Genomic DNA, 144,179 nt, shown 5'->3' with positions numbered 1-144,179 from the left:
TTATTTTCTAAAACTATCTATTGTTAAGTAAACTGGTGCCTTTCTAGTATAATAGTAATAGTACAATCTATACTTATAATAAATCTGTAGAGAGGTCAATTCTGTACATGAAATATATTTCCAAAATAACTATCAGGCGGTGATTAATGACCGATACCGATGCCAAAAATGCAATCAGTAAAATTTTTGTCTATCCGTCTGTATGTTCGTTATAGAAACAAAAACTATTCGACGGATTTTAACGAAACTTGGTACAATTATTCTTCATACTCCCGGGCAGGTTATAGTATACTTTTCATCACGCTACGATCAATAGGAGCGGAGCAGTGAAGGGAAATGTTAAAAATGTCCACCCGTGCGACGCTGGGACCGGCCGCTAGTTATAAATACAAATCATATATTCGACGCGTGTGGTCCCGGCATAGAATGAACTACCGCTTCCTTTCCCGTGGGTGTTGTAAGAGGCGATTAAGGAAACTTAATGGTCGAGGGATGAGCAGTAGAGTCTCTTTTAAAATATCACCAAATCTTTATAACGATTGCCAATTCGCCTGCCAAGCATGGCAACTACTGGCAAAACTCCCCTTATGATGATTATCATATCAGCCTTTACCTGTCCACTGCTGAACATAAGCCTCTCCCTTGGGGGGTTTTGCCAGTAGTTGCCACGCTTGACAGACGGAATGGCACCCGCAGTCAGGCTTTAAAACTGTTTAAGAGGGACGCTGCTGCCCATCCCTCGCCCTCCCTTAGTCAGGTCTTATGACACCCACGGGAAAGGAAGGGGAGGCCTATTCTATGCCGGGACCACACAGCCATGACATGATGATAATGATAATAAATTATATTCTATTATTATAATATAATTAATACGGTACCCTAAAATATCTCTTTTTAATTGCATCCTACGAGAGTGAACCTTACAAGTGCAATGTATTTATTTTGCAATCTGAGTTTATAAATGTACTACACATACACTACTTATGTATTGTACTACACATACAATACATACGTAGTGTATGTACTAATACATACACTACGTATGTATTATGTAAATTTAAACTCAATTTTTAATGTAATAACGTGTAATTAAATCATGTCCATGCTACTGCTCATGACTATAGACAACGGTTACCACTTCCCATCAGATGAGCCGTCAGCTTGTTTGCCATTCTAAGTTGCATAAAAAAATCAAGAAAGCTCGACTAGTTTCGGGATCGATTCGTGATCCTCAATCATGAGCGGCTGTTACACGAGCGTGTGCCTGATTGCGCGCCTAATTACACGTAAATTAAACCGGTAGTTATGACATTAAAATATAATATGTGATTATGAAACTTTGAACTATAAAATTCTCAGTTTTATTTATTAAAATATAATAAAAGTGCATTATATCACAAATGCATTTTACTCGTTTAAATTAAAACAACTACTGCAATCGTTGCAAAACACACCGATTTGTTGGCCGATGAATTTCGAATATACCGATGAGAGTTAAACTCGAGGATTTAAAAATTAAAGGGTTAATTTTTTTTATACAACGTAGAATGGCAAACAAGCTGAAGGCCCACCTGATGGAAAGTGGTAACCGTCGCCAATAGACATGAGCAGTACCATGGACATAACAGAGTATACTGTTTCGCCCATGATACCCCCATGCGTTGCCATTCCTGAGGACTCAGGTGTTATTCCTCTGTACCCAGTAAATTCACACCATATCCCACCCTTCAAATCGAAAGACAGCCATGCAAACACAACTGCTTCACGGTAGAAACACAAATGGGACAGAGGTACCCAAGCAATCGACTTTTGTACAAAATCTCCCTCTGGATATTATATAGATGGATGGGTAAATAAACACAGGTTTTAATTTCAATTTTTATTATTAAATCAACATATTACATTACTGTTTGAAATTCTTTTTCATATTACAACACGACGTTAATACAACACAGTGCAGTCGTTGCGTGCATCCACCAGCCCTTAATTGTCGACAAATTTGACAGCTAGACCTTCGTCCTGCTCGTGAAAGCTGAGCCCACCAGTCTCAGTTGCGATCCAGTCTCTGTAGCTGGCCAGGTTCAGGAACGCTGCGAAATAAACATGTAGGCTTTAAGAGAGAGATGCTAAGTTCATAGTGCCTTTTTGGTCATCTTGAGCAACTTAATTTTCATATTCGAGAAACCTATATGTCATATTATGTTTTTATAGCATTTTTAGGGTTCCGTTCCTCCGAAGGAAAAAACGGAACCCTTATAGGACACTCCGTTGTCTGTCCGTCCGTCAGTCAAGACCCTTTCTCTAAGGAACGCGTGGAGGTATCAAGTTGAAATTAATCTCGTATACCCAATTCTGCAATCTTTTGAAACAATGAAAAAATCAAGCTTCTAAATCGATGCAATCAAAAGATACGGCCGTTTATGTTCTATTTATATCGCGTATAAAACCTATTATGTACTATATTTCCTGATCACGCAGCCGAAATCGCGAGTAAAAGTTAGTATTTCTATTTATTTATTTTAAAAGGTACATCAACAGTGTAAATACAGAGATAGATTTTAATTGATATACAAGGCTTGCATCTTGCATTTTCACCAATTACAGATGTATACAACATTTTCTTAAGGCGTCGATTACATATTAATAAAACTGACACCAACAAAGCTATAGAAAAAATACAAGTGATAATATAAGAATACTTAAAACATATAATTATTACAATAGTTTTTTTTTTTATATACAACTTAGAATGGCAAACAAGCTGACGGCCCACCTGATGGAAAGTGGTAACCGTCGCCTATACACATGAGCAGCACCATGGACATAACAGAGTATACTGTTTCGCCCATGATACCCCCCATGCGTTGCCATTCCTGAGGACTCAAATATTATTCCTCTGTACCCTATAAATTCACGCAATATCGCACGCACCGTTCAAACCGAAACACAACTACTTCACGGTAAAAACACGAATGGAACAGAGGTACCCAAGCAATCGACTTTCGTACAAAGTTTCCCTCGGGTATTACAATAGTGTACACAAAATCAGAATTATTAGTTATGGAAATTATGGTAAGCATTATGGAAGAATTTTTAAAATTTTATTCCTAAATGACTTGGGTTGGTCGTGAAATATATCAAAATTTAGGGACTCGTTATAGAAATTGTACGTATGGATTAACCACGAGACAGGGGCAGGAGTATGCAAGCCTAAATTAGTTTTATGTCTGGGGAATTCTATATATCGTCACCTTTATGGTAAACTTACGAAACTGAAATAGATACATTTTACAGGGGAACGTTTTGAAACATTAGAATGCAAATAACTTTTGATAGAAGACTACTGAAAAAGATCATGCTAACATTTTAGTTTTAAAATCCTGTTTTTTTATTGAATGCGCTTAATTAATTATTACTATATTACAAGTATCAGAAATAAATGCATATTCGTTACTTTGCACCTTCATACATGAGAGTTCCCAGGTATTGAGTTATACAACAGCAAATCTACGAAAGTGGCAGTTTCGTAAGTTGCCAAAGAAAATCATTTATTTTAATATCTGGCAAACTAACGAAAATGCCACTTTCGAAAATATACCAAGGTATAAATCACGTGTTTTGGAGAGAACTTCAGTTTAAATAACAACGTTATAGCAATCATTCATGTAAAATAACTAAATTAGGATTGAAAAATTGATAAAATAATTATTGCAAATTTCATAAAAAGTGTTTATTACAGAAAATACTATAAAAATGTGCTAAGTAAGTTTACTTTGGGTAGATCACAAAAATATGGAGAATCGAGCTACTCGATTCCTTTAATCGTTAGAGATAGAAATTTGAAAATAAGCCACAATAAGTAGCATAACGCAAAATGTAGATTTTTAAAGAAATGTCAAATTTGAAAAAACTGCAGATTCGTAAATTTGCACAAGGTTTAAAAGATTATAAAAAACGATAAATAGGTACTCACTACCAGCACCGTCACCTTCGGAGCTTACGAGGATACCGTACTGCACGCCGTCCACGATAAGAGGAGCTCCGATGTCGAACTGTGTACAAAAATCATTATTATATTTAATCATTATATTTAATCATTATTATTACACTAGCGATCCGCCCCGGCTTCGCACGGGTGCCATTACCTTACATCACATTAGAAACCTATAAAATTATAAGTGTTTCTCTATTATATTATGCATGTATTATACATATAAACCATCCTCTTGAATCACTCTATTTATTTAAAAAAAAACCGCATCAAAATCTGTTGTATAGTTTTAAAGATCTAAGCATACATAGGGACAGACGGGAAGCGGCTTTGTTTTATACTATGTAGTGATGACACTACAGAATAACAGCATAGCCGAAAATGACATCGCAAAGTAAAAATAGAATCATCATCTTCATTTATTTATACCTATTGGTCTTTTCAATTGTAAAGACATTTTATTTATTTATTTTTAACTACAACATTTAAGTCGATTGGTACACATGTATGACTGTAACTACTAATGAACTGTCATTTTTCTCATATTGGGTTTGCTGGAAGAAATCTCTATTGGAAATAAGCTCGCCTTAGTGCACTATTATTTTGTTTTTACATTTTAATAACCGTTTGTGTACAATAAAGAATAGGTATATGAAGTAGGTTAATTAGCCCACTGTGACGAATTCATCATCACGATGGGCTAACTGACCTACTTCATCCTCACCTATCATCTCTCACTGATACCCCGCCAGTATACAGCAGGCTGGATTACCATTTCATTATCACCTATAAGAAAAAATCTTTCGTTTTAAATACTGAATATTAGAACTAAAACCAGTTTCAACGTAAGATATCTGAATGGCGTGAACGCAACATTATTTGCTCATTGCATTCACGCACCATAATTGCACAAAATCGTAAACTATAGCAGTCAATTTCTATTAAGAGTAGATTTCCTAGTTGTGAAATATTTTATATAACTTTGTGGTTGACAGATTGGCTAAAATAAATGCTAAGTCTTTATAGAACCTAAGTGCATCATGCATGAATAGATTTTGAAAGTGGATGAAGCAAGACATGTATGTATGAATTTAATCAAGTATCTGTGTGCATTGAGTTTTTATTTCTTTTTTTTTTAATAATAAGTGAGTACTAGTGCTATACTGTTTCCACTTCTTATGCGTACAGCACACTGCCCGCTGGTAATTAATGCTCCTTTCCACTCAGAGTTTGCTAGAAGAGAACTCCTACAGAGTTAAGCTCGTCTGTTGTACATCTTCATTTAATATAGACTTTAACTATGTAATTTTTGTGTGTACAATAAAGTATAAATAAAAAGAATGATAATTTTTTTTTGTTCGTTCATTCATTTGTTTTTTTTTTTGTTTATTCCTGCTTTTGTTGCACTGCTATTTTGTTACTGTTTGTGAGAACCTGGCCGTGTGGTCCCGGCATAGAATAAGCCACCACTTCCTTTCCCGTGGGTGTCGTAAGTGGCGACTAAGGGAATGCAAGAGATGGGCAGCAACGTCTCTCTTAAAATTTATCTAAAACCTGTGGTTGCCAATCCGCTTGTCAAGCGTGGCAACTACTGCCAAAACCCCCCACGAGGGAGGCTTATGTTCAGCAGTGGACTGTTAAGGGCTGATATGATAATGATGATGTGAGGACCTATTAGTGACTTAGTTTGTAATCTTGGACTATTTCTACTTGTCATAATGTGGCCCTGGTTTTCCTGTACAAATATATAGATATAAGTCTTTGTTTTTTTATCACAGTTTCCTCTAACTGCCCCATAAAGGATCTGACGTGATCTGATGAAAGACGGAATTTTTTTTTTTTAATAAATGATAATGGAATGGCAACCCCGTCCGCGCTATTGGTATACACCGTCGAGGCACCAGTGGAAGATGATAGGTGAAAATGAATGCGGGTCAGTTGGTCCACCATGATGAATTCGACAAGAATTAACCATGATGGTTTCCAGGGGGAACCGCGTGGAGGTCGACCTGAGAGGGTATACTGCTAGCAATGGGGCTATTTGACCTCATTACTAACAATCCCTTTCCCTCCATAAAGACGGATATTGTAATTGCTAAAAAAAATACATAAAAGAAAGACTTTTTAAAAAAATTGTCTACATGACTGTTTCGTTTTGAAGACTGGAGCATGACAGTAAAATTTCAAAGTGTGGATTCTTAACACCTTAATCTTTAGGAATAGCAATGCGCAGTAACTACCATACTACCACGTCCAAGAGACTACAGCATGGGGTTCTTCAAAAAAGGAATAAAGAGGTTTCTTCTGGGTCGACTAAAAGTGCGTAATGCCCCTGATATTACAGGCATTCATAGCCTACGGTAACCGCTTACCATCAGGTGGGCTATGTGCTTGTTTGCCACCTCAGTGGTATAAAGTTAAAACTATAGGCGTTAGAATGTACTCGTATTTTGTGATGTCCGTTCGGACATAATCCGTTTGGATCTAAGCAAGACGGTTATCACTTTCTATCTGGTGAGCCGGCAGCTTGTATGCCATTCTGAATTGCATAGATACTAAGTTACAGAAATACTTACACGAGAGGCCTCTCCATCCTCGCTGTCGGCGACGATGGATCCGTCTTCACCGACCGACAGATCTACGTTGATGCAGCTCAATCTCTCACCAGGGGCTGAAACAAACAATTATTATTATTATTTCAGCCGTTAACTGTCCACTGCTGGACATAAGACTTTTCCATAAGGGGAGTTTTACCAGTAGTTGTCAGGTAGAGTTGGCAACCGCAGTTAGGCTTTTAGAGATGTTTTAAGGGGGACGCTGCTGCCCAACCCTCGCCCTTCCTTAGTCGGCTCTTATGACACCCATGGGAAAGGAAGGGATAGCCCATTCTATGCCAGGACACACACGGCGAGAAACAAACAATGCATACCATAAAATAATTGAATTTTAGATACTTTTTTTACCTTCTATTCTCTCTTATTTTGCCTTTAATACTTTCTAATTCTCCTTTTAATTTATTTCACAGGATAAAGATAGTGCATAAAAGATGACAGTGTTAAAAATCAGCTGGTCAATTAATTAAATGACCGATTATATAATTACTGTACTGACCTTCGCCTTCCTGACCGTAAGCGCAGAAGTTGGCAGCTTCAGGCAACTCGCCATCAGCATCGGCAAGACTGACGGGCGCGATGTTGTCTAAAAAAAAGAGAACCAATCAAAAACTGCCTTTTTTCTTAATGTCCTCTACCCAAAGGTTGGAAGAGATTGATTAACGATTAGGCCGTTTTTTGTTTCACCAATCTGTAAGTAAATAATCTGTATGTGTAAGTAATAAATCTGTAAGTAAATATCTTTCAAATAAAAATCTAAACAATAAAAAAAAATCAAAATAAAAAAATATATAATATATAGATGTATATACATATATATATATATATATATATATATATATATATATATATATATATATATATATATATATATATATATATATATATATATATATATATATGAAAGAAATTCAATAGTTAAGAATTAACAATGTGACTTTGATATTTGTCGTTTGCTCTCCCTGTCTGTCCCATAAAGGATATAATTCCAAAATGAACAGTTTAGGTACGCTGTACGTGAAACGCAAAACTTCATAAAATATAATCTAGACATCTAGCCACTGCGGATTACTGGAACGGACCAAACTACTGAAGCGGAACTCTCGACAACTCTTTTAATTAATGGACCAATTTTGCTTCCGGACTTTTAATTGTCCTACTGGCGGAGCGTCGCTCAACTTTTAGATTTCTCGGAAATTATTTTTGCATTTTTTATAGTTTTATTTACTCACTCGTCCTATGGACATTTTTCGAGTTTTATGTTAGGATTATGTAAATCATAATCCTCTTTATTTTATTCATACTTTTTCGACGTTATTTAAATTATTTTTCAAATAAATGCTATCTTATTGGTTATATTAGGTTCTTATTTATATTATGCCTAGCTGCGATCTTATTTAATTTAATTATAATTAGTGCCTACGAGAAACAGGTACCAGGCATTCAGAAAAGTGCTGAAAACAGTTACGAAGTAATTAACGAAAGCAAGCTAAACAGTTTGGTAGAATATCCGAAGAAAATAATTAATTAAATTTTCTTGTAATTTTCTATTTTTAATTTAATTTTGTTTTCTCATATCTAAATGCCAAAAAATATAGGTTACGATGTTTTCAAAACTTTGAGATTTTTAAATTTTTTATTTCGTTTTTTATTACCTTTAATCATTATGCTCTGTTTATCTGATTCTTTCAAATATATTCGTAAGTTTAAGATTATATAAGTTCTCCCATATATTGAGTAATAAATGTACATTATGGTACTTTCCTTACCTTCTCAGACACATATGGATAAAAATTTTACTTCTTTTGGCAAAGCATTTGTATGGAAACATTTTATCTATATAATCTAAGTTTATTACCTACTCGTCGTACGTCCATTATATTTTTCAAATATTTTGTAGGACCACAGATACTACCCTTAATTATTTTATTTAAAAAAAAAACTAAATATCATTCTTCTTATAAAATACTCGTTAGAGTCGTCTTTTTTTCGTTTTTTAATGGTAACTTGTCGAGTTTACTTGCCCTTTTTGTTACACATTGATAACCTTATAAGTGATTTATTAAGCCTAATTTAATAAAAAAAAAAATAATTAAAAGAAAAAAGCTAAACCATATCAACCGTAGAAAAAGAATGGCGGATATTATGCTATGACTTAATCTATGACTTTAACGAATATTTTGTTTTTATCTTTATTTTAAATTAAGAATTACATCAATTCTTATTTTTTAAAAAAGTATCAAAAATATATGTTATATTACTTTTGAATAAGGAAATCAACACATATGAGACTTACCGGAGGACTCCACATTCCTGTTGATGCTGATCAGGGCGAGGTTGTTCTCGCCGGTCTGCGCGTTGTAGTTGGGGTTGATGCGGACAGTGCTCGACTCAGTCACTAGCTCGGGGCTGATCACCTCCAAGGCACCGTAGCGGATCCAGATGAAGCGGACACTGGTGAATACATAAAATATTTCATATATGATAATAATTTCAAGTGAAATAGTCAATCCATATTTCATTTATTTTAAGATAAATATGTATTTATCTAACAAAGTATGTTTGTATAAGTTTTGCACAGAATTTATCATTGATTCCTACACTAGGCTGAGCCTGACCTGTAGGAAACAGGATTCGTATTGCCATATATTTACATAATCATAATGTGCAGTAGTTCTCCATTGTATGTATTATGTAAATTCATATTGATACGTCTGTACCGCATTATTACATTTCTGTTTTAATGGGTTTTTTGGTTTGTTTATTGTTTTTTTTTTTAATGGGTGATAATGGAACCATGCCTGCGCTATCGAGATACGCTGACGGGGCACCAGTGAGGGATGACAGGTGAGGTTGAAAAGGCAAGTCAGTTAGCCCGTCGTGACGAATTCCACTAGAAATAACCACGACGGTTTCCAGGGGGAACCGCGTGGATGTCGACCTGATAAGGTGTATTGCTAGCAATGGATCAATTAGACCCATTACTAACAATCCCTTTCCCCCTTTTGCTAAAGGTTGACTAGGAGAGAAGGCTATATAGTATTAAGTCCACCTTCTATTGCAAACATTTTTTGTAATGTGATTAATAAAGAATAAATAAATAAAAATATCACTGGCAATTGATAACGAAAGAGAACTGGTTTTCAAGGTTACATAATTGTTTGCTTACTTGTTGAGGCAGCTGGCAGTGGTGAGAATCCATCTGGAGTTGATGAGCGAGCCGGCACAAGTTTGCAGCAGTCCGGTGCTTCCGATTGCAATCCGTAGGTGCACCAGCGACGGGTTCTGGCCAGCCTCTGCTAGAGTGCTCTTGCCAACTGTAATTTCATTATATGAATATTAGCAGCAGGTAGATTTTAGTTTACGGTACTTATTTTATGGGTTAAAATGTTAGCCCCGTCTGGACACTAGCGTGGCCCAATGAGTGATAATAGGGGAGCATAAAAAAAGGACAGTTTTTTTTAATGGGTAAAAATGAAATAGTGACCCAGGCTACGCTGTCGGTATGCACTGGCAGGACACCAGTGAGAGATAATAGGTGAGGATGAAGTCGGTCAGTTGACCCTTTGTGACAAATTTAACATTAATCATTTTTCCAGAGGTAAACGCGTGAAGGTCGACTTAATAGGGTATTTGCTAACATGGGGAAAATTAGACCCATTACTAACAATTCTATTCCCTCCAAACAGGACAGTTAGACCATCATGAGTAATTCAAAAATTAGTCATTGTTTCTAGGGGGAACCGCATGGAAGTCGACCTTTTATTCCCCATTACTAACAATCCTTTTTACCCCTCGTCATGAAATAGATAGACTTTATTACATCGAACATAAATATACACATTAAATTAAACTTACCCTTTGAACCGGTGCTACGGCTCTGGAAAATAAAAAAAATAAATAATAGATTAATCGTGTGTCACTATAAAACTAAAAATAAAATATGCTCACAACTAATCGGAACACTCGAATCCCTAATAGAGTCGTTAGAGATATTTGGGTACTGTTACCATTATGCTGAATGCAACATAAATAGACATTCTAAATTTTAAGTAGGTATCTTCAATTTGTAAAAGTACACTACACTATGTAGTCTATTTCAATAGAACTTAATAAAAATGTAAACAAACTAATAATAATATCATCATCATCATATCAGCCATTAACTGTCCACTGCTAAACATAAGCCTCTCCCTTGGGCGGGAGAGGGAGTTGCCAGTAGTTGCCACGCTTGGCAGGCGGATTGGCACCGCAGTTAGGCTTTGGAGATGTTTTAAGAGGGATGCTAATGCCCATCCCTCGCCCTCCCTTAGTGGCCTATTACGATACCCACGGGTAAAAAAGGGGAGGCCTATTTCATGCCGAGAATACGCGGCCAGTTTAATACAAAAATATGTTATATATATATATATATATATATATATATATATATATATATATATATATATATATATATATATATATATATTAGTGAAGAGAATGTGTCTAGAAATGGATTATTTTTAGAACTGTAATGTAAAAAGGAAACACTAAGTGTAATGTCGTATATAGAGGTCTATATACTGACCTTAGCTTGGAATAGAGCTGGCGGGAAGAAAATGCATGAATTAGTTGAACCGACAAGAATGAACACTTAATTGAAAAGAAGATATTAATACTAAATCAAAAATTGAATTAATTAATATTTTATTGAATGTTTTATTTTGTTACTAATTTCATTTATAATAATGTCACTAAAACTTGGTTACCTTTCCATTAAATTCAATTTAATGGAAGACCACCACCATTCACCAGAGGGAGACTTTGTACAAAAGTCGTTAGCTTGGACACCTCTGTCCCATTCGTATTTCTATCGTGAAGCAGTTGTGTTTGCATGGCTGTGTTTCGGTTTGAAGGGTGGGATATGGCAGTGAATTTACAGGGTACAGAGGAATAACACCTGAGTCCTCAGGAATAGCAACGCAAGGGGGTATCATGAGCGAAACAGTATACTCTATCATGTACGTATTACTGCTCATGTCTATAGGCGACGGTTACCACTTTCCAACAGGTAGGCTGTCAGCTTGTTTGCCATTCTAAGTTGCATAAAAAAAATAAAAAACTTTTCTATTAAATGCAGTTGGAATAGACGATAAATAGTTATTCACTGTAGTACCTATGTACCTACATACTCTATCCGCATTACGGCTCAATACTATATCAGCAGACAAATCGATTAATTTACTTAGATTTTGCTATATAAAGAATATTATCATGATACTGTGGCACTAATTATGATATATTACAATTACAAAGTAGATCAGATACCTACGTAACTTAGTGTAATCTCAAGGTGGCCTTATCTTTTTATTCAATTAATACCTAACTTTTAATTCAGTATTATTATACAATTGTATTATGTTAACATGGATATTTGGTATTTTTACTTCGCCTGTGCTTCGAGGTTGGGACTCTCGGAAAAACGAGGTTTTCCCCAGAGTCCCAAGAGACTACAGCATGGGGTTCCTCAAAATGGGAGTAAAGAGGTTTCTTCAGGGTCGGCAACTCGCGCATAATACCTCTGGTATTGCAGGCGTTCATGTGCTACGGTAACCGCTTACCATCAGATGGGCCGTATGCTTGTTTGCCACCTCAGTGGTATAAAAGAAAATATATACGCTGGCGGGGTACTAGTGAGAGATGATATGATGATATGATGATGGTGGAAATAAAAAGACAGGTCAGTTAACCTATCGTGATGAATACACCTGGAGTTCAGCAAGTTGGCTACCAAGGGAGAGTGGAATGTCAACCTGACAGAGTGTATTGCTAGCAATGGAACTCTGATTTGGGTAGTCTGCATTACTAACAATTCCTCCTAATTGTATTGTATTATGTATTTAGATTTGGAGAGATACATATAAATATTATTATGGCGATGGTATGCTATAGTGGATGAAGGTGGCTCAGGACTGTTCCCTGTGGCAGTCCATGGTGGCGGGCTATGTTTAGCAATGGACAAATAACAGCTGATATAATGACGATGATGAATATAGATGTAGAAAGAGATAGCCATAAAACTGCTATGAGCGTATGCATTATGGAATAGCAATTGTCATTGAGCAAACGAACGAATTATAGTGGCGGAACTTTTTAATTTGAACTGATAATCAATCCATGATTATTATATTTATAGAGATATCAAAGCTTTAGTAACTCTATACTTGTAATATTGAACGTATTTTACTTGTAAAACGTTAGGTTTTCTTGTAGATTATTTCTATATATATTATATAATAGAATAAGCCACTCCTTCCTTTCCCGTGGATGTCGTAAATGGCGACTAAGGGAGGGCGAGGGATGGACAGCAGCGTCCCTCTTAAAACATCTCCAAAGCCTAACCGCGGTTGCCAACCCGCCTACCAAGCGTGGTAACTACTGGCAAACCCCCCAAGGGGAAGGCTTATGTTCAACAGTGGACAGTTTAAAGCTGATATGACGACGATAATTGTATTTTACCGATTTACCAATTGTCTATTACCCATAGTACAAGTTGTTTAGTTTGGTCCAAGGTACAAGCTCTGTTTAATTTGGACTTAGATAGCTTAATTAATTTTTAAACGGGAAATAATTAATATTTATTTTTATGTATTTTTTTTATACAACTTAGAATGGCAAACAAGCTGTCGGCCCACCTGATAGAAAGTGATAAGCGTCGCCTACAGACATAAGCAGTACCATGGACATAATAGAGTATACTGTTTCGCCCATGATACCCCCCATGCGTTGCCATTCCTGAAGACTCAAGTGTTATTCCTCTGTACCCAATAAATTCACGCCATATCTCCCCCTTCAAACCGAAACACAGCCATGCAAACACAACTGCTTCACGGTTGAAACACGAATAGGACAAAGGTACCCAAGCAATCGACTTTTGTACAAAGTCTCTCTCTGGTATGGTTATGTAGATATCTATTAAATAATATAAAATTAACATAAACATATGTACAATTTATTGTTTATTAAAATTCATTAATAAAACGTAATAGAATTTCATTAGCAAAATATTTTGTTTCAAAGGGTACGTACCTGAGCGGCAGCAATGAGGCACAATAAAAACAATGCGAAAACCTTCATATTGTAACGGTCAGCGAGACACTAATGTCTAAACTAACTAATTAAATTACAACGACAATAATTATACCTTTATCGCTGATTTACTCGTCCGTAATTATATCATAATCTCTTGATAAGCACAGATTAAATTCAGGGATGCTTTCTAGACCGATTCTGGTCTAATCCATTGATAATTGCGTCATTTCCTGTCTTTAATTATGTAAAGGGGATCACATTAATTTAGATTATGTGTACACGATTTACTCGTGAATAAGCATTCCATATTATTCTTATTAATATCGTAAATATGTATAGTGTAATAAATTATATAAAAGACGAGCCAGTATGTGTTAAAAGCAGCCAGCTTTTCAGCATACTGATAAATGTAACATTGAATATTTTATAAATTAAAGTCATTAATAAATAAATAAAATACGTAATAATTTAATAAAATTAATTAATTAATTAAACTAATTCGTAAATTTAAGAAACTAATTAATTAATTTATAAAATAATTAATTAATAAAATTTATTCATTAATAACTTAATTAATGTTTAAAAATATGATAGTGAATTTGTTTGTTTCCTTCTACTCGACCAATCTTCAATTTATTTGATATGAAGATGGGCATGGGCTACTTTACTGTTTTTTTATACAACTTAGAATGGCAAACAAGCTGACGGCCCACCTAATGGAAAGTGGTAACCGTCGCCTATAGACATGAGCAGTACCATGGACATAACAGAGTATACTGTTTCGCCCATGATACCCCCCATGCGTTAATTCCTGGTCACGGGGCGAAGCAGCGTTTACTTTTTTGCAGTTCAATCAACTGTGATAAAATTTTGGCATACTCTTAAGTGATATTTATGATGGACTTTTCATACAGGTTACAGGGACTAAGTCGTAGCGCGGTCACAGCTTACAGTAACTCTTCAAAAGATTTTGTTATACAAATTAAGGCTATTTTTGTTTTACCAAACTTAGAATGGTAAAAAAGCCGAGGGCCCATCCATTGGAAAATAGAAATCGAAGCCTACAGACATGTACAGTATCATGAATACCACAGAATACTCTGTTAAACCCATTATAGGTGAGGGAAAGGGATTGTTAGTAATGGAGACTGAGAATCCCATTGCTAGCAATATACCCAACCAGGTCGACCTCCTCGCGGTTCCCCCTGGAAACTATCATGGTAAATTCCTGATGAATTTATCATGATGGGCTAACTGGCCTGTTTTCATTCTCATCTATCACCCTTCACTGGTGCTCCGCCGGCGTATCCCGTTAGCGCAGGCGGGGCTACCATATCATTTTCATCCATAAAAAAACCCATTATAGGTTACCATTCTTAAAGATTCTTATGTGTTGTGACTCTTTAGGACTGTAGTATTTTGTCTGCGTACCCTATAATTTCTAGTTTGCTGCGGTTACTGCAAGTCATTAGACTCAACCCGCAACAGCAAGTACCAAATGCCTCTGACTACCCTATAAAGGAACTAGTATAGTCGTGAACATATTTTGTGTAAATGTTAATGAATTAACAAATTAATATTATCCTTACTAATATTATATTAAAATATGATTAAACTGTTTTAACTAACTACTCCTCTCCATCCAAAGGTTGCCTGGAAGAGATCGCTTTAAACAATATGGCCGCCAATTATTTTCTCAATGTGAACATTTCTTGAAATTGTTTGTATCTATTTATAATAAGTTTACTATTGTAATCTTTTGGAGGAAACAATAAAGAGTATCTATCTATTTATCTATTAAAATAAGTCTAATATAAATATAAATTAAGATAATAAAATTTTATGCGAAGAAAAAACTTAAATACTTATTTAACTTAAGTACTTACTTAACGTGGTATGAATAAAGAACTTGATTGATTTTAGATTCTCATTCAAACTTGCTGAAAACTCTTGGGCAATTTAATGATATTTCTAGTACCTCTTGAATCATTCCCACGTCACTAAGATATCAACAATTATTCCTATATCGCTGTAGAAATCTTAAAACGTTACTTATCATTGCTTTCGCATTGAGATTGTCTCAATTAATCGGGTTTTTCCATAAGCACTTTTAATACTCATTAATTTTATCTGGACATTTGTAATTAGCTACTGTGCGTTTTTTTTTTTTATAAATACGTACTTAAAATGTCTGTAGGTATAGTATATACCTACTAAATACGTAATACTACGTCTACGATATGTTATATTTTTTAATAGATGATAATGGAATGGTAACCCCGCCTGCGCTATTGGTATACACTGGCGGGGCACCAGTGAGGGTTGATAGGTGAAGATCAATGCGGATCAGTTAACCCATCGTGACAAATTCCACAAGAATTAGGCAAGTTGGTTTTAATGGGAACCTGTGTGGTCAACCTGATAGGATATATTACCAGCAATAGAGCTGTTAGAACCCCATTAGAATCCTATCCTCCGGGAGAAAGGTAGTGTTAGCAATGGAGTTTGACAGCCCCATTGTTAGCAATATACTATTTTACCTATCGGGTCAACCTCCACGTGATTCTCCCTGGAAACCATCGTGAACAATTCTTGTTGAATTCGTCACGACGGGCTAACTGACCTGCTTCATCCTCACTTATCATCCTTCACTGGTGCCCCGCCGGTGTATACCGATAGCGCGGGCGGGGTTACCATTCCATCATCACCCAATAAAAAAACTACATTAACATAATAAAAAAGAGAGAAAACAGAACAAAAGTTTATTAAGAAATATTTTTAAATTATCGTAGTCGGTAATAAAAAAAAAAAAAAACTTAGAACGATATAAAATTTTTATGTGGAATCTACCGGTTTAATTTAAGTGTAATTAGTTAGAGAACTTTTCCACCCTATGTTAATGTAGTAGGGAATTAAGTAAACGAAAACGAACGTTCGAAAGTTTTCTTTTGACGGGCACGATAACCTTTGTCGAATAAACCCATACACTTAATATACCGTACAATAAATCCGACTGGACCATACAATAAAAATACAAAAATCTAGAGTCACGAATATCCATAACGAAAATGTGTTCCACATAAAAAAACCAAGCTCAAAATGTGGCAAAACCCATTATGTTGTTAATGTTAAAACTAAACTAATGAATTGATTTTTAAGAAAATTTGTATGGGATAAATCTGTAAGTATATCCTTTCAGTTAAAAGTTACCAGAGTGAGACTTCAAAAGTCGATTGCTTGGCTACCTGTCCCATTCATATTTCCACCGTGAAGCAGTTGTGTTTGCATGGCTGTTTCGGTTTGAAGGGTGAAATATGGCGTGAATTTACAAGGTACAGAGGAATAACACCTGAATCCTCAGGAATGGCAACGCATGGGGGTATCATGTGCGAAACAGTATACTCTGTTATGTCCATGGTACTGCTCATGTCTATAGGCGATAGTTACCACTTTCCATCAAGTGGACCGTCAGTTTGTTTGCCATTGTAAATTGTATAAAAAAAAAATTAAAAAAGAATTTTCCAAATCGGTTTACAAGTAACAGATTTATGAGGTAACAAACATAAAAAAATACAAACGAATCGAGAACTATTTCCCTTTTGAAGAAAAAAACAACCGGATTCATTTTTTAAAAATGTAATTGTAATTTATTCAAATCAATTCTCTTTCGGACTCTTGGACCACGACTTGCCCTCTCCTTCTTTTGGTAGCGACCAACTCTTGGATCTCTCTCTTGGTCTAACTTTACTGGGCGATACTAATTTGTCATTTCTCTCGCTATTTTGTTCATTCCGCTCGTCTTGCTTGGGGGAGTGGGTGCGGTGCCTGCCTTTTGATCTGGACCTAGTTCTGGATCGACGGCTTCTAGACTTTGACCGTTTACGTGACCTTGACCGCGAGTGATGAGATCTGAAATGCAAAAACGTCTTGATTAGCAAAGCCGATAAGTTTGGTCTATGTAAGTTAATATTATTTATTTATTCAGAAACATAAGGTCCATTTTGTTTGCCAAAGACGGGCGAACTGGGCTGACTTCATCCTCATCTATCACCACTGTCACTGGTATCCCTTCAGTAGACACCAACAGTTCAAGCAAATGTTTTTTAATAGATGATAATGAAATGGTAATTCCGCCCGCGCTATCATTATACACTGGTGTGGCACCAGTGAAGGATGATGGGCGAGGATAAAGACAGGTCCTGTTGGTCTATCGTGACAAATTTAATAATATATATTCACGATGGTTTCCAGGAAGAACCGCGTGGAGGTCGACCTGACAGGGTATATAGCTAGCAATAAGGATTAATGTCCCCATTACTAACAATTCTTCTCTCGCAGTGCAGGCAGGATTACCATTCTATTTTTTATTAATAAAACCAACATGAGTTTACCTTGACCTGCGACTTCTGGACCGCGACCGCCTGCTCCGGCTCCTGGAGCGGCGACTCCGTGACCGCCGCGTGCGAGACCGCGACCGCGACCGCGTGTACGAGCGACGGCGCGACCGCGACCGCGAGCGCGACCGTGAGCGCGAGTATGATCGGCGCCGTGATCGCGACCGCGACCGCCCGCGGTCGTCGTGCTCGTGGTGATTCTCCGCCTCAGTTAGTTTCTTGAAGTATCTAAACAGTTTTTTTTATAACACTAAGGTAGCTAACTTACATACGGCCCTAATAGTAATCGATTACCATAGCCTATGAACGCCTGCAATACCCAGGGCATTACACAATTATTGAACAAATTGCGTCATCCACTTGATCATTCGCGGGCTTTTAAATGTACGGTAAAAAAAGTCAATTATTCTTTTTAAAAATCCCAAATACTATTCTACTGTACAATTAAGTAACGAACCTTTTGATTTTATATATTCTACTGTATTTCTTGTGCTAGGTGTGTAGGTCCCGGCATAGAATAAGCCACCCCTTCCTTTCCCATAGGTACCGTAAGAAGCAACTAAGGGAGTTCATGGTGGAGGAATGGGCAGCAGCGTCCCTTTTAGAACATCACCAAAAGCCGCAAACTACGGTTGCCAATCTGCTTGCCAAGCGTGACAAACTACTGGCAAAACCCCCTTCTCAAGAGGCCTATGTTCAACCGTGTATGTATTATGATTTTAATTGTATGAATTGCTTTGTATATATATCAACATATTTATTATTTTTAATAGAAACATCTATGTTTCCTTCTATTATTGTACGCACACTGCCCGCTAATAATTAATGCTCCTTTCCACTCAGGGTTTACTGGTAGAGAACTCTTACAGAGTTAAGAAATTATATATGTTGTAATTTTTTGTGTACAATAAAGAATGAATAAATAAATAGGCGGGGGAATAAATAAATACCGATTCATATTCCCCCATTAAAAGGCGACATACTAACAAGTAGTACTGGTGGCTGGCGTCGGGCCCGTCGAAGTAGGGCATGCGGCAGCCGCGGCCGCGGCCCCGCCCGCGCCCCGCGCCGCCCCGGCCCGCGGCCCGCCGCGCGTAGCCCGGCTCGGCCGGCGGCGGGTAGTACGCGCCGCGCACCGGGTAGTACATCGACGCTGCGGCCGGACAGCACACGACCAATTAATATTACCTTACTAACATCTTTAGGCTCAATCAGTAAGCATCTAGAATGTTCCCACGACAGATATATGAACTCTCCGGCCCTTTTACATGAGTTTCAAACGAATCTGTCAATAGATATTTATTTGTTTATTTAAACTTTAATGTACATTTGGCGGACTTAATACCGGACGGTGACACGCGGTAGCAACAACGATTCTATCAATAAATGCATTTGCCACTTGTCTAAGGGGGATAAAATGGATATTTACCCAGATTTTACTTGATATTGAAGAATTCAAAATCTAAATTATTCCAGATGCATATTGTCTGAGCTTTCGTCACTAAAAAAAAACTATTATTTTTTAGGGCTGCATAAACACCAATATTTAGTCAGCGGTCAAAGTGAGCGCCTACTAACTAGTTCGACGTTTAATATCCGAATCAAAGAATTCAAATTACACGAAATGCGTTCGACTAATATACAATATAATAAATAACATAACTCATTCCTTAAAACTAATATTAGTATTCAATAATAGGATCTGAAAAAAAAAAACTTTATTTCTAGAAAACATTTTTATAATACTAAAATTTTTACCATATACTAGAAAATAGAAAATTAAAATTCTCGAAAAATTTATTATCTGTACCTAAGGCATTACATATTCAATAATAGGTGTATACATAACTTGTACTGCGTAATATAGAATAACCGTTGGTACTAGTACAGCTTAGTTTATTTATAGCAAGCTTTTTAGCTCGTTTTTCTTCGAGAACTTTATTTTTACCCCCTTATTAAAAACAACTAAACTTCTACAAATGTTTTGACACTTTCTTTCAAATTAGGAATTTAGCGTAAAAGAACGAGACAAAACAGTGCAATAGCTAAAATAGGTTTATATGAGGTTTGACGTTTTTCTTTTCGTTTGAGAGGGTTATTTCTTAGCAATATAAATTGTTTATTTTTCTAGGAAAAAACGAGTTTTTTTGAGGTCAGGAACAGGTCAGTTAGCCCATCGTGATGAATTCAACGAGAATTGTTCACGATGGTTTTCAGGAAGAACCACGCGGAGGTTGACCTGATGGGGCCATATTGCTAGCAATGGGACTCTCAAACTCCATTGCTAACAATCCCTTCCCCCCCTTTTCTTGAAGGTTATGTTGTCTGTATGTTCAGTGTAACAACTTTAATGTTAATAATAAAATAAGTGAACAAGTTCTATAAAGAACTATGCTACAAGAGCGATTCGTGTAATTTGAAGGCCTCGCCATTGATTTCAGATCAGTGAATAGTGCACTTCTAAGAGATTGGACAATTTGCTTCTCAATAAACAAAATATCATTGTTTTGAGGGAAAAATAAAAAGCGTTTAGTAAAATTTGAATATGCAATGATACTCATACTTTGCGGGGGATAAGGATACCCAGGCGGCACTGCTGGGAATGGGTACCCAAAACCGTAGGGCGGGATGCCGTACATTCCTGGAACAATACAAATAATATAATCATATTAAAAATTATATTTATTGATATTTCTCCTTTACCGTCAGATAGAAGGTATCCTGACCATCATCTTCATCATATCAGCCTTTAACTGTCCACTGTTGAACATAAACCTCCCTTTGGGAGGATTTGCCAGTAGTTACCACCATTGGCAGACGGATTGTCTGTAACTACTGGCAAATCCTCCCGGCAACCGTAGTTACCCTTTGGAGATATTTTAAGAGGGCCACTGCTGTTCACCCCTCGCCCTCCCTTAGTCGCCTCTTACGACACCAACATGAAAGGAACCCGGCTTATTCCATGCTGGGACCACACGGCAATTCCTATAAAAATTAGAATTTAATTCAAGTTTTTCAAATATTTTACTAAATTAGGTATTATTTAGCGTAAGTCCATATCACTAGTTAGTTGATTATAACTATTTAATTCCGCTACAGTTTGTTTTAATTTATTCGCACGCATACTAATGTCGTGCGGTCTCGCCGTAGAATGGGCCACCCCTTCCGTTCCCGTGGGTGTCATAAGAGGCGAATAAGGGAGGGCGAGGCAGCAGCAGCAACGTCATTCTTAAAACATCACCAAAAGCTAACTACAGTTGCCAACTTGCCTGCCAAGCGTAGCACCTACTGGCAAAATTCCCCTTATGGGGGAGGCTTATGTTCAGCAGTGGACTATTATGATAATTGTTCAAAATGAACCTTTTTTAAAAAAAATTAACAATTGTAGTTTTTTATAAAAAAGGAAATTTATAAACAATTTAAATAGAACAAAAAATATATGTATAATACAACAAGTCAAAAAAAAATTTATGAGGAGGGTCACCCTTATCATTGAGGGGTATGAAAAATAGATGTTGACCGATTCTCAGACCTACCCAATACGCACACAAAATTTCATAAAAATCGGTAAAGCCGTTTCGGAGGAGTTTGGTAACAAACACCGTGACACGAGAATTTTATATATAAGATTATTTGAAATGACGTGATCATTTGATGACGATAATTATAATGACGGCTGACAATATTTATTATTCACCTGTAACTTTATTATACTCCATTTCCCTTTCAGGCGTGGTCAAACGCTCAGTCTTTACTCTTTTGGGACCGACCTCCTCATCGGAGGATATGGAACTTACTGAGGAAGCCTTTACGTGTTTTTTCGTTTCAAGGGCAGTCCTTATAACTACGCGACCTGTAATACAAAAAAAACATTTTTATGTACTATATTTTTTTTATCTTTATTTAAATAATATTATAATGACAGTGATGATGATGATTAATTTTTTTTATACAACTTAGAATGGCAAACAAGCTGACGGCCCACCTGATGTGTATAAAAAAAATATTAACCCTTAAAAAAAATTAATAAATTTCTCTAACTACCTTATCAAGGAATACTTAATTACCATCTAATGCATGCTTAAACTGATTGCGCATAGAATCAACCAGATCCTCTTGCTTTCGTTTGAAGCTCTCCACGAATCGGGCGCGCTCTATTCGCTGCATGGACGCGTGGTAATGATGCACTTTGCCATTACGTTGTAACTCAGGCCGAAGCTGTAGATGGAAACAAAAGGATTTAAAAAAAAAATTTAATAATCATTCTAAAGTATGTATACTTAAACTGACGACTTTTTGCCCACTATTTTAGAAAAAAAAATTAAAAAATAACCAATGAATCCAACCACTACTAAATGGTGTACCAAGTTAAATCACAAACCAATTCAGTTTCACATCTATAATATTAATAAGGTTTAGATAGCATGTATTTTTATTAGTCTTTCTTTTATTTTAATATACCACCATGGACCATGTGTTTGCCAAATGGTTGACTGGTAGAGAATGCTTTTAAGTGTTATGTCTACCATGTGTAAGATACACACAGGTACAGTGTTATGTACATGTACAAACATATGACCCCTGGTATGGCAAGCATTCATAGGCTACCGTAACCATTTACCATTATTACTGCTTATTTATACCACCACAGTGGTATAAAAAAAACCTTAAATTAGTTAAATAAATAAAAAAGTCTCACTTCTATTCTCATAAAGAGTTCTTCAAGCAACCTTATGGCCTGCAGTTTTTTCTGTGCTTTCAACAATTTCCGATGCTCCTCAACCACTTTTCCATTCACATCCACATCATCTCTCTGCATCAATTTGGCCAATTGCTTCTTTTTTCTTCTCTCTTCTCTTTCTCTCATTTTCTGTAATTTCTCTTGTTCTGCTTGCTCAGCCTTCAGTCTGTGAATAAATAATAATACACATTAGGTAGTTATTCCTCCTAATAACATATGGTGACAATGAGTCATAATTTAAAGTAGGATTTTAATATACATATAAGACCCATGATGACCCTTGTGATCTAGCAATTTAACATACTTTACCTTCTTGTTCGTACCATGTTCTCTCCCTACACAATACAAACATTCGTATTTATTTTTCTTGGCATTAGTTTGGGTGTTTTTTATGTGTAATACATATATTATTTAATGAAAAAAAAATATTGAGCTGTCTACCAATTATCTAGTATCCATAGTACAAGCTCCGCATTGTTTGGGACTCAATAGCAGTATGTTACATGTCCAGTAATATTTATTACTATTATATAAAAAAATAAAATAAACCTACCTTTCCTTAGCTTGTCTCTTATTAATCTTCTCTCTCTCTTTTCTCTCCTCTTCTTCCTTGCTCTGCTGCCGTGCTAGAAGCCTCTCACGGACTATTGCTCTTCTCTTCACAGCCGCATCTGTCATATGCTTGGTCTTATCAAAATCTACTCTTATACCACACCACTCAGCAATGTCATCACGCTTTCGTAGTAATTTCCGCCCTCGTAACGCGTCCATGCACCGAACAAAGCCAACATATTCACTGAACTGCACATAGCCATCAAAATACAATGCAGCATCCTGTGCAGATGTGGTTGTACCCCTCATTGTAGATTTCATCTGCATCCTGAATGGATCCGCAACTGGTACATCAACTTGTCGGACAGACCCGAACTTCTCAAAAACCTTTCTGAATATACTTTCTGATGGAGGGGCATCATCGTCAAGTTCCTTTTCGTGCACAAACCAACGTATAGGCAAATTCTCTATGTGAATTGTATCTGGTCTTTCACCAGGCTTCATCTCATCCATATCAGTTGAGTCACGGAAGAAAGAATCCCAAGAATGTCTGCTTGGGAAATCAGATTTTGCCTCTGATACCCTAACCTTTAAGGGTTCAGGGTAATCATTTAATTGGATGACACGATCATCAAGCCGCGACATTACTCGTTCTAATTTGCTTCTATTTTCCAATTCAGCATCAAACCTTATCACTTCAGAACTGTGCTTCGACACTTTCAGTATTGAGAATCCATCAGGTAGGATCATCTTGCGAAATTTCTCCATCAATTCCCAATTGGAAATTGATTTGTTGTGTACCTTGTGAGAAGGGAGCTGGACAGAAATGTTTAGCTTTGCGAATGACTTTAAATACAAACGCTGAGGCAAATATAGCGCCACAGCGTCTGAGGTGTCCCTACACACTTGAATATTCATCTTAGCTAATAATTAAAGCATTAAATCTAAAAATACATGAAATGAAAACCTATTACTTAAAACTAATCCCTAGAGAATACCTAATGTAATAGATTAGCTAAAATATACTAAAAATGAAAAACAACGCTAACTCCTAACAGTAGACGAAAAATTACAATGAAATTAAAACAATTAAATAGATTAATGAAATGACCAAAGCATTGTTCAATGTCAGCTCCCATTGCAATTCTGCTTCACGTATATAAGAAATATAGTTTATTTTTTTATGTTCGGTATATTTTATAACACTGTATTCTCGACGTTTTCACTGAATAATTTTTAAAAAACACCGAAAGAAAAAAAAATTAAAAAATGGTGATCGCCATGTTTTTATACATGACAGTTAAATCAGTCAGCTGACAGTACTGTACTAGTGACAATGCAAATCGAAATTGACTGACAGCTACCATTTGAAAGTCAAATTGATGAACTGACAAAAATAATATGTTCAATGCTAAGAACAAGAAATTACATAGAAGAAATGATAAAATAAAAACTGTAAATCATATAATTGCCTTTTTTTTTCTTATGCAAATATAATTAGGAAAAATAGGACAAAAGATGACACCATCAGTTGCTATTTTTGTCAATTCATAGCAGGCTAATGTACAGAAAATGCTAAGAACCTAAGAACAAGGAATTACATAGAAGGAATGATAAAATAGAAACTGTAAATCATATGGTTGCCTCATTACTTCTTATGTAAATATAATTAGTAAAAATTATATTACGAATCATCAGTTGTTATTTTTCTTAATTCATAACAGGCTAGTGTATAGAAAATGAATATGTAAAATTAAAAGAGGCATCCGTAAGCATTTCAGTAACCACCGTCCAAAAAATCCTGCACAAAGAACTTGACGTAAGAAACGTGATCTCTCGTTGGATACCATATTTGCTTAGCGACGACCAAAAACAGCCCGTTTGTTGGTGTCGCAAAACTCTGCAGCAATTCAGCCGAGGAGAGTTAAAGCATGTTTATGATATGGTTAGTGGATGAGTCTTAGATATATGCTTGCGATCCAGATTATAAGCAGCAGTCATCTGTCTGGGTCTTCCAAGATGAGATAAAACGGACCAAAGTCATACGCTCACGGAGCACTTCGAAAAAATAGTTGCCTCATTTATGGCAAAGGGTGGTCACGTCGCCACTATTGTACTAGAAGATAGCAAGACGGTTACCGCTGACTGTTACCACAAGTCATCACAGAATTTCGAAAAAACAATTCAAGACGTCGTATGATACTGCACCATGACAATGCAAGTTCGCACACCGCACGCCAAACAAAGATGTTTTTGAGCACCCAAAATGTCGAAATTTTAGATCATCCGCCTTATAGCTCTGACTTAAGCCCTAACGATTTTTTAACGTTCTCAAAAATTAAGCAGTCTTCTTGGTCAATATTTCAGCTCACCCGAAGAAGCTGTTGACACATACAAATCGACCATTTTGACTACCCCCACTTCGGAGTGGAATAAATGTTTTAAAAATTGGTTTGAACGCATGCAAAAGTGTATGAAATATCGCTGAGAATTCTTTGAAAAACGACACAAAAAGCAGCCACGTCGTACTAACAATTCGTTCAATACACAAACCAAGTGATCACCTAATATTACTTAACCCAACGTGACAGGGGGGAAATACTATTAGTAATGGAGACTGAGAATCCCATTGCTAGCAATATACCCAACTAGGTCGACCTCCTCGCGGTTCTCCCTGGAAACTATCATGGTTAATTCCTGATGAATTCATCATGATGAGCTAACTGGCCTGTTTTCATTCTCATCTATCACACTTCACTGGTGCTTCGCCAGCGTATCCCGTTAGCGCAGGCAAGCAAGGTTACCATACCATTTTCACCTATCAAAAAACCCAACGTGACATAGGGACTTTATTATTGACTAGCGATCCGACCCCACTTCGCACGAATAAGACAGAATTTTCGAAAACCAAAACAAAGTTTTAGCCAACTCAACTCGACGGTTATTTCATAACATTTTATATGTGATTTTATAAATTAACTATTTTATTTATCAACCGATTTAAATAACATAACATTAAATGTTATGTGTAGCAAACAGCAACGTATTAGTGGAAACCGCATTCCAATTGATTAAGCCTTTTCTGATTAGCGTGTACAAACGTATAGACAAACAGACATACAAAAATTCTAAAAATCATTGTTTTGGATTCTATTGCGTTCATAAAGCCCCCCTATTATATAGTTTTTCTCATATATCTTCCATGTACAGACAGCGACCAGTTACGATTTTATTATATGTATTGATCGATATCATAAATAAATATTACGGATTTACGTGAATCCGTTACGTGCACGAAAGAGCAGGATACAATTATGAAAAAGTGAAACAACAAATAAAAAGAATCTTTTTATTTTCTTCAAATACAGGATCAATGATTCGACAAGACACTGTATTTTAACAGGGCCCCGCAGAGAATTGCGTCTTATATCAGATATCGTATTATATATCTGCTTACAGCTATGTCATAAATAATTTAACATACAATTTATACAGGTTGGCATACTAAAAAAATTAATCTCTAAATTATCGCTCGTAATACTACAAGGCCTACAAGTTTCTTGCCCGCTTCACTTCATAAAGTAATACCGATTTGATTTACCAACAGTCATTAGGATCGATTCTGAAGCGTTATTTATCTAAACTTGCTTCTGAACCTAATATTTCAATTTGATAGTTCTGCGATTTTACTCTGTTTCCTAATCCAAGTTTATAATAATTTTAACTTTAATGTAGTTTATATTAGTCTTTAGAATAAAGATTTCGCTTTTTAGAAATCAATTTAGAAAAATGGCGCTTCCGAATTGACCCCATTGTTTAGTTTAAAAATTAAAACTATAAAAATATTTACCTGTATTTTTTTTATATATAATCTGTGAACTGAGAACAATAATGTGAAGTTGGAGACCACAGGCACTGTCATATTTGCATTGTATTCAATGCCGGAAGCCTTTGACGACTGGAATTTCATTCATACTTGAATGAATAACTTATGTTGACAACATACCTATATACAAAAATATTGAAGGACACAATTTATAGACACGACCAAAATATTAAAAATATTTTAGTTGTCTCTATAAATTACATATTTATTATTGTAATATTATTTAATAATAATATTACAATAACGGTTAATATTTTTACAAATTCCTTTTTTTCAATTATGCAATAAATTATTAATAACTGTATTATACTTTGTAGCAACAAAACATCAACTTTCAAAATATTTTTTATAGAAAATATTTAAAGCAAATAAAACGTCTCATACAAACATTTTTGGTGCCAACCGCGTAGAACTGATGATACCTTTTGAGATATAAAAAAAGATATAAATAAATAATTTCGTGTTCTAAAACTGGTAATTTGCATTGTATTTAAAATAGCAATACATTGGTAAATTTAAAAATAAAGCTTACTTTAAAATTAAAAAAAAAAAGAAGAAATATAATAAAATTATTGTTCTTAATATTAACAACAAATGTAAATAAATATTTGTATGAAGTAAAATATTTTTGGTAAAATAAATCCAATCAGATATCAAAAATATGGCTCTTATATTTTTGGTAAATTAAATGTCGAAATAAAATTATTTTGGGATTTCAATACCCAAAAAAATTATTTGTGCTATCCAGCCTGATTAGGATAAATAGTGATATGTAATATTACCGAGTTAGTAATTATTGCTTGAGCGCTTGAAATCGATAGCAAGTGACCTCCGGTTACCCTTCTTCGAATGGTATTTGTTATTTATTTAGAATAAAAAATAACAGTGAATGTAATGGGCACTCACAATGTATTTTATCCATATTTCTTTTTTTTATTTTTATTAAGGGATTTCATGGCTGGCTTTTGGCCACAACAGAATATCAGTGTTTTGCTCTTTTAAGGGCAAAGCAATAAACTGGCCACTTTATGTTAGTATGGCACACGCATGAAGAGATTTTTTTTTACTTTTTATGCTTTTTGCTTTTCTTTTGTATATGTATTTTTATTATCTCTTTTTATTATGAACGTCTATTGTTATTTGTATACTGTAAGTAATGCAAATAAATTATCTATCTATTCATTAGGTAATTACGAGTAATACTAATATCCCGTTAAATAACCAAGTTAATAAACGCATTTTTTTCCTCCTAGATAACCAGTTATCTAATTTGGTTATCTTGGTAAAATAGTCATTTAGTAAATAGTTTCTAAGTATTGATATAGTAATAATAAGAATTATATGAATTATGCAAATTTTTATATTCATTGAAATTTCGAAAGTTGACGTATTGCAACTAGGGGGCACGAAAATATAAACAGTACAATGTTAGCAATAAGTAATATTAAGTATAGATCATTATGTATAACCCATGCATTATATAGCTTACAATTGGTCGTAACTTAGTCTCCATTATTTAAATGAAATTCCAATCTTGTCAATATCTACCTATAGGAACCAACGTTTTTCCATTCGTCGGAAAATATATTACCTATAAAAGGCTCGGTTTCCATTACTAAAACGCTCGCTCTAGACCCTTTAGCATCACATAAATTCGAGTGTCTTATGAGTTAAGTCTTAATTACTAATCACTTGAAAGATATACACGCTTCCACTGAATCACTCGTACGCGAGTGCTTTAGTATTGTTAACTGGGCATAAATTAAATCTAAATTTGCTATATAATGTCAATCGATTGGCCAGACATTTCATCACTGCATCAACTAGTATACTAGACAAATGCAGTGGTGCTGCGATATATACGCATTAATGTGCGTAATGATTGTTAATGTAGTTGTATTATGTGCGCGGGTCAGAGAAAATCTTCATCTCTCGTACAAGCGAATATATTTATACAAACGCCGCCGTTCCAAATTCAAAGCACATATACTACGAACAAAGATGGCCAGTCTTAAAAAATAAGACTGGCTTGAAAGGAGATGTTTCTGATTGTATGGAGTCAGGGCATATTCAGTGTGCACTATACATAAAAAGGCGAATTCTAAATATATTTGAATTTAATGTCTTTTCTTGCAATTTTACTTTATTTTCTGGTACGAAATTATTTTCGTATTTAATATTTGTAACACAAAAAGAAATATAAAATCCATTTTGATTCTCATTGATAGCAGAAATATGTATATCACTAAATAACTGTCAAACACATGAGATTTCACATTTTGTTTTCATCTAGTATCTAATAAATATTTATTATTAAAGCTAATTGTAAAATTTTGTAAAATTTACAATGATTTAAAAATATTTATTTTTCATTCACATTACATGAAATATAACTGTCCACTGGTGAACAATACGTCTCCCCCATAAAAGGGGGTTTTGCCAGTAGTTGTCTATCCCTCAATCATTATTCACTTATATAAAACATGTCATAAATATACATATTTTTAAATAAACCAAGATATTGTGTCCATAAACTACTTAGTAATTGATTTTTTCTCAATTTTTCCTCTTAATTCACATATTTTTCTCAATCTTTTGAGATACTGTACACTGACTGAGCCCAAAATGAAACATCTCCTTTTAAAAGAAATTACATTTTAGAATGTTATTGAATCAATTTACACTAAATAATAGTATTAAATGTATACCTATTTCAGTAAAGTATACAATATAGACAGTGCACAAAACTTCGAAAAACGAGTTATGGCCCCTGACTCTTTATTTGTAGACTGCATGTATTCGAATATTATTATAATTTCTAATGGAATATTATAATTACATTCATGTATCATACTGCGTTTTACTTTTACGATATCTTGGTACAGTTACCGTTACAATATTAAATTGTAAGTCTAATGTGACCACCATTTGTGTAACTGAGGTTATCAATTGTTGTGATGATATTGTTATAATTAAACGCTAAGCGTCGCTTGTAATGTTATACCAAGCAATATTATGCACATCTCTATGAATAATAAAATAATACTCAAATTCCAGACTATTACAAGAGCAGCGCTTGGACATTGAAGCATCATTTTATACGTCATATTCTAACGCACATTCAAAGAGACAAGTTTGCACAAATGCATAATTTGAATATCCTACTATGTACAAATTTTCATACACTACAACTCGACACTCGAGAAACTCTTTAACACCAAAACGCTCGATAGAAAATTTTACTGAACTAAACAATCGTTTTCACAACATCAACTATATTGGTTTTTTTTTTTTATATATATATGAAATAATTATAAAATAAAATTTCAGTCTTCTATAATATAGTTCAATATAGATCGTATAAATTAGATCTTCCGATTTACAATACAGTATCATACAATTTGTACAACATCACAAAATTGACAGACGTCGATATTTTACATTACATTACAACAGGTGCGACAGTTCGTGGGATTGTGGGGAGACACGTGCGGCCCCGGCAGGGGGGGTGATTCACTGAGTTGGCACGAGCGTGATTGGAGTACAGCATGAGTTTAGTGGAGTATATGGGTCCCGTGTGGTATACGGATCTTGTGGTATATAAATCCATTTGAATGAAAGACACATTTGGGATGCGAGCCTTCGTGTATGGTGTGATCCCGTTCAGTTAGCACGAATAGGCTTGGATAACGATGCTTGTGTGACGTGGGCTTCGTTGTATGGCGTGGGGGGGACTGTTCAGATAGAATAAGTCGCACCCAGAATGAACTCTCATTCAACTGGCATATTCAAGATGTGCTTCACTCAGTCACATAGCCATACATATGAGAAAGGCTCTTCTCAGTTGAAACGTACTCGCCTATATTCCAGGCGCTTACAGTACTCTCCTGCGACATGTCCCGCTCGGCTAACACGATACTCGTCTGCGACATGTCCCGCTCGGTTAACACGGTACTGGGCTGCGTCGCGCCCCGGACAGTTCAAATATCCGCTCAGTTGGCGCGCGTCCGTTTGGGATGCGGTGGCTGCTGCGCGTGGCCGGCGTGGGCGGCGTGGGCAGCGTGTGCGGCGTGGGCGGCGTGTGCGGGACGCGGCGGCTGTAGCGGCGGCTCGTCGGCCGCGAGCCCGGAACGTAGCATGTACTTGAACTGCGGCATGTGCTGCATCACGTCGCGGATCTGCACGAGCGCGAGCCCGTTCTCGCCGGCCGCTGCACTCTTGCACTTGCCCGAATTACGCAGCACTTGTAGCTGCGTACTGTGCGATCATTATACACTTATTAGAAGAATATTATTTCTACTCGTGTGGTAGAGGGAAATGTAAGTGATAGGAATTAGTGGACCAATTACTAACTTTATACTCTATTAGTTTTATAAACATGAGAAATACAGAAATCATTATTATTCCACTATTGTAACATTATAAAAGAATAACTTTTTTCTGATTTCTTTACTGTATTTATAATATCGTTGTCTTGTGTGAAAAACCCAGAACTTATTATTATCTTTAGTTATATCATTGTTTAAATTAATAATGCTGTTAAGACATGTCAAGATTGACCACAAAAGAAGCGTGTGGTGCCTGCCCATCACACGGACAAAGTCGCGGGGACCAACTAGAAATTGTGTGACCTTTTTTACGTACTTTCTTTTTGTCTTTTTTTTTTTTTTTTTGTATATGTTATGTTTTATTTCTTTCAATATGTACCAGTAGCTAATGTTATTTATGTGCTGTAAGTGATGCAAATAAATTATATATCTATTTAACTAGTAAATATGGGAACTTTAATAACAATGAACATACGTGTTGGGCCTGAAGAGCGTGAGGCCGAGCGCGTCGAGCATGGCGCGGCAGGTGACGAGAGAAACACGCGGGAAAAAGTGGCTCGCGAGATCCGGCAACGTCATCAGCAATTCTGTGTATTGGTACGGCTTCGCGTTGATGCACGGCACCATCGTGTTCTCCACCAGCGCCTTTTGCACCTGAACGACACGCACAACAAAATAAATATATGTTAATATATATAAATAAATAAAAAAAAAACAATATTGAGGGCATTTGTAGTTTTGGACAGCACTAGGCGATGTTCCATTGCAGATCTTCCGCTGTGTAAAATGTCCTGGTAGATAAGCGCGCGGCGCATTGTATTGAGAAGATGCGATGTGATAGTTGCCAATTGTGATTGGAAGACAGTAAAGGATACGTGGCATCGTAAGACGTCACACGCCGAGTGTAATAACGTACTAAATCACAGTATCTAGAAACTTCTTCTGTTGTTGCGTTGTGCCGCAGAAATAACGCTGGACTTAAAACGGTTTCAATCAGGCGAAATAGTCTTCATTTTCATCATCATATCAGCCATTAGCTGTCCACTGCTGAATATCGACTTCCATCTATTGGGTGGATTTTGCCAATAGTTGCCACGCTTGGCAGGCCAAGTTGGCAACCTCAATTAGGCTTTGGTGATATTTAAAGAGGGGAGCTGCCCCTCCCTCGACCATTAAGTTCCTTTAGTCGTCTCTTAAGATACCCATGGGAAAGGGATGGTCCATTGTATGCCGTAACCACACGGCGATATCCTTATATATGGGGGAGAGGGGATTGGTAGTAATGGGAATTAACAATCCCATTGCTAGCAATAGGCCCGCCCTATTAGGTCGACCTCCATGTGGTTCCCCATGAAAACCATAGTGAACAATTCTTGTTGAATTCATCACGATGGGCTTAACTGACTTTCTTCATCCTCACCTATCATCCCTCACTGGTGCCCCGCCAGTGTAAACCGATAGCGCGGGTGGTATACTATTTCATTATCACCCATCAAAAACAACTATGGGGGAGAGGAGAAAGGGGGTTGTTAGTAATGCGGACTACCAGTCCCATTGCTAGCAACATACCCTATTTCTATAATTCATCACGATGGGCTAGCTGACCCGCCTGTTAATTCTAACCTATCATCACTCACTGGTGCTCAGGGGGAAGGGATTATTAATAACGGGGACTACCAGACCCATTGCTAGCATTATACCCTGTCAGGTCGACGTGGTCCACGTGGAAACGTATCACGACGGGCTTTAGAAAAAAAATCTTAAAAAAAAAACTGCTACTATGTAATATACTTATATCTATTTAAATTTAACTCGTAACAAGTTTAAACACTATAGTTAACCTTATATGGCGTATGGTTGCCAGTAATGTTGATATCTGGTATCGGTGTAAGCCTTTTGCGGCTGTCCACGGAGTGAGAGGTTGAGTGGCCATTCATTGATCCAGTCACTTGAGGAGGCACACTGGAACGACAACTTGCGCTATTAGTTTTTTGCAACCATCAACAAAATTATTACTTATTCATAAAGTCTTAACCCTTTTAGTGTCATTGATTTTTACTCATATCTACTTAAAAATGCCAAAGAAATCTTTGTCGTGTTCATGTCATTTAGCCTTGTCTCTAAAAAACTGTATCTCCTCCAAAAACTATCCAATTTTAATATTTTTCAGTCGTCAGTCGTCGTCGTCGTCGTCAGCACTCAAAGGGTTAAAAAACTTTATGATGAATTATTGATAAATGTAATTTTTTGTCAAATTTGTTATGAATATAAATTTAAGTAGTTAAGGTCACATCACTAATGGAACGGCGCATCACTATTGTCGCGTCCTCTCTCATAATTATGTCGTCACCATTGTACTAATGTCGGTCTCTATAAAACCAATAAGTATTAAACAAGTCTTTCGTCATTTATTACCAAGTCAATACAAAATTAACAATGTTGACTGAAAGAAAGAGATGTACCTCTAGAATAGATTTATAAGAAATTTTATGAATAAGGCCATTCATAATCATCATCATCATCATCATATCAGCCTTTTAACTGTCCACTGCTGAACATAAGCCTTCCCCTTGGGGGGTTTGCCAGTAGTTACTACGCTTGGTAGGCGGGTTGGCAACTGCGGTTAAGCTTTGGAGATGTTTTAAGAGGGACTCTGCTGCCCATCCCTCGCCCTCCTTTAGTAGTTTCTTACGACACCCACGGGAAAGGGAGGGGCGGCCTAGAATAGGCCGGGACCACACAGCCATATGGCGATTAAGGATTAAATAGAAAATGAAGTGTAGATAATTATACTTTAGGGACAATGGGCATGCTATGGAATTTCATTAATTAATTTGTGAACCATTAGAGAAGTGGTAAGAAAGTAAAATAAAATAAATAAATATGCGAGTATGACACTATTTAAGGATATTATGTTTATAAAAAAAACTTCTCCAGAGGAGCGTGACAAGCGTGTTTGGAACTCTTATTTCTAAAAAAAAAAACAGCTTTATGTTAAAACGTCTTTGGGGCAAAGTCTAGGTTAGATTTGGGAAATTTATTACACCTTACACGATTTCCTAGGAACGAATTACCGACCTTTTTCAATCGACACAGTTGCAACAGTAATTTGTCTTTATGGCTCAAGTTTTTATTATTATAGTCACTAACTTTGGTAAAAGGTTTCCTTACATACAATATGTTTTCATAAATTTTTTAGTCCAAATAGTAAATGTCATTTTCAAGTTGCAGTGTTTTTTTAATTATGTACCAAACTGAAACGTAATGATAATTATACTGAAAACTTTCCTAAAAGAACATAAGAGAAAATCTTTACTGATAAATAAATATAAAAATGGGTTCGTTTGTTTGTTACCTTATAGCGCCTTAACAGCTTCACCAATCGCTATGAAATTCGGTATACACGTACTATATGGAATGGAAAAGGATATAAGATTTACTTTTATCCTAGTCACGCAGACGAAGTCGCGGGTAAAAACTAATAAAGAGATAATTTTTAACCTATTTTATACAAATTCCATATGAAATATTCTTTTGAGTAAAATAAAGTACCTGCTTATTTATCACTAGCGATCCGACCCGGCTTCTCACGAGTAGACAGAATTTTCGAAAATCAATACATATAATAAAAAGTTGTCACTGTCATTTTTATAATGTTCTTTTACTGTGTGTATTTCATTTCCTGTACTATGAGGTAAATTGGGTAATACAATAAAACGTGTTTGATAGAAAAATGGATTTTTAAATTTAATACTATCGTAATACGTTAACTATATGTGGTGGTAGCTTTTAATTAGCTTATTGTTGTCATTTGTAATATTTCATCAGGAATGGCAACGCATGGGGGGTATCATGGGCGAAACAGTGTACACTGTTATGTCCATGATACCGCTCGTGTCTATAGGCGACGGTTACCACTTTCCATCAGGTGGGCCGTCAGCTTGTTTTAAAAAAAAAATATATTAAATTATTAATAGCTGTAAAGCTTGTCTCAAAAATAATAATTAAATGAATATATCGACTAAAAACGTCACATGCTGAGTAGAAATGAAAACACAATTGATTGCGTTCTATTTTTAATGCCGCTTATTGGTAACCGATTGTAGGTTTTTACATCAATGCCTTTTATACAAACCGTGCAATCACATGATCTATTTAACAATAATAAATCGATCGATCATTAACGATTTAACAATTACCTACTCAAATTACGACCCATTTTCTAAATCGATCTTACCTTATTAATAATGGCACTAGGTGCATAGTTTTTAATAAGCATACTATAAAGGATGCGAAATAACAAACCGATTTTTAGATGTTGTCTATGCACTGACAGAGCACGCACTAAGCAAGGAAAAGGTAATTCTAATTTTATAAGTACATTGCGTACCCTCAGTATTTTTAATTTTTATTTATAATGAACTGTATTAAATAAGTGGGTACATTTATATTAGTATACAGGTAAAAAAGTACAAATAATAATAAACTAAAATCGTAGTGCGTCGCCTACACATACATTTTCTGAATGTTACATACTTTATAAGTTCACGCTTGTTCTAGAGTTCCAAACCACATAGCATTTACATAAGATAGTACCTTGCACACAAAATCAGTGTCAAGACAATGGCGAGTGGAAATAAGTACTAACATTTGAATTTATATCATGTAAAAACAGCCTTATAATTAACGCAATTTTTTCTTTACACTACATATACGATAGTTATATAAAAACACATTGCAAAACCGACTTCATATTTGAAGTGTAAGTAATCATAAAACAAATATTTGCATTATGAATACAAATATTTGTCACTATTTGTAAAAGTGCAATAAGAATGTATTCGCCGACTAATACGCAATACATAGTCCAAACCGTTGGCTCTAAAAGCAATCATCATGCGTTAAATTTATATAATTTTAAAATTGTTGAAGTAACTACTAAGAAGGAATTTCCTAAAATTCCCACAGCAATGAGAGATAAGGGGGGCGACCATTAATTACGCGAGCTTAAAATGGAAGTAGAGTTCTGGAAAATTTATTTGCAAAAAGATTAAAGAAAAAATCACGAGAAAATTCTATTTATTTCTTTCAACATATCATAAAAATTCAATTATTTAAATCCCACGCAAAAGATATAAGGGTCTTACCACAACTCCCTAATGAGGGAGAAGGGGTTAAAATTTTAATCTTTAAGACATAACGAGTTTATAATAATTTTTATTTTTAAATGTGATATCACTGATATATTTTTTTATATGGCAACCCTCTTCCAATAAACCGCTAATTCAAAAGGACATGCGTTTTATTATAGCAAAAAAAAATCGTTTCATGATCCGACTGATCACGAAGGATCATCAAGCGAACAAACATAGTTTGCACCATTTAGTATTTTTTTAAATTATTAAAAAAAAATATAAACTTCCCGTGTCTTGAACTATCTTACATAATCAAATGGACGTCCCCTAAAGAATTCGCACGGGCAACAGCTAACATAGAACAAAGGCTGTTCTCACATTAGATCTACAACAGTGGATATTTGAAAACATGCTCACTTCATTGTCGACGTGTTGGCCGAGCACCTCACTAGAGGTGGAGGGGGCTGTTGACCCATAGCCATTGTTATTGCACTGTTGGGAAACTGAAATAAACGATAAACAAACATATTTTTATGCGCCACAAACACAATCGAACAAATGCAAGTGTAATAAAAAATAATCAATAACATGCTTGAAGTGAAAGTAATAATGTAGTTTTCCTTCACTTGTTTTTTTTTTTTTTTTTAATAGGAATCAATCTTGACATTTTTTACTGTTTTAACGTAAAACAAACAAAAAAAAAACAAGTTAAAAAGTTCGTACGCAGTTAATTATTTTTAAATTACAGATTTTATTAAAAAAACATGTCAAGATTGTTCGAATTAGGTAAGAAAAAAAGAAGCAGATATATGTAGATACTAAAACAAAACTGAAAAGAAAATAATATACCAACTAGAATTATTAAATTTCCTTGTAAAAATTCGTATATAGAGCCAAAACACAAGCCTCGAGTACTAGTCTGACTCGCGCAGCGAGGGGGCTCCTATCTTATCTCCCTCATTAAATTTTATTGTTTCAATTCATATGATATATGCAAAACCTACTTTTTGTTTTTGTACAATACAGGTTTCCTTTTTGTTGAACGTTTAAAAACAAGACTGACTAAAAAATAATATTAGAGAACAAATTCATTGTTCTAGACTAAATCCTTATCCTTTTTAATTCGCGTGAGATAGGTATTTTTACTATTACTCTCATTTCTTCGTTTTATTTTTCAAAAAATACCCTAAAATCAGGGTGAATGCCACTAAAAAAAAATTAAGACTAACTTTTTATTTGCGTATATATTTCATAGGCATAATTTATTAAAGATGTCAATAAAAAAATACATATACTTAAAAGCAATATAATTATACACTTGTTTTTTCATATAAATATATAAAGTATCACAAAAAAACCTACAAGGAAGGTAGAATACCACCTGTTGAATTGAATAAAAATACCACAGTAATGAGTAGTGGGTTCATGAAATCATACCTCTGTTCTGAGAATGTAGGTGGCACGAATTTTATGAATAGGTATTAAAGTTACAGATGATTCAATTATTATAAACGTTTATTAAATAAAGAATAAATGGGCGTCACCCAACAAGTGTCTTTATTGAATTTTCATAAAATATAATGTAAAGACTTCGTACAGAAGTCATTTGCTTGGGCACCTCTGTCCCATTCGTGTTACTACCGTGAAGCAGTTGTGTTTACACGACTATGTTTCGGTTTGTATGGCTGTGAATTTACAGGTGTTATTCCTCTGTACCCTAGAGGAATAACACCTGAGTCCTCGGGAATGGCAACGCATGGGCGGTATCATGGGTGAAACAGTATATAATATGTCCATGGTACTGCTTATGTCTATAGGCGACGGTTATTATTTTACATCAGGTGGGCCGTCAGCTAGTTTGCCATTGTAAGTTGCATAAAAAAAATACGTTAGATTGAAAACATCTAAATTTAGAAAAAAAATCGATTGTATGTATAAATGCAAATAATCACCTGTACATTACGCTGGTGTTGCGAGCGGTGCTGAGGTAACCCGGCGGCCGCCGCCGCGATGTTGTACCGTGCCGCAACCTGCGCTTGGGCTGCCACTTGCGCCTGCGGATACCGTTGTAAAGACGGTATTTATAATCATGATCTCTTGAGCCATTCGATGTTCACTATTAAACATGATCATTTCAACCATTCGATATTCACTTCTGAACATGATCACTTAAGCCATTCGTTGTTCGCTACTGAACATATAATTTCTACTATTCATTGTTGAATACTGAATATGTTCATTTCATCTTTTCATTATTCACTACTGAATATTATCATTGCAGCTATTGATTGATCACCAATGAACATGATCATTTCAGCCATTCGTTGTTCACTACTGAACATGATCATTGCATCCACTCCTTATTCACAGCTAAATACAACATACATAATCTGCCATAAGAAACCGAGATCTCTGAAACACATTTGTGGACTGAGCACAAAACATTTTAGCATCTTTAGAAACTTTATATCATCATCATCATATCAGCCTTTAACTGTCCACTACTGAACATAAGCCTCCCCTTGGGGGGTTTTGCCAATAGTTGCCACTCTTGGTAGGCGGATTGGCAACCACAGTCAGGCTGTTTTAAGAAGGATTCTGCTGCCCATCACTCGCCCTCTCTTAGTCGGCTCTTACGATACTCACGGGAAAGGAAGGGGTGGTCTATTCTATGCCGGGACCACACGACCAAAATTTATATCGCCAGACAAGTTATTCAATAGTGAAGAACATACCTGAGCTAGCCTAAGCACTTGTTGTGTTTGCGCCTGCGTAAGTGTGCCGGGCAAGCTCCAACTGTTAGCGAGCGCCTGCACGGCCGCCGCCGAGATGCTCGCGTGCGGCATCTGCATGGCGGCCGCGGCGGGAGAATGCCTCTGGGCGGCAGCGCGACGACCACGCGTGGACCCGCCCACGCCGCCCAGACCGACACCGCCAGCACCTACGCCCACGCCCACGCCACCCACCACGCCCGGCGGCGGCGCCGGTGGCGCTCGGGTCCATTGCCCGCCGCCTGATACTGAACCTGTTTAAAAAAACAGAAATCACATAATATAAAAAAAAAATTAAAACAAGATTAGTCTATAACCTTCCGTAAGAAATCAGCTGCCAAATAAAGAAAGAAAATCAAAACCCATTGGTAATTCCATAACATAGGCTTACTTAGAGGTGAGCTGGGAGGATTGTGCCTACCCCAAAATTGTTTGATGCCCCATCCCAAAATAAGCAGCGGAACTTACAGCTATAAATAAAGACAGATCGTAGAGTGCATATACAGTTAAGAGATCAAATAGGTAAATAATTTTAAATACCGCAATGTTCCAGAGATTAGCGCATTAACTATTTTATGTTAATATAAATGAAAAAGTATAGTATAAAGTCGTATTAGTAGAGTATATATTGTAGAAAAAAAAAAATTGAGAGATACTGAAACGACAATCCTCAAACTGTCTCTAACTAAAATGTTACTTTGACACCACAGGGAAATCATTATATTAAAGGATTTTATTTCGAGTTATCTTTCTCCTACACTGGTGTACTGTGTCTCGTTTCTCTATTCACCCTCTTTATGCTCTCCGTCATAATACGGAAGATTGATTTTTGCCTTCTTTCTTTAGAAAAAAAATAATAATAAATAACCTACTTATTGACTAAGTAATTTTCAATAGTGTATTATATAACTATTGAGAAATAAACTATGATTTCTGCAATGATTTTGTAATGAGTAGTTACATAATAAAAATATTGGTTCTACAAATTTAGGATGTTGAACCAGCAGTAAATCTACAGTAAGTCAGGCTCCAGGGCCCCAGACCAAGAACTTGTTTTTGGCTAGTGTTAAACCGACACTTGTGTCGGCATTTTCAATCAAAGAGATTATTAGCCCTACCGGAGTAAACGCATGGGCAGTCTAGGCAGAGCTTTGTGCCTCTTATCGCATCATCTGCAACTATTAACTGCAGCTTATTTAAAAAAAACTGTTATTTTGATCTAAAAACTAAACTACCGTACTAATTTTCGTTCGAGATGTTATCTGTTGTGAAGAATCCGCAAAAACTTAATATTCTTTTCGAATTATTGTTTAAAAGATACATTTGTATAGGTACTGTGACTAAAATTAGCATTAAATCCTATTTATATGTATTATTAAAAGTAAATAAACGAGCAAAGATGAACAGACCTGTCCCTGCAAGCAGCACCCGATCACGAGTATGGCGGATGGGCCAGCAATTATTGTGCTCAACTATATTTTAGTGAACGCAACGACTCTACCCAACACTCCGCCAGTACTCCGATTAGACTAAAATACTTAGGTGTCCAGTTTTAATATTTTGAGTTTTGGCATTAAATTCATTATTTATACACCGCACTGTAAACCTAGCGATAGATGACATGCTAAAAAGCGAACACAATTTACCTACAGCATCAAGGCGCCACCGCGCGGAAGAACCGTCTCTACATCATAGATTCAATGCGACGCAATCACTTGGATCGGGCGTCATCGCTCGCGCTACTACAGGTAATCCTATGTCCTGGGGCCTCAGGTAATTGTTCCCACGGCCAGTCGCGACGCGGCCTGCCTTTCGATTTATAACAACTTAAAAGGCGTGAAAATCAACTTGCTCCCTTGAACTTTTTTTTTATATTTGACTTTTTTTTTTAGAACTTTCGTATTTCTACATAACTCTACGCTCTCCTATCCGTTTAAGCTTACAACATGACCTCGTTAATCGCATTGCAATAGAACGACTCAGTTACACGTATTAACTACTCGGTAATTTATCGATTCAAATTCTTGCCTTGAAAATGATCTAACTAAAAACTATTAAAAAAACTATATTGACCGAAATGTAACCGAAATATGATCTATACAGAAACGATCATTTTATATCTTACCCACTGGCTATATGAACAGTCTGCTTGCAAATTGTTTTCGTGTCAAGGCCTTTATTGAAGGTCCCACAGACCTGATATTAACGTTGTCTACTTACGACTATGATTTTTATCTCGTAGGATAGTGCCTACACCTACTGAACAAATAACTAAAAAAAAATAGAAGAAATAAGATAACATGTTTTTAAAACCGTACTAAAGACAAATCATAAGATATGAATGATTCGAGAGGCTGTGATGTGACCTTTAGAATACCAACAATTACTTTCAATCTTGAGTTTAACAAACCTTGACATAGGATTCAAAATGGCTTATCAATGGAGGCCTATTCTCTAAAAGCTCACGTGGCAAACATCTAACGATAAATCTAATATGGATTTAATTATGTGTTAAAAAATTCGTAGGCTTAGTAGATTTACTAATTTAATTCCTAGTATATTTATTCAAATAACGTATTTTTATAGTTCGATTGCTCCTGCCCGCGTAACCTTATTAGCAGCTTATCTATGAAGGATGAACCCATGGTCATGACCTCGACACCATAACCTCGAGTTATACAAAATCTCATTCTCTCTTAAATTTTTCCGAATTTGGCCAGTAGTACTAGCTGTTATTATTTGCTTTGGCCTTTATGATGGGGTAGATTTGTAGTCGAGCCGAATCCTTTCGTAATCCTTATATATGTTACTGAAAATGGATAGTCTATGTAAGGAGTATCAAATATTCTAGAAAGTGGCAACAGTTCATTAAGTGCGATTAATATAAGAGCGATAACCAAAATCAAGGAGATTTCTATTATTAATAAATGTATTCGTGATTAATATGTTAATGTATCACTTAATATTAATCTGTTGAAGATGACCTGAGATTTCATTTCACAAATTTTATACTTCGCTCTACAGTTTTGGTTTCTTACAGCTAATTCAGCTTGAATTGAAAAATAGCTCGCCTCGAAATTTGTTATATTAGAGGAATCAATGACGAGCTTATAAAATTCATTTAACATAAAAAAAAGCACCGAAAAAGATACAAAATCCTTTCTTAAAGCAAAGCTTAACTTTTGTCCAGTCTAAAGCCCGTGTTAACACTCTGGCTTTTTCTTTTACACTTCATCTATTCATATAACTTGCCCATATCAGCAAGCCTTCGAGGTCTATTGTTGTCTACTTTTCGGTTTAGGACCGTGCCCATCGTAACCTGCTAGAGTCCGAATAGCATACCTATATTAAGTTCTTCTTATATTGCCTCTCCAACTACTGAAGATTGACTATCAGCCCGCGGAATCTGTCCTTGAACTTGCGAGATGAAATAATTCTTGCGATTACAATGTCCATCCAAACTTTTAACAGAGGGATTTTTAAGACACAAAAAAATGCATCAGATCTATCTGTGAAGCAAAAAAACGTGAGAGTTGTAAGCCGTTATGTAAAGCTAATAAAATATTACCGCTTCCTAACTCATATGTTTATGAAATGTGTGTATTTGTTTATAATAACATACATTTATTTAGTAAAAGCGTGACAGTAAGTAAAAGGAATACAATTATACACAAAATACAATATCCTAGACAAAAATTAAGCAATAATGTATACTGCGTGGCGATCCGTATTTATAACAAATTGCCAGATACTTTTAAGTCTGAATAAAGAACATTTCAAGAAACGTGTATTTTCATGGATTATAGAAAAATGTTATTATTCTGTTAATTAATTTCTAAATGACAAAAGAGTGCTAACAATGTAACCACTATGATCGATTTCTATCAAATTTTAGTTTTGACATATAATATTAATTTTATAGTTATGTAATTGGTAATTGTCTGGAAAATTGCCACGTGCCCGTGCTGACTGTAGTGGTTTATATAATTTTAAATATTTGTACACTGGAAAGAGCACAATATAATGGGAATTTATTTACTATTGTCACCTTATTGTAGCATATTCTTACAAATAAATTATTATTTACTAGCTGACCCGGCAGACTTCGTACTGCCACAATCGATAAATAAAAGATCTAAACTTTTGTATAAAATAAACTTAAAACAAAGGGAATCCATAATTAATAAAAAAAAATCTACATAAAAATAATCTGAAAGATAATTAACAACTTTATTCACCTTTTAAACCTTTCCTGGACTTCCACAAATAATTCAAGGCCAAAATTAGCCAAATCGGTCCAGCCGTTCTCAAGTTTTAGGGAAACTAACAAACAGCAATTCATTTATATATATATAATATCATCATAAACACGTGTAGAAGGCGTTTGAATTCAAATTCAAATCATCTATTCAAATAAACTGGTTTACAAACACTTTTAAATGGTCCTTTTTTTTAATCTACTGCGGGGTTCGGAAAGTTGTTACCTGTTGAGAGTAGCCCGCAAAAAACTCAACAGTTACTCTTTAAATCTCTATTAACATTATGTGTATTTATTTAAATGTATTATATCTTAAATTACATGGTTGTTAAAAACTATAGATAGATAACAGTCGTGTCTAAATACATGGCCATGATACGAAGTTTTCCACTTTTTTTATGATGAATAATAACTTGAGCTGTCGTTAGGTCTGTCGCAGAATCTTTATATTATTACTAACATATATCTACATGACATACAAACACATAAAAACTAAAGATGTTACAGTCACAGTTAAAAAACTTAAATGGAAATGGGCAGGGCATACAATTAGAGGGAGAGATAAATGGAGTAAAATGATAATGTTTTGGTACACAAAAGACAAAAAAAGGAGAAGAGGAAGACCACATAGAAGATGGGTAGATGACATTAGGGCTGAAGCAGGTGGAATTTGGACAAGAATTGCTAGCAATAGTGACCATTGGAGGCAGTTGGAGGAGGCCTTTACTAATAAGCAAACAGACAACAGTAATTAAATAAATAATAAGTTGTTATAAAAAAAAATGTTGTCTAAATAAAATTATATTATTATATCTACATGAATACTAGCAGATTTCTTCCACTTTATCGGAACTGCTGTGAATGCGTTCATTATGAACAGGAACGATTGTTAAACCCAAGAGATTTAATATAACATCTTCATATGTGAATATTTTGTATTACAACCGTACATCATTACTTACTGGTCTTATATTAATTTGTAAACCAATTCACTTAGTTTAACCAGCGTTTTTTTTAATAGATAATAAAATGATGACCCCGCCTGCGCTATCGGTATACTCAGACGGGGCACCAGTGAGGAATGACAGATGAGTATGAAGTCAGGTCAATTAACCCATCGTGACGTATGCAAGAAGTATTAATCACAATGATTTCCAGGGGGAACCACGTGGAGGTCGACCTGACAGTGCTATGCTAGTGGACAGTAGAGAACACTTGTCACCAATCACGCGTATTCGTAAACAAGTCAAAGCCTGAATATACAGATCGCTATCTGGTTTATATTCTAGCAAGCCATTTGTGTACTCAATTTCTATCAAATTTAGCTTTATACTGTGACCCTCACGAGGTTATACATTTATTTATTTATTTTTGTGGCACATCAACAGATTACAAACAAAACTTTTACCAATAGAATACAACAATAGCATTCTAAGTTTTTTTTTTTATACAACTTAGAATGGCAAACAAGCTGACTGCACACCTGATGGAAAGTGGTAACCGTCGCCTATAAACATGAGCAGTACCATGGACATAACAGAGTATACTGTTTCTCTCATGATACCCCCCATGCGTTGCTATTAATGAGGACTCAGGTGTTGTTCCTCTGTACCCAGTAAATAAACCGAAACACAGCCATGCAAACAAAACTGCTTCACGGTTGAAACACGAATGGGACAGAGGTACCCAAGCAATCGACTTTTGTACAAAGTCTCCCTCTGGTAATGTTTACAATCCAATTATAGTTGTACTCAACATTCACAGAGACAAAACGGCATACGTTGATTTTTAATACAAAAAAAATTTAATAAACGATAAAAACTACAAAATAAGGACCAAAACAAAACTACCTAATTATGCTTATAAACTATTGGATCATCAGTCTATGCAAAGTGCTTCGATACGATGAAAACTTGTGATAAAACATATCAATATCCGATTTACAATCAATGTCTTTGTACAATTTACACATTCTGTATCCACTAGGATATCCGCAAAAGAATCAAAGTAACCTAAATAGGCCGAAGGCTAAGCAAGCTGAAGAGGCAATGGGCTGGTCACATAGCTCGGAGAACCGACAACCGATGGGGAAGAAAGGTTAAAGGGAAAAGGCGACCTCATACGAGCATAAGCAGTATAAGCATTAAAAGCCACGTCAGTGTCCTTCGTGTATCATGAAGGCGACCTAAAAATTCAAAGAGAGATGGCGACACCGTCACATTAGTAGTAATCGATTTATTAGTATGTAATTGTAGTTCGATAGTCGATTGATTGAACTAAAATTAAAATAACCTGTATGTAGTTGTATACAAATTGAAAACAAAGATCAATAAATTTAGATAAATAATCATACCTAATTATTATTACTTCACAAAGACAATACAATATTTTTTTTTTTATTCAAACAGACTTGATTACAAGCTCTTTTAAGTCGTCTATTTTTTTATGATTCTACTGCTGGGGCGTTGAGAATGTTGTTATCTGCTGAAAAGAACTTCCAAGACATTCAACAGTTTTCCAATTATTATGTACTTACAAGATAATTTTAGATTCATGGGTACTGTGATTATAAATAAACAAGCAAACTTGAGCAGACTAGTCCTCACAAACAGTACCCGTTCACGAGTATGACGGATGGGCTGGTCATCATTACAAAAAATGAACTATAAAAGTATAGCTAAATTGAGTAAATAATACGATTTAAATAAAAGGAGTAAAATTTTAAAGAGTACTTCAATAGTTTATACTTGGTTCCAATTACAAAAACAGCAAATTGAATTGGGTTTAATATGCATTAAATAAAATATAGGATAACTCACTCAAATACAACCACTTCACAAAATTGGCAATTAATAATACAATCGCCCAACTGGAGAAAATAAGGATTCATTTACACTGTGAATATTGACCGAGAAGTCAATCCTCATGATTTTTTTCGCGTAAAATACTTATGTGCTGATTTAATATTGTCACGATATGTTTTTTCCACACTGTATACTATACGAGAAAATACCGCGTTGTAAAAATGTACAATGCGAATAGATTCCAATAATTTCTATTTTATATTTTGTAGTCTTATTTATATTTTTATATTATAACATTTATAAATAGATAGACAGAAACTCTTTGTTTCCTCCAAAAGATTACATTACAATAGTAAACTTATTATAGATACAAACAATTACAAATTAAATAATTAATTTTTGTTTAAATTTTCACCTGGTTATAAAAAAAGGCTGTAACTGTGCCAATTTCATGTATGTAGGTTGAATAAATTTCGAGTTGTTATTACACACAGATGCTGCGTCGCCAGTTCCTTTTTCTTTGAACTTGGCTGGACACACACCGCGCCTCTAGATTAACGTGACGTGATGTTTTGTGAATCTTTTTTCCATATGCTATACCATCTAGCGGTAATATAATATCCGTTTATGATGTCGTTTGTATATAGAAATGACAGCCTTAACATTTTTTTTAATATGCTTTATAAAATTTACATTTATGAATAAAAAAAATAGTTTTTTTTAAACAGGCTAATAACAAAATTCTTTTGTAGAGATTAATATTATTAATTAAAATAGTTTCCTGGGATTTACAATGCTTATATTATTGTTTTCAGTACTTTAAAAGTATTAACTTTTTTTAATGGGTGATTGTGAATGGGACTCCATTTTCCGCGCTTAGCTTCTGGGCCGTTGTGCGTATTAAAAATATAATAGGTATCTTTTATGTTTTTGTTTCTATTTACCAAAACTATGCTGAATTAGGTGCTTACAACGCCTAACCATTCATAAAAACTCTTTAAATAAATAGCCCATAAAATTGTCCTTCATTTATATATGCCTTATATATTCCAAAATAATTTTCAGTTTTTGGTTGGGTTATATTTTTTCTAGGTTATTTTTTTTTCTGAACAGCAGCAAGTAGTTTTAAAATTTAATTGTTACATTTATACCTGTAAGGATAAAATCGTTTTAATTCAATAGAATTAATTCATTAGCCAAGCATCTGTTCTGCTATAGACTTCAGTCTTTGTAAGCCATTTATAAAACAGAGAGGGTTAAAAAGCTCATCTTGGATGGATCATAGAAGGATTTGCTTAGTAATGCCTATTTAATAGCACTAGTCAATTAATATTACACTCTCAGTGCAAGAAAGTCTATTATAATATTAAAACTCAGTGGATTATACAAAGTATATCCTTTTAAGATTTGTGTTAGTCTTTCAACCAGCTATATCATTATAATTAAAGGCATAAATAAATCAGATGCAGATGGGAATTTTTTGCACTGTGGGATCAGTTTCAAATGGTATTTTTGTTTTTATACAAATATACCTTTCAATGTAAACAATAGAAATCCTGAGCTGAGTAGACTTGATTATTATTATTACTTTGTTTAATGTTACTTTATTGTTATTGATTTTATTTCTTTATTTTATTTTTATTTATTTATTGTTGTTTTTTTTTGTTATTTTTTTTATTAAATTTTTATTTGTCTATCCATTTGATTTTACATACACTATAGACAAACACATGGTCAAATGTATAAATTTGTGTATATGTAGATTTCCACCTAAGGTCTTAAATGCAACACCAGCTGAAAAAACCAGCTATAGAAAAATTAGAAGTCAATCTTCGGACACATGGTTCCCCTATGTCTGGCCGCATGTTCGAGGGCCAACTGATAATGATGTAACAAAAATGCATTTTTACTAATTTTCACATGGCAAAAATAATTAACTTAGCAGTCTCTCCTGTCTTTATCAATTGTCAGCTGCAACATGAGATGCAGTACAATTATCTAATATTATTTTTTTTTTTTTCCTGCTGATTCATACAGATGAGATAAAATGACAGCCTTAAACCCACTGACGCAGTTCTATGAACTTTTATTTGGAACTAAAATATATATTAGACAGGTACCAATTAATTTTCTAATGTTAATAATCTCTAAAACATAAATGATCAACTTCTAATGACGATAATACATTTTTTTATATTATCAATATAAAATATTCTTTATATATTTACTGACAAATAAAAATAAATCATACTACTCAAGGATTTACTATATTTGTTGTTTTCACCATACAAATTAATCTTTAAGAATTTGAAATTTATAATGAGTCTGACTACTGGAGCTTTTTATACTATAGCTATATGTCTACCAAGTTATATTTTTTTATTTGCCAATTATAAGCAGAAAGATAGCGTACAGTATCATACACTTAGAGAATACTTAAAAAAAAATTAAATACTACTTTAATATTAATAATTAAAACTAAACATGCACTAAACTAATTAATTAAAGAATTTTAATTATTAAATTATAAATTCTTACTATAAATTTAAACATTACTATGTAGTTTAAATGCACATTCCTACCTTTAGCTGATATTAGAAGCTGCGAGTCAACAACTTTATTTGGCCAGTATTCCTCAAATTCTGTGCCTGGTGGAAAGTAACTTTTAATGTCTGATAAACTGATCACTGAACAAGTCTCACTCGCAAACAACTCATTCCTTATTCCTTGCACTTTACAACAGAACTTAAGGTATGACAAGTCCCACCCCTTCAACTGGTCCGCTTTCAACTTCAAGTTGTCCGTTTCACCTTCAAAATAAAATAGAGGCACAAATTTCTGATTGTCTCTCACCGTGTACGGCACTACTGACTCCTTATTTATACGAATGAAACCACACTTGTCTTTGCTATTTGTCGTCCCCCGCAACAATTTATTGTAACAAACATCCAAAAAGTTATAGAACTCATATGCATCCAATAACCTCACTACCAAGTCTTTTTGTGTGAAAGGTTCCCGCCCAAACTGACCATCACAATGCCTATTATTGATTTCGTTCAGCAGACGAGCCTCAATCTCTGTGATATAATAACTTCTGATACACGTACATGAGTATATGTCCGCATGCAAATAATTCAGGTACTTATTTAGAAGCTTGATCTCTACCATCCTTACGGCGACATACTTCTCGCCGGAACGGTAGATGTATGGAATGTGACATTTGCCAAGCATGTCCCAGCCGAAGTGGCCCTTCCAACTAGCCTCGTCTGGCGCCGGGGTTTTCTTATCGGCATCAGGTGGCGGACGCTGGTCGCCGGCCACGGGCGCGGTCGGTTTCCGCGCCAGAAAGTTAACGATGGCCATTTGCCCGCCCGGACCGGGTGGGCCCGTACCCACCAACGTGCCGGGTGGCGGCCGCGCGGCTGCTACGGACGCAGCCAGTGCCTTAGCTTTGTTGGCCTCCACCATCTTCGCTGCTAATTCCCGTATCTCGGCCTCATCGGGCCGCTCCGTCTTTACTTTAACCATCGTCGTGTCGGTCATGTTCGTGACACTAGATTTTATTTTCACAAATACAGTTTATGCGTTTAATCAAGTGTAATCCTGCAAAGCATCACCGTTCAGGCCTATAACCTGCATTGATGCTCAGCCAAATTTTAACCATACTAACTAAATGTAAACAAACGCATTGCTTGCAACCTACATCTGACTTATCACTGCACTATTTTGACAGATCGCGATACATTTGATATGCACTGTCCACTTAATTTATTTCACGCACAATCAGCACTAAACTGCATCCTCCTCCAATCCATGTGACGAAGGCCGGCAGAACTTGTAAGTTGTTTATAACCCGTAGTTGAGTTAGTTTTGTATAATTTTCTATTAATGTTAGATAATAAGATTTTTGCCAATATTTTTCAATAAGAAAAATTAATAATAATTTCATGCACGCTGTGGTAGGTAAGGAACATGAAACCCAAATTTTGTGTTCTGTCTGTTCAGGGAAATGCCCAATACCGTTGTATAGTCTCGTGGGGAGTGCGCATTAATTCAGTACATTTTTCACCTTTTGGTGACTCAGCAGCGACAAAATGGCCGCCGACAAGGCTTTGTTGGCCAATCGAGCTACTGCTTGTAGTCATACATACCTACAAAAAGTCTCGTCGATGACGTAGCCGCACTCCCGACGAGACTACTTCTCAAGAACTTTTTACTTTTGTACTATTTTTGAACAGTCTATTTTGAGAAATTATAACCCGAAGCTTGAAAAAAAAAAACATTTAGTTTACAAATGAAACTGGATAATCATTGACATGTATTAAAATTAATTAAAACTATCGCTTGAATAGGTAAATATAAATTATAATTGAACTCTTACAAAGTAGTTACTCGGTACCTAGTCTCGTCGCAGAGTTTTCACTGCTTGTAGACACTGTATGAAAAATGTATTCAAAAATCAATCTTGCTGTTAGGACATACGGGTTTAGACATACCACGTGACGCTATTTTGAACCTAGATGTACCACGAGACGAGACTAGCCGACGCGCGCATTCCATGAACAATAATCCCCTGTGTGAGTAAACGAGACGGCTAGAACTAAAAAGTAGATGTCAAATGTTTAGGTATTTTACTATGAACGTAAAGAGAACGTAGGTAGGTATATAATGCAATTACAAGCTTACGTAAGCACTTCTAACCTACTTTGTATTGAGATAGTTAGGCGCCTAAATCTAGCGGTCTTTTCATAATTTTTCTATTGATGTCCAATTAACTTATTAAAAACCTACCTAGGTACTTAATAACTCTACGCAATTTCGATACTTACCTACTTGACAACACCTACTTTTCACATTCCTGACACTCATTTATAGGAATATTATTGATTAGGTGTTTTAAGTTTTCCCTAATAGTTTACCTAAGTATTTAAAAAGTGTGTCAATAGATACTTATAGTTCTACTACACAGTTAAACAAATACAGATTGGTATCGTATCAAAATTATGTGGGTAACTATATGTTAATTCCTAAAGCGTGGATTTCGAATATTAAAGCCGAAACCTATACAACAAATCAAACAATCCATGCAACTAAATAGTTTGTTAATTTTTTCAACTAACTTCGAACCTGAGACTGCAATTTAACAGCGACTAGGTATGTAAAGCAGTAGCACTTACTCCTCTATACTACGCATGTCAGCATTTTATTAGCTTAGATAATCTATATCTATGTCTACATCTATATAGTTACCTATTAGTATTATTCTTAACTTTTGTTTCCATATTTTTTGGGACAGACAAAGAGCAAATACCTACTCCGCTCTTAAAACTGTTGCTAGTGCGATATGAACAATATCAAATGCAGTTTCATTAATATAACAACCATAACCTATTTAAAGAACGTAAATAAGTATTTTTATAGGGTAACAGGGATTATCTTGAAGTAATCTTTATATTTTAGCCTATTTATTACATACCCTACAATTTCTATATGACCTAAAACAACAAATATAACAATTGAGCATTGATTTCTATCAGGGGTTTATTTCAATGTCTCTTCTAAACTAAACAGAGCACATATATATAAAAATAAAAATTTTATTTAATAATACCTACCTTCACTACACCCAAGTAGATAATAGTAACGTGCTCCCTACGATTTTTTTTTAATAAATTCTATGTTAGGTAAGTATTAATAACTACAACTTACATATATGTAACTTCTAATTATCGTGAAAATAATATAAGTTTGCGTTCCGCAAAAAAAAATCCAGCATCTCCAGTAAGGACAAATTATCAAAATCGTTGAAGGCACTGCAAAACATAGGTATATACAAAATACCAGTGCAGTGAAACAAATCTTTGACCTTGTACAACATAGAACATTAATTGATGGAGTGGAACAAATAAAAGTATAACAGGGAGCTATTGATGTAGAGCTTAAAACTATCAAAATACTTGCTATAGGCTTGGTCCAATATATATATGAACAAACTTGTTTCAATCAATAACTGCCAAGATGTTTTACCACTTAATTAGAAATTAAAAATATTATTACTTTAAGATACAATGGGACCGATTCTGAGGTGCCATTTCTCAACATTTATATATTAATATGATAATTTCGCGGATTTACTGTTTTATGGTTCATCATAAACTAAAGTTGTAATAATTTTATTAGACTAAAATTTATTAGAAAATTAGTTCATATTGTCCCTTACATCAAATCAAATATAAATCTTAATTTCAAACATAGATTTAGAGAAATGCCGCTTCAGAATCGAATCTAATGGGACTGACATATTCGAATAGAACCAAGTCCCCAAAAATTAACAAAGGGAATTAAGAAAGATCTTGTATAATAACCATAAAGACCATAACAATTTCGGCCAATTTCTTTTTTTTTTTATACAAAGAATCTGGTAAACAAGTATACAGCATGTCTGATGGTAAACGGTCACTGTAGACTATGGGCATCTGCAACACTAGGGGTGACACGTACGCATTGTCAACCCTGAAGAAACTATAATACACTTTTTTTAAAGTTATTAAAGTTTTTGTTAAATCTGAAACTGCATTGTACTCGACCATTTAGGTTTTTTTTTACAACACAGGGGGCAAACGATCATGCGGCTCACCTGATGATAAGTGACTACCACCGCCCATGGTCACCCACAACACCTACAGCATTGCAAGTGTGCTGCCGGCCTTTTAAAAAGGAATACTTATGCTCTTTTTTTGAAAGTTATATTGTCGTATTGGTTCGGAAATACTGCTGCTGGAAGTTGATTCCAAAGAGTGATTGTACGTGGGAAGAAAGTGCTTTGAAAAACGCACGGTGGAGGACCGCCACTCGTCCAGATGTTTAGAATGAAATTTTAGTTTATGGCGGGTTGTACGATGGTGAAAATCAGCAGCAGGTATCAATCCGAACAATTCTTCAGAGCACTCCCCATGATAAATTCGGTAGAAGATGCACAGACACGCAACATCTCTACGCAGTTTCAGTGGGTCGAGTCGGATAGTAAGACGCCGATCGTCAACAATTCGAGCTGCCCGACTTTGAATGCGGTCTAAAGGAAGAAGTTGGTACTGTGGCGGTCCTGTCTACAGGTGAGAACAGTATTCCATGTGTAGCCTCACTTGAGCTTTATACAGTTTTTGGCGGTGTCCCGGTGTGAAATACCGGCTCACTCTATTGAGCACCCCCAACTTTTTGGAAGCTATCTTAACTTTTTCCTCTAGATGGCCGCAAAACTGGACGTAAGTTCTAACTTTTACGTTAAGACGTTAAGATATTATACTACGTCTATGTTTTCTGTCGTATGAGAATAAATTACCTGTCGATGATGAGAGGTGCGATGATATAAGGTAGTTGTAGGCAATATTTCGAACAATTCCTGAGAACACAATCCGTTATATAGGAAGTACAACACACAAAGGGAAGCAAAGTCTCGCTTTAGACTTAAGAGCTATACTAGATACCATCTGTGAGTTTGGGATCGTCGTCAACTCTTCTAGGCGATCTTTGAACTGAATTAAGAGCACCAGGCTGGCCTTCAGGTGATCCGACTACGGATGAAAGCAGTACTCCAACTTGCGGCTTGTACGATAATAATCTTTGTCTCAGGGTGAAGTATCGTTTAGCTCTATTACGCACTCCGAGTTTATTAGACGTCGACTTGACCCTGTTTTCAAAATGACCCCGGTATTAATGGTAATGGAGATGTCGACAGCGAGGTACCGAATACTTTTGGAGATGGTAATGAAAAACTTTTAAAACTTATGTTAATTTTTTAACGAATTTTATGAACTTACTATGATTGTGGTTTACGACAATTATTTAGACTTCATCCAGGAGTCTTAGTCTTCCAGTTGGACGAAAATTCAGGAGCAAATTGTTTTAATATTAATGCTGGTCTGGACCATTCGACTTAAAGACGTTAAAGGATAACAGTTACCGTTGGATTTTCCGCTGTGATGTGGAAATCTTCGATATGAAATACCCGTATTGCGGGATGGCAGATTTTACAATATCTCCAGCATCTAAAGATGGATTCTAGGCAAAGAGAGTGCCCAGCAAATCAACTTTCCCTTTTGTGCTAATGGCCAAGTTATAATTTAGCTTCGGTAAAGAAGGTAAGAACGACTAAAGCTCGTTTTAACAGCTTAGGCCAGTGACCAGAAAGTCTTCTTGAGGAGTGATGTGCAAGCCATTCGCTAATTCTGTTGATGAAATCGAATTTGGCTTTATCACTTTTACTGAATCTCAAAGCAGCTTTTAGTTTCCGCTTCGCGTCATTCCAAGTCCTATGTGCAGTTTGTCTAGCTTTCCTGCAACGCCGATTAAACCACAGTCATCTTTTCACTCTCGAAGCCATTAGTAGGTTGAGAATTAGACAGAATGTCTAATTCTCAACTATCTACCAGTGATCATCATATCAGTCGTTAACTGAACATAGGCCTTTCCCATAGAAAAGGGGTTTTGTTGGTAGTTGCCACGGTTGGCAGGCGAGTTGCAACTGCAATTAGGATTTTAAGGGAGACACTGCTGTTCATCCCTCAACTATTAAATTCCCTTACGCCTCTTATGACAACCACGGGACAGGCAGAAATGGTCCATTCTATGCCGGGATCACACGGCCTGTCTACAAATATTGCTTCTGAAACAGCGATTGTACAAAAATCCACATCTAATGTAAAACGCAGTAGCTTCCATGGGTACCATGCGTAGAATTCTCAGACTTCATTCCTAACTGCTGACTTATAATGCCACGTGTCACCTAGAAGGCCAGGATGAGAAAAAAAGGACTGCGTGCGGGCTATTTAGAATAGAACCATGCGGTACTTCTATTATGATTGCGGTGCTTTTGGCCATAAATATTAAGTTTTTAAAGGTATAGCCAGTATCAATTGACTTCCTTAGTACTTGGATAGAATCTCTTTCGTGGGTATTTTTTTAATGGGTGATAATGGAATGGTAACCCTGCCTGCGCTATTAGGATACGCTGGCGGGGTATCAGTGAAGGATGATAGGTGAGGATGAAGCAAGTCAGTTGGCCCATCGTGACGAATTCAACAAGAATTGTTCACGATAGTTTCTAGGGGGATCCAGGTGGAGGTCGACCTAATAGGGCGGCGCTAGCAATGGGGCTGTCAAACTTCATTGCTAACAATCCCTTCCCCCACGCCCGTGGTTACTATTGGATATATGAAGTTCTTTTAAGGAAGATTTACAAGCTTCTTCAGCAAGGCTTACCTATGGAGAGCCCATAAGACTTCTAGGAGAATTTTTCGATAGCATTTTAGAAGGTTCTACTGATGTAACTGATTTTATAACACGTTTACATTTTTTGCTAAAGGAATTAAGCCTGTTGCTGCTTCTCATCATAGAAGTGACAAAATATTTATTTTCAAAGATCTTGCCACTACCAATTACGTATTCCTTCGTGAAAACGTATTGCTAATTAAAGGTAAAGTAGCTGTTTCTATTAATAGGTTGAAACCCGCCTACATTTTAAACGACCACATCACACTTAACAACAAAAACACAAATAATCCTGAAGCTAAACTACTAATTAATTCTGAACGTCGTGTTCGATTTCAAGATGTTTATCGCCCATAACCAGGTCTCAAAGGAGAGAGTGATGTAGACTACTAACCTCTTTCAAACTTATGTAGTTTTAGAAAAATTTATAGTGACGTGCTTGACAATTTCTTGTTTTTAGCGATTATGTTTAAAGTATTAGGATTTAATTTATTAAATAATACGCGCAGTGGTATTTTTAAGGGTCTATTGGAGTGATGAAAGTATGTCAGTTTACAATTATCGATCAACTACAAGTTTTTAATACAGCAATTACATAGCAAACACAGAAGACAAACAATATCAGTATTGCCATATATATTTTTCCATAGTCGTCCAAAATCACTATAGTTGTCATATGTAATTTGAAGTTATAACATCTATTTAAAAGTTTAACTTCAACACACTCCCTAACTTTTAAAATTTTAACACAACAAATTTATTAGTATTAAATATGACATCTTTACAAAAAATATATTCACATTTAGTACAAAAAAGGCCTTTTAAGAAACCACAAACTTTTTAAAATGATTTAACTTATGTGTACCAAGGGGTTTAGTTATCAGCCTTTTTTCAAATGAACTAACATGTTTTATATCTAGCTTACCAGCATCATACTTATCTTTAATATGATAATATCTTATATCAATATGCCATGAACATTTACTAAAATTTCCATTTCTAATCATGTCAATAGCTGCCATACTATCTACATACATGGTAGTTTTCATTTCTTTCCCCAATAATTCTTTCATTAATTCTTTTAAGAAAATTAATTCTTTAGAACAAGCTGCACTTATGAATTCACTTTCAGCACTAGACAGAGCTACAACAGATTGCTTTTGTGAACACCAACATATAGCAAAAATTATTATATATCCACTAGTACTTTTATGAGTATCAGGATCTCCACCATAACCTGCATCACAATAAGCAGTTAATTCTTTAATGTCTTCATTAACTGGAAATAAAATAGTATTCCCAAACACTGACTTCCTTTTTATTTAAAAGGATTATTTGCTCAGTAAAATGGATTATGAGATATTATATAATGTGTCTTACTGAGAAAACAACTTGTTGTAAAGGTTTTTCCAGTTTTCTACTACAAACACCAATTGAATATACCAACATCAGGTCTTGTTTTTACTGATAAATAGAGTAATGATCTGACACATTCCCTATATGGAAACTTTGGTTTTTCTTTTTTTTCCAATGAAAGTGTAGTAGTCTGTATCATAGGTGTAGATACTGGGCTAGCTTCTTCAATTTTATTTTTTTTTCGAAATATGTTCGTATGTATAAATCTTTTGACTTAGTTTTATATAATTTTTATTTCTTCCAATTCCATTCCTATGTATCAGATTGATTATTTATTGTTATTTCAAATTCCTGTTTTAATTTATTTAACAATTGTAAAGTTTTTATTAACAAAAATGCATTTATCTGATTTTAACTGAATTAAGCCATGTTTCTGTAGAACATTGGTAAAATATTCATTCCACTAGGCTGATAATTGCTTTAATTCATATAGTGCTTTGTTGAGTCGACAAATTCTACATTCTTAAAAATCCTCTAGTAAATACATTTGAATTTCTTCAGTCAAAATATGATTTAAAAAGGTTGTCTTGACATCAAATGTTTTTATGCTAAAATTTTTCTTAGCAGCTATAGCTAATATAACTCTTAAAGATGTTTCTCCTACTATGGGACCATACTATATACCTTCTATTATACAATCTATATAATAAATCTATATACCATCTATAGATTATAATCTAAAGATGATAGTTGTTTGAATCCTGGAGCAACCAATCTAGCTTTAAATTTCCTTTTTACATTTCTCTTTAAAATCCATTGACTGCTTATAATTATTTTTCATTCCAGTATTTTCTACATTCTTCATCTTTCATTCTTTATCTTCTTCATTTATTAGAGTCCAGGTTTTATTTTTACTTAAAGATCCTCTTTTATAGCTATTTTCCATTTTTCTTGATTAGCACCAGTTATGGCTTCTCTGTATGATAAAATACAGTAATTATCATACTGTTCATAATCCTTGAAATAAGATGGAGTTTTAATTGTTCTACCTGATCTTAGTTTTCTTGTTTTATTATTTACTACTCTCATTTCTTCAATTGCTTTATGTGGTTTATTTTTATTATTTTCAAGATTCACATTATTTTCATTATCAAATGTAATTTCTTCTTCCATAGGTTCTTGAATATCAATAGTATCTTGATTTGTATTTGTTACAGTAACAGTTTCTATTTCATATCATTAGTGTCCTTACCTGAATAGTCTGGAGATTCACAGTGACATTCACAATTTTTACGAAATTTAAATTAATGATTATTGTCATTCTCATTTTTTAGGACTATTGAAAGATTTATGTCCTTAAATTTACAACAACTTTTAAAGTTATAATTCACATATTCTACACCATTATCACATCAAAATTTATGAAATTTTTAATTCCATTTTGCTTTAACATCTAACATAGATGACATACTCCAAAATGATACCATTTTTATAGTTCCACTAGTGTTTTTTATATTTATTTACATATCAAAATTATAGTTATAAAACATTACACAAAGAGATACAAGAATGGTATGCTAAAAATTCAATCCATTCTTTTTCTTTTTTTAAATATACTATATGGCTTCTTTCCAGCCATGACCAAATATGTATTCTTTAAGAATTGTATTAACATCAGATTTATGGCATATAGGATATACATAACAAAAATTTTTAAAATAATTTAAAAAGGTTACAAAATATCTTTGATTATCCCAAGTTAGTGTATCAAAAGGTCCGCATACATCACTATGTATAATTTCTAGGGATCTAGATACTTTAGATCTTATAGTATTAAAAGGTTTTCAAATAAATATTCAAATCATTTTTATTAAATTTCATTCACACACACATAAACTATATTTTTAAGTTTATTAAATTGACAATATGACATGACTTAATCTGTGATGCCAAATATTAATAACTTTTTATTTTTATCAGTAGTCAAGGCACTTCAGTCTACAGCAATATCTAAATTAATATAAAATAGACCATTATTAGCTTTAAAACCTTTCATAATTAATACATTATCTTTACATATAGATACCTTGTTACCAAAAACATTTATATGGTACACCATGACTACATAACACCACCACTAACAGACAAAAGATTTTTAGACAATTCTGGTACAAGAAGGACATTTTGAAGATTTACCTTATTAGTGTTGATATTACCAATAGCAGTAGTTGTCTAGTTTCATTCTTCTTTGTCACTCCTATCTCTGATGACAGTGGTTTCGACATAGATAAAATGTTTTTCTTATTATTCTTGTGAGAAGATCTAGAGTCCAGAATGCAGTCAGTTGTATTTGAAGTGAAGAAAGATTGAGTAGCTAAAAATGTTGTCTTGTTATTTGAGGTATCATGCATTTTACTATATCTAATGAAACAATCTTTTTCATAATGATTATCCTTTTTACAAATTGGACAGTATTTTTTCTTCTTCATGAAATTCCAAGCAAAACATCCTGGTTTATTACATTTGTTTCTGCTTGAATTTCTTTTATTACACTGTGATACCGCTTCAGCTTAAAAAACAATATTTGTGTCACTTTCTTTGTGTCATATTTCCTCTGCTCTAAAGAGAATAATCAAATATTCCAAAGTTCTCTCATTTACAACTGTGGACTCCCATGCATTGATGAAATAGTTATATTTATTAATTAGTTATATTCTGTAAAGGACTTGTATTTGACATGATATCTTGAGTTTTGTCGAAATTTAAATTAAAGAATTTTAAGGGATTATGCATAAGTTGCTGTTGTCTCTCTTAAAAATATTGCTTAGTTTTTTTATACATTTCTGCTGAAGTTTTACAATTCATGATATGAACCAATACCTTTTTTTCGATTGTTTGTATAATATTTTCTTGTGCTTGTGCATCCGGTTTTTGCCATTTACTATCGACATCTTGTGCTGTCTACGTTTGGAATTTCTAAATTGCATGGGATCCTTCATTTGAGAGTTTTTCCACGGTGATCTTCGTTTTAGTTTTTACGGGCATAGGACAGCAATAAAGAATCTTCTTAGTGTATTTTACTGTTATTGTTTTTACGGCATTTACAACTTTTTATTACTCCCACTGGGCACATAATCTACTAGGATTTGGTTTCTTAAATAATACGCAATGGTATTTTTAAAGGTCTATTGGAGTGATGAAAGTATGGTAGTTTAAAATTATCAGTCAACTACAAATTTTTTAGAACACATACACAATTTTTTTTTTTTTAATTTATTCATGACCATGGATACAAGTCTTTCAGTCGCAGACATAAATGATATTTACAAAAAAAGGAATGTAGAACAAATTAATATATAAACGCAATTAACAATATTGATAACATAAAAAATTCTTAAACTTTATCTACACATACACAAACAATATCAGTGTTGCCATATATATTTTTCCACAGTTATCCAAAATCACTTCAGTTGCCATATGTAATTTGAAGTTATCTATTTAAAAAATTAACTTTAACATACGGATTTTTTTTTTGTGTCGCTACTTATTATATCACTGAATTTATTGATTGTAAATATTATTCATTATACCATCTTGTACTAAATCTTTCTTTCTTTCACTCCTTCTGATATTTATATATAACTAGTCTAGCCATAAATATTGTTACATAAAACTTTTCTCTTTTTCAACTTTTTAATTGTTTTTTAATTGTTTGAATTTGCAATACGTTTATTATTATATAAATATATATAAAAGCCAAAGGTGGCCATTTCGTATAGAATATTTTTTTTTAATTTTGCTGTCACTTTAATAAATATATAGGTATAAATTTATATATATATATATATATATATAATATGTCAATAACAAATTTTACATTGCTAGATTATATATTCGGCATAGTTTATTTAGAAGGTATGCAAGCAGGCTGTATCTGAATTTGATAGGGTTATACGGCTGTATAACATTTTCTATACACTGGCCTGCCATGAATTATAGCAAAAATAGTAACTGATAGTGTATCTTTAATCTTCTTTTTACTCTATTATATTTGCATAAGAAGAAAGAAGGCAATCATATTATTTACAGTTTTTATTTTATCAGTCCTTCTATATAATTCCATGTTCTTAGGTCGCAAACATGTCACATTGACAGTTTCGTCAAAGCTGTCATTACCTAATGTCAATTTGTCAACTTTGTCAAATTGACCAATAACAAGTAAACATGGCAGACTATGGCGTCTTGTGTAAAACTAGACATTTTCAGTATTTATTTCAATGATAATTTCTCTTAATTATTCTTAATCATTTAAGTTATTTTTAACGTAGATTTATTTTATTTAATATTATAAACATATAAATTTATATTTTACAACGACTTTCACTTCTACTTAAATATATAGCGCTTGGATTAGAAGTTCTATTATTTTATAACTCTATCCCGCGAATCTATGAATTCAATTTTCATACTTTGTTTAATATCTTTGATTCGCATTTATTGAATTTTATAAACAATGGAAGACGTGAAAGTATGCAGGTTGTGCTTAATCACGGACGTAAAAATGTATAATTTACAATCATATCCATTTGTAAATTACTTTGAATCTATAGTTGGAAATAATGTAAGTTTTGTTTATGTTTATTTATATTTGTATAAAATAATTTATTCTTGTGTTCCATCTCTAAGGGTATCCACTATACCCTTACTCCACTATGCAATAGCTTTATAAATAAACTATATATGTCACTATGTATTGTCACTAAAATAACTTTGATTCCTCTCTTTATCTGTTGCAAACTCTTTAAACTACAGTACAAGTTTTAGCATTTAATATATATGCTATTATAAATATAATTATTCTAGATATTCCAAATATAATTATATAGTAACTTATTTAATTTTTGAATACCTACTGCAATTGGTTAAATTTAAATTAAAAATTAATGTTTAGTAGGTACACTGAATACTGCATAAGGGTTTACTATCATAAGCATATTTATTTGTTATTTTTTTAAGTGAAATAACTTTATTTGCTATTTGCAGTCATTTAATTCAGTGGGAATGCCAGTTTACAGTTGCTATGAGTGCACAGCTCTTGCAAAAAAATACTATTATTTCAAGGAGCGATGCACAAGGGGACAAGCAGCTCTGTATGATATATTATGTAGATCTGGAAAGGTAAGAATTATCTTCTTCATCAGCTTGAAATAGCCCACTATTGGGCATATGATATTGGTGTATTTCATATTATTTTCAAAGGAGTCCTGGCCCATTAAAAAGTATATATGTACTCTTAAACATGTCTTTGTGAAATTTTGTTTACATCCTGTGGGTACCAGACAATTCTGATTTGGAAAGTATTTAAACTATTACATAATATTCCAAGAATAAGTTGCAATCCAAGTTAGAACCATTCTAAATTATATCAAGTTATTTATAAAAACATTGATAATTAATTAATTTGAGGATAATTTTATATTAGTTTCACCTATGTTTTTTTGATGGGTTTAAATGAAATCATAATCTTGTCTGCACTATCAATATATGTTGGCAGGACACATGTGAGACACAAGATGGATGAGAAACGGGTCAGGTAGTAGATTGTAACAAATTCCATAAGAATTAACCATGATAGTTTCCAGGGAGAACCATATGAAGGTGCATATTGCGAGCAATGAAGCTGTTAAATCCTGTTATTAAAAATCCCTTTCCCTGTATTTTAGCAGTTTATAACAATTAGTATAGGTGGGGTGAAATGATTGTTAGTAATGCGAGTTATCAGCCCCATTGTTAGCAATATATCCTGTCACCTCTACCTCTATGTGGTCCTTCCTGGGAATCATCATGGTGAATATCAGGTATGTACATTACAATAAGCTAATTAACCTGGATTTTCATCCTTATCTATTATCCCTCACTGATGCCCTGCCAGCATATATGACTAGTGCAGGTGGGGTTGCCATGCTATTATCAATCATAAAAAAAAACACATGGTATATATGCCTGGTTTCTTAACTAACATATTACACATTGCTTTGTATGCATGGATTTCAGAAGTAGGTAAACCAATGAATAGATCACTTTTAGATGGTACCTATATCAAATTAAAATATACATCAGTTTTTAAACCTCCAGGAACAACCACATACAATTTGCTGTAGTAGTTTTTGTGTGATGCTGGAACAAACATACAGGCTTTTATTGCTCCTTTTAAAACTCATACATACATACATATCTGTTATGCCTGTCTCCCATTAGGGTAGGCAGAAACAATGGAACGCCAAATGCTTCGATTCAAACAAACCTCTTTCGCTTCTTCCACATTCATCAATCTTTTAAAGCTCCTTACATTTTTTTTTAATATTTTACATATACAGACATCATCTAGTTACAATTTATGTTATTATTTAATATTTTTTTCAGATAACAAAGACTGATATTATGTGTGTAAACAGACATGAACTACACCTGCAGTCTAATTTAAACATTACAAAGTCTTTTGTGGTGGATGTCTTAATAAACTGTGACTTTAGTGAATTGTCAACCATAGATAACCCAGAGGAAATTAAGCAGGAACCATGTGTAGAAGAAACTGCACAACCATCCATAGTTAATATTGAAATTATCAAAAATGAAGAATCTTGTGATGTATTTTTATCACCAACAGTATCGTCTAGTGAAGACGATGAACCTTTATCTCTACATAAGAGTAAGGATAAAGAAAAAAAGAAAGGAAGGAAGAAGAAAAAGGCTGTGGTTGATAATTGGAATATACCTGATGTATGTACTAATAAAAACAGACATATATATATCGAAAAATAATAGAAAGGGCGTAGCATTGTGATATATTTGTGGGGGGAATGTTTGTTTAAAGTAATATGAACTAAATCTCTACTAATATTATAAAGAGGAAGTATTTTATTGTTCATTTGTAATGGATAAACTCAAAAACTGTTCAACCAATTTAAAAATTTTCTCTTATAGATATTTACATTGTCAGCAAGCAGTATAGACTATATATTCAAAAATTCTATTGACCCACACAAAGTTGGGCTGGGTCACTAGTTATAAATAAATATGATTATTGTTACATATGAAAAACAAGATATACTTATGAAGCTTTTAACTTTAAAATCTATGACCCTGTAATACTTATAAAGCTGAGTAACTTGCTCCAAAAAACACGTGTTGCATGCCATGTTACATGTTACAATGTATGTCACAGGAATAATTTTTACATATACCTACATTGTCTGTTTACATATACCATTGACTGTAACATTGCCAAATTCGTTTATCGTCATATAATATTCATCAATTGTTATTTTTTTTTTTTTTTTTTTTTTTTTATAAAATGCTTTATGCAGACCCATACACCTTGTGGGAGGTGAATTACTGTGGGATTGTGGGGGTGTACCCACTAAAAACCAGACGATATACCCTCGAGGTGCCATATGTCGGAGACATGGGTTCGCTTTCGCACTCACCACATCTCAGACGGCAGCGACCCGCCCCCAGATGGTAAGAACAGGTCTCCTCTCTCAAGATAGGGTGGATGGCGTGCTCACCCTACCACTCGGAGGATGCGCCGGTATATTAGCACATCCCCCAGGACCATTGGGACAATACCTTCCCACAGGTATCACCCCGGCCCTAGTGGGGAAGGAGGAGGGGCGGAACTGGGCGCGCCCCTCCTTCTGCGTCTGACTCGTCTGCGGCGGATTGACGGTGCGAAAGTGGCACTCTCCCGCTCCCTTTCCGCCGCCTCCTTCTGCGACATGACGGCGTCGCAGAAGGCGAGCATCGCTTCCCACGATCTCTCACTAACCACGGCGGGCAAGATCGGTTTCATTGGCATACGCTGGGCACAGCGTATGCTCCGCCGTGTCCTGGTCCGCTCCACAAGCATGGCACTCCTCCGTCGGCTCCCTGCGCGCGACATGACACAGATATCGCCCAAAGCACCCATGCCCGGACAGTATCTGTGTCATCCTGAAGGTCAGCGGCCTTCGCTGCCTATCCATCCACTTCTTAAGAAGTGGACGGATAGCCTCGACGGTCCTTCGGCCGGCGATGGATCGGCCAGCCGCTGTTCCCACTATCGAATGTGGTACTTCCGCAGCGCAACTTCCAAAGGCTCGGCACCCTGGCGCCTCCGCTCTGCACGCCACTCATAGACCGACGCACAGGCATTGGCCTCCAAGTCCCAGGGCGGCGATCACACACGCCGCCTCCGTGGAGATAACCGCGTATAATGCGGATTGCCATGGCCCTATGTGGCCTGTTTAAACAAGCCACATTTTGCCTGCTCAGGGCCCTATTCCATATTGAACAGGGCTTTTAGAACTTTAAAATCTGGATGACCCAGCGACTGTCTAAGTCAAGCCCTAAGTACCTCATACGACCAATCTCTGGCCATGAAAAGCATAGTACCTCCGACTTCTCCAGCGCCACATGGAGCCCAAGGCGATGCGCACGACCGACGACGAGTGCCACGTTTGCCGTGACAAGACGGGCAGCTTCCCTGTAAGTCCTCCCCTTGGCAACAACAAGTGTGTCATCTGCATAGCAGACAACATCGCTGCCGGAAAGTAGAGCACCCCGCAAGTTCCAGTCATACCCGATACAAGATCAGCACCGACCACACCACGCTGATCTCCCTCGACGTAATGTCCCATGCTATCCTACATTACGTCCCGTTTGATGATATTTTAGTGCCTCCCTAATGCACGCAAATGGCAGAGTGTTGAAGGCATGTCGAGCGACACCGCCAACCACCCCATTCATCCGAGAGAGCCCGAACACGAGCGACGGCATCGTAGACACGCCAAATTCCTCGGACTGAGGCCGGGACCTACTTGGGACATATATTCTTTCAAACAGCTTGCCGACCTCCCCCAGTAGTACTATGGGACGGAATGCCGAGGGTGCAATGGAAACTGCGGGGTGCCGCTCCTTCAGTAAGAGGACCACTCTATCTTCCACTCGTCGGGAAATCGTCCCGTCTCCAGGCACCTGTCGAACAGGTCCCGGAGACGGTCCCCTAGGGCGCCCAGGGCCAGGACTAGAACGCGGCCGGGTATTCCATCAGGCCCCGGGGCGGTGTTTTTCGCCCGGAGCCTATCCACAGCCGCTGCAAACTCCTCCTGGGAGACTCTCGTGGCCCCTACAACTCCGGCACCACTAACCTCATGGCTCCGCGGTAACATGGGAGGGGGTGTAAACTCCGGCTGCGCTGGGAAAAGCGCAGCCAGTAATCAATTGTTACCTGCATCTATAACATTAATTATATACCTAGGAACCCAACGGGGCTTCCGAAACGGATGTAGCACCGGTGGTGCCGAGGAAACGAGGCCGTCCGAAGAAGTCCGAAACGCAGCCGAAGCCGCGGAAAGCCCGCCGCGCGCTCAACGCTGAGGGTATACCGTCTGACGAGGATGACCTGGAACAGTACGTTACTGTTATAAAACTAACGGTAATTATATTTTCTTGTTAAACCAACTTTTTTTTATATTGTAGTATAAACAAGATTTCCAAAGAGGGTAGATGTAGGCAGGCGGCCGGTCGTAAAACTATAAGCCAAATCTTTTTGTAATATGGATAAAAAACATATTACGCCGACCCTAAATAATAATTGGGATAAGGCTAGGAAGATGATGATTGTAGTATCAAAAAAAATATTTTGGCATTAAAAATATATAATCTACAGTATATTAATAGATATATAAGACATGTATACGAGATCCCTTCGTTTAGTAACACCTATTCATTCTTCTAAAGTCTATTCCTATTCTTTCACTATCCAAGCAATCTGTCTCTGGAATTCGTTACCTCTTTCCATTAGATCAGCGCAATCTCTTGCCTCGTTCAAAAGGCAGGGAAGATCTCATTTCCTATCTCTCTATTTTACCTTGATGTTTACTACATGTTATTTACCTTGATCTATTTAGTATATTTTATTTATATTATACATATATGTTTATGTATTGTAATCTTATTTTTGTATAAATGATATTTTGCATTTTATTTGGTTGGTTGTCTGTAAGAGATTGCTTTTAGTAATAAGGCCGCCTTTTGTATATGCACCACCAGAGGGAGACTTTGTACAAAAGTCGTTTGCTTGGGCACTTCTGTCCCGTCCGTGTTTCTGTCATGAAACAGTTGTTTGCATGGCTGTTTCGGTTTGGAGGGTGAGATATGGCAGTGAATTTACTGGGTACAAAGCAATAACACCTGGTCCTCAGGAATGGCAACACATGGACGGTATCATGAGCGAAACAGTATACTCTGTTATGTCCATAGTATTGCTCATGTCTATAGGCGATGGTTACCACTTTTTATCAGGTGGGCCGTCAGCTTGTTTGCCAGTCTAAGTTGCATAAAAAAACTCACATTCTCCTAGAAATGTATACAACATTTCTATTGTACGCAATAAAGAGTTTATTATTATTATTATACATACTTATAAAATAAATTAATGTCTGTATGTATTTTGAACAGGAACAAGAGCAGATAGACGAGATAACCAAACGTCAGGAGTCATCCAACTATTTGAACGCGCCGTACCGCTGCGAGCTGTGCTATAAAGGATTCATAGAAACCCGCGCGTGGAAACACCACCTCAGTAAGCACGACCCCGTAAGTAGCAACCTTTTATAACCTTTTTAGCCAAATTCTCATTATATACTGTGACAAGCTGTATCCCGCAGCTACGTCTGCGTGAATCATTACATAAAGTATCCTATATGCTAAGTTAGTATATAACCTATCCGTGTAAGGGGGGAGGGATTGTTGGTAATGCGGACTACCAGTCCCGTTGCTAGCAATATAACCTGTCATGTTGACCTCCTGGAAACCATCATACTGAATTCCAAGTGTATTCATCACGACGGGATAACTGACCTTCCTTTTCATCCTCACCTATCAGCCCTCACTAGTAGCTCGCCAGTGTATACCATTAGCGCAGGCGAGGTTACCATTATCATCCATTCAATTCAAATCCTTTCATTAGTTTTTCCGTGAAAGAGTAATAAACATTCATTCATTCCTCTTTACAAACTATCGCATTATATTATTAAATATATTATGTACAAAAAAGTAATAATTTGTACCAGTTGTCTGGTACTCATAATGCGATTAGTTACTTAGTTTGTAACTAGATGGCGTTGTGTAAATTAATTTAGTAATTTTTATTGTAATTCTCACTAATAATTGCAAAGAGATTGAAGTATCTATGGTTTTTTTTTAAACTTATTCTTCATTCATCATTATTATCATCATATTCTGTTGCTGAACACAAGCCTCCCCTTAGGGGGATTTTGCCGATAATTGCCACTCTTGGCAGGCAGACGTTGCTGGGACGCTTAGTCTTCATTAATTTATAAGTTTTTGTTTTCTTTTTCTTTAGTCGGCCGGTGACATAGAATGCGTCGTTTGCAAGTTCAGGTTCAAAACGAAGCGCACCTTGCAGAAACACGCCGCGAATCACGAGAAGAAGTACGCCTGTAAGTCGTGCCCCTACGTATCGAAGACAACGTAAGTGTTTTTAAAGTGCAAAGTTATCAGAGAGAGCTCTATACTCATGTTTCAAATATAAAGTATAATAAATAATAGATTATTAGTAATTTAGTCTAACAGCCACATAGCTAGCAATATACTTTATCAGGTCGACCTCCTCGCGGTTCCCTCTGGAAACCATCGTGATTGATTTACTATTAAATTCGACACGATAGACTAACTGACCTGCTTCTTCACCTATCATCTCTCTTTGGTGCCCCGCCAGTGTATGCCGATAGCGATATAACTGTGAGTTTATATAATACTTAATATTCCAGAACTCAGGCGAAGCAGCATCAAAGGTGGCACAAAGGCGTCACCTACAAATGTCAGTACTGTGATGAGGTTTCCACGTAAGTTCTCTTATCTACTTTTAGCCTGTGACCACATTAACAGCTCGTTGTACTGTGTTTAGTATGAAAGGGTCAACATTTTTGTTGTTTCTCGATTCATAAAAATAAATAAAAATTAGTTTTAAGACTCACAATTAAAACCCCTTCATATTATACTACTGTCGTGTGGTCCCAGCATAGATTAGGCCACCCCTTCCTTTCCCTTGGGTGTCGTAAGAGGCGACTAAGGAGGGCGAGGGATGGGCAGCAGTGTCCATCTTGAAACATCACCAAAGCCTAACTGCGTTGCTAATCCGCCTACCAAGCGTGACAACTACTGGCAAAACGCCCCAAGGCTTCTGTTCAGCAGTGGACGGTTAAAGGATAATATGATGATATGATACACCACTTAGACTAATAGGTCAGTTTTGAAATTTTAAGTGATTTTTTTCTTCCCCAGCAAAGGATTCTTTTTTATAATTATTTTTGTTGAAATTTATGCGAGCCAGTAAGACATGTAAATTTACTTCAAATTTCGAATCAATAGCATTTGTGGTTGCTGAAATATAACGCTGTTGAAACGGAGATAATACTTTTAATATGCAATGAGAGGATTTTAGAATGGAAAACTACAGAAAAGATGAGGAGACAGACATTAGCAAAAATGTATTTGAATGTAAAAACAATATGTTAAAAAGATATATAAATTTCGAATGACAATAAGAATATAAAAATGTAGCAAGGAGTTCGCTACAGCTGTAATAGATAAACGGACAAAGACGCACCATAAGGGGTTCCTTTGTTTCTTTTTGGGCACGGAACTCGGGAAACGTTATCTTTCATTCTAACTATTTAAATTTAGAACGCGGAATCATATGTTTACAATTTTGCACGCAGATTTTGCATTTTAATCCATAGTCACAAATACATAGTCGCAAAAAAAAAAAACATTCAAATTAAGAACTTACCTTTTGGAGGTGGTTTAAAAATATGATTATATGCTGGCAGTAAATGGACATCGTACTTGAGCCACGTGCGAATCAAACACCCGTCGGAGTTCATCTGCGGCGTGTGCGGCTACTCGTTCGTGAGCAAGCTCGGCCTCGCCATGCACAAGACCATGATGCACAAGGAACAAGCGGTCAGTACTCTGCCACTACTCGTGAAGGAGGAGGGTGGCGCTCTCTGGTGTTAACAGTTCTTAGACCTTCCTTCGCTATCCTTACGCGTGGTCCTCCGAAGCAGCAGGACATCTCTTCTTTCATGTCTTCTTCTTTGAATGATAGACTGTATCCATCATTCTTTTGATATCTGGGTCCCCTTTACATTCAAGTGTGGTAAGTAAGATATAATCAAAAATCAAATTCCTACTATTGACCCCAATAATATAAAAAATCCACTAACTAATTTTGTTCCCGGCTTTATCCGCGTTACCGGGATAATATTTTTTTAACGAAAGAGCCACTCCTTCCTCTTTCGTGAGTATCTTAAGAGACGACTAAAGGAACTTAATGGGCTGGGCAGCAGAGACCTTAAAACATCACCAAAGTCTAACTACGACAGGCAAGCCCCCTGCCCATGTATGGCAACTATTGCCCAACCCCCTCTTATGAGGAAGACCCATGTTCAGCAGTTAGTGACTGATATGATCTATCTCTATGAATATATATTTATTTATCTATATATGTAGGTATATTGTATGTATATGTGTATGTATATGTATGTGTGTATTTGTACTATAAAATATCATCTAATTAATTTAATTTTGTCTGTTTAAAAATTGTACACCGCTCTATCCGCTGACATTGATGCTCCTTTCCACTTTGGGTGTTGCTGGAAGAAAACTTTATCAGAGTTAAGCTCGCTATATATTATATAACTAATGTGTACAATAAAGTATTAAATAAATAAATAAATAATGAATAATTAAAAAACCGATATTAAGAAATAAAAAAAAAACTCACATTTATAACTTTTAAATTGACTAGCTTTTTCCCGAATTTCTCCGCGTGCATCTGTTAGCGTATAAACTACCTATACACCAAATTTCACTGAAATCTATGTAGCCATTTAAGTGTTATTAACAAACATCCTAATATCTTTTTATAATAGCAAAAAGAGCAAGAAGAGAACGGCGACAACGAAGGAGAAACACAGTATTGCAAAGAGTGTGACGTGAAGTTCGTATCATTGGAGGCATTCAAGAGGCATATGGTCACATCCGCCAAGCATGCGCAGAGCACCAACTTCAAGTGAGTACCCGTATGATATTTATGTTTCGGTCGATTCGCCTTTTTGTATGATTAAATTTTAAAGCCTTTATTTATTAACCGTGTATTACATAATTGATAGTTATGCTGCGTAACAGTCGCTGGGTCAACATGTTCTTTTGTTTTGAAGGCCTCCTCCAGCGTCTTCCATTTTTCGATCTATCCCTTACTGTCCTCAGCCATAATGTACCCACAAAACTTGATATCATCTTTTATATTCTTTTTCCGTAACGGCAACATTGTTGAGAGCACTTTTTAAATAATCAGATACATTGCATATTCTTAATATTTTAATTGAAATATGACAACATATCGGATGTTGTCATATTTCATTAGAAATGATCGTAATTCAGTGTATCTATACGAGGGTTAAACTGAAAGTCCTTAGAAAATAAAAAACTGATTAAATTAGCAAATTTTTACCTTTATTTTATCTTTTTAAAATAGTGTCCATTCATGTCAATACATCGCTGCAATCGATAGAACCACTGAGAAAAGCACTTTGCCCACTCGTCCTTAGGGATCTCTTCGACGGCCTTCTGACACATAGCCACAGCTTCCTCGGCGTCCATAAAATGTTTTCCTCGAAGTTTTTCTTTTATTTTTCGGAATAAATAAAAATCGCAAAGTGCGAGGTCGGGGCTATAAGGCCGATGACCCAGTAGTTCTACGTCTGAGGTCGCCAAATAATCGATCGTTTACCTGATGGTGTGCGACGAAACATTGTCGTGGTGAAGGAGGATCCTACTGCGAGGTCGTTTCTCACGCACTTTTTCTAAAACACGTGGCAAATAATTGTTACTGTATCACTCTGCAGTAACTGTTTTTCGATTCTCTAAAACAATTGTCGCGTCCTGTCCTTCCAAAGAAAGAGGCCACCATCTTTTTTCCCACGCTTCGACCTCTCTTCACTTTAGTTGGCAACTCCTCGGAACACCCACTGAGCTGACTGTTCTTTATTTTCGGGATCATAACAGTAAATCCAATTTCGTCTCCCGTAACTATGTCAAACCCAGATATTGAGTCACCACCGTTAAATCTCTTATGCATTTTACGGCACCAATCAACACGACGGAGTTTTTGAGCCTTGGTCAAATTATGAAGTATCCACTGGGCACAAAGCTTCCTGACCGCCAAATCTTCATGGAGGATTTTGTACATTTGACTCATACCAATCCCTAAGCTTGCTCGGATTTGCTAATAGGTCACTCGTTTGTCAGTCTCTATCATACGCCACACAACACTGATGTTATCTTCAGTCGTCGCCGTAGAAGGCCGTCCCGCACGCACATCATTGGTGAGGCTAGTGCGATCATCTTAAAACTCATTAAACCAGTTGTGAACAGTGGCACGAGACGGGGCTTCATCGTGAAAGGCCAATTGTGGTCTATCATAACTTTCTTGTTGATTTAGATGACATAGAAAGTCATAAAAAATATTCGCACGAAAATTTTTTCGTGTTAAGTTCGTGTACAGACTATTTTCAATTTGCCGCCAAACCGTAAAACAAATGACATACGAATAAATTATATACTCATTGTTATTCGTAAAGAGTTCCATATTCAAAGTTTTAACGATTTTTTTTTATTATATGGCTTTCAAGTAGCTAGTTCTAAAAAAATCAGTGTAGCCCTCGTATGTGTATTATATTATCGTAGATTATATAGATAGAGCATCGAGCCTCGAAAACGGGTCAACTATTTGTCAGCTAATTATCGAATTATTGACTGGTATTTTTTATCAGAGTTTTATATACATACGCATGAAATGTGTCTTGAGGTATTGTTTAATGAATAAAATGAGTGATTTGGGCATTAAAATGATGTGTAACGTGTCGGGCGCGGTGTCGGGCGCAGCACGGGCTGCCGCGTGTGCGGCGAGCGGCTGGAGAGCGCGGAGGCGCTGCGGCTGCACCACCGGCGGCTGCACGCGCGCCGCCGCCCGCGCAACTACGGCAAGAAGCCCGCGCCGCACCGCTGGCCCGCGCCTTGCGACCACGTGCGTACACGCGCCCACATACTTTTTTTTATACAACTTAGAATGGCAAACAAGCTGACGGCCCACCTTCATGCAAAGTGGTAACCGTCGCCTATACACATGTGCAGTACCATGCACTTAAACGGAGTATACTGTTTCGCCCGTGATACCCCCCCATGCGTTGCCATTCCTGAGGACTCGGGTGTTATTCCTCTGTACCCTGTTAATTTACGCCGTATCCCACCCTTCAGACCGAAACACAGCCATGCAAACACAACTGCTTCACGGTTGAGACACGAATGGGACAGAGGTGTCCAAGCTAACGACTTTTGTACAAAGTCTCCCTCTGGTACATGTGCAGCGGCGCGTTAACATATTTTAATTATAAAAGTTTTTTTTTTTTTTTTTAATAACTACAGCTTAACTTACGTATAATTAGACCGAAAATGCTCAACTAGTTTCGGAATCAATTCTTGATCCTTAATCATAAGTGACTGTGACGCGAACACGAGCCTGTCAGTCAGGTTCGCGCTCGCTCGAAACTAGTCGAGCTTTTTCGATCTAATTATACATAAGTTAAACCGGTAGTTATTAAATTAGAAACACTTTAATAATTGAATGCTTATGAAACATTTAACAATGAAATTAAAGTGTTTTGTCTCTTTCTTTTCCCCAATCTATAAATTAAAAAGAAAATAACGAAATAGTGTAAAAGTTAAAATACGTTTATACGATATTCAATTATTATGAATAAGAGGGTAATACCGTAAATAGTCAAAGATTGGGCATTTCAATACCATAAATGGACTGCTGTAATCAGAGACTGTACACTTTAATACCATAAATGGACTGCTGTAATCAGAGACTGTACACTTTAATACCATAAGTGGACTGCTGTAATCAGAGACTATACACTTTAATACCGTAAATAAACTGCTATAGTGACCTAGTAGCTGTAGCACAGGTTTTCCTAGTTGAGCCATCAGTCTCCACAATATATTCATTGAGTACTCTTAAGTAAATAGTTTGTTCATACAGTATTGTAGAGAATGAATAAATATTTTTGAACTTTGAATTTTCGATTTTTTATAATTAGATTCGTTAATTGATTGCTATAATTAGAAACTCACCCATAGTGTTCGGAGGAGATACCAAATGCGCGTGAATACTGGACGCACTTCCGGCGGGCGCACCCCGACAAGAAGTACCCCATACAGAAGAATTACATTTGTGACATCTGCGGCAAGGGATTCCGGGTATGTGTATTTTATAGCGACGTACGCACACACATTTATACACACGCAGGCTTGCATACACACACATATGCACGCACGCATGTACACACGCACACACTATTAATTATATTTAATATGTATGTGACAACGATATCCTAATTTCAAGTGGATATTTTTTTTATTCGTGGTATAAAGTGTTATGACAAAGGATGCATAAAGTCACCATAAATGTTGCTCTGTGCCATTTTGGTACGAAATCCTAATATAGGTGAATTGACAACCTCTTTGGGAGTGATCGATGGCCTCTGGCTAAAGACTAATAAATTAAAAAAAAAAAGTTATTTCAAAGTGGTTTAAAAATAGCGAACGTGTGTGCAGGGCAACGCGTTCCTGGTGTACCACAAGCGCACGCACTCGGAGGAGCGGCAGTTCTCGTGCCCGCAGTGCGGCAAGGCCTTCCACAACCGCACCAACCTGCACATGCACCTCAAGACGCACTCCGACCTGCGGCCCTACCCCTGCGCGCTCTGCCTCAAGGCCTTCAAGTCCAAGGGCGCGCTCGACCGCCACTTCAGGGTACGGATATACCTTCAGCATTACCATGCATGCAGGTGGCTTGAGATAGTACCTCATGTTAGTCCATAGAGGAGGCCTAAGTTCAGCAGTGAACAGATAACAGCTGTTATGATAATGATGATGATCATTACCGTACACATAATTGTGAAAGTGGGTTTGTTTGTCGTTTTTTTTACCACAAAAGTGGTAAACAAGTATACAGCCCGTCTGATGGTAAACAGTAACTATGTAGTAACCTGTAGACGCCTGCAATACTAGGGGTGTCGCATGCGCATTGCCGATTCTGAAAAAACTTTAATATACCCTTTTTGAAGAACCCCATACTGTAGTAGTCTTAAGAGAAAACCTCAGCAGGGAGTTTATTCCACAGCCTGAGCGTTCGTAGAAGAAAATTTCTCTGAAATTGCACTGTATGTGATGATTTGATGATCCAGAGGGAGACTTTATACAAAAGTCGTTTGCTTGGGTACCTCTGTCCCATTCGTGTTTTTACTGTGAAGCAGTTGTGTTTACATGGCTATGTTTCGATTTGAAGGGTAGGATATGGCGTGAATTTACAGGGTACAGAGGAATAACACTTGAATCCTCAGGAATGGCAACGCATGGGGGGTATCATGGGCGAAACAGTATACTCTGTTGTGTCCATGGTACTGCTCATGTCTATAGGCGACGGTTACTATTTTCCATCAGGTGGGCCGTCAGCTTGTTTGCCATTCTAAGTTGTATAAAAAGAAAATTTTACTGTATAGTGTCTTTCTTGTTTATATTTATAATAAGTTTAGTATTGTAATGTATGTTATGCGTATCCGGCAGAGCCACACGGGCGTGAAGCCGTACTCGTGCGAGGTGTGCGGCAAGGCGTTCGGGCAGTCGAACAGCCGCAAGCTGCACGTGCGCACGGTGCACCTCAAGCAGCCCGCGCCCTACCTCAGCCGCGCGCGCCAGGACCGCCTCGAGCGCCGCTCCCGCCTCGCCGCCAAGGACGTGCAGCCGGACGCCGCCTTCTACTGAGCCCGGGGGAGAAGGGAATCTACTATATCAGGTCGACCTTCTCGTGGTTTCCCCTGGAAACCATCGGGATTGATGGATTATTGTTAGATTTGTCACGGTGGGCTACCTGACCTGCTTCATCCTCACTTGTCATCTCTTATTGGTGCCCCGCCAGTATATACCGAAAGTGCAGACGGTGTTGCCATTCCATTAGAAAAATACACCAGGAGGTCGACCTTCACACGATTCCCCTTAGAGACCATCGTCATTAACTGAGGCCTATAAAATCAAAGACAGCTGAATCCAAGTCTATCAAATGTTCAGAAAACTACAGAAACTAATATTTTGTCAAACATATGGAATGATATTTTAAATCAGATTGAAAAAAATTTTAGTATTAGTAATAATTTGAACTTGAATTAATAGAACTCCTCCTATATTTGAACACAGAGTGAAAATGAAATAGATTTTATGGCGTTTAGCTACCTTTAATTTTATAGACCTCAGTTCTTATTGAATTAGTTACCACGGGCCAACTGGCCTGCTTTCATTCTCGACTATCATCTCACTAATGTCCTGCCAGTTTATACCGATAGCAGAGATGGGATCAATTCATTTTCACCCATCAAAATAAAAAGTAAATAAACACTTATAACCTCGTTTTAACGTAGCATGAAAAAGCAATTAATAAACCAGTACAGTGCTGGCTGCACTGCTGAAAATGGAACTTTCGGTTGACCCCATTCATGGATCATATTGTCTATACTATAGACAATATGGACTCTATAGAATAATAAATGGATGAAAATGGATTCGTAATCTGCTATCGGTATACGTCGGCAGAGCAACAATGAGAGATAATAGTCGAGAATAGAAGCGGGCCAGTTAACCTATCGTGACGAATACAATAAGAATTAATCACGATGGTTTGATGAGCAAATATAAATTCGCTCAGAATAATGTGATCACATGTTGAGCTATTATAAAAAAAAGTATACAATTGGATCGAGTCAAGCAGAGAACATCTCATATGGATACATCCCATTTTGTGTGGCTGTTTTTTGTGTAACTACATACAATTGTGTTCATGCCAGAAACTTACCTAACATCTGAATTGTCTATTTTCAATATTAAAAAGAGTTTAACTACTGAATTAAAAATTGTTATTATTGCATTAAGATGCATATTGTATTGTACGTTTATATAACAGGCATATTATATATACCATCAAATTCGTAGCCTGTCATCTGAATAATATAGCCCGCCATTATGGACAGGCGAACCTTTGCTCTGGGCGTAGTGCCAATTTTTGCACGGGTCATTCCTGTTTGTATAAGGAAACAAAGCAAATAGAACTAGAATTTGAAACATTCCTTTTTTTTTTTAATTTAGATATATATAAAGCCAGTATTGGCACACCTTAGTGGTATTATCTAGTTATTGTCAGTGCATTATTATTAATTTAGAAATACGTAGCATATTTTTTTTATTAATTTGTATGTATGCTGACTCGTATCGAGTCAAGATGAAATACTTTTAGACAAACCTTACAATACACTATATTATAATTTAGAATACTAGAATTGCTTATCACACATCGACTTTTATTTATTGTCATGTCATAAGGAATTGTGAGTGATATTGTGGCTTATATTATTATTAAAATATATTCATTAATAATAAGAAATAAAATATGAAACTTTTGAATTTATTTCTTTCTTTTACTAGAGCACCCTAATTACCAACACCATCATATTGCAGATTTTTTTTATAGATGATAATGGAATGGTAACCCCACCCGCGCTATCGGTATACACCGGCGGGGCACCAGTGAAGGATGATAGGTGAGGATGAAGTAGGTCAATTAGCCCATCGTGACGAATTCCACAAGAATTGTTCACGATCATTTCCAGGGGGGACCACGTGGAGGTCGACCTGATAAGGCATATTGTTAGCAATGGGGCTGTCAAACTCCAATGCTAACAATCGCTTTCCCCCGAAGGAGAGGAGTTAGAGTCTTTGTAACAATTGTGTGAATAGGGAGATGAGTTCTTTAATCGTAAATCAATAATAGAAAACGAAATAATATATGAAATGACTTGATTGGAGCATTGGAAGTTGAGTATGAGTGATTTAGTTGTTCTTGTATCAACCTTTAACTATCCACTGTTAAATATAGCCTCCCCATAAGGAGGAGGAGGGGGGTGATTTGCCACATTTGGCAAGCGAGTTCACAATTGCAGTTTCGCTCTTTATGACTTCTATGTGAAAGAGAGTACTTTATTGGGTGCTGGGATCTACATGGCTTAATAAATAATTTGCTTATGTTCTATTTATTTCATAAATGTAATATCAATGCAAAGTTCTTAAAAGGAATAGGTACCGAGCTTAGGTGAACTATTATTAATAGTATTTATATTTGAAATCTTGAAAATTTTAGAGAATAATCTTTATCTATGTCCATACCGTCAATCATTCCTATTACTGACAATAACATAGCAATTGACAGATATTTGATAAGTGGTTTGATTGTGACAGCTGTGAAGTGAATATGGTTGTGTAGATTCAACAGCTGATACTGTGATTATTATTTTTGTTGATAATAGTAATTAATTCAAATCAGAATGATTAAAAGAGGTAAATGATACATAAATTAGACAACTTCGATAGAATTGCTAATAGATAGCGAAATAGTTCGCATTTATTATATCTGTGCTACAATGAATACAAGTTCGCCGGACGCGGTCCATCCACGATTTCTAAAGAAACCCGTGTTTTTAGTTGGCGGTATTGTATCTAAGGAAACATTAAATAGCCTGCTTTGCCTATAAATTATAAAAAAAAAAAAACATGTTTTTCCTTTGTTTATTTTAGAATGGTTGTTCCTATAGTAATTATTCTTTTTTCTAGTATTTATCTCTGCAGAAAACTTAATTGCTTAGAGTAGGCGGAAAAATATAATTATCAAAAACCCCCATTATTATTACATTTCTTGCTATTTATTAATGAATACCTAAATATTTTACTGGTTGTACTAAAATTTCACACTATTCCAATGGGTGTAGGTATAGACTATATGTCTAAATTCTTATATCTATTAGATGTATTGCTTAATCTTTACATTGTTATATTTCTGTTGAATAATTCTTATATTATTAAAATTAACTTTTGGCAGAATTTAAGTAAATAATTTTTTATTGAAATTGTGCAAAAAGTGTACTTATAAATATGTCTACCCATAATTTTGTTTATTTTAGGAATTAAAAAGGTATGTTCCATGATATCTTTGTCAATTCTGAAATAATTACCTTATTTTACTCTCCATGTTGCCATATATTAATTTGGCCATAATTGAAGTTTTTTTGTAAAATAAATTTAAATTATATATATTTAATTTTAAAGCAACTAAAATATTCTCAATTAAAAAGGCATATTAGTTGCATTATATTTGAGTTAATTTTGTCAAAATTGAAAAAGTTAATAAATTTATTTCATCAATATCCAATAGATAAGATCATAACAGATTGAAACCAATAAATCAGTTTTATTATTTTTATCATATCAATTTATTAATATTGATACAATGGAATTGTATCAAAGGAACAATGTTTATTACCTATTCTATTAGTTATTAAATATCCTCCAATTTGGATCTCAACAATAAATTTTTCAATAAATGAGATATTCTCTGAAATTTGGAATTATGGTATATTACGACTTTTCTCTTGAGAATCCTAGTATATTCTTTTTTTTTATTTTTTTATGCAACTTAAAATAGCAAACAAGCTGATAGCCCACCTGATGGAAAGCAGTAACTCTTGCCTATAGACATGAGCAGTACCATGGACATAACAGAGTATACTGTTTCTCCCATGATACTCCCCATGCATTGCTATTCCTAAGGACTCAAGTGTTATTCCTCTGTACCCTGTAAATTCACGCTATATGCCCTTCAAATCAAAACACAGCCATGCCAACATAACTGCTTCATAGTAGAAACACAAATGGGACAGAGGTGCCCAGGTAAACATCTTTTGTACAATTTCCCTCTGGTAGTATATTGATAGTGGTTAATTATTATTATCATCATCAGGGTTAACTGACTGCTTCACAGTCAGCAATATGGTTTCACCGCCGGCAAGTCTACCACTGACGCAGGTGTTGCGCTAATGACACATATTTTCGAATCTTGGGAGAGGTCACAGGATGCACTCGGAGTTTTTTGTGACCTATCAAAGGCATTTGATTGTGTGGATCATAAAACGCTTTTGTACAAGCTCGAACATTATGGTATAAGAGATAATGATCTAAAATTAATGAGAACTTATTTAGAGGATAGGGTTCAAACTGTAGATATTGACGGTGTAAAATCTAAGGGAGCTAATATTAAGATGGGCGTTCCACAAGGGTCAATCTTAGGCCCCTTTCTCTTTTTAATCTACATAAATGACCTTCCCTTTATGGTAGAGAAAATTGCAGATATAGTGCTGTTTGCGGATGATACTTCGTTAGTGTTTAAAATTGGACGTCAAAGTAATCAATTAGACGATGTAAATTGTGCTATGTCTGCAATATTAAATTGGTTTACATGTAATAACCTATTATTAAATTCCAGCAAAACAAAGTGTATAAAATTTACACTTCCTAATGTAAGACTAATAAATACACAGTTATTGCTTAATGACGAAATAGTAAATTTTGTTAATGATACAGTTTTTTTAGGTATAACAGTGGACTCGAAATTACAATGGGGGCCCCATATTTCAAAATTGGCCAGTAGACTCAGTTCTGCTGCATATGCAATTAGAAGAATTAGGCAATTAACAGACGTGGCGACGGCTAAACTTGTATATTTTAGTTATTTCCATAGCATAATGTCTTATGGCATACTGCTGTGGGGTAAAGCAGCCGATATAAATACTATATTTGTTTTACAAAAGAGAGCCATACGTTCTATTTATGGTATGGGTTCGAGAGAGTCATTACGTCAGTGCTTTAAAGACTCAAATATCCTCACAGTTACTTCACAATACATTTATGAAAATATTATGTATACACGGAAGAACTTAGCGAGTTTTAAAAAACTCAAAGACTGTACAAGTAGAAACTTACGCAATATAAATAAGCTTATTTTACCTAAATGCCGTCTGCACAAAATCAGTAATTCATTCTATGGTAATTGCATAAGATTTTATAATAAACTGCCGGAATCTGCATTAAATCTGACAGAGAGGCAATTCAAATCTTATATTAAACAATTTTTATGTAAGAAAGCCTATTACAGGATAGACGAATTCATAGATGACAACATATCAAGTAAATAATTAGTTTATTAGCATACAACGTTATAATTTTATTTTCTCATTGCTTTCTTGATTTAATTGATTAATTTTAGAAATATGAAAGCGTAGCGGTTTTTTGTATTAATTGCCGCATGCATTCTTATGTAAAATGTGAATACTATAACTATCAGATGGCAATTGTGAGTAGCTTTGACGTGGTCTAGTGTTTTGAGTAGTCATGCTCACTGAAATGTCCAGACTTGTGGCGGCGTGGTGGGCCGGGTCATTGGGCTCCCTAAAATATGGTCGAGCGCAGTGATGGCTGGCTCATCCGTCATACTCGTGAACGGGTGCTGCTTGTAGGGACTGGTCTGCTCTAATCACTATGACTGATTTCCTCTTATTAATTGTTTAACCAGTTGGTTATGTATTCATTTTTTTTTTCTTTTTGAGTATTTAATTGAATTAGTGCTAATTGGTGGTTTGTATTCACACAATTAAACTTAAAAATGTAAAATAATAATAAAATTATTTAAAAGAGCATCACGCAAGTTTCTTGCTCGTTCTTCTTGTGATGAGACAGCTTTCCGAACGAGCGGTAAATTAAAAAAAATGTAATGACTTTTCAAAAGTGCTTCAATGTAAGTTTATTTGAATAAATGATTTCTATTCTATTCTATTCTATCATTACAGTCAGTCAGACAGATAATGGTTATAATAACTATGTAAATATATTATTTCCTGCAGCCTCATGTTAAATGTGATAATAAATTGGAGATAACATGTCTTTGTAATTGTATTAGGTATTTTTATATATTTCATTACTTATCTATATACTCAGAATGATTGTGGGACTAACATGAGAGTACAATCTTCTCAGTTATATTAAAGTCAGCAAATTTTAACATGAATATAGGTAGTACAGGTTTATAACCCCACACCATTATCAAAGTTTTAATCCCACTGTTTTTGACTTTCAATTGTTCAATAGTTTTATTGGAACATGATTTTCATATTGTTTTATTATTTCTATGATAATTTATGATTAATAATTTGCCAGTTGTGTTTAAATTAAAATAACTGCTTAATTATCAAACAAAAGAAAAAAAGAATTGAGAATGTCCTTCTTATTGATAAAAAAAAAAAAAAACACCAAAAGTAATGTGGCAAACATGTCTTAGCTTTGCTTTTAAATGTAAATTTTATTTCTAATAATTTTTCTAAAAGTCGCAGACTAAAAAACCTAACTAAAAAAGTAGCTATTTAAAATTGTTTAGACAGTACTTGTATTTAATTTCCTATTACATTTTAGGTCTGAAAATAGCGCTGGTTCAGTTATCAGTGGGTCCAGACAAGGCTAAAAATGTGGAGGCTGCAGTTAGAGAGATCCACAAGGCCAAGGAGATGGGCGCCCAGCTAGTTGCTCTGCCCGAGTGCTTCAATGCACCTTATGGAACCAGTACGTATGAAAGCAGATAAAGATATTTCAATTGGCATTTTCGTAGTAACTATTAATTTTTATAATTATCCTGTTGGGTGTTTTTTTTTTACTTTTTAACTTGATTTATCTAACAGAGAACCTCAGTTGTTTGTTTTTTTTATTCATTTACTGCTTCTATATCAACACAACAATAAAATAGAGATAGAAAATTGAACAAAAATTTACAATACTTTTAAAAACTGTTTGTCCTCATCAGAAATATTAAAATAAAAGCTAAGTACAATACATAAGTGCCGACTTGAGTCTGGGGATATGTCATTACTAAAAAGTTAAGTGGTCAAATTAATTATTATAGGAGTGCTAAATTTTAAGGATTTTTTAAGCTTAAATGAGATTTTACTGTAAACTATCTTTATGGCTGAAAATCGGTCACCATAGTGGGAAAGCCAGTAGCTCACTAAATGGTTCACTCATCATGGTTGTATTTCTGGCCAAGATGTATGCCACGAACTTTATTTACTAGGGAAATGCTAGTTTTCGGCTTCGAACATCTTAGAGTAAGCGCTGACCGATGGAATGACGATTAGGATATTAATTCGTGTTTATTTATTAGTTGACTTCAGCATATGCTACAGTTGGCGTAACCAAATGGGCTTGGAGTTGCATCATCGCTTGGTGTCTTTTGTAATGCTTGTTTTTCTCCATTTATTTACTGCTTCTACATCACTACAGTGCCGACCGATAACTGCTTTTCCATCAATTTACGAGTCTACGCTGATAGTTTGGTGCCACAGTAATCTAATTTTTGGTTGTCGTAATGAAATGGGGGGGGGGGGGCATTAAGCGGCAATGCCTTACCTTAAATAGCCCAGTACCCTACCATAAAATGAAAGACCTCAAGAAAATTAGACAGATCTAGTTTTTTAAAGTCAATTTTGGCTTCTGTCCTATTAAAAAGTCCTTTTGCCCTACCTTAAACTAGGATCTAACTACGGCCCTGGTTGTCAGTGATCCGTGATGAAACGCCAATGCATTAAATTATATACAATTTACTGCTCCCGCTCACACTTGACTGTACGTGTCGGTAAGTATTCCGATAATCCATTGAATGTAGCGTTAGCTCTACACGAAAAGTATCAATGGATGGTGTGTGTGGGCGCAGAGTACTTCTCGGAGTACGCGGAGGAGGTGCCGGGCGGCGGCACGAGCGCGGCGCTGTCGGCGGCGGCGGCGGCGGCCCGCGTGTGCGTGGTGGGCGGGTCGCTGCCCGAGCGCTGCGGGCCGCGCCTCTACAACACCTGCACCGTGTGGGGGCCCGCCGGCGAGCTGCTCGCCAAGCACAGGAAGGTCTGCTAATGTTTTATTTCTTACAAGCTTTCACCCGCGACTTCCTCCACATAATAGAGATATATTCATAGGCTGGGATAAAAAGTAGCCTATTTCCTTCTCCATCCCATACTATTCTCTCTTATTATTTAAGAGTTTTCTCTTGTCGAGGCAACTAATTCATACATTCTCTTCCAGTCGGCTCTATTCCAGCCCTTATTTTTGACCTCACTATATAACAAGATACCTAGTGTTTCATTTATTTGTTCCATGTAATTATTTCTCGAGACGAGCGAGGGATAGGCAGCAGCGCCCCTCTTATAACATCTCTAAAAGCCTAACTCCGGTTGCCAACCCACCTGCCAAGCGTGGCAACCTCACCTAAAGGCTGATATGATTATATATATATATATATATATATATATATATACACACATATATACTTTGTATGCCATTCTATATTGCATAAAAGATGCATTTATTATTATTTGTCTCAGGTCCATTTATTCGACATAGACATCCCTGACAAGATAACGTTCAGAGAGTCGGACGTGTTGTCCCCGGGTGACCAGATCACCACCTTCGAGTACGGCGGCATAAAGATCGGACTTGGCATTTGTTACGATCTGCGGTTCCCGGAGATGGCGCAAATTATGGCCGATCAAGGTAGGTATTTTTGTAGTTGGAAACATACGTAAATAAATTTTTGTTGAAGTAAACTTAATTTTAAGTATTTTTCAATAGTCCTTTCTTATGATTCTACTGTCAAATTCGGAATGCATTTTTATCTGAAAAGAATGGGTAAAAATAGGAATGGAAAATGTAGTATTTTTTTTAAGTAAGCAGTCTTTAATTTTGTTAAGATTTATAAGAGGCTGACACAGGTATAAGCTTTCTAAATTATAAAAAAAAAAAAAAAACTAAATTGGTATATATTTGCCGGGACGTGATAAATGTCCATAATAATGACGTTCCTTACCATATTAAGTTAAAGAACCAGACTTCTTTCACATTTGTAAGTGCATAGCACATAATCTCTATGCGTGCATTGAGCTCGATTTATCCTCGCGCATGCATATTGTAGAACGAACTTTCTAATTACTCGTTTTCCATAGACTACCATATGGGTCTCTTCAGTCAGATATTATTCAGAACTATGGTGTTATAGCCGTGTAGTCCTGGCATAGAATAGGCCACCCCTTTCCTTTCCTGTAGGTGTCGTGAGAGGCAACAAAGGAAGGGCGAGGGATAGGCAGCAGCGTCCCTCCTAAAATATCTCTAAAGTCTAACTGTGGTTGCCAATCCGCCTGCCAAGCGTGACAACTACTGGCAAAACCCCCCAAGGGGGAGGCTTATGTTGAGCAGTGGACGGTTAAAGATATAATGATGATGGCGTTATGTCTCAGTACCCTATAATTTCACTTTTGTACCCTGTCATTGTCCACCCTTCCTGGTGGCTGCCTTACAAGCACACGGATAGGAGTATCCATACGGATGTGTCGTGCAGGGTGTTCGCTGCTGGTGTACCCGGGCGCGTTCAACATGACGACGGGCCCGCGGCACTGGGAGGTGCTGGCGCGCGCGCGGGCCTCCGACCTGCAGCTGTGGGTGGCGCTGGTGAGCCCGGCGCGGGCCGCCGCGGCCGACTACGTGGCCTGGGGACACTCGCTGCTCGTCGACCCCTGGGGGCAGCCTGCCGCCACGCTCGGCCACGAACCCGACACGCTGCTCGCCGACATAGGTTATTATGCCACTCTGCTTGTATTATTCATAGATTATCTATCACAGTGTTTTTCAGCATGTGAGTCTTTTTTTTTATACAACTTAGAATGGCAAACATGCTGACGGCCCACCTGATGGAAAGGGGTAACCGTCGCCTATAAACATGAGCAGTACCATGGACATAACAGAGTATACTGTTTCGCCCATGATACTCCCCATGCGTTGCCATTCAAAATTCACGCCATATCCCACCCTTCAAACCGAAACACAGTCACGCAAACACAACTGCTTCACGGTAGAAACACGAATGGGACAGAGGTACCCAAGCAATCGACTTTTATACAAAGTCTCCTCTGGGGGGCCGTGAAGTCTCTATAGAAGGGCTGCGAAAACTACTTCAGTAAAAAAAAAAACAAAATTATAAAGATAGATACTATTATACTTAATTCTGTATTTATTCAAAATCTAATTATGCAAATGAATAAAAAACTTATATGGATTGAAGCATTCAGTCCCTACAACATCTTTGAAATGAAAAAATACATGGAAAAAAAGCAAAAGGGGGTTCGTGAAATATTTTTTCATACAATCATGTTTTATCATTTATCATTTTATTCCACAAAAACCCTGCGTGAATATTAGAGGAGTTTGTAAGGAACTAATACAGAACTTAATAAATAAAAAAAAAATTGTGTACTCTTTTTTAAATGATATTGCCAAAGGAGGCACCATTAGCAACTGTCTCCCCTCAGCGAGTCGGTGGCATGCTTTTTATCCATCCAATTAGAATACATACAATTACACTGCATGACACGCCTGTAGACACTTTGCCTACAGAAGAGCAGGCCAGTACTAGAATCAACCAGTAATAGAATCGTTCACAATGCAAAAAGTGGATATTAAAAATAAAAACTGTCTTAAAAGTCGTAGTATTGCATTGTATCTATGCATATATAATTTTATCCTAACTATACTCAAACCTCCAATTTACTTTTCAACAATTTTTTAATTATTTATTTTATATTTTCTTTTTTCAGATCTGAATACAGTAGAAGAAGTACGAAGCCAAATACCTGTAAGGAGACAGAAGAGGAATGATATCTACGAAATTGTACATAAAACAAATAAATGCCAAACAGATTAAATTATACATTTGTATAATCTGTGATAAGTGCAACAAGCACTGTTCAATAGCAGAGGGGAAAAATTTATATAGATTTATTTTTCAACAAACATTTTAATGCTAATTAGAAACTGCAAACATGAATGATGATGTGCAATAATATTTTATAAGATAAATAATTGAATTAATTAAGTAAAGACGAATGAACAATGAATTTAATAAGATTGTCAATTGAATTGAAATAACAGTTAATGAAAATCACAAAAAAAAATCAGACTGAGATCCAAAGTGTGATTATTTAAAAAAAAATTTTCGACGCCATATTTATTTAATGCTACTATCGTGTAAACTGTATAATTTACACAATTCTCTTTAATGATGAAAATGTTTGGTATAAAATGAGGAGACATACATATATAATGTAATCCCTTAATTTACTTCATCAAAAACTTTCGTATATATTATATTCTAAAAGACATTATCGCCGTTTTTTTGACAGTTGGTTAAAAAAGAATAGAGTTCCCATATTAAATCGATAGTTGAGTCAAAAAATCTAAACTGTAAATAATATGATTTTATTTTAAATAAATGTATAGAAAGACATTAAGAAACATATTAAAAATATTACAAATGCACCCTTTTCTTCATGACTCTTTTACAAGGGATCAATTTATTGTTTAAATATTACTTAACATAAAAACGACACATTAAGGTATTTGTAAGATTTAAAACTTGCAATTCTATTTTTTTAATATTATTACACAAATATATTTGTTAAAGTTTTGATTGACTTTTATTTAAATATTTTTCAAGTAAGTCCACAACATTGGTCGCACAGCCCCAGAATAAGGTAAAGCCGCTACCACCTGAAACAAGCAGTATTATTTTTATTTTTAAATTATTAATAAACAAATCTCTTCTCGATCCCAAATAATAAGATCGATTCTAAAATGCATAAATATATATATATATATATATATATATATATATATATATATATATATATATATATATATATATATATATATATATCTTAACCTTAATTTATAATAATTTTGACTGATAATTTTAAGAAATTAAGTGTATGTTAGAACTTATATAGAATTCGATAATAGGCTTCAATGTGATTTCAAATTGAAATTTTAATTTTAGGGGTAGGCTTAAAGAAATGTCGAGAATCAACCCCATTGAATGGCGGGCTGTCAAGTGGGTGATTGATTGGAGCTAAGAACAAAAAATAACTAATTATTTGGATTGGAATCACCGTCTTATCCATCCATTTATATCGTCTGTCACATAGACTTAATATAACACTAAGAACAAGAAATTTTTGGTATAACGTACTATATCCATAATCTAAGATCTATCCCATAGACTTGGTAATTACATTATCTGTGGTATAACGTACTAAGGTCTACACTTTTAAACGTATTCCAATGATACATAGGTTCTTTGCATTAACTACTACACCGTAAGATCTCGTCACCAGTAGATGAGATCCACCACTTCACAAAAAGACCCCAAATGGGGACAAAGGCAATGCAATAATAAATAAGACCATACGATAGTGAGATATATGGAATGGCAAACCACTGCCGGTAGTATACACTGGAGTACTAGCGGGGTACCAGTGAGAGATGATTAATGAAAAGGAAGGTTTTTTTTTAATAGGTGATAATGGTATGATAACTCCGCTTGCGCTATCGGTATACACTGGCGGGGCACCAGTGATAGATGACTGATGAGGATGAAAGCAGGTCAGTTAGCCCATCCTGACGAATTTAACTAGAATTAGCCACGATGGTTTCCGGGCGGAACCACGTGGAGGTCGACCTAATCCGAGATATTGCTAGCAATGAAATTATTAGTAATAATTCTTTAATCCCTCTAATAGTGAGATATTATCAAGAATCGTATAATGTTGAAATTGGACTCACCGTGCCCGTAATTGTGTATGTACAGTTTACCGTCTATCACCTCTGGTTCGAGTCTTATTTCGCTCCTGCCGGGTCTCAATCCCACCCAGTGATTCACCAACTGAGCATTCTGTAAACAAATGTACAAAAGAAGTTATTATCATTCGAACGCACGGGTCGCATAACACTTTCTGTAGATTAATCGTGTATGCATTTGATTTAATAAAATATGGTAAAGCTGCATGCTTTTACGCAGAGTTTTTTACAAGGGGATATTCATAATACCTTACCCCCCCCCCCCCCCCCGCGCCACATTTTGTATAATTATTCGTAGATATATTAAAAACAAAGTGTATTCTTATATTCTTATTCTTATTAGTGGATATTTCCCTCGGAGACCAAAGCTGTCACTATCGTATCCTACGCCCTCGCACATAGTGACATCTTATCCCGTACCCTAAACCCCTTTAAAAATCCACTCAGAATTCCAAAAAATGCAGTCACCAATTGGTACACCTCATCGTAGTGACTTATGAGGATAAATGTAATATTTAAATAAACAAATTCTCCAACGAAAAGGACAAAAAATGTGTAGCCCCCAGTGCGACGGAGAATCGCACATATTGGAAGATTAAGCAGTGGTATAAATTTAAATGAACTTGTTTACAAGCACTTTTAAGTTGTTATTTTTTTTTTATGAATGCAGGCTTCGGAAAGATGTTAAATATATTGTCAGGTATACCTTCAACGAGGGTAGTATCGCTTGACAACCATTCAGAATCATTTCCTTGTCTTTTTCATCGACTTGCCTGTTGTAATCGTGCTCCTGATGTGTCCCTCCTAATACACACATGTTTACACTGAAATATAACAGCGTTGCTACAGTCAGGACGCAGGGTACATTTCAAACATGACTACCTATCACATTACATATTGTATCATATTTATTATCAAAACTATAAATATACGCAAAATTTCAACTCTGTCAGGTGTAGATTAGACCCAAGCAGACTTAATAACATAAAAAGATGTGCATCCCTGGTGCGCAGAGTACATGCCAGCGCCAACAGCATCCTGAGTATGATAGCAAGCAGGCTGTGTGTACGTTAATCACTGCTGCGCAATTTCCAATGGAATTGTGCAGCGGTGATTATCTGTATACTGCTTAATATATTGTATGTGTGTATGTGTATTGTGTATGTAAATTTACTAACATTAGTTTTTAAGAATATTGTTACTAATAAATATTTAATGCACCAAAAAAGTCCGAAATAAAAATTATTATTATTATTATTGCACCTTTTATGACTTTTAGTAAGATTTTAACAACATTTTATTTTTAATAAATTTTCAATAGGAACAACTTGTTTATTTTGCTTTCTTACAAAAAATATTCGTCATATTTGGCAGCGGAGAAAAACAGAAGTTTAAATTTTATTATCTACTCTTTTAAATACTAATAAAGATGAAACCACACTAATATACAGTATATTATTACTGTATAGTCCCGGCATAGAATGGGCCATTCCTTCATTTCCCGTTGATGTCGTAAGAGGTGACTACAGGTATTTAATAGTAGAGAGGTGGATAGTAACGTCTTTCTTGAAACAGCACCAATGCCTAATTGCGGTTGCCAACCTGCCTGCCAAGCGTGGCAACTACTGGTAAAACTCTTTTTATAGTGGAGGCCTATGTTCGACAGTGAACAATGAGGGCTAATATAATAATAAATATGAAGAGGAGTGTAAGAAAAAAATTCGGAAAAATTTGTTCGGATAAAGCGGATTTTGGATAAACGGATCTTTATTATATTCTTACTTGGGTATGATGTAATTTTCACGGTCGTCGTCCATTATTGTTTGGTTAACCCACGGCGCCACGACCTAGAACCAACAAACAGAGCTGGTAAGTACTTAAAAGCTGTCTATACGGCTATAGTCATACAAATTGACCCTCAGAAGTCGTGAAAACTCATAAAGAGTTTGACCAACACTCTCTCTCACCAACGCTCACGACCGTAATCACTGACGGGGTAGTCAGAGGCAAATACCCAATCAGGTCGAGCTCCAAGCAGTTCTCCCTTCCACACATAGTTTCCACCATTAAAGCTAATTATTAGAGAATTTGTCATAATGTATTAAACGACCTGCTTCAATCTCACCTATCATCCTTCACTGGTGCCCTGCCAGTGTATATCGATAATGTAGGTACTATATCATTCTCACCCAGGGTCGTAGCTAGACGCAAGTTTAAGGTAGGGTAAAAGAACTTTTTGGTAGGATAGGAGCATTTTAAGGTAGGATATTTCCCCTCAATGCCCCCCTGCCACTAGCTACGGCCATGTTTTCACCTATTAAAAAATCTCTCGATAAAAGCTTTGAATTGCTGACTATATCAACTAATGTATATATAGTGTATAAATAAATGGCTTTTAAGGTTGCAGGCAAACATAAAGTTACAAGGTTCTGTGACTCAAAGAAAGGTCGAAGACCGATAGTCTATCCACCTTGGCAATTTGTCCTCTTATCGGAAAAACTGCGTCATCAGGCACCATGTCTCTTGATCCCAAACCGGTGCAATTAATTATAACGTCATAGTCGCGAAGTATGACGTCGTGAAGCGAGCCCACCCGAGCATTGATTACATTGCCGTTGGCGTTCTTGAAACGAGTTTCCATATATTTAATCATTGAAGGTGGCAGCAGTACAAATGTAGAGAAAGTTTCCCCGGCACTGAAACAGTGATTATTCACAGTTTTTTATTTTAAGGAGTCTATAAAAAGCTATAAAAAATATGCAAATTATTATTCAATCAATAATTATGTGATAAAACAATTTAGAAGCTAGCGGGATTTGAACACGCACCTTTTATATCATGCCGGGATTCTACATAACCATGAGGTTTGTGAGGATATACAAATTAATGATCGTTATCATTTTACACAACAACTTCTGGACGGATTTGAATAAAATTTGTTCTACACATATTATTTGGAATGGAGAAGGACATAGGCTGATATTATACTGGGGGGAAGGAATTGTTAGCAATACGGACTACCAGTCTCATTGCTAACATTATACTCGGTCAAGTCCACGACGTCCCACTTGGAAACCATCGTGCTGAATTTCGAGTGTATACATCACGATGAGCTAACTGATCTACTTTTTCATTCTCACCTATCATCCCTCACGGGCACCTGTGCCAGCATATACCGTTGGCTCGGGCGGAGTTACTATTCCATTATTATCTATTAAAAAACAACGCAGACGAAATAGTAAGAAAAAACTTACAACTTACAACAGCAATGAAATATTTTACTGAACTAGGTGTTACTCCTATCTTGCGGAATTCCATATCAATGTTTATTTAATATAGAATTACTTTGTTCAATTCAGCTATTATTAATATGTGTGTGACTGCCAACACTTAAAAATCGACCGCCACTATTACTACCAGAAGTTCCATAACCTTCCACATTAGTCTTAAACTAAACTTTTGGAATTTCTGGTAGTAATAGTGGCGATCAATCTTCGAGTGTTGGCAGTCACACACATACTAATTTATTTATTTATTTATTCATGAGTACAAATATGTGTACATGGCGGACTTAATGCTAAAAGCATTCTCTCCCAGTCAACCATAGGGAAGTGTCAGAATACTCGAATGCGGTACTACTAATTATTAATATACATACATACTAGAATTGCATATATAAACGAATAAATATATATGAATAACAAATATACTTACACATATATGATATATACTATATTATACACGAAATTGGGAATAATATAAAGCACTTACTGCTCGGATAAAGATAGAAAGTGAGCGTGAACGCTTTTTTTGAAAGACGTATAGTCGGTAGTCTTTTAATGGCATCAGGAAGAACTAATGGTAGCGGAATTAAACAAAGTAATTCTGTTTAAATAACTAATAATGAAGTATGTTGCCAATACCTGTACGCAGAGGAATACAATTCGCCAAGATACCTCAACTGCTTCTCTTCGAGTTCGTGGTAACCGAATACCATACTAGCCCACTTGGGCCGAATGAATCTCTCCTTATTTTTATATAGTGAATACATTGGCATTAAGTTGATGTCATGCCCACCTTTACGCCACAATCCATGTACGAATTGATACGTTTCTATCCCCCATTTTCTGCAAATGAGGTTAAACTGATGTGTCAAACCAAAATACATACGCATTATAATCGAATGAAATCGATTCTTAATGTCTGTTATTTGTCTTTGATTCAGGTGGAGATCGAACCTGGGAACTCCGGCGACAGGTATTGTTAGTAATAAAGATTAGTGTCTTAATTGCTAAAAACCTGTCAGGTTAACGCGAGTCTCCACGGAAACTATCATGGTTAATTCTAGTTGAATTCGTATGACAGGCTAATAGATCGGCTTCCATTCTCACCTATCATTCTTAGCAAATGCTCCGCCATCGTACACTGGTAGCACAGGTGAGGTAACCTCGCCAAAGTGGGGCAGGGGATTGTTAATAATGCGAACTACTAGTCCCATTGTTAGCAATATGCCTAACCAGATCGACCTCCACGTGGTCCTCCCTGGAAAGCATCATGCTAAATTCCAGGTGAATTCATCACGATGGGCTAACTGGCCTGCCTTTTTATTCTCATTTATCATCTCTCATAACAGTGAGAGTGGCTGGGCACCAGCCCAGCCAGTGTATACCGTTAGCGCTGGCGGGGTTACTATTCCATTGTCATCCATTAAAAAAAAACCTCCGCCAAAGTTACTATTCCATAATCATCCATTAAAATAGAAAAACAGAAATTACAATTGCTGGGTCAGTGACCCAACAAAGAATAATAATTATAAAGATATGATATCTACGTGATATTTAGGTTTATTACTGGTCAATAAACATGATAGGAATACAGATGCAATTTGTTTTGTAAAAGTCGAAATTTTTGCTATTACCAAATATTAGGCGTTTATTTATTTATTTTTTATTTATTAATTAATATTATATTATTTGTTACCGCTTTACATACATAGCTACTAAGATTGTTACTTATCAGGAAAACAAAAAAAAAAGTAGTAGGTATCATAACCATTTTAAAATATAAATTTCACTTTTACTTATGATTCATTTTTTTAAGAACAGCAATTAATATATATTAATAATCATTTTAATTTTTGTTCGTATATTAGTTCTCAAAACTAATTCTTTTTTAAACATGCAATAATATTTTAATCACAAAAAAAAATTAATGATCAGTCGATTTATTATTTATTTATATTTATTTTCATGTCACGCGTTATTAACATAACTTACATGAGTAAGTGTTCCGGTGTGTTGCTACAAAGATACGGATACCACAACCCTCCAGATCCATCGCCTGTCGTGTTTGGGGAGAACTCGTCCGAAAATAATACTACCTATGTAAACAGATATACAGTTTGAATGTTTTTTTTTTTATTATTTTTTAATTTGTAATTCTACATTCAAGAATCATTGAGATTAGAGGTAGCAAGAATCGAATCCTATCAGATCAATCTGAGGTAAAACAAATTTATCATCGTAGTATTTCAAATATCTACAATGATTTGTACCAAGTGTGCATGCTTGTAAAAGGATAAATGTTAAAATTGTTCTGAAAAAGTACTTAATTTTTGTAATAATTATAAAGAAAACTTACTTGAGCATCCTTAAATTTTTCCTTAATTTTAACCGCACTACTAAAACCGTTAATACCGCCACCAATAACTGCTATTTTAACCATTATATTACGTTCGTTGTAAAAATACGAATTTACTAAATTATAGACCGAAATCAATATCAAGTTGAGAATATAAGTTACAATAAGTTAATGCAGTTGATATCTAAAGTTTAATGTTGTGGATACTTTAATTTCTTATCAAGAGTCAAAGGTGAATAATATTTTCTATATTGTATTTAACCAAACAGATAATATAAGTGTACCTAATAAACACTTAAATATGGTAAATGATTATTCCTTACTAAACAGCTTTTCGACGTAAAAGTTTTTTTTTTTATACAACTTAGAATGGCAAACAAGCTGACGGCTCACCTGATGGAAAATGGTAACCGTCGCCTGTAGACATGAGCAGTACCATGGACATAACAGAGTATACCTACTGTTTCGCCCATAATACCCCCCATGCATTGCCATTCCTGAGGACTCAGGTGTTATTCCTCTGTACCCTGTAAATTCACGCCATATTCCATCCTTCAAACCAAAACACAGCCATGTTTGTCTGTTTGGAATCAGCATCATACATACCAAATTTACATTACTTACCATCAAGCGGGCAATACGAGTATGTATGTATTAATATGCAGTTTAAAAAAATTATACTTACCATCATAGGTAGACGGCTTATTAAGTTCTTTTGAATCCCTTAAATATGTTTATATCTAAAAGGCTGTTTACATTTTCTATTCCAAGGGCCGCCGTTTCACGATTTTATATAGCGTGAAAGTGCATAAATTAATTTTCCGTTGCGCCACTTTTATCGTCATTTACTGACAATCAATATGAGGTTCTTTAGAAAAGGTAAATTAAGATTTCTTTAGGGTCGGCAACGCACACGTGACACCCATAATATTGCAGACGTCCATAGGTTACAGTGATCGTTTACCATCAGACGGACTGTATACTTGTTTGGCACCATTATGGTAAAAAATCTTCCCCGGGGACTCCGGGTGGCAAAATTGTACTTATAAAAGATAAAACCTGAGCTTGGGAGAAGGGACTCGAAGAGAGTGTAAATAATGTGGACTACCAGTCCCATTGTTAGGTCGGCCTCCATGTGGTCCCCCCTGAAAACCATATATATCATCACGATGGAATGATATTCGTCACTGGTGCCCTGCCAACGTATACCGTTAGTTCAGGCGGGGTTACCATTTAATTGTCTTTCATTAAAAAAGCACAACCAGCCAAAGCCAAAAGAAAAAAACAAAAGCAAGCGTCAATGTCATTGTCACTTGTTTCTTCTTCTTTTGTGGCGTTCACCCCGATATTAGGGTATTTTGCCAAGAACAAAACGGGGAAACGATAATAGTAATAAAAATACCTAACACAAACGAATTTAGAAAGGATAAGGATTAGGTCTAGGATATTTATAGGATATGAAGGATATACTTGTACATATGAGAATATACTTATAAATATATAGGAAAAGCAATTGATGCAACTATAAATGTATTCATGTAATATAACTAAATCTTAATATTGTTATCATATATATATGAAGATAGTATTTTATAGATAATAGGATCATTGGAAGAAAGTAGAGTAAGAATAGAAGTTGGGAATGGAACACGGATGGATCGGAGATGATTAAAAAGGGAGGTGTGGTCAAATTTAGAACATGAGAAGAATATATGATTCAAGTCCGCCACTTCAGCACCGCAATTACACGACGAACTTTGTACAATACCAAGCTTGTATAAATGAGAAGGTGTGCATACGTGACCTAGACGCATACGAGTTATAATAGTTGTTGCGGTCTTTCCAAGCTTTAATTTACAAAACCATGGTTTGAAAGGAATATCGGGTTGTATAAGGCGATAAAATCTTCCTTTTATTGTACTTGTTTTTTCCCAATATTCCTTCCAGGCATACCTTAAATATATTTTTGGGAGACAAGCTAGGTCACTACAGTAATTATGATACGGATACATATCACCACAAGTTACAGCCTCTCTTGCAATAAGGTCAGCTTTGTCATTGCCGCTAATACCACTGTGTCCTGGTAACCAGGCAAAAGAAACGAATACCCTCTCAACATGCAAAGATAAAGACTTTGTCTTATGTCACAAATAATGGGATAAACTGGTTTTGATTTAAACGGATATTTGGCTAGAGCTTGCAAAGAGCTCATAGAGTCAGTGAAAACTATTGCCTTATGTAATTTCATTAAAAGTATATATTCTACAGCTTTTAAAATACCATAGCATTCCCCGGTAAAAACTGAAGATTCCGGTGGAAGTTTAATTTTTTGAACGATATTAAATTGTGAATGAAACACACCCACACCTACACAACCGCTATTGTCTGGTTTTGATGCATCAGTAAAGATGTAGTGCCATTCATTCCATTCAATGTCAGTTATAAACATAAATTTGGCATTCAATTCTGAATCATTTTTTGATAACCCAAAATCATATTTAATATTAGGAGATAAAACTAAAGATTGATATGAGCATTTATAAATGGGAAAACAGGACGATGTAAAAGTGGGAGATTCTATGGATTTATATTTTTCATAACTTTGTATTAAACATGGAGGTTTTTTATGTTTCCAATAAGATGAAGACGAAATAAAGATATATAGTTGAGATAACTTTTGAATAAGCGGATGATCAGATAATTGTAAACAACGAAAAAAGAAGCGATCAGATAAATATTGCCTTCTTAAAACCAAAGGTGGATCACCGACTTCGAGCTGTAAAGCATTGATTGGACTTGATTTCATTGCTCCAGAGATAATCCTCAAGGCCTTTGATTGAATTAAATCCAATTTCTTAAAAGCAAATGAACTTCCTGGAGCTAACAAAAAAGTTCCATAATCAATGACACTCCTTATAAGACCATTATAAGCAAGTTTTAGTGAAACGGGATGTGCTCCCCACCAAACTCCAGCAAGGCACCTAAGAATGTTGAGGTTACGCTCACATTTCGTGGAAATATAATTACAGTGGGACAGACCTGTTAATTTATTATCTAGCACGATACCTAAAAATTTAATTTCAGTCTTTATAGGAATGTATGAGTTATCATAAAGCACCTTAATTTGTTGCGGTGATCTCATTCTTGAAAACAAAACTACACTACTCTTGGTTACAGAAAGATTAAGACCATTTGCATCTAACCACGTTTTTAACAAATCTAATGAATCAGATAATTTGGCAGAAGCAGATTCTATGGACTTCGCAATAAAATATAATAAGAGATCATCAGCATATTGTAAAATTTTGACGGATTTATCAAGGAATGATTCTAGATCGTATGTGTATATGTTGAATAAAATTGGACTGAGAACAGATCCTTGTGGAAGGCCTTTCCATACTGTTCTAGATAATTTGGTATCTTCATCTAGATCCATATGTATTGTTCTTTCTGATAAAATATTAATAATGAAATTAGAAAGCATTACCGGTACATTTAAATCTTGTAATTTAGTTTTTAAAATAGAAATTATTACATTATCATAGGCAGAATTTATATCTAAAAAGGCTGAGAGGATTGACAAATTTTGTGAGAAAGCTATATGAATATCTGAAATAAGAATGCTCACATTATCTAAGGTGCTCTTACCTTTCCTAAAACCAAACTGGTTCGGGGATAGTAAGTTATTACTTTCTAAAAACCATTCTAGACGGTTCTTCACTAAATGTTCAGCTAGCTTTAGTAAGACAGAGGAAAGTGCAACAGGACGGTATGAAGATGGTTCAGAAGGTGGTTTATGAGGCTTTAGAAATGGTATAATAATCTGAGACTTCCATGAAGTAGGTATATTTCCCGAAATAATTATGGAATTAATTATATTTAAAAAGTAAATTAATGTCGCATCGCTAGCATTTTTAAAAAAGGAATACGGTATACCGTCTTCTCCCGGTGCAGAGTCTTTAATACAAGCTAGAACACCTTTAAGTTCTACAAGAGTAAAAGGAGACTCAAGTTCGGATAATTCGTCAGAGACGGATAGAGAAATATTGTAAAGGCATTCCGGCACATAACTAGGAGCAAGGCGATCTAAAAATTTATTCGCTAAAGTTAAATCGAGTGCAGAACGTGATGTATGATCACTAAAGGCAGATCTGAATCTTTTAATATTATTCCAAACGACTGATGAATTAACTTCTGGACAGATAGAAGAACAAAATCTTCTCCAACCTTCCAATTTCTTTTTTTTCAGTAGTTTTCGAGTAGAACGTGAAACTGCGGTGTAAATTTCAAAATTTTCTGATGTCATGTAATTATTATAATTTTTTTCAGCTTCTTTACGATTTTTAATTGCTTCCGTACAATCTTTGTCCCACCAAGGTGGGGAGGGAATTTTCCCTGAAGCACTATTTTTAACAGGAAATAATAAATCAGCAACCTCCTTCATATTAATTATCAAGTCATTACAACATTGATGTTCATTTCCATGATAAACAATAGGTAACTCCGATATTTTATTATCTAAATATTGTTTGTAAATATTCCAGTCTACATTTGATAAATTATATTTAAGTCGAGGACCACTCTTTCGACTTGAGGGAATGGAAATTGGAAAAGAAAGAATGAGGGGAAAGTGATCGCTTCCAAAGGTAGAGGAATGAGGATACCACGACAGTGAAGAAGCTAAATCAGAAGAACATATTGAAATATCAGGAGCACTAAACCCTTCATTCGGTGCAGTTCTACGTGTCGGTACATCTGAGTTAATAATACATAAGTTGTAAGTGTCAATTATCGTCAGGAGTTTTCCACCATAAAAATTAGAAGTAGAACTGCCCCACGATTGGTGCTGAGCATTAAAATCGCCCATTACGAGAAAAGGTTTAGGTAAAATTGAAAATAATTGTTCTAGTTGTGAATATATTTGGCATGTAGGATCAGGAATATATAAAGTAACAAAACAGATACCATTTATAATTATAGCAGCTGCATTAATGCCGCTATATACAGGAAGCGAAAAAGAAGAAAAAAGAAGGGAGTTTTTGACCAATATGGCAACACCGCCATATCCGTCAGCTCTATCATCACGGAGACTTGTAAAGCCTGAAATCCTAAAAGGATATCCTGGCTTTAACCAAGTCTCTTGTAGAGCTATTATAAAAGGATTATATTTATTAATCAAATAAAATAAGTCTGATTTCTTATTTGTTATGCTACGACAGTTCCACTGAATTATTTGGACTTTGTAATCCATTGTGAGAAGTTAATAATTGAGAAAATACATTGTACATGGCATCGTTGGACGGTGGTAAAGTTGTTTGTATCATTTTTGATTGCGATAACACTTTAATAAGCATGAGAATAATATCAATGATGGATTGATTATTGTCAATATTATTTGATGATAATGCACAACCATTAGAGGGAGCAGGAATATTATATTCCTTAACTATGGCTTCATGGGCAGAACGATCATATCCTTGTTGTATTTTTTGAGGAGAGCGTGGTTTAAGTGTAACTGTTTTTTTATATGATGATTGTATATGTGGTAATGATGATTTCTCTTTAAGGAAAGAAGATTGAAAATGAGATTTATTGGAAGGAGATGATGATGTTAATACATCTGAATATAGTTTAGAAGTTGGAGGATGAAATTTTGATGCTTCAGCATAAGAAACACAACTATGGGCCATTGTTTCTTTAATGGCTTTCTGACATGCATATTCAGGACATTTTTTACTAATTGCTGAATGAGAACCATTACACAAGATACAAGAAACATTTTCCTCATCTACTTCACATTTATCACCTGTATGATTTTGCCTGCATTTATAACACCGAGGATTTGAACGACACTGCATCTTGACATGTCCGAACCTACAGCAGTTATAGCATTGGATAGTAGGGTAAATGTACAAATCTACAGTTAATGATGTGTAAAACATAAATACTCTTTTTGGCAATATTTGTCCATCAAAAGTAATAACAATGGTTTCAGTATTAATAAAACTTGGTTGTCCTTCATTAATTGTCTTTTTCTTTATTCTTCTGGTTTTTAGAATTTTCCCACAACCTATCGGTACTGATATATTTTGGATTACTTCCTCTTCTGTCCAATCTTTAGGAATACCCCTCACAATTCCCATACGGGTTACATGGAAAGAAGGTATAAATGCCTTAAAATTATGTGTCACTAAGTTACTATTATTTAAAAATGCATTTGCATTTTCAAAATTTGAGAAAGAAAGCGATAAACAGTTTCTTCCTATTCTTTTGAGGCTACCATTCACTATATTATTTATCTTATTAGTGTGTAAAAAGCGACCAAATGCAATAGGATGTAATGTAGTGTTATCATTAGGATGTGTTTCATTTTTTTGTACATGAACGACATAAGGTGCTATATCCTCGGCATTGTACAAAGTTCTGCTTAAAGTACTGGGTGGAGAAGCAGGTTTAACAGACTCGGTATTGTTTACAACTGGTATTGATACTTGAGTTTGATTCTCATCTTCAATACATTGACAATCACTATCTTTAATTTTAGATTCAAGACCCTTGGTGTGCCTCCTTCGTTTTTTATTGCAATGTTTGCAAATGCGACGTTCACCACGTACTCGCTTACGTTTAGAACTTGCAACGCTAGAACCATCTGTGTCCATACTAGATTCACCCAATATATCAAAACTATTATTGAATGGAATAGTTATATTTGCAGACACCTGGGGGTTGTCCCCCAGGGTCTATAGGTGGATCCATAATGTTAATATAGGTAATTTACTTACCAATATTTACAGCAACAAACACTATTACTACAAAATATACAATTAAATATACAATCTAATACACAATATATAAAAAAGACTAATCCTTATATAAATAAAAATAAAATTAATTTAAAGAAGATCAAAAAACACTCCCGCTTTTTTAAACGTTTCCCGCGCTTTTTCTTGTCACTTGTTTATACCGGCAACTGCCAATGTCAATATAATGTTACATTATTTTATTGTTTGTGTTTGTATGTTGAAATCCGTTTCACAGACTTCTTAAAAATAAAAATTGTTATCTTTTAATTATTTACAAATTTAAACATGAAGTGAGTTGAAATGCGTTTTCTTAGTTTACTTCGCTTATATCAAAATTTTGAATGTTTTTTTTTACTATTTTTTATATTTTTAGGTTAACCGTTGATGGTCTTTTGGTTTATTTTCCTTACGATTACATTTATCCTGAGCAGTATGCTTACATGTTGGAATTAAAACGTGCACTGGATGCAAAGGTAATTATGCATTAAGATTTACTTGGGTATATTTACATTTTATTTTTATAAGAGGTTATATTGACTAAAACAACTCACGCTTGACTGTTTTTATAAATATCTTATAAGTTTTTAATATGTATTTTTCTTTTTTAAAATTAAGAAATTAGGGCAAAAGAAAAGACAACGGCTTAATAACTAAATTCATTTTTATATGTTTATAAGGGATTGAAAATGATATAGACTACTTTTTATCCTGAACTGGTAAAAACCAGTGATAACATAAACTTTATGTTAAAATGTAGATATCATTACCCTATATATTATAAATATACAAAGGATATATATATTATCTTAATAACTTGCAAACAGTAATCATTGAATAAGAGCCTTTGAAAGGTCTTATTAATGGCATAGTCCTAAACAACATACAAGGCTACATTGTTCTATTTGGCATTGAATATATTGGTTTGTAGAAGAATTTATTTGTTTATGAATAAGATTATATTTATGTACTTGCGACCCCAGTTTGTGCTGGTAGATAGAAAATAATATATAACTTATGTTACTATTTACTTTATATTACTTGCTGATAATATAACTCACTATATAGGAAATAATTTTTAAAACTGGTTAAGTAGTTTTGAGTTTTGGTCATTACAAACAAACACACAAGAAATAAATTCTTTTTTTTCTTTATATTTGTACAGACATAGATATATTTTTTTATAAAGAAATTCAACCATTTAGAGTACTAGTTTGGGCTGATGAGATGTGAATGATTCAATAATGTAATTGATTTTATTATTTCAGGGCCATGGTTTACTGGAAATGCCTTCAGGTACAGGGAAAACTATATCACTGCTCTCGCTAATTGTAGCCTATATGATACAAAATCCTCATCATGTCAGGTAGGTTTTTTTTATCTATGATGTATATGCTTGATGAATGAAATAAATGATATATTAAATTAAACCACAGAGTTGTTACCTATTTAATTGTCTCTGCAATCAATCCCAATGATTAAATGTGGTTATTGCTGTTTTATGTGTAAGATGCCTTTTGAAATAGTAGTTGGCTTTGTACAGTTAATGCGGTTTATTCATGAATTAATTCAATATGCTTGATATATTAGTTTTATAAATAATAATTTTAAATCTTAATTTTTTTTTTTATTTCAGAAAACTAGTGTACTGTTCTCGTACACTTCCAGAAATAGAAAAAGTATTGGAAGAATTGAAGAATTTGATGAAATATTATGAAAAGAGCCAGGGTGAGATTCCTAGTCTTACAGGTGTAGTGCTCAGTTCTAGAAAGAACTTATGCATTCATCCTGAGGTAAGATTTCTAATAAGATAATTCTAAATATTTTATCTTGTTAATAATCTAGCTGTATTGTGTACCAGAGGAAGATTTTGTAGAAATGTCATCTATTTGGGTACCTCTGTTCCATTTATGTTCCTGCTGTGAAGTAGTTGTGTTTGCACATGTGTTTCAGCTTGTAGTGTACAATATGGCAATAAAATTACAAGGGATAGAGGCATAACACCTTAGTTGTCAGAAATGACAATAAATGATGAGTATAATAGTTCTCTATGAACATAACAGATTATGTTATCTCCATGGAACAGTTTGTAGTTCATGTCTATATGCAACAGTTACCATTTTCCATCAGGTGGGCCATCAGCTTGTTTGCCGTTCTAAGTTGTATAAAAAAAATTCATAGTTTTAACTGCAAGTAAATATTCTATGAGTTCATATACGTGTCATTAATACACAAAAGCATAATCATCATCATCATATCAGCTGTTAAGTGTCCACTGCGGAACCTAGGCCTCTCCCATATGGAAGTTTTGCCAGTAGTTGCCACTCTTGGTAGGTTGACAACTGTAGGCTTTTGTTGATGATTTAAAAGGGACACTGCTCATTCCTCATCCATTAAATTTTAGTCGATTCTGACGACACCCAAGGGGAAAGAAGGACAAAAGCATGCATTTGTAAAATTCTTCTTTTACTTGAAACCAGAAACCAGTTAAATCTTTTTCATTGCAAATTGATAAAAATTGTTTTAAATTAAATTTATTGTAAATATTATTTCTATATCTAATGTCCTCATAGGTATCAAGAGAAAGGGAGGGCAAGCTAGTAGATGGCAAATGCCATTCACTGACAGCGAGCTACATACGAGACAGGAATGCGCGGGACTCCAGCGTGCCTGTTTGTAAGTTGGTACCTATCATAATCCATAGTAATTAAAGTCTGTTAAATTTATCCCACGCGCAAATCCTACCAAATTGGGGGAAAGAGATTGTTAGCAATACTGGTAGATCAACCGCCCCGCGGTCGTGCTGCTGTCGGTCGGTGGTGCTGAATTCCAGGTGTATTCATCACGATGGGCTAACTGACCTGCCTTTTCATTCTCACCTATCATCCCTCACTGATGCCCCGCCAGTGTATACCGTTAGCGCAGGCGGGGTTACCAGCCATTATCATCCATAAAAAAACCCTACCAAGTTCGGTGAGCGTGCTTTATTTACATTAATGGCAAAGTGCATCCTGTTTTATGTGTATTCCCTGCCAGGTACCTATTCCTTTTCTTTTTTTTTTTTATTTTGAATGTAATACGACTTCAATTACAATTATTATATTTTTGTAAAAATGCTCAACTAGTTTTGGAACTATCCAGAACTCTTAATCATGACTAAACATGATATGATTAATTGCACGTAATATATATTTTCGTATTGTAAGATAATGGAATTTAGTAATTTTTTATTAAATTAATTATTTTATTTTATTTTAATATATTCGTTTTGTTTGGTTATAATAAATATAAATAAATAAATAAATTGTTTAATCAAGGCAACCAGGGCCCACAAAATTTTAACAATATTAGTTTGTACCAAATATAAATTATTAAATCAAATTTTGACACTTATAACAAATAATATTATCTTAACCTACATTTTTTTTGTTATATCTTATTAAAATAATTATGATTAAAGGTCAATTTTATGAGGGATTCAACCGTGAGGGCAAAGAGTCGATGTTACCTTACGGCGTGTACACCATAGACGACCTCAAGCAGTACGGTGCTGATAGAAACTGGTGCCCATACTTCTTAGCACGGTTTGCTGTATGTATAACTGCTTATCTATTTAGTCAATTAAAATTAATGTATAGAGATTACATACCATTACATACATCTAATACCATAGGGTTTACAAATTATCCTATGTTTTTAATTACTACTATGATGATGGGATATGATGGATAGAAGCAATCATAGTAATAAAGAGATCGCATCTCTTTATTACTATGATTGCTTCTATCTTCGCATAATTTGTATAGATTGTCTAAGTCAACATGGCATCCTCCTCCCCATTCTCCTTCCAATTTTTTTGTTGAATGTGAGTGACCACAGTGAGTGCACACATGGGTGCTCTGTTTGTATTTGTTAAGAAACACCTTCAGTAGCTGTCCAACCAGAGAGTATTATATTCCTTGGTCGAAACCTTGTCAATATTTTTATTCACACATTTTTAATTAATTGAGTTTTAGAGTTATCATGCCATGTTATCATAGACAATCTATACATACCTTACATCTCAGTGTCCATCACCTGTCTAGTACACCTCATGCAATATATAGTTAGTTTGTCACTAGATGGCGCTCTGTAATGCTTTATTAATTATTTATTACCAGATAATCCACGCAGATATAATAGTATACTCGTACCACTACCTACTGGATCCGAAGATTGCCGAAGTAGTGTCTAAAGAACTAAACCGGGAGGCGGTGGTGGTATTTGATGAAGCCCACAACATAGACAATGTGTGCATAGACTCGCTCAGTGTCAAAATCACACGACGGACCATCGACAAAAGTACGAGTGCTCTGCAACAGCTGGAGAAAACTGTCGCGCAGTAAGTTGATTTAGAATTAAAAAAATAAAATTAAAAAACTTAATGGCTGTTAGTTATGTGTTTTAATTATATATATTTAATTATTTACCATTTAATAAAGGCTATGTTTTGCTATAAAACTAAATAATTTAAAATTGTGTTACACAAAAAAAAATACTAACTTTAATCGTGGCAAAACTATTTATTTTGATTTAAAAATCAAACTGCTTAACTGACTTTGATGAAATTTTTTTGGGATCGATCTGAAAGTATATCTTTACAAATAAAAAAGTATTTTCCAAAAAGTTGTTTTTGAATGATAGAGTTATAAGGTAACAACGATAAAAAAATATGAGCAATTTTAGGTAAATGTGAATAGTCTGTTCGTGGACCCACAAGCTCCATCTTAGACCATATCTTTGCTTTCCATCAGGTGAGATTGTGCTCAACTGTGTGACCATAGACAATAGTAAAAAAAAAAACAATAAAATTGTGAACCTCTTCTTTTCTTGAAGTCAGTTGACAATAAATTTTATTTTTTTCTCTCAATGTGTTATTGTAATGTTCTGTAATCATTTGGAGGGAACAATAAAGAGTATATATCAACATGTATACATATTTAGCATAACATTTGACTGGTAGAGAATGTCAAGGTGGGCTTGACCTTGTGTACATATTTTAATATGTGCAAAAGAATAAATAAATAATAAATTTACAGATGTTCGTACATTCTGTTGTCAGAGAAGTTAAGAGTGAAGATGATGAGATCGTCCGTAACTTTTTTATAAATTCGGAAGTTGTCAAAATGGATGAATAGATGTTTGTTATTCTTTCATGCAAAAACTACTGAACGAATTTAAATGAAATTTGGTTCACGGATAGGCTATATCCTAATTTTGTAGATAAGATACTTTATATCAGCATTTCTTAACCTCAGGTTGGTTAAATTCAGGTCACAGACGGTATTGGGGTGGGTTGTAGGAGTTCTCCAAATGTCATTATAAGAAATAAATAAAAAAATTGAAGATATTTAGAAAAAAATATTAATAATTTGGAAATTAGTGATTTAAAAAAAAAGGGGTTGATTAGTAGATTGATGCTATATTGCATTAAGTCCGCCTTTTGTACCAAATTTTTTTTAGTAATGTGGTCAATAATGAATAAATAAATAAATGAAAAAAAATTGGCATTTATGTAGTATTTTATTAATTTGGCAAAACAAGGACTTTTAGTTAATTCTATTATTCTATTACCAGTGGAAGATAAATAAAACATTATGGTCGCGGGCTTCAAATGTTTTTATACATTGAGTCGCCACTCAAAAAGGTTAAGAAACGCTGCTTTATGTGGTAATTCACGAAGGTAAAGCCGCGATACACAGCTAGTGTTTAATACATGGGCGCGTGTACTGTGGTGTACTGTGGTGTACTGTGGTGTGTGCGCAGGATCCGCGAGGAGGACGCGGCGCGGCTGACGCTGGAGTACGAGCAGCTGGTGGAGGGGCTGCGGGACGCGGCGCTGGCGCGGGACGCGGACGCCTTCCTCGCCAACCCCGTGCTGCCCGACGAGGTCCTGCACGGTGAGCCGCCGCGTCGCCACCCTCGCTTACACCACAATGTCACATACAAATATTTAAACTGCACTGCACGGGGGAAAGAACACACTTCCTCATGAAATTAGAAATAGCCCAAGCATTGGGATTTACCAGAAGGAGACTTTGTACAGAAGTCGATTGCTTGGGTACCTCTGTTCCATTCGTGTTTCAACCGTGAAGCAGTTGTGTTTGCATGGCTGTGTTTCGGTTTGAAGGGTAGGGTATGGCGTGAATTTACTGGGTACAGAGGAATAACACCTAAGTCCTCAGGAATGGCAACGCATGGGGGTATCATGGGCGAAACAATGTTATGTCTGTATGTATGTATGTTAAAACTCCGTTATGTCCATGGTATTGCTCATGTCTATAGGCGACGGTTACCACTTTCCATCAGGTGGGCCGTCAGCTTGTTTGCCATTCTAAATTGTATAAAAAAAAATTAAATCGCGTCTGAAGAATTATTATTACCTTTTACAATGCTGATGTACATACTTATTATATCTATGTGTTATATATAATATATAAAAGGCGCAAAAGAGAAAGGAATACAAAGCAAATAGAATCCAAATAAAATAAACATATACAAATTGTAAATATATATATATATATATATATAGTAGATGAAAATTATCAATAATATTTTTAATTTCTCTGCTAGGGAGTCCAAAAGAGTCATTTTAAATATAAGAAAGAGCCTACTAATCCAAGTGGGAGTATCATGTGAACAAGCTTCATTTAACTTGCAGAGGTGGTACCGGGCAATATAAGGAACGCAGAGCACTTCTTGTCTTTCCTGAGGCGGTTCATAGAGTACCTGAAGACTAGGCTGAGGATACAGCACGTAGTGCAGGAGTCTCCGGCTGGTATGTACCTTATATACTACACTAGGATTGAATGAATAAATCAGCCATTAGATGTCCACTGCTGATGTCTGTTTAAACTGCCCAAACAAGTTATACAATCACACTAACGCCTGTTTCTCGAGGTATAATACCCTATGTAATGACCAATTATTGCCGCTGAACATAAGTCTTCCCTATAATAGGAGTTTTGCCAGTAGTTGCCACACTTAGCTTGGACACTTCGATTAACTGTGGTAAAATAATATAATGTTTTAAAAATATAATATTCTCGGAATAATAATTTTAATATTTATTTATTGGAACCATAAAAACTTTGTTACAAATTACAAAAGTAAGGTTGTGTACGATTAACTGCCACATTAGTTAAAATAACTGTGTCGTGGTTGTAACATATACGTATGATATAATAATATCATCATATCAGCCGTTAGCTGTCCTTTGCTGAACATAGACTTCCCCCTATTTGAGAGGGGGGGGTACAAATAGTTATTACGCTTGGTAGGTAGCTGCTCATTCCTCGACCATATTATATACATATTATATAACGATACGTTTGTCGACTATTATAACGTTCGTTCGTTATAAGAAACATTCAAAAGTGTTCAATTGTTTTTGAAAATTGACAGATAATTGCGACGTTGCCACACTGTCAGTAAGCTTTAGACTTAGTACAAAAGTCAATTGCTTGGGTACCTCTGTCCCATTCGTGTTTCAACCGTGAAGCAGTTGTGTTTGCATGGCTGTATTTCGGTTTGAAGGGTGGGATATGGCGTGAATTTACTGGGTACAGAGGAATAACACCTGAGTCCTCAGGAATGGCAACGCATGAGGGGTATCAAGGGCGAAACAGTATACTCTGTTATGTCCATGGTACTGCTCATGTCTATACTCGACGGTTACCACTTTCCATCAGGTGGGCCGTCAGCTTGTTTGCCATTCTAAGTTGTATAAAAAAAAAAAGCTAAAACTTTGAACGTTCCTAATAGGTTTCCTAAAAGACGTAGCGTCCCGCGTGTGCATCGAACGCAAACCGCTGCGATTCTGCGCGTCGCGGCTCACGTCCCTCATGCGGACGCTGGAGATCCCGGACCCGTCCAACTTCTCCTCGCTCACGCTGGTGGCGCACCTCGCCACCCTCGTCTCCACCTACACCAAGGGCTTCACCATCATCATAGAGCCGTTCGATGACAAAACGCCCACCGTCTCCAATCCGATACTACATTTCTCGTAAGTAAGGTTACTGAGAATACATAGATGAAAGAACTGATAGCTGATAGGCAAGGAATATCCTCGATTACAGTACACAGAAGTATAGGACGATCTACCATTAGATGCATTGGCTCAGGCCCAATGCTTATGGTAGTTTATAGGGGAAGACTATGTTTAGAGGAGGTGGACAGTCATCAGCTGAAATGGTGAAAGTTTTTAAACCATATTGTGCAAAATGTAGCAGCAGGATCATAATTATTTTCTTCTTTATTTATTTATTTACATTCTATTGCTCAAATTAATAAATACAGTAAATTTTAAAAAAAAGTGGACTTCTTTAGTGGACGATATAAGCTTACAAGTGCCATATCGACCAGCTCCGTACAGGGTTTGTGTCTTTCTTCTTTTCCGTTTCATTAATATAATGAAAATAGACATCGGCATATCTGTTTCCTGACATAATTAATGTCTAAACACAAAATCATTCATGCATTGCCAGTGATCACTTCCGATACTATTTCTCTATGGACCAAAAGTGGCGCGCAATGTACATAAAAAACTGGTCAAATATAAATTAGGTTTGTTGTTGCCTATAACCCTCTGCGTGTGGTGGAAAGGGATTGTTAGTAATGAAGACTAAAAATCCCATTGCTAGCAATATACCCAACCAGGTCGACTTCCTAGCGGTTCCCCCTGAAAACTATCATGGTTAATTCCTGATGAATTCATCATGATGGGCTAACTGGCCTGTTTTCATTCTCATCTATCACTGGTGCTCCGCCAGCGTATCCCGTTAGCGCAGGCGGGGTTACCATACCATTTTCACCCACCAAAAAAAAACCCTCTGCTCGTGGGTTCCGCGCATAAAATATACGTAATATACGTAATAAAATAAAATATACCTAATGAAATATATGTGTATATTTTATTTATATATATATATATATATATATATATATATATATATATATATATATATATATATATATATATATATATATATATATATGATTGTGTTCCATGAAAAAAACTGACTTCATTTATGGCAAAAACCAGTAATTTTGATTTAAAAACCAAACTACTGAATTGACTTTGATAAAATTTCCATGGGACCAATTTGTAAATACATTTTTTCAGTTAAAAAAGAATTTTCCAAATGGGTTAACCTATTTGGAAAATTCTTGCTTAAGTTATAATTGCTGGAGTTATAATGAACAGGAAAAACACAACAAATTGAGAACCTCCATTTTTTTAAGTCGGTTGAAAACAGTTAATTGAGAAACAAGTCTGTTTTTATTTTATAAAATATACAAAAGCCAGTGTCATAATTGAGTTTTCCGTGACAGGTGCATGGACTCGTCAATAGCAATGCGGCCGGTGTTCGCCAGGTTCCAAACGGTCATCATAACATCAGGTAATGTCTGTATTGATTCTAAATATATCGACATCATTATAGTCAAGCCATGGCCCTCCTTAGGCTATTCGATCTCGGTCTAGGGAATTATTATTTAGAATAGAATAGAAAATATTGCCAGAAAAACACAATTACAAAAGAAAAACACAATTACAATATATAAGTAGTGTTTCATATTAGGCAAAAGGAACTGGCTCAGCTGATGCTGTGTGTCCCAGTGCAATGTCAGTCTCTCTTTTAACAAATTTATAGTATCGCAAATTAGATGCCCACAGCCACCTTTTATCATCGCTCTACTCGCCATCGACATGGAGTTCATCCTCACACGCTTAAACCTTAATGGTCACGTACAGTGCGGTTTTATAGAAATTTTCTCCCTCGAACACTCAGGTTATGGAATGAGTTCCCTGCCGAGGTTTTTCTAAGAGACTACAGAATCGGGTTCTTCAAAAGGGGGGTAAAGAGGTTTATTCAGGGTCGGCATTGCACGCGTAATACCCCTAGTATTGCAGGCGTTCATAGGCCACTGTAACCGCTTACCATCAGGTGGGCCGTATGCTTGTTTGCCACCTCAAGGGTATAAAAAAAATAAGATTTTATTCTTCCACACAAATTTTAGTATGTCCATACATAATCTTGTATGTAAATATATATTCTTTTTTTACAACTACCACTATTGATTGGCAGGAACCCTGTCCCCACTGGACATGTACCCCAAAATCCTGGACTTCAACCCGGTGATCATGAGCTCGTTCACCATGACCCTCGCGCGGCCCTGCATACTACCCATGGTAATGTATTCTTTCCTTATCAACCATATTTATAGTATAAATGTGTATATTTTAAACAATATTGGGGTGTTAAGGTACCTGTTATTCATGTTTAAAACGTGTTTAGAAATTGTATTCTAGTCCTTTTAGTATTAGAATAAAATTTGGTGCTTGAGTAAACGATAAATATTATCCTAATTCACGCGGGCAGTACAAGATGTTTGCGGCTACGGAACACTTTGTTTTGTATTCATATCACAAAAAGATTTGGCTTATAGTTTTACAACGGGCCGCCTGCCTGACGTCAACCCTCTTTGGGATATTTAAAAATTAAACGCACATAATAATTTTTATACAGTAAATTTACATTTCTACGTGTGTGTCCCGGCATAGAATGGGCCATTCCTTCCTTTCCCGTGAGCGTCGTAAGAGTCGACTATAGGAACTTAACCATAGAGAAATGGACAGCAGCGTCCCTCTTAACATATCACTAAAAGCCTAATTGCTGTCGTCATACGTAGCAACTACTAGTAGAATTCCCATAATGGGGGGGGGGGGGGTTTATGTCCATCAGTTGACAGTTAATGGCTGATAAGATGATGATGAAATTTACGTCATTATCGTGTGTGTTATTTTAAGTTCGTTTCTAAGAAATGAATCCTTGTTGCTCGAAATATATTTAGTATTGTGCCCTATGAGGTTCTGAAAATTGGGCCCGGTGCTAAGAGTTTAAAATTCACTTAATGCACATTGTTTTCAGATAGTATCAAAAGGAAGCGACCAAGTGGCTATATCGTCGAAATACGAGACGAGAGAGGACGTGGCCGTCATAAGAAATTATGGACAGCTGCTCGTTGAGGCAAGTTGTGTGTTGATACAATATATGGACCTCGCCTTACTTCTGTAGCCTTTAAGTTATATTGTAGTAAATATTTTCCGCGTGGTCCCAGCATAGAATAGGCCACATTTTCCTTTCCCGTGGGTGTCGTAAGAGGCGACTAAAGGAGGGCGAGGGATGGGCAGCAGCGTCCCTCTTAAAATATCTCCAAAGCCTAATTGCGGTTGCCAACCCGCCTTACTTAGTAATTAAAATAAAAAAATAGATTTAATTTTAAATTAAATTAGATTTAATTTTAAATTAAATTAGATTTAATTTTAAATTATATAATTAAAAATCACCGTGTGACTCCAGCATAGAATAGACCACCCCTTCCTTTCCCATGGGTATCATAAGAAGCGACTCAGGGACGACAAGGGATGGGCAGCAGCGGCCCTCTTAAAATATATCCAAAACCTAACTGCAGTTACCAATTCGTCTGCCAAGCGCAACAACAACCGGTAGAACCCCCCACGAGGAAGGCTTATGTTCAACAGTGGACAGTTAAAGGCTGATATGATGATTGATGATGATATATAGACCATAACTGGACATAGACCTTCTGCCAATGCGATCTTAAACTTTTCGCATCTACTTCCGGCCATCTTTTTAATATCATAACATAGATAGCGTAGTGTTATACAATAAATAGTTTTGGTGTATTGGCACCCAAAGGAAAATAAAAATCTTTTATGAATGCGACAATAACGCCAAAATATATCCTTTTTTTTTGTATAAAACTTAGAATGAAAGAAACAAGCTGACGGCCCACCTGATGGAAAAGAGTAACCGTCGCCTATAGACACGTTAAGTTTAATATTAATGTTGTATCAGATATCGTCGTGCGTGCCCGATGGTGTGGTGTGCTTCTTCACGTCGTATCTCTACCTGGAGAGCGTCGTAGGCGCCTGGTACGACCAAGGTGAGGCAATAAAATTTTAAAACCTTATTTTTAAATAAGACGTCATTAAGACGGCAAGGTACTTTCTTAACCTATTAATATGGGGGAAAGGGATTGTTAGCAATGGAGTTTGACAGCCTCATTGCTAGCAATATACCCTATTAGGTCGACCTCCACGTGGTTCCCCCTGGAAACCATCGTGAACAATTTGTGTTGAATTCGTCACGATGCGCTAACTGACCTACTTCATCCTCACCTATCATCCTTCACTGGTGCTCCGCCAGTGTATACCGATAGCGCGGGTGGGGTTACTATTCCATTATCACCTATTAAAAAAAAACCTATTAATATGTAATTTAGTATTCCCAAATACAGAGTTATATATTAAAAATATTTTCGAATAAGTTTAAATGAACTGTATTGTAAAAAATACAGGTGTGGTGGCGAGTCTACAGCGGCACAAGCTGCTTTTCATTGAGACTCAAGACTCGGCGGAGACTAGCTTCGCGCTCATTAATTACATTAAGGTACATACGCAATTTGTAATTTTATTTTTAATGTTGGACAAGCTTTTTCCCAATTTACATTCATACAAATGTTTAGTGCAGTGTTAATCCATCAATTCACTATAGGATTTTACGCATTTTTTTTTTACTTTTTTGCCTGAATGTGACAGAAAGTGACCTCTGACTACCCCTCATCTAATGGTATCTGTTATTTATTTATTTATTTAGAATATAATATCAAATGGAGGCAAATGTAATGGACACACATAATGCGTTTTATTTATATTTCTTTTATTATTATTTTTAATTATTTTTAATAAGGAATTTCGCGACTGACTCTTGGCCACAACAGAATATCAGTGTTTTGCTCTTTTGAGGGCAAAGCAATAAACTGAGTTGTGACCATTTTGTATTACTATGGCACACGCATGAAGGAAAAAAATGAAATTGTTGTATTATATATTTTGCTTTTTTTTTTTTGTTGATTTTATTATTTTCATTCTTTTATCTCTTTTACTGTGTATTATGTGTATGTTTTTTTTTTATTGTAATTTGTGTGCTGTAAGTAATGCAAATAAATTATCTATCTATATATCTATATACTAGACAACTTTTTAATGACGACCTCCTTTACTATGAAAAAATTTTTTTTTTCACCCATTCCGATATCAAGCCGTCACTATTACGATTGTCGTCCACGCTGCATTCGATATCGCTCTCCTAGGTTCACCAGGTCCAATATGTATGTTTGGGTTAAAAAAAGACAGTGCCACCCTGTAAAGTCGGTACTGATTATAACCTAGAACTTGATATCTGGGCTGGCTCCTTCCAGGGGGAGCCAAATAAAAAAATAATGTCGGTGTTGTCGTAGAAAATTACAAGCATACAATTGGATACTGCATACATTTTGCTCTCGTTTTATTATAATGAAAGAGATAATATTTTTTATGCAACTTAGAATGGCAAACAAGCTGACCGTAACCGTCGCCTATAGACATGAGTAGTATCATGGACATAACAGAGTATACTGTTTCGCCCATGATACCCCACATGCGTTGCCATTTCTGAGGACTCAGGTGTTATTCCTCTGTACCCTGTAATATCATTATATACCTAATTAGGGCTGCCATCACTTAAATTATCGACATCGGATAAACATGGCAAAAATTTCGGAAATTTGGGCGAAATATGGTTTTTGTTTCCCGGACACTTCTGAAAATTTGTTGTATAAAAACAGGATTATTGTGGATGAATTTGTAACTAAGATTTATTGCAATTGATCGCCTACCTATATAAAAAAATTGGATTTCCCCTGATAAGCCCCTGCCCACTGACACCCCCTGAATGTCCTTCAAACTAGGACGAATCCGGGGAATTCCGGACAGATGGCAGCCCTATATATAGTATTGTAGTGGCGTGGTGAGTGTAGTGCAGTGCAGTGGTCGCGCTGGGTTGCAGGCGTGCGAGAGCGGTCGCGGCGCGGTGCTGCTGTCGGTGGCGCGCGGCAAGGTGTCGGAGGGCGTGGACTTCGAGCAGCACCTCGGCCGCGCCGTGCTCATGTTCGGCATCCCCTACGTCTTCACGCAGAGCCGCATCCTCAAGGCGCGCCTGCACTACCTGCGCGACCAGTTCCAGGTTCCGTTCTCACACCTAGCCGATACATACGGGATTACTACCACTGACAATTGATATGTGGCTCAACCAAGTTGACTCGGGGGGGAAGGGATTGTTAGTAATGGAGACTCAGAATCCCATTGCTAGCAATATACCCAACCAGGTCGACCTGCTCGTGGTTCTCCCTGGAAATTATCATGGTTAATTCCTGATGAATTCATCATGATGGGCTAACTGGCCTGTTTTCACTCTCATCTATCACCCTTCACTGGTGCTCCACCAGCGTATCCCGTTAGCGCAGGCGGGGTTACCATACCACTTTCACTCATCAAAAAAAAACCAAGTTGACTCATTTAACAATTCTCACCGAGTCCAATGGTTCATCAAGAATTAACGACGCTGGTTTCCAAAAGGGATATTAATAGCAATGGCGTCACTAGCTCCCTCCCCCGCTACTTAAAATACCGACCTATCTACCATATCGATGCTTTTTCCTAATGCGCGACTAACCAAGTAAACTAACTTCATCTTCATCTGGTTAATCGATTAGAATTATTTTGTTAAGATGTAAAAGTTTCAACGACCTTCCATTTCAGTCATCAACCTCCGACCGTTATTTAGACCACGCACATGTTGCTACACATGTTCCACCTTTAAACGAAACATCATCATCTTCGACTACCACAAAGTAACGTCTAATTCAGTAAAATATCATCTTTATCGGTTAATGCTCACTGGTACCCCAGCATCCTGGAAGAGGCCAGCGTATAAGTACCGTTGGCGCAGGCGTGATTACGCATCTCACGACCGAACAAGAATTTTTTTTTGATGGATGAAAATGGTATGGTAGCCCCGCCTGCGCTAACGGGATACGCAGACGGAGCACCAGTGAAGGGTGATAGATGAGAATGAAAACAGGCCAGTTAGCCCATCATGATAAATTCATCAGGAATTAACTATGATGGATTCCAGGCGGAACCGCGAGCAGGTCGACCTGGTTGGGTATATTGCTAGTAATGGGATTCTCAGTCTCCATTACTAACAATCCCTTTTCCCCCCGAACAAGAATTATACAATAACATCCATGTTACAGATCCGCGAAAACGACTTCTTGACGTTCGACGCTATGCGCCACGCGGCCCAGTGTGTCGGCAGAGCTTTGCGGTAAGTAACCAAACTAGAGACGAGCCTGACCACCTAATATAAGCGCCTCGGGGGGAAAGGGATTGTTAGTAATGGAGTTTGACAGCCCCATTGCTAGCAATATGCCTTATTAGGTCGACCTCCACGTGGTTCCCCCTGGAAACCATCGTGAACAATTCTTGTTGAATTCGTCACGATGGGCTAACTGACCTACTTCATCCTCACCTATCATCCTTCACTGGTGCCTCGCCGGTGTATACCGACAGCGCGGGTGGGGTTACCATTCCATTATCATCCAATAAAAAAAAATATAAGTACCTCTTCTTAGGAGAGGACGAGACAGCAGATCGGTACTTTTGCTCGTGATGTTTAGCCATTTTTTAACTGACTTCAAAAAGAAGGGTTTCATGTTTGTTACCTTATTTAAAAATCGGTTTCTTTTTTTATCTCAAAGGATATATTTGCAAACTGATACCATAGAAATTTTATCAAAATCTGTTTAGTAGTTTACTTTTTTAAATAAAAATAACTAGTATTTAATGTTGTGTAATTGTAATCTGTTTTTTTTTTTTGCGGAATAAAGTCCATTTTGTTTCCTCAACATTTAATTGTTGCATGCCAGATTCTGGTGAAGAGTACACAATATTAAATATGTACATTTTACTACCCTTCAAGCAAAATGTATGTATTTTGTAGTTTTGATCCTTTATTATATACCAAATAAGCGTATTAACGTAATAAAAAAAATTGACAATTCGTCTCTAGAAATCCGCGATATTTAAAAATGCTTGCTATTTGACAGCGGTAAGACCGACTACGGCATAATGATATTCGCGGACAAGCGGTTCAGCCGCGCGGACAAGCGCACCAAGCTGCCGCGCTGGATACAGGAGCACCTCAAGGACTCGCTGTGCAACCTCAGCACCGAGGAGGCTGTACAGGTAATGTGCCATATACTTATTTATCCTAAAAGTTGCCACTTTATAAAAGTCACAATACGATTCAATTCGTATAATCCGTCGTTGAAGTTAATAGTAATCTCTTAACATTCTCACTTTAGTTTATCTATCAAAGACATGCCATTTCATGGTTTCTTTCTCCAAAAGTTTTTTATAAATAGGGGAGGGGTGTAATGTTTTTTTTTTATACAACTTAGAATGGCAAACAAGCTGACGGCCCACCTGATGGAAAGTGGTAATCGTCGCCTATAGACCTCATTACTAACAATCCCTTTCCCCCCAATGGTCCCTACCATATCTATTGGACGATGTGGATTTCATAATAAATAACTAGTATTTATTCTTAGGTTATATAGATAGAGCATGGAACCTCAAAAAAAGGGGTCAACTTTTTGTCAGCTAATTGTCAAATTAGCTGACGCATTTTTTTACTCAGTATTCTATATATTTACGCATTAAAATGTATCTTGACGTATTATTTAATAAATAAAATTACGATTTACGCATTAAAAAGATACAGAATTTATAAAACAAAATAAATATTAAAGTTCTAAAGAAGTCACTCAACTATTTGTCACGCAAAATTGTATGAAAAAGTTGACCCGTTTTTCTCGAAGCATTTCTATGGAGACACTATCTATATAATCCAAGTATTTATTATACTTTCATACTGTTCAGATATGCAAACGGTGGCTGCGTCAGATGGCGCAACCGTTCACGCGGGAGGACCAGCTGGGTGTTTCCCTGCTAACTCTCCAGCAACTGCAGTCCCAGGAGCAACAGGACAAAATCGAGAAGCAGGTCATACAGAAATGAGGAACGGAAATAAAATTTAGAGGATCTCTTATGGAGTTGAGACAGTGGAAGAATAGGCAGTCTGGCCTTTAAAAGGATCTGTATACGACATCGAACACTAATAACTACATTTACAGTCATAAACAATGGTGTCCCAAAGTTGACCAGGGTGTAACAAGGACACATTACGACAGTAATGCTAAAAAAATGCTGTAAGATTTAGTGAAGACGTTTTTGAACGCTGATTGTGAATTTTGTATTAGTATTAAAAATTATTTGCATGGTTTTAACATGGATTTTTTTTTATTACAATACAATGCAAATTGAATTTTTGAATGACTATCCCTTGTTAAAACAACGTTAAAACTCGATGCGATTGAATACAATTTGGCTGACCTTGATTGGTCGACCTCAGTTAGCTGACCTTGATTGGACGACCTTGCATATTGCATATGCTCGTGTTTAATAAATATTGTATTAAACAAGGAATGCTGTGCATTCGCTTGTAACTGAAGCGTACCTTTTTATAATGTCATTAGTTGCTTGTATTATTGGTAAACAATAGGTTAATAGAACGGTTTTATAAAATTGTTTATTAGCTAACTTATGGCTTTGCGGCGCGTTTATTAAAAAATAACCAAGAATGTGGTCTAGGTATATATGTACAATAATAAATTTAATTCATGTTTTAGCATGATTGAATTGCCAGTAATACAAGTACCAACAAGATTATATTGATCATTGTTGTTCTATTAAAAATTTTTCTATGACGAACTTGTGATTATTTATAAATCTGAAATCCAAGACATGTAAAATATATCCTATCCCTTCCTCTCCTATGGGCTTCATAAGAAGCGACTAAGGGGGGGGGGGGGTCTTAATGGTCAAGGGCATGGACAGCAGCAGCTCTCTTTTAATATCACCAAGGCCTAATTGCGGTTGCCAACCCGCTTGCTAGGCATGGCAACTGCTGACAAAACCTCCAATATGGGAAGTTCTATTTTCAGTAGTGAATAGTTAATAGCTGGTATGAATTGAAGATATATATATATATATATATACGAAGATATATGAAAGGTATGATAATGGTACCTTTCATATATATCATTATAATGGCTTGTTAAAAAGGGCAATATAAAAAACTACACAAAATTTTTTGTACATAGTTTATTAAAAATTGCATTAACGATGTCTCATTCAAACAGTTCGTGTCTTTAAAAACGTTTACATATACATGAGCTCATATTTAATTCTACGCAATTCGACTCGATCGACCTACTGCAGCAGTCACACAAAGGGTCAGTTTAAACTGCACACAATAAAAACAACAGAGATAATAAGACTGTCTGTTCTTTATGAACATTTATTTATTCAAACTAAAGATGCACACACCGTACAAAAGTTACATTATATATCCCATTATCTTACAAAATTTGTAAAATCATTTCGGAACGTTTGCTAAAGTAACTAGCTTGGTTAGCAATGAGTGAAAAATTTGGTTAGTGACACTTGTGCATCTTGAGTTCTTTTATCACTGCTTATGAGTAATACTTGAGTGGGTATAAGGGTCAGCGCACACTGATTGAATGTGGACGAAGGGCAGTTATAGGCCGATAAGTACACTGAGGATCAGACCTCTCGTCGAGCCGATACGACTACAAGAATAACTGTTTCTGTTATACCAATTCCGAAAAAATACTTATTAAATGATAACGAATTAGGCTCTTCGTCTCTCCATCTGTCAGTGTGAGCTGACTCTGCATATAATAATATAACTGCAAACATTTTAACCTTATCAAACCATTCCCTTCGACTACAAAAATCAACTAAAATAAGTTACGACACTAGTCACAAGAAAATTCATTAGATGACGTTCAGGAATAGTGTCTATTGGAACTGAATAAGTACGAGTACATTGAACGCCGTTTTCAATTTCAAATCAACTATTCAAACCAAATTTTTTATAATTTTAATTCCAATAAATTTTATGGCTTCAATGGAAATATCCGAAAACACCTCTACAATTGGTCCTATAAGGTACCCCTGGAAGCATTATTCTACATTACTTCTTCAACAAATTTATATTGAGTTTAAAACTCATGCAGTACTTTAAATAAAACACGACGATGCAGTCATCTGCTTGTAATGATTCATAAAATTGACAATAAAAATGATGTTATTAATCTGAAAATGCAAAATGTATAGGAGCTATAATAAACTAATTTATGGCCCAACATTACAAGGTACTTTGACATCGTAAATAGAATGTTTCTTTATTTATTAAACTGTGGACATAATATTAAAATAAAAGTAAACACTTCGTAACATGGAGGAATAAAATTTTGATTAAATAAATTTTAAATTAAACAACGAGATCACCTATGAAAAATTAGGACACTGCATTCGTTTATAACTTACAAAACAGTACACTGTCCACAAACCTGTATTCACTAGGCTTAATATTATAAAAACAATCTGTGACTACAATCTAACAAAAGAAATATCCAAAATATTAGGATTATCCAATTTTTGCAGACCATCAGACCACTGGTTCTCCGCCAGCGTATACCGCAAGCGGAGATGGAGGTTTCACACACTAAAAAAAAACCCTCATAGATCCACAAAATTTGGTTATTTTGTTAGATCTTATCGCAGAAAATGCTCTTAAATATTAGGTACATAGAAAAATGGCAACATTCTCAGTTTAAAAAAGTTGCCGCACTCCACTAATATCTTTATGTATTTACATAGAAACGTAACGAACACTGAGACGGATATACAATCAATTTTATCACTACCTTTTATAAACCAAACAATATTTTTAAAATATCTAAACCCAATAAATAATAATTCATTTGTTTCTTGCAGTATTAAATTATATAGATATATTTCTTTATATAAGCTTAAGCAATGAAAATGCATTTATTGCACTCGAAGTAAACAAATTTCACTAAAATGTATGTACAAATACACTGAGCAAACTACATTCACTAAAGATTATATCAATCATATAAATAAATTAACATTAACTTGGTTTTTTTAAATTTCAAACCACATTTTGTCATGTAGTATATATTAGAGGTATAAATGTGTCGTAAATCTTTTTGAAAAACATCAGTCGTATTTAAAATTATATTATTTATTTCGATTTATTGTTAGGTAATTTCTCCAATGCCATCGGTTTAGTAAAATTAAATTTCTCAATACCTCATCACCGTCATTTTAGGGCCTCTATTCAAGAAACATTGATTATCAATACTTCGAAGTGTGAAGACCGATTCCACTTCAGATTAGGGATGGATAATATACAGCAACATCTATATATTGTGGTTACTATATATATATATATATATATATATATATATATATATATATATATATATATATATATATATATATATATATATATATATATATACATATATATATATATATATATATATATATATATATATACATATATATATATATATATATATATATATATATATATATATATATAGACGCAATAAAGAATATGTTATATATTGGTTGTTCAATATATAATATTGAAATTAAGACCCGATTGATACGAATGGACATATCTGCTATAGGCGATATCGAAATGCCTCGATTGATCGCCTTTTTTCCGCAACCAATTTCTAGTGAAACCCAATATATAGATATTGGTTGACTGGTAGAGAACACCGTCCGGTGTTAAGTGCGCCAAATGTACATAGAATTTTACATACAGTTTTTTTTTATTTCGACAAGTTATCTAACTCCAACGTTTTATGTCAGAACAGAAATTTTCACCAAACATACATCGTGTAGATATTAAAATATGACTTCTGTTACTATATATTAATATATTTCATGACAATTCCCAAACAGGGTTGACGTCAGGCAGGCAGCCGGTCGTATAACTATAAGCCAAATCTTTTTGTAATATGGATCCACCCAAAGGTTGTCTGGAAGAGATTGCTTAGCGATAAGGCCGCCTTTTGTATCACTTCTAATTAATATTTACTGTATTTGTTATTTCTCTTTTTACTTGGTGCAATAAAGTGTAAAATAAATAAAAATAAATAAAATAAAAAACATATTACGCCGACCCCAAATAATAATTGGGATAAGGGTAACAAGATGACGATGATATATCATGACAATATTTCTCTCATACATAATATTTCTTATAACACGTATTATATTACATACGCTATACGATTCCAAATAGCGATTGAACATTTTAAAGGCAAGTTGTACGTTCAATTACAATAATTAACTGTCGGGTTACAATAATAATTAGTTCAACTCTTTTACTAACTAAAATCAAAATGTATTCCATTTTTATTTCACTTATGACGCACTTAATCGTATTGATACACGCATCGTTTACATTCAAGTTTAAATGAGGTTATTGTTTTAAATTTCTTTCTAAAAGCTCTGTCATTGGAGATTACAATTCCGGGATCCCGAATGACTAAAGCAATAGACGTTACATATGCAGCTATAATAATTATGTATAAATTTATTGTATAAATTAAAACATATAATTAAAAAAAAATTTTTGAATGACCACAGATGCAATAAATAAAATTATATAATCCACATTCCAACAAAACAATTTTTTTCTATATTATATATATTATTAGATTAAAATCTTGTATTACAATTGATTAACGATGACATAAATTTATTTTTTACATTTGTGGTCATTAAAAAAATGTTTTTTTTTATTATTTGTTTTAATTTATATAATAAATTTTTATATAATTATTATGGCTGCATATGTAATGGCCTTTGTCATTTGAGATTCCGGGATTGTATTCTCTATCTGTCATGTAATAATAAACTAATCTAACTAAAAGCTTAAAATTATTCAAAAAAATAAACGTGTTATCGGTAAACAAGTGGTATCTATGGAGCTCAATCACATACTCGTAAGTTACAGCCTAAATCGTCGGTGGCTGTGGATCAATCCTTAACATTTCATTTCAATCACATATATTAATAAAATTAAGGACAACATCAATCAATTTACTTATTCTTATCAATCAGTCTAATTAGACGTTACTTAGACTAAATTATTAAGTTTATTAATAGACAGTGTAGACAGTTTGAGTTAGTTAAATTTCTTTTTAAAGTTGAAGAGAAATGATCGACAAATATTTAATTTGCATTATTTTTTTTCTATTGTATTTTTTTTTTATAATTTTTAACGTAATGGCTTCCATTACTTGTTTCTGATATTAAGTCAACGTTGTGGTTAAGGAAATACAAATACAATACAATACAGCGATTTATTTTGAGTTAAGAGCACTAATGACAAGGATACAATACATTTCAATTCATAAAGTTCGTATTTATATATTAAAACGTGAATTTTCATTCATAATTAGAATCAAATTCAAAGTTAACTATGTCAGTTTGAATATTCGAGAACGTTATTGCTATAATCATATTGCGGGTAGTTGTACAGGTACAATAAATGTACAGAATTCTTGTTTTTTCGTCAAAATTAGAAATTATAAAGAGTCCACCCACTGTATGATACGCGTGTACTTTGTTCTTAACAGATACATTTTTATACCGAAATTCCCTTCTGCTTGAGAAGGAAACGCCGAAAGATAAAAGTGGGAAATGGTCAATCAATATGTGATTGATGTTTTAGATTCATATAATAAGTAAGAAATAGATCATGTACCATTTTTTTTTTATACAACTTAGAATGGCAAACAAGCTGACGGTCCACCTGATGGAAAGTGGTAACCGTCGCCTATAGACATGAGCAGTACCATGGACATAACAGAGTATACTGTTTCGCCCATGATGCCCCCCATGTGTTGCCATTCCTGAGGACTCAGGTGTTATTCCTCTGTACCCTGTAAATTCACTGCCACATCCCACCCTTCAAACCGAAACACAGCCATGCAAACACAACTGCTTCACAGTAGAATCACATAAGGGACAAGACGTGCCCAGCAAACGACTTTTAAACACACATACAGTAATAACCTTTCAAACTACATATTAAGTTATAATTCGGCTCTGAGAATGATTAATGTTTTTCATTAAAATTCTAAGAGAAGTCTGTTTTCTAATACTTTTACTGTGAATATGAATGTATATTCACAGTAAAAGTATTATATATACATCAGGATTTTGTACGTAATGGTCGAAGGATAAACAGCAGTGTCCCTCTTAAAACATCACCAAAGGATAACCTGCCTGCGGAGCATGGCAGAACTTCCTTTTATGGGACAGGTCTATATTTAGCAGACATTTAATGGCTGATATGATGAAGATTGTCAGGATTTTATCAAATAATAATTTTCTTGCGAATTTTCCTTATTTTTTTCTTTATAACTCTACAACTTTTTACCATATTGGGGCGGCTGCTTTATCAATTGAGCTACTGTTTGTCAAATACCTGTCTCAAAAGTTTGTCTTTAGTAGTTATTATACTATAAAATTTTATTAGAGACGAGTATCTATCGATTTATTAAAAATTTATAGATTAGACGTTACAAAGAATGAATTTGAAACTATTAGTCTCCTTTTATAAGTAGTATTTTAATAGATAAATCTAGATAATTTAATCGTAGTAAAACTAGTTATTTTGATTTAAAAATTAAACTATTGTATGGATTTTAAAGACGTTTCTGTGGAACCATGAAAAGTATGTCTTTTCAGATAAAAAAAAATATTTTGACAAATCGGTTTCAAAATTACGTAATAATGAAGTAACAAACATTAATACAACCAAATTGATAACCACCGCTTTTTTTGAAATTGGTTGAAAAATAGAATGTATCTCAAAGAAACATGGGTTAAAGAGTGATAAAAAAAAATTAAATTATTCATACTAACTGGCACTGCGTGCTTCGTTTGTCACGTTAGATTGTTTTTTTTTTTGCAATAATGTCACTGTTATTACCCCTTTATGAAAAATATTTATGTTCTCTGAGCACAGTCTTATAAAAGGACACCGATAGCTTCAACTTCACACCGTTATATGATGTCCAAACATTTGACAGTGCAACAAGTTCCTTAAGTACTACTTACGAGTAACGAGTTGTCCGCCGCCCTGTGTAGTGGTGTAGTGGTGGGGAGGAGTGCCGCCGCGGGGACCTCCGTCCCCTCGGCCTGCCTAGTGGTGGTGGTCAGTGGCGTGCTTCTGTATGGGGCGCGGGTGGCGGCGCGGCGGGCGCGCGGCGTGCGCGGCCAGCAGCGCGCCGGCCGCCGCCGCGGGGACCTCCGTCCCCTCGCGCGCGCCCGCCGCCCGAGCGCCCAGTGCCGCCGAGTTCACTATGTGCCTGCGACCACATTCTCGCTACACACTCCGGGCCCTCTACACGAGGCCAGAGCGAATTCGTCCACTACCTCACATGACAGAGTGAGATAGCAACACCAGATGACTAGTTTCAACTCACGGACTCGCTAGCGATGTCGATTGCATCGACGAATTCGCTTGCCACTTGTCTAGAGGGCCTGGTCGTCTTATAAACGTACGTACCGACTGTTTTAAATAAAGAACTATTACCGCAGATGGAAAGCGTGTTGATTTGTCTTTTTTTTACAGTTGCAGTTGTGTTTGCATGACTGTGTTTCAGTTTAAGGGGTGGGATATAAAAGTTAATTGACAGGATACAGAGGAATAACACCTGAGTCCTCAGGAATGGCAACGCATGGCGAGTATCATGGGCTATTTTGTGACGTCCATGAACAGCACGTTCATTTCTATTAGTGACAGTAATATTATATGTTAGGTGTCCAATGAGATACTATCTCAAACAAATATTTAAATAGTGGTAAATCAAGGTCTTTGGAATTTAGATAGAAAGTTATTTATATTCAATTTTATGGCTAGCTTGTTATATAGTCGACACCAAGGATCCCAATGCTTTTAGAGATGTTAAGAGACGTGCCTTGGAACTGTGGGGCCACAGCAAATGGGGTTTTCTTAGCGGTGAACGCGCAAGCTTGTGTCTTAGCGGGGTTAAACTGGACTAAGTTTTGTCGTCCCCAATCGGAGACTAGTAAACGTTCTCTCAATTTTAGACACAAGCTTTTCACGATCGTCCTTCACAATGGAACGAGGGACATTGGTACGACCCGTATAATGGGCATCCCCAGTACTGTCATCCGCATAACAATGAATGTCATCTAAGGACAACATATCAGTAATATGCAGCAGGAACCACGTCGGGGATAGCACACAGCCCTGCGGGACGCCAGCGTTAATATCCATGCTTTCGGATCAACAACAGTTTTTATGCATCTGCCGGACAAAAAAACTGGCAACCCATTCACAAAGGCTGTCTGGAAGTCCATAGTAGGGCAATTTCGATAGAACACAAAGACAGTATTAAAACACGCTGGTCCCTCCAATATCGGCACAACCCCTCCACAAGATGAAAATAGAAACCTTACTCACCGCAGGAACACAACGCTATTAAAACAGCGTTGTTTGGCTGCGAACTTCTGCAAGGTGGAGGTCCTTCCCCAGGCGGGCGTTTCCATTTATGAGACAGAGTCCCGCTGTGCCCTACCTCTCTTAGAAATTACTGTATATAAAAAACTGTCTATCTAAATTCCATAGACCTTGACTTGACAGCATTTAAATATTTGTTTGAGATAGCATCGCATTGGACACCTGACATATGCAGGCCACCTGAGATAAAATATCACTATCACATTTAGAAATGAATATGCTGTTCATCGACGTTACAAAATAGCCCATGATACTCGTCATGCGCTGCCATTCCTGAGAACCATGCTGTTATGGCCACTTATAAGTTTCTCTTACATATTTCCTCTGAAATAGTTCAATGTACAATCTACAGCTACCTTTAATCGCCATCGACAGGGAATTCATCCTCACACGCTTGAACCTAAATGGTCACGTACAGTGCGCTTTCAAAGAATTTTTCCCACACTGCCGAGGTTTACCCTAGAGACTAGAGTATGGACTTCTTTAAAAAGGATATATTAAGGTTTCTTTAGGGCCATGCTTGGCAGGCGGATTAGCAACCGCAGCTAAGCTTTGAAGATGTTTTAAGAGGATGCTGCAGCCCATGCCTCGCCCTCCATTAGTCGACTCTTACGACACCCAGCGGAAAAGAAGGGAAGGCCTATTCTACGCCGGGACCACATGGCAAAAAATGTTCAATAATAAATAAATTACCTGACGGCGTGGAAGGGCAGGTGCTGTGTTTGTAGCCAATCGAGTCCTGTGTCGGTGAGCGCGGCGCAACCGACAAACTTGGCCGCGCACGTGAACATCACCACCACCTGGTGGCCCTCCTGCAAAACAGATACAGAGGAATAACACCTGATTCCTTAGGAATAGCAACGTATGAGTATATCATGGGCGTAACAGTATACTGCAGTGCCATTCTGTAAAATGCAAACTCGATATCGAATCTCACTCAGGTGACCGTTCTCACTTCGATAGCGAAATCACTTGACCTTGGATTGGCATTTATAAGAATGTCAATACACTGCACCAAACGTCAAAATATCACTTTTGAATGTTTAATCCCGCCACCGTACTCATCGTTGTGGCGCTGCAGTCGCAATCGAGTTTTACAGAATGCCATGATATAATTTCACTCCGGATTCAGCTATCGAGTTTCGAAGTGATGCTTACCGAATAACACTACTGTATGTCCATGGTACTACTCTTGTCTATAGGCGACGGTTACCACTTTCCATCGGGTGGGCCGTCCGCTTGTTTGTCATTCTAAGTTGTATAAAAAAAACCACAAAAGACGTTTTTCAACCAAATACAAAAAGATATATATAATCCGAGGTTGATATAAATTAAAAAATGCGGACTTTCCGATATAATTTTCCATATATTTTACGCCATATAGGATATTTTTTTTTTATTTTTACACGAAGACATTGTTACAGCAAAGACATACAACAGACACTACCTTAACAAGGTTCTGAATTCAGTTGTATTTTTTTTATGTTTGTTCCCTCTTAACTCCATCAGTTATAAACCGATCAGAAAAAAAAATTATCACAAATTGATAACATAGAAATATTATCAAAGTCGATTCAATAGTTTAGTTTTTAATTATTTAGGTTTCTGCCTGAGTGAGATAGAGGTCTATAGATGCCAACAACATTTATAAAAAAATATCTGTAAAAAAATATTTCAATTTTGTTTTTTATTGTTATACTATATACCAGGTCACTCAGAAAGTATTGCGAGAAAAAGTTTATATGTGTGACTGGCCAATTATAATTTATTTAAAAATATGATAACTTATAAGTAAAAATAGGTACGTTCTAAATTCAAAACTTCCCTCCACATTTTTTGCGAGCTAATTAAAATTACCGTGTCTCATTGAAAAATGGATTTGCGTCGACAACATTTTTGCGCTATGATTTTTTACGACTTTAAGTATCGCCTAAAACCGGATGAATCGTACGATAGACTTCGAATAACATTCATGGATGAAGGCCTTTCTAAGGCAACCGTGTATCGTTGGTATAATGAATTTAAGCGTGGTCGACTAACTTTGGAGGATGAAGAAAGAAGTGGTCGCCCTTTGACGGCTGTTACGGAAGGAAACGTGCTAGCAGTGAAAAATTTGATCCAAGACAATAGACGAGTTACATATCAAGAGATTCAGCATATACTACAGATTGGATCAGGAAGCCTTCACGAGATTCTACACGTGCATCTACCGGTGCGGAGGATAGTTTTAGGCTGGGTGTCGCACAACCTTACCGATGTTCAGAAGCAGGCAAGGGTGGAATGGTGCCATGACATGTTAGACAAATTTGAAGCACGCTCGTCTCGGCACGTTTTCGACATCGTTACAAGTGATGAATCCTGGATTTATCAATACGATCTAGAAATAAAGCGCCAGTCGACGGTTTGGGTGTTTCAAAACGAATCAACGCCTACCAAAGTAAAGCGACCTAGATGCGGAGGGAAGATTTTGATCACGAGCTTATTCAATTTGACTGACTACTTGGTGTCAATTCCTTTACTAAACTAAAGAAACATTAACACCGTATGGTATACTACCAAATGCTTGGCAGAAGTTTTCTCTGTTGTGAACAACAAACGACCAAAAACACAGGACTCCGCGGGCTACTGCTCCACTACGATAATGCACCCGCCCACACCGCAATTAAAACTAGGGACTTCCTAGACAGTACACTGGTAAAATTCCTGGGTCACCCTCCTTTCAAATCTGACCTAGCGCCGTGTGACTTCTTCTTATTCCCAAAAATAAAAAAATCAACACAAAGGGATACAATTTTCGTCGCCGGATGATACGCTCACAGCGTTAGAGCAGGCTGTAAACGAGGTGTCTGCGGCGGACTGGATGATGTGTTTTGGAAACTGATTCAGACGCACGAAACTTTGTATAGAGGTTGGTGGAGAGTACATTGAAAAGATGTGATAAAAATATATTTACCTATAGAACTTTTTTTAGTGTCGCAAAACTTTCTGAGTGTCCCACGTATGTATCATACTTATATCAAATTATATCGCATAGTGATGACTACAAAAAGAAAAGGTCCCAAAATTGACCCCTGAGATACTCCCATCGTAAAAAAAAGTCGACATATGTCGCCTATATAGGCGATGTGTACGACGTTATAATGTATATAAATAATTCATTATATTATAATATTACATGATTGCAAAATAAGATTCTTACCTGTTTAAGTTTTTGGAACTTTTTCGCTGTATTCTGCGTAAACGGGAAACTGCCCGTCCTCTGCGCCTGTTCCACGCTCTGAAGGTCGTCAGCCTTCACTATGAAGTACCGCGTGGAGCTCTCGCCGTTGTCTGCATATTTCTCTATATTGGCTAGCAGCGTCTTTCCGTTCGGGGACATAGGACTCTTCGGGCCACTGTAGGACTGTGGCGAGAAGCCCTGCGCGGGTCCGTCACCTCTCCACCCGGGCCGCGGCTGGCCATTCCTGTACCCGTATGCGTTCTGGTAGAAAGCATTTCCCGGGTACTCGTTCTGATTGTACTGCGGGTAATACTTGTTACTGTCGTGTCGGTACTGCTCGTCGTTCTCGACCCGCATCCGCCAACTCGGCGAGTCGACCGTCAACGGCTTCGGTCGCTGCCCGATTCCACTCGGCTGATTCAGGCCCACGTTCTTCTCCTCGGCGCCGAGCACGTGCACGACCGTGCTCAAGATCTGCTCGTCCAGCGGCGTCATCGGCTTCGATGGGTTCGACATCCGCCGGATGACGAGCGCGCACAGCTTCTGACGCAGGTAGTAGACGCTGATCGCGTCCGAGGCGTCCGCCGTGAAGGCCATCCAGTCGTCGAGTGTAAGCACGGCCGTGTCGGGCGACGAGTTGTTCTCGTCGGCCTCGCTGTCCGAGTCGCTGGACAGGCCGGGCGGGTTGGCCCGCTGCGTGAGCGCGCCGGCCGGCAGCCGCAGCGGGCCGCCGAACAGCGCCACGGTGAGCGGCGTCACCAGCGTGCAGCAGCGGATGAAGCAGAAGCGGCCCGCGCGCGAGATCTCCTCGAACACGACCCAGTCGGTGGGCAGCCCCTGCACGGCCTTGTGCGAGCCGGCGACGCCGCCGCCGCGGTGCAGCGTGGAGCTCGGGTGGAAGGCGACCTTGACCTCGTTGGAGGTGCGCAGCGCGCCCGAGTCGCGGTCGACGCGCGCGATGGAGGGGTAGAGGCCGCTGACGAGCACGGCCTTGACGACGTGCCAGCGCTCCGAGTTGAGGTTGACGTCCTTGATGTCGCCGGGCCCGCGCGCCTTGACCAGGCCGAGCGCGCGCAGCTGGGCCAGCAGCTGCGCGCGCTGCGCCGCCACGGCCTCGAGCGTGGCGCCGCACACCAGCTGCCGCGCGCAGAAGCCGCGCTCGCCGCCCGCCGCGCGCGCCGCCTGCCACGCCTGGAACGCGCGCAGCAGCGCCATGTGGTCCGAGTGGCTGTCGGCCGCGAACTCGCGCCGCGCCGCGCCGCCGCGCTTGCGGCTCTCCGCCTCCATCGAGATCTGGAACGGCTCCTTGTTCGCGAGGCAGCACACGATCGTGAGCACCGGGTCGAGGCACTTCATCACGCACGCGTACAGCAGCATCTTGCCGAGCTTGGGCTCGACGGTGAGGTCGAGCAGGTGCTGGCCGATCTCGGTGAGGTCCTCGACGGGCGTGAGCGCGCCGACCGTCTTGAGCAGCGCGACGGCGTTGCGCACGGCGAGGAAGGAGGGCGGCTCGAGCGCGCGCGCGAGGAAGTCGGCGACGGGCGTGTTGCCGCCGGCGAGCAGCTTGGTGTGCAGGCACAGCTCGTGCAGCGGCACGCGCAGCATCTCGGGCACGGCGTGCAGCGGCAGCGCGGCGTGGCGGCGGCGCGAGCACAGGTGGTAGGCGCGGCCGGGCTGCGTGCGGCCCGCGCGGCCCGCGCGCTGCCCCGCGCCCGCGCGCGACGACCACACGCACTGCAGCGAGCACACGCCGCCGCTCGACTCGTAGTACTTCTCCTTCACCTTGCACGAGTCCACCACGTACACCACGTCGTCGATCGTGATCGACGTCTCGGCGATGTTCGTCGACAGGATGATCTTGCGCGCGTTCGGCAGCGGGTTGAACACCTTCTTCTGGTCGAGCGTCTGCATGTTGCTGTGCAGCGTGAATATCTGATACTTTTGGACGTTCATCTCGGTGCACCCCTGGATCATGTCGCGGAGATTAACGATGTCGTCGTACCCAGGCAGGAAGACGAGGATGCTCCCCTTTGGTAAAGTCGTGTGTATGTACTTGATAAGGGCCAGCATCAGGTCGTGATCGATGAGGTCCTCGGAACAGGTGTGGTGGTAGACGTCCAGGAGGAACGAGTCGGAGGAGTCGTCGGCGTTCTCCTTGGACTCCTCGACATGATTGTACGTGGCCAGCAGTTTGGCGCACTCGGTGTGACCATTCTCTACCGCATAATCGTAGGCCGTTTTTCCTTCTTTATCTTTAAAACTGGGATCAGCACCTGTTAAAAGACATACTGAATTCATATATAGTCCATGTACTGATGAGAGTAATCTCAAACTTATACAGATGAATTACTATAAATATTGCGTGTGGTGTGTAGTGTGTTGCGGCAGGCGTACCTATGTGCAGTATCTGCGCGGCGGTCTCCGCGAGCCCGTGCGCGGCGGCGGCCATGAGGCCGGTGCGGCGCGAGTGTGCAGCGTGTGCAGCGTGTGCAGCGTGTGCAGCGTGTGCGGCGTGTGGTGTGTAGTGTGGTGGCGTACTATGCAGGCGTACCTATGTGCAGTATCTGCGCGGCGGTCTCCGCGAGCCCGTGCGCGGCGGCGGCCATGAGGCCGGTGCGGCGCGAGTGTGCAGCGTGTGCAGCGTGTGCAGCGTGTGCGGCGTGTGGTGTGTAGTGTGGTGGCGTACTATGCAGGCGTACCTATGTGCAGTATCTGCGCGGCGGTCTCCGCGAGCCCGTGCGCGGCGGCGGCCATGAGATGACAGGTCTTGTCAATGGACTTGTTATTTGTAGCTCCGTTAATAAATTCCATATATTTTGAAACAATTATAGTTTGCACGCTAATTTAATATCTAGTGATAGATTGGTGTCTGCGCAATTTGAGTAACTAATAATTACGGCATAACATTAAGTGATAGTGGCAAAAAACGAAATATAGTTTTAGTGATGGAAAGATCTTTTTTTTTTTTTTTGTGGGTGAACTTAAAAATATTTTCGTCATATTAATTATTATCCATTAATTTGCTGTTTCGTCTATATAAGAAATTATCGTTAAAAATGGCTGACTGCGAGGCTTGCAAGGTAAAAGTAAAAAGTACTGAACAGATATCTTGCTGTAAATGTGATTCTATATATCACTATCAGTGTTTGAATATTTCAACTGTAAATTATAAAAAACTTTCTAAGGAGGCAAAAAGTTCTTGGATATGCCCGAAATGTAAATCGAGTATGCCTAAGGCGGATAATTCGGATACTCCGGTAAAAGCAACAGTTGATATAAACAGGGACTCAGTCAATGTTCATCAATTGACAGAATCTATAAAACAGCAATTACTACCGTGGTTGATAAAAGAAATGCATGACGTTATTAAACCAATGTTTCAAGCGGAGCTATCTCCCATACGCAGCGAACTGGCAGCACTTCAGCAGTCTATTAATTTTCTTACTCACAAAAATGACGAGTTTCAAGCAACATTGGCTACTTTGTCCAAAAAAACTGATGATATTCAGAAAAACTCTAACGCATTACAAGAAACTGTGATAAGTCTTAGCGATCGCATAAATTATTTGGAGCAGCATCTTCGCGAGTGTAATGTAGAAATTCATGGCATACCGGAAAACCGTTCTGAAAATTTACTACATGTTATTAAGAAATGTGCCGAAGTAGTTGAGTGCAAGCTGGATGACATGGACATAAATCATTGTGTTCGTGTAGCCAAAAGAAACAGAGACAGCAAGAAACCACGTACTGTTGTTGCAAAATTCCGTAATGTACGTCGCAGAGACGATTTTTTATCTGCTGTCACTAATTACAACAAAGCCCATACTAGTGAAAAGCTCAATTCGTCGCTTTTAAATATTGGTGGCAATAAATCTCCAATATTCATTTCTGAACATCTATCACCATCTAATAAAGCTATCCATGCTGCTGCCCGTATAAAGGCGAAGAATTTGCATTATAAATTTGTATGGGTTCGCAACGGTCGCATTTATATGCGAAAATCTGAAAATACTCCTGCTTTTCTTGTTAATTCAATTTCATTTTTGGATACACTAGGAAAATAACATTTATTTTTGTCTCTCTCTTTTGTTATTTTTACATTTATATTTTTTTTACATTTGTATTATTATTATTATTATTATTTTATGCTTTGTAGCGACATAAATATCTACTACCAAAACATTCGCGGTATGAAATCGAAGTTGTATGATATACAGAGGGCTGTTCTTACTAATGACTATGAAATAATATGCTTGACTGAAACTTGGCTTGATGATAACATATTATCCTCTGAGTTATTTGATAGTAGATATATAGTTTACAGAAGGGATCGGGATGTGGTATTCAGAGATATGTTTAGAAAATCACATGGGGGGGGGGGGGGGGCGTTCTCATAGCAGTGTCCAAAAGTTTTACAGTGGATAGTTGTATATCGCAGCAAACAGTTGTTGAAGATATTTGGATAAGGGTATATTTTAAAAATATCAAGTTAAATATATGTACTGTTTATCTTCCATCTTACATTCCAGATGATATGTACACTCAGTTCATATTTAACATTGAATCATTGGTGTTATGCGCTTCTGAAAACGAGCACTTTCTAATTATAGGAGATTTTAATCTTCCCAATATTTCATGGAACAAGGTTGATAATATGACAGTGCTAACGCCAGTTTACAGTAAAAATATATCACAAACGAACACTAAATATAATAATTTTTTAGATTTTCTTGATAGAACAGGACTTACACAGCTAAATCATTTAAAAAATTTTAATAATTTAACGTTAGATCTTGTTTTGGTTGACGATTGCTTGAGTTATAAAATAACTCAAGTAGAACCCATTAGTCGTGTTGACTTGCACCATCCCCCAATCAATATAGGTATGACTATTCCTTCAGAACTGAATCTTAAAAACGAGTCAACAATTGAGAGATTTAATTTCCATAAAACAGATTACGATAAATGTATTAATGATTTAGCTATTATTGATTGGAATGAATATATTCATCTAGATGGTAACGAATTTCTCCAAGTACTGTACAATAATATTTGGTCCATAATAGAAAAATATACACCTAAAATTAAAAACAATAATTTAGACTACCCGGTTTGGTACTCGACTTCGCTTAAAAAAATGATAAGGGAAAAAAATAAATATAGGATTAAATATCGTAAAGGAAGAAATCCCAGAGATATGGACTCGTATAAATTATTACGAGCTAGAGTAAAAAAGGAAATAGATAAGTGTCATCAGAATTTTATAGCGAAGATTGAGCGAGATCTTAATGAAAATATAAAGTCATTCTGGCGTTACACTAAAAGTAAACGTATTACAAATACTCTTCCGACCTCCATGCACTATAATGGCAAAAAGGCTGATAATGGTCATGATATTGCAAATTTGTTTGCAGAATATTTTGCCTCAGTGTATGGTACCTGTATCCCTAATAATTATAAACCTATATTTCCAACTGTTAATACAGTATTATCCACAATTACAATCTCCGAAAATGAAGTGTGTAAAGCACTTAGGGCATTAAAAGTTTATAAAAGTGCTGGACCTGATGGTATACCTCCAGTCTTTATTCGGCTTTGTTCAGTTGTATTAGTTGGACCGTTGACAATTATATTTAACAAATCTCTCAAGGAGGGCATTTTTCCTGACATCTGGAAGTTAACTAGAATTATTCCAATCCATAAATCAGGTGACAGAGCTAATGTATCGAATTACCGACCCATTAGTATTTTATGTTGTTTTGCGAAAGTTTTTGAAGGGTTAATTTACCCACATATGTATAGCCATATCTCTACTTTAATTAGTAATAAACAACATGGATTTGTTAAAAAGCGCTCAACCGCATCCAATCTTTTGGTATATACAAATTTCATTTGTTCGACTATTAATAGCAAAACTCAGGTCGATACGATTTACACTGATTTTACCAAGGCTTTCGATCGTGTCAACCATCAGATTCTTTTAAAGAAATTATTTCATATTGGTATACAGGGAGATCTGCTCAGATGGACTGAAAGTTACTTAAAGAATCGAACTCAACTCGTGGCAGTTTATGGATATGAGTCCGTACCATTTATGGCATCCACAGGCGTACCTCAAGGTTCGAACTTGGGACCATTATTTTTTCTTATATTTATTAATGACCTGTTAGACTCATTTAAATGTAACTGTCTGGCATACGCGGATGATATAAAATTATATAACGAAATAACACTATAAACAATTGCATACAGTTACAAGAAAATCTTTCCATATTGTACAACTGGTGTGAAATAAACCATATGGCCTTGAATATTGCTAAATGTTGTGTAAAATCTTTTACGAAAAATAAAAATATACACCAATTTGACTATAAAATAGAAAACAAATCATTAAAAAGAGTTACGGTTGTGAAAGATTTGGGAATAATATTCGACAGTAAATTATCTTTTCGTGATCATCGTATGATTTTCGTGTCACGCTAGTTCGCAGTGTGCTTGAGTACTGTCCATCAGTGTGGTCGCCAATTTATTCTGTACATGAGGACAGAATTGAGTCGATCTAAAAAAATTTTATACGTCATATCACAAAAAAATATGCCAACAAACGTGTATTGACATGCTATGAGAACAGACTCAAACATTTTAACATGAAGAGTTTGGTTGCGCGTCGTAAAATTATTGATCTAACATATTTATATAAAATTGTAAATAATGAATTGGAGGGTAATTTATTGGAGTACATTAACCTGAGAGCCACTGAACACTCTTCTCGTACAACTAAACTTTTTTCTATACCGTTCGCAAACAATAATGTGTCATATAATAATCCAATATACAGAATGTGCAAATTGTACAACGACATTGATTGTAAATCGGATATTGACATATTCTATCAGAAATTTTCATTGTATCGAAGCACTTTACATACATTGATAACTTAATAGTTGTTATGCATAGTTTGGTAGTTTTGTTTTTGATTCTTGTTTTGTATCTAGTTTTTATCATTAATTCTTTTTGTAGTAAAAATTAACCTATTTTGTTTCATCTCTGTGAATGTTGAGTACAACTATAATTGGATTGCAAACTTATAATGCTATTGTTGTATTCTATTGTTAAAAGTTTTGTTTGTAATCTGTTGTTGTATCACAAAAATAAAAATAAAAATAAAAATAAATAAAAATTAGGCCGGTGCGGCGCGAGTGTGCAGCGTGTGCAGCGTGTGCAGCGTGTGCGGCGTGTGGTGTGTAGTGTGGTGGCGTACTATGCAGGCGTACCTATGTGCAGTATCTGCGCAGCGGTCTCCGCGAGCCCGTGCGCGGCGGCGGCCATGAGGCCGGTGCGGCGCGAGTGTGCAGCGTGTGCAGCGTGTGCAGCGTGTGCAGCGTGTGCAGCGTGTGCAGCGTGTGCGGCGTGTGGTGTGTAGTGTGGTGGCGTACTATGCAGGCGTACCTATGTGCAGTATCTGCGCGGCGGTCTCCGCGAGCCCGTGCGCGGCGGCGGCCATGAGGCCGGTGCGGCGCGAGTGTGCAGCGTGTGCAGCGTGTGCAGCGTGTGTGCGGCGTGTGGTGTGTAGTGTGGTGGCGTACTATGCAGGCGTACCTATGTGCAGTATCTGCGCGGCGGTCTCCGCGAGCCCGTGCGCGGCGGCGGCCATGAGGCCGGTGCGGCGCGAGTGTGCAGCGTGTGCAGCGTGTGCAGCGTGTGCAGCGTGTGCGGCGTGTGGTGTGTAGTGTGGTGGCGTACTATGCAGGCGTACCTATGTGCAGTATCTGCGCGGCGGTCTCCGCGAGCCCGTGCGCGGCGGCGGCCATGAGGCCGGTGCGGCGCGAGTGTGCAGCGTGTGCAGCGTGTGCAGCGTGTGCAGCGTGTGCGGCGTGTGGTGTGTAGTGTGGTGGCGTACTATGCAGGCGTACCTATGTGCAGTATCTGCGCGGCGGTCTCCGCGAGCCCGTGCGCGGCGGCGGCCATGAGGCCGGTGCGGCGCGAGTGTGCAGCGTGTGCAGCGTGTGCAGCGTGTGCAGCGTGTGCGGCGTGTGGTGTGTAGTGTGGTGGCGTACTATGCAGGCGTACCTATGTGCAGTATCTGCGCGGCGGTCTCCGCGAGCCCGTGCGCGGCGGCGGCCATGAGGCCGGTGCGGCGCGAGTGTGCAGCGTGTGCAGCGTGTGCAGCGTGTGCAGCGTGTGCGGCGTGTGGTGTGTAGTGTGGTGGCGTACTATGCAGGCGTACCTATGTGCAGTATCTGCGCGGCGGTCTCCGCGAGCCCGTGCGCGGCGGCGGCCATGAGGCCGGTGCGGCGCGAGTGTGCAGCGTGTGCAGCGTGTGCAGCGTGTGCAGCGTGTGCGGCGTGTGGTGTGTAGTGTGGTGGCGTACTATGCAGGCGTACCTATGTGCAGTATCTGCGCGGCGGTCTCCGCGAGCCCGTGCGCGGCGGCGGCCATGAGGCCGGTGCGGCGCGAGTGTGCAGCGTGTGCAGCGTGTGCAGCGTGTGCAGCGTGTGCGGCGTGTGGTGTGTAGTGTGGTGGCGTACTATGCAGGCGTACCTATGTGCAGTATCTGCGCGGCGGTCTCCGCGAGCCCGTGCGCGGCGGCGGCCATGAGGCCGGTGCGGCGCGAGTGTGCAGCGTGTGCAGCGTGTGCAGCGTGTGCGGCGTGTGGTGTGTAGTGTGGTGGCGTACTATGCAGGCGTACCTATGTGCAGTATCTGCGCGGCGGTCTCCGCGAGCCCGTGCGCGGCGGCGGCCATGAGGCCGGTGCGGCGCGAGTGTGCAGCGTGTGCAGCGTGTGCAGCGTGTGCAGCGTGTGCGGCGTGTGGTGTGTAGTGTGGTGGCGTACTATGCAGGCGTACCTATGTGCAGTATCTGCGCGGCGGTCTCCGCGAGCCCGTGCGCGGCGGCGGCCATGAGGCCGGTGCGGCGCGAGTGTGCAGCGTGTGCAGCGTGTGCAGCGTGTGCGGCGTGTGGTGTGTAGTGTGGTGGCGTACTATGCAGGCGTACCTATGTGCAGTATCTGCGCGGCGGTCTCCGCGAGCCCGTGCGCGGCGGCGGCCATGAGGCCGGTGCGGCGCGACTGCGAGTGCGCGCAGTGCACGGGCACACCTTCCGACAGGTACATGTACAGGATCTGGCAGAACGAGTCCTGCAACACACGCACACACAGCCACGTCGCGTACTCTGTGTCACCAACCACTACCAACCTACGCCATGAAATGAATGAGTCAGTCTAAGAGAAATAAAGTACTTTTCAAATATTTATTTCCGTAAATAAACTAACTATAATATTTTTTCGTAATTGTTTATATTTATAATAAGTTTATAAACAAAGTCTATAATAATAAATAAATAATATCGTTATCTAAGAATGAATCTTTTTTTTTAAGTATTAGTGAAATATTATTCTCCCAATACTATAACGATATTGACAAAATTGGTTTGTGATATTTTATGATTCCAAAAAGAAATGGACAGAAAAGTGAACATTAATAATACATACAAGGCTGCCTTCCTTGAAGCACTGATCTAAGAACTCATCCATATCAGCCTGCACCGTGGGATCGACCTCGTTCTCTTTGTCCTCTTTATCCTTACTGGTGCTTGGGCTCTCGTCTCTGTTTGACTTTTGTCCTATAATAATAAATTGCAACACAATAATCATTTGCCGATTAGTTATTCAATTTCAAACCCTATTTCTTATCAATATACTGTTCAAACAAAGAATTTAATACAGTCATTTTATGCAAAGTTTAAACCTATGCTTACCTTCGAGATGAGACCAATAGCTCTGTCCGCTCTTAAGTTTGGCCCTCAGTTCCTTCTCCACTTGTATCATTTTCTTTGTGCGATACTGTGTGATCTTTAAAATGTCCTCCAGGTAAAATCTTTGTACTTCATGTAATCGGCCGGGTATAGTGATCACTGGGCAGTTATTGAAGTACCTGGCAATTATTGCTTTTACTTAGATAGAAATACTATTAACACCACAGAAGGAATACTATCAGTCGAAAAATGTTTAACCACTTATTCCTATTAATAACTTTAAATGCCCAAATTCAGACATTTAAGATACTTTTAAACATAATTATGTTATTTATATAAGAATTGAAAAAGTAAATATTTCACCTGGCAACAATTTCATTATAAAAAGAAAGAAGTAATTTTTAGTTTGATTCGTCAAAAAACGTTGTGTCGTATCGGGTCACAAGCAGATTCATCATAATTAAAAATAGTGTCATTTTCGTATCGAAATTAATATTAATATCGTGAATTCATATCGCAAACTAAATTAAGAGTTTAGTTACAAGTAGGTCACTTGGTATTGAATCAGGCAGTATCAGATAACCGGACCTGAAAGTAAATTTCAATAAGATTGAATCCTACAGCCAGCAGAAACTTATACAGTTCACTGCAACTGTCATTTATGCACAAACATTACATTAGTATTTTTTAACTTATCTTCAGCTAATGGGCAGTTAAAATTTTTTGGTCCTTCGAGCTGGATCACTAGCGAAATATGAAGACAACATAAAGAGTGGCAACAGCACTGACCTGGAGAATATTTGCGTGTCCATAGTGGCGGACATGAGGATGAGCTTGAGGTCCTTGAGGCGCGGCAGCGCATCCCGCAGCGCGATCAGCAGGAAGTCGCTGAACTTGTCGCGCTCGTGCACCTCGTCCACGAACACGTGCGTCACGCCTGCGCCGCACAACATATTACCATATGTATTTGAATAAAAATGGTTAACACAAGGAAAAATAAACTTTTATACTGTAGTGTACATGATCAAATGCAGTAAAACTTTGTGTACATTCTGCACAAGTAATATATACATAATATAAGTTATATATTTAGTAAAAATATGAAGTAAGTATAAAATAAAAAGAATATTTCCATACTAGCTTTTAGCTTTAATGACATGGCTGTGTTTGCACATGTATATCTTCATCCCAAATACAATGGTATGTAATAAATTTTATCACATTTAACTGAGCCAATAAAACATTAGTGAGTGGCGTAAAATCCCCTCCGAGCGGAGGACGCCGGACACGCTGCACACTCTCTTCGAGTATATAAAAATGTAAAAAATGAGATTTTTTTTCTACTATGATATCAATATGTGAATTTTTGACAGACCTTTAACCTCAATGCTCAAATAATTGGAAGTTAGCTGTGCATTAAACAGCCATCTCTTTTTATGGACATTTCAGATAATGTGGCGGATTTCTACATCATCATCATCATCACATCAGCTGTTAACTGTCCACTGCTGAACATAGGCCTCCCCCATAAGGGAGATTTTGCCCATAGCTGTCATGCTTGACAAAGGAAAATTAGCAAATGCAGTTTGGCTTTTGATGATGTTTTTAAAAGGACGCTGCTGCCAATCCCTCGACCATTAATAATAATAATAATAATAATAATAATATTTATTTGCTTTAAACATGGTATACAGTGATGTTATAATTATATTTGAGAGTGCACATGTCTTGCTAAAATCATATAGCATGCAAATTAAGTTTCCCATTATCAATCATCGTTAGATATACAAAATTTTTGTTAATACTAAATGTCAAAAACACGTCTACCAAGGAAATCTTTTACGTCATAATAATTCTGTTCCTTTAACCAGTTATATAATCTTTTCCCAAATAAAGTGACATTCAAATCTTTAAATTCATTTGGAATTTTATTATATATATGAACGCACATAGTAAGGCAGTTTCTTTTATATTTTCTGATCTTGGTATTTCGGTAAGTACAAGTCTGTCCTCTCTTTTTAATCTATAGTTCATATCACTTGCTTTTTTAAACAATGTTCTATGTTTAATTACAAAATTACAAATTTCATAGATATACATTGATGGTAGTGGTAGTAAACCAAGGCTCTTAAATAATGGTTTGCATGATACACCAGGCGGAAAGCCACATATAGCCCTAATGCACTTTTTTTGGGCAATAAATGCTCTTTTTATCTCTACACTATTACCCCACATTATCAGTCCATAGCGTAGAATTGATTCTATATATGCGCGATAAGTAGTGATAGCAGTTTTGGTATTCGTCACTTTTCTTAACTTTTTAAGTGCATATACAAATTTATTTATTCGAGTGCATATGTTGTCTATATGTAATTTCCAGTTTAAGTCTTGGTCAATAATATATATGCCTAAGAATTTAATTTGTGTTGCCTCTTTAATTTTAGTTATGTTTAGTTTGAAGTTGTGTTTTGTATTTTTTGATTTTTTGAATTGAATATAATTGTGATTTATTAAGATTTATTTTTAAATTATTACACTCTAACCATTTTATAATGCTGTCAATTGTATTATTTATATCTGTTTCATGATTATGGATTGAATTGTCAGATTTTTTATTAGATGTCACAATTATGGTAATATCATCTGCGAATAATATACATTTATGTTTTGTTACTTTAATCAAGTCATTTATATATAACAAAAACAAAATTGGTCCTAATACACTTCCTTGAGGGACTCCACATTTGTTCTCTCTGTAATTTGATGTGTAAGACTTTAAGTCATTTTTTAATTTCTTCAATAATTACACATTGACTTCGGTGGGTTAGATATGAGGTTATCCAGTTTAGCGACAGTTCCTCTTATTCCTAGTACATCTAGTTTTTGCAATAAATGATTATGGTCAACAAAGTCAAACGCTTTTGATAAGTCAAGAAATAATCCTGTAGTCAAATTATTGTCATTAATATTTATCAAAACTGTATTTAATAGATTAAAAGCAGCAAGTGTCGTCGATTTTTGTTTTTTAAACCCCAATTTATTCTCGTTAATTATATTATATTTGTTAAAAAAGTCTACCAATCTTTTATACATACATTTCTCAAAAATCTTTGATATGATAGGTATAACTTTGACTTGGTCGATAGTTGTTGTGACTTCCATTTACCACCTTTATGTAATGGGATAAAAAGTATGGATATATAACAATTTAGGAAATTCCATATAAATGAAAGGTTAATTAGGTGCATCCCATATAGTATACTATTTCAGGTATACATATATCAATTTTATTTTTGTATTATGCCATCGTAACCTTCAGCGGAGGTGTTATTTAAGTTATAATATTAGTTTTATACTTCTTCTTCAGTCAAATACATTAATTATTGTATTATAAATTTTTGTTTGTTGAGATTTGATGATCCATTCTGTATTTGTTATAATGAAGTAATCATTAAAAGCAATTTCTAATACGTCAAACAAATATCATTTTATTATTTATATTGATTTTGTAATGTTATTATAAAAGTGTCTTTTATGTGTAATAGTTTCATTTTTAATTAAGACCATGTCTCTGTTCTACACTTGTTCTTCTGTTGTTAATATATTCATGTTTGTATTTTTCTTTGAGTGGTCAATGCATTTTTTTAATATATTAGAATATAAATGTGTATTTTTTTTATTTAATATTTATTTTTATAATATTTAAATAAATAATCTCTTAGTTCGACAACTACATTTAAGTATATTATTTTTGTATATTTAAAGTTGATTCATTAGTTTAATTTTTTTCATAAAAGCATAAAAATGTATAACAAAGAAATCATTCATGAAAATTATTTATAAAATGTTCACTTTGTTTAAAGATCTGTTAAATATATATTTCGATGACCAATTTGTACTATTTAAAAAATATTCTTTGACAAAACAATATATTATCATGACAATAAAAACTGTTTATAAATATAGTGTGAATATAGATTAATGCAAAAATAGTTTATCAAAAATGGCTAACATTAGTAAAAATGACTGTAACTCATGATCGTAGACAAATGTAACTCAGAAACTTCTTTATTGGACATATCCCACAGTTTAAATCAAAAATATGTCATTATAATTCTCTCCGTTAATGGATAGTTCCATGAAAAGCTTATGACACAAGTATGACCTTTGATTTTAATACTGAAATTAATGTGTTAATGTTAAATTGAATACAGTGGAAAGGAACTTAGTCATAGCACACGCTGAAATCGATTCAATATATCATTGGAAAATTCATCTAACTTTTTTAAAAATATATTAAATGATATAACGATAAAAGCTTTAAAACATATTAT

General features: G+C 36.3%; 8 protein-coding genes across 13 annotated transcripts; 3 read left to right on the top strand and 5 right to left on the bottom strand.

Annotated features, from left to right (window-relative positions):
- Positions 1–1,864: 1,864 nt before the first annotated feature.
- On the bottom strand, positions 1,865–13,807 carry LOC113520178 (chymotrypsin BII-like). Its single transcript, XM_052902498.1, has 8 exons — positions 13,672–13,807; positions 10,462–10,483; positions 9,773–9,920; positions 8,900–9,057; positions 7,103–7,189; positions 6,568–6,662; positions 3,974–4,052; positions 1,865–2,090 (listed from the first exon to the last, which is right to left on the bottom strand). The coding sequence occupies exons 1-8, from the start codon at positions 13,717–13,719 to the stop codon at positions 1,984–1,986; spliced, it is 744 nt and encodes a 247-aa protein (XP_052758458.1). The 5' UTR covers positions 13,720–13,807; the 3' UTR covers positions 1,865–1,983.
- A 3,487-nt stretch (positions 13,808–17,294) lies between these two features.
- Positions 17,295–24,679, bottom strand: LOC113510771 (A-kinase anchor protein 17A). Of its 2 annotated transcripts, XM_052902501.1 has the most exons (9): positions 24,473–24,679; positions 23,363–24,177; positions 22,768–22,975; positions 22,136–22,286; positions 21,766–21,921; positions 20,632–20,709; positions 19,056–19,221; positions 18,066–18,296; positions 17,295–17,583 (listed from the first exon to the last, which is right to left on the bottom strand). In XM_052902501.1, exons 2-9 carry the CDS (start codon positions 24,127–24,129, stop codon positions 17,331–17,333), a joined length of 2,010 nt encoding a protein of 669 aa, XP_052758461.1. In that variant the 5' UTR covers positions 24,130–24,177; positions 24,473–24,679; the 3' UTR covers positions 17,295–17,330. The 2 variants fall into 2 exon arrangements, with proteins under 2 accessions (XP_052758461.1, XP_052758460.1); XM_052902500.1 differs by having other exon boundaries at positions 23,363–24,679.
- A 5,510-nt stretch (positions 24,680–30,189) lies between these two features.
- LOC113510686 (uncharacterized) lies at positions 30,190–52,479 on the bottom strand. The gene is made up of 7 exons (XM_026894183.3): positions 49,126–52,479; positions 39,446–39,735; positions 38,663–38,764; positions 37,128–37,213; positions 33,417–33,537; positions 32,051–32,229; positions 30,190–31,504 (listed from the first exon to the last, which is right to left on the bottom strand). The coding sequence occupies exons 1-7, from the start codon at positions 50,084–50,086 to the stop codon at positions 31,240–31,242; spliced, it is 2,004 nt and encodes a 667-aa protein (XP_026749984.2). The 5' UTR covers positions 50,087–52,479; the 3' UTR covers positions 30,190–31,239.
- On the top strand, positions 50,294–77,496 carry LOC113510769 (zinc finger protein 182-like). Of its 3 annotated transcripts, XM_052902503.1 has the most exons (14): positions 50,332–50,380; positions 53,157–53,655; positions 62,213–62,347; positions 63,593–63,949; positions 66,468–66,644; positions 67,670–67,807; positions 68,577–68,704; positions 69,004–69,078; positions 70,066–70,198; positions 71,170–71,309; positions 73,184–73,325; positions 74,441–74,560; positions 74,918–75,115; positions 75,929–77,496. In XM_052902503.1, exons 3-14 carry the CDS (start codon positions 62,231–62,233, stop codon positions 76,124–76,126), a joined length of 1,923 nt encoding a protein of 640 aa, XP_052758463.1. In that variant the 5' UTR covers positions 50,332–50,380; positions 53,157–53,655; positions 62,213–62,230; the 3' UTR covers positions 76,127–77,496. The 3 variants fall into 3 exon arrangements, with proteins under 3 accessions (XP_052758464.1, XP_052758463.1, XP_052758462.1); XM_052902504.1 differs by lacking the exon at positions 53,157–53,655 and having other exon boundaries at positions 50,294–50,380; XM_052902502.1 differs by lacking the exons at positions 50,332–50,380; positions 53,157–53,655 and adding an exon at positions 61,375–61,790.
- A 1,107-nt stretch (positions 77,497–78,603) lies between these two features.
- On the top strand, positions 78,604–87,782 carry LOC113510662 (omega-amidase NIT2). 3 transcript variants are annotated; one of them, XM_026894142.3, is made up of 6 exons: positions 78,604–78,742; positions 82,700–82,846; positions 83,991–84,175; positions 84,652–84,820; positions 85,662–85,895; positions 86,914–87,782. In XM_026894142.3, exons 1-6 carry the CDS (start codon positions 78,730–78,732, stop codon positions 87,018–87,020), a joined length of 855 nt encoding a protein of 284 aa, XP_026749943.2. In that variant the 5' UTR covers positions 78,604–78,729; the 3' UTR covers positions 87,021–87,782. The 3 variants fall into 3 exon arrangements, with proteins under 3 accessions (XP_026749943.2, XP_026749942.2, XP_052758465.1); XM_026894141.3 differs by having other exon boundaries at positions 78,638–78,892; XM_052902505.1 differs by lacking the exon at positions 78,604–78,742 and adding an exon at positions 82,222–82,303.
- LOC113510609 (D-amino-acid oxidase) lies at positions 87,303–94,798 on the bottom strand. Its single transcript, XM_026894067.2, has 8 exons — positions 94,592–94,798; positions 94,228–94,331; positions 92,875–93,078; positions 91,422–91,647; positions 90,734–90,798; positions 89,658–89,775; positions 88,937–89,045; positions 87,303–87,865 (listed from the first exon to the last, which is right to left on the bottom strand). The coding sequence occupies exons 1-8, from the start codon at positions 94,673–94,675 to the stop codon at positions 87,774–87,776; spliced, it is 1,002 nt and encodes a 333-aa protein (XP_026749868.2). The 5' UTR covers positions 94,676–94,798; the 3' UTR covers positions 87,303–87,773.
- Positions 94,799–101,557: 6,759 nt separating this feature from the next.
- Positions 101,558–119,166, top strand: LOC113510867 (general transcription and DNA repair factor IIH helicase subunit XPD). The gene is made up of 19 exons (XM_026894402.3): positions 101,558–101,684; positions 101,768–101,867; positions 102,660–102,757; positions 103,028–103,184; positions 103,965–104,067; positions 104,852–104,982; positions 105,552–105,772; positions 107,197–107,330; positions 108,092–108,208; positions 109,195–109,435; positions 110,764–110,831; positions 111,519–111,622; positions 112,362–112,460; positions 113,313–113,400; positions 113,815–113,906; positions 115,344–115,520; positions 116,593–116,663; positions 117,445–117,583; positions 118,280–119,166. Exons 1-19 carry the CDS (start codon positions 101,680–101,682, stop codon positions 118,415–118,417), a joined length of 2,283 nt encoding a protein of 760 aa, XP_026750203.1. The 5' UTR covers positions 101,558–101,679; the 3' UTR covers positions 118,418–119,166.
- Positions 119,167–124,527: 5,361 nt separating this feature from the next.
- On the bottom strand, positions 124,528–142,080 carry LOC113510768 (3'-5' RNA helicase YTHDC2-like). Its single transcript, XM_052902445.1, has 8 exons — positions 142,074–142,080; positions 140,635–140,782; positions 139,849–140,024; positions 139,583–139,713; positions 139,087–139,228; positions 130,072–132,365; positions 127,566–127,684; positions 124,528–125,694 (listed from the first exon to the last, which is right to left on the bottom strand). The coding sequence occupies exons 1-8, from the start codon at positions 142,078–142,080 to the stop codon at positions 125,529–125,531; spliced, it is 3,183 nt and encodes a 1,060-aa protein (XP_052758405.1). The 3' UTR covers positions 124,528–125,528.
- Between the last annotated feature and the right edge of the window lie 2,099 nt (positions 142,081–144,179).

This window comes from Galleria mellonella, unplaced genomic scaffold (assembly GCF_026898425.1).
Source record: "Galleria mellonella isolate WM207_F2 unplaced genomic scaffold, CSIRO_AGI_GalMel_v1 utg905, whole genome shotgun sequence".
Taxonomy (NCBI): domain Eukaryota; kingdom Metazoa; phylum Arthropoda; class Insecta; order Lepidoptera; family Pyralidae; genus Galleria; species Galleria mellonella.
Note: the sequence above shows the minus strand (reverse complement) of the source record. Positions and strands in the feature narration are given on the sequence as shown.

Excerpts from the sequence above, each read along its gene's own strand:
- LOC113510769 (XM_052902502.1), top strand. The coding sequence starts at position 61,683 with ATGGAAGACGTGAAAGTATGCAGGTTGTGCTTAATCACGGACGTAAAA. Across the intron at positions 74,561-74,917 it reads TCTGCGGCAAGGGATTCCGG|GGCAACGCGTTCCTGGTGTA; the intron begins GTATGTGTATTT and ends ACGTGTGTGCAG. Across the intron at positions 75,116-75,928 it reads CGCTCGACCGCCACTTCAGG|AGCCACACGGGCGTGAAGCC; the intron begins GTACGGATATAC and ends CGTATCCGGCAG.
- LOC113510609 (XM_026894067.2), bottom strand. The coding sequence starts at position 94,675 with ATGGTTAAAATAGCAGTTATTGGTGGCGGTATTAACGGTTTTAGTAGT. Across the intron at positions 93,079-94,227 it reads ACACCGGAACACTTACTCAT|AAAATGGGGGATAGAAACGT; the intron begins GTAAGTTATGTT and ends CCTCATTTGCAG. Across the intron at positions 91,648-92,874 it reads TTGTATTCCTCTGCGTACAG|TGCCGGGGAAACTTTCTCTA; the intron begins GTATTGGCAACA and ends TCACTGTTTCAG.
- LOC113510662 (XM_026894141.3), top strand. The coding sequence starts at position 78,826 with ATGAATACAAGTTCGCCGGACGCGGTCCATCCACGATTTCTAAAGAAA. Across the intron at positions 84,821-85,661 it reads GCAAATTATGGCCGATCAAG|GGTGTTCGCTGCTGGTGTAC; the intron begins GTAGGTATTTTT and ends TGTGTCGTGCAG. Across the intron at positions 85,896-86,913 it reads CACGCTGCTCGCCGACATAG|ATCTGAATACAGTAGAAGAA; the intron begins GTTATTATGCCA and ends TTCTTTTTTCAG.
- LOC113510771 (XM_052902500.1), bottom strand. The coding sequence starts at position 24,279 with ATGAATATTCAAGTGTGTAGGGACACCTCAGACGCTGTGGCGCTATAT. Across the intron at positions 22,976-23,362 it reads AAGAGACAAGCTAAGGAAAG|ACTGAAGGCTGAGCAAGCAG; the intron begins GTAGGTTTATTT and ends ATTTATTCACAG. Across the intron at positions 18,297-19,055 it reads GCCAGCCACCAGTACTACTT|ATACTTCAAGAAACTAACTG; the intron begins GTTAGTATGTCG and ends AAAACTGTTTAG.
- LOC113510867 (XM_026894402.3), top strand. Across the intron at positions 105,773-107,196 it reads CTGGAGAAAACTGTCGCGCA|GATCCGCGAGGAGGACGCGG; the intron begins GTAAGTTGATTT and ends GTGTGTGCGCAG. Across the intron at positions 116,664-117,444 it reads TGTGTCGGCAGAGCTTTGCG|CGGTAAGACCGACTACGGCA; the intron begins GTAAGTAACCAA and ends GCTATTTGACAG.
- LOC113520178 (XM_052902498.1), bottom strand. The coding sequence starts at position 13,719 with ATGAAGGTTTTCGCATTGTTTTTATTGTGCCTCATTGCTGCCGCTCAG. Across the intron at positions 10,484-13,671 it reads GCCTCATTGCTGCCGCTCAG|AGCCGTAGCACCGGTTCAAA; the intron begins GTACGTACCCTT and ends TTTATTTTCCAG. Across the intron at positions 9,921-10,461 it reads CCGTAGCACCGGTTCAAAGG|TTGGCAAGAGCACTCTAGCA; the intron begins GTAAGTTTAATT and ends ATGAAATTACAG.
- LOC113510768 (XM_052902445.1), bottom strand. Across the intron at positions 140,025-140,634 it reads GACACGCAAATATTCTCCAG|GTACTTCAATAACTGCCCAG; the intron begins GTCAGTGCTGTT and ends AATAATTGCCAG. Across the intron at positions 132,366-139,086 it reads CGCGCAGATACTGCACATAG|GTGCTGATCCCAGTTTTAAA; the intron begins GTACGCCTGCAT and ends GTCTTTTAACAG.
- LOC113510686 (XM_026894183.3), bottom strand. The coding sequence starts at position 50,086 with ATGACCGACACGACGATGGTTAAAGTAAAGACGGAGCGGCCCGATGAG. Across the intron at positions 38,765-39,445 it reads AAGTGCTTAGGCTAGCTCAG|GCGCAAGTGGCAGCCCAAGC; the intron begins GTATGTTCTTCA and ends CGGTATCCGCAG. Across the intron at positions 37,214-38,662 it reads AACACCAGCGTAATGTACAG|TTTCCCAACAGTGCAATAAC; the intron begins GTGATTATTTGC and ends CGTTTATTTCAG.